A 144,179-nucleotide genomic window follows, 5' to 3' on the forward strand; every position below is an offset into this window, starting at 1 on the left:
TATAATTCAAACAAGTTCAACTTCAGGAAAGGGTCAGTTCAATTGTCTTTCTTGTTTCTAGTTTCCATCAAGGATCCGGGGAGATCGCTCTTGTCTGCAAGAGGGATTTGTCCGATGTAACAATGATAATCAGGGAAAAACTCCAAATAGGTGAAATAAAACTTAAGTCCTTTGATCCAGAAGCATGATGGGAAACACGAAGAGGGAAAATTACATATGAAGATGCTCGATTGGAGGAAGAGTGAAACTATCGCAAGGCCTTCTACGCCATGGAAAAAAAATTGGACAAATTGTTTGCAGAGTATGAGAAGACAATGGAAAAACTAGAGAAGAAATAAGGACCAGATGACCATGCCTTAATGAATCATGAAGGATGAGGCGAAGAGCCTCTTGAACCTCCCTCTCCATCTTCCAACAAAATTTATTTTTCTTCCTCTTCTCACCATTCTAGAGGTAGAAATGGCTAGATGTTTTGATTGTCAGTGAGTGAAGGTAGAGTTTAAACATCTAGGTGGAATGCTATAGCCGATTGTGATTCCAGAGTGGAAATGGGAGGTCATTTCCATGGACTTCATCATCGGGTCGCCGAAGACAGTGAGATAGCATAATTCCATCAAGGTTGTTGTGGACAGGTTGATTAAGGTTGCACACTTCATTCTACTGAAGTATACATTCTCAACTAGCGATGTGGCATAGGTATTCATTAGAGATTTGGTTATCCTGCATGGTGTTCCGAATAAAATTGTGTTAGACAGGGATGCAAAGTTCACTTCCAAGTTTTGGAAGGAGTTGTTTGCAAGTTTGGGCACAGAGTTGGCCTTCAGCACAACTTATCATCCACAGACAGATGGACAGACAGAGAGGGTCAACATGATACTGGAGGACATGTTGAGGATGTATGTGATGCATTAGAAGTAGAAGGGGGAAGATTATCTTACCTTGGTTGAGTTCGCATACAACAATGGTTATCAAGAGTCATTGAGGATGAGTCCTTTTGAGGCATTGTATGGGAGGAGTTGCAATACTCCTATTAGTTGGAGTGATCTGGTTAACAGGTTATTGATTGGACCAGATATGTTAACAGACATGGATCAAGAAATGAAGGTGATCAAGAAGAACCTAAAGGCAACACAGGATAGGCAGAAGATTTATACAGATTGAAATAGGTTTTTCAAGGAGTTCCATGTTGGGGAACATGGGTACTTGTGCATCAAACCAAATAAGATCTCCTTGCGAATTGGATCATGTGCCAAGTTGGCACCACGGTTTTTTGGACCCTTCGGTATCATTGAGAGGATTGGGCCGGTAGCCTATTGACTTGCACTACCTCCGACAGTGAAATTCCATGATATTTTCCATGTATCATTGATTAAGAAGTATATTAAATATGTTGATCATGTGATTGACTGGTTTGTATTGTAGGTAGAACCAGATGGAGAATTCCAACTGGAGCCTCAGTGTATATTGTAGAAAATGTGTGCATGCTCCGGAACAAAGCAATCGAGCAAGTTAAAGTGTAATGGAATCACTTTGGGCCCGATGAATCTACATGGGAGATGGTGGATTAGATGTGGGCTATGTATCCTCCCTTGTTTTCTGGTTGAGGCAAAGTAATATTGAAATGGTGTATTGGTATATGCACTGATATGATGTTTTGATACATGTTTTGATATGGTGTTTTGGTATATGTTTTGATATGATGTCTTGGTATATGTTTGTTATATGTTTTGGTATATGTGTTGGTGATATTTTTATATGTACATATGTATATGGATGCAAATACTGCCATGAGCTATGTTATAAATCTCCACTAAGCGGTATGGGTGTCATGACATTGTGATTATGTTTTCATGTTACTATGATATCATGTGGTTATGTTATCATGTTGCTATGATGTCATGTGGGTTGGTACTAAAGTAGGTGATCATTGTAAATACTCCATCGAGCTATGTTATAAAGCTCCATGAGCAATATGTCTTCTTTCCAACGGCTTGTTGAGGTATATGTGTCGTTGAACAACGAGGACGGTGGCCCCCAAGGGGGAGTGTTATGTAACAGTCCTGGTGAAAATTCCATGTAATAAAAGTTAAAAATAATAAACACGGTTGATGGGACACCTATTCCAAGTTGAATGTTGGGAAAGACATCCTAGGGGGTGTTCATTTGGTTATTTGTGGCTAAGGAAATTGGAAAATGCAATGGCTAAGGCTTTGGAAAGGCAAAATGGCATTTTTGGCACATTTATTTATGAAAATAATGGAAATTAGGAGAAAAAGGAGGTGAAAGGTCACAGGTTGCATGTGAGGACGAAAATTAAGGAAAATAATGGAAAATGAGGGAAATAGAGGTCTCATTCTTAAAAATTCTTCTCAGGATTAGTTGGTAACCTTTTGTCAGTTGAGTTTTGGAGCTCTCTCATTATTGTCTCTCTCTCTCTCTCTCTCTCTCACTCTTGGACACTTAGGATTTTTTGGAGCACTTTGGAATTGGAGAAAGAAAGGCAAAGAAGGCAAGAGGAAGCAAAGGTCAAGCAGGGAAAGGCAGGATCAAGCAGGGAAAGGCAGGATCAAGCAGCTACAATAGGCTTCATTGCAGGTATCAACTTGCATGTGTATTTTCCTTGCTAGATTTTGCATGCATGGTATTGCATGTGGTTCTTTTCTATCATGGCATGGGTTTTGCCAGGTGTGATAGTGTTCTTTAGCCTAACCTTGCCATTTATTGATAGCTTTGATAAGATGGGTTCTCATATTTGGTTGAGCTGGGATGGTCAGATGGATTTGAAGTTGAGTGGGGTGGATCTCTAAAATGACAAACACATGGCTTAGTGGTCCTTGAACCGAACTATGGATCACGGTAAAGTCATTGGCCTAGTAACCCCTGATTGGACTGTGGATTACAGTAAACCCTGAGAGACTAGGAGGCAGTTACATTCCTCACGGTGTAGGTGGAGAACTCCGGTGGCATCCTTTCTTTTTTGGTGTGTTCTATGAGTCCCACATTCATGCTTGGAATATGGCATGGGGGTGATTGGATGAAGAGAGACTTGGCTCAACCAATCTATGGTCGGGTGGAACGTGGTAGCCCCATCTCCGGTTGGTTTATTTCTTTCATTAATGAAGAATTCATTCCCTTATTTTCATGTGTAAATATACTGATTTATATGTGGATCTTATGGTTGATATATTTATGGTATTTCTGTTGTTACTCTACTAGTTATATGTATGTTTTTTGACAGTGGTTATGCATGGCTCTCAACGTGTTTTTACTTGTAAATGAATGGATAATGTATCTATGATCTAATAGATGATAATGCAACAAATGACATGAGGGAAAAATGGTTCTTAGCTATTCTCAGATAAGTACGAGATCCCTATGTTTAATTATGTTGGTTACACCTATGGATTACATGTTTGCGATATGTTTGACAAAATGCATGTCATGGCTAGTAGGGGCCTTATTAAGGTCTTGTTTAACTTGTTTCTTTTTCATCATTGTTTCCCTATTCTTTTACTGATCATAAGATATCATTCCATTCTAAGTAGTGACCTGGGCTCTGGGCCTAAAAAAGTGGCTCAAATTCTAGGGGCATTGGCACAGAACTGGAAAAATGAGTCTTTGGATAGTGACAGGAAAGCCTGTGAGAGAGACTCTGGGTTTATGGATGTTTTCAAGCCTATAACATGAAAGTGACTGAGGCTTAAGATGGTCAAAACTTCAGTAGGACCTAAGGGCAAGTTATCTGAATTGTTGGATTGGTTCTTGGGGGTCTTGAAGCTAATGTTGAATGTCTATGTGTTATGTTTCCATTGATTCCACTTCCTTAAGGTCACATAGGAGGTCAAATCCAATCATACTAGCCTCTCATCACATGTTTACCCCGATTGGTTGGTTACTTGGGTAGATGTGGGAGGAGGGTGTTACACTCTCATCATGACCTTATGACATATACAAAGCACTATATTATGAGAAATGATTGTGCTAAGAAGTTCTTAAGGATTATCATTCATTACACCATTGTGTACTTTGAAGGAAGGCCCCACACTTCTAGATTGACTCGTGTTCCTTCTCTTATGGATTCCTATGACCTCGCATGGAAACCATATTTTCGCACTTCCCGCCTGCATCTTCCTCCATGTGATTGGTTTTGTATTCACTTTGGGATTTCTTGCATGATTTATCATATAGGAAAGCATATTTATATTGATTTGGTGATATGTTGGTTGCACTACCTTTATGATTACACTTAGTATTAGCCTTACTATATGCATGTTAGGGTAGGATGCATTGCATACTGATTTTCAAATTAGAACTAACATCATATGATATTTATCATGGTAGATTAGTTGCATTTAGATTAAATTTGCATATTTTTACTTTCCTGTTGATTTTACGGCCTAATACTAAGAAAGGGTGATCATAAGAGACTGCAAAAGCATGTTGACCTGTGGGTTTGGTATTTGATGTGTGTAGGTAACAAGCCTATGGTAACCAAGATATTGTTGGTGTTCTCAGGGCCTCTCATTCAAGTAACTTCGTGCACTTTTTCGAGACCTCATGTCCCAGTTGGATCTAGATGTAACCCACCACCTGTGGGTAGTGTATATGGGAGAAACAATTTCCCTAGATGGTCCTCAACTGGCAACGAGTATCCCTTTGCATCCCCTAGATAGCTTGATGCTCCAATTTCTCCACCACTTAAGCCACCCATGCGGCACCTAGACCATATGTCATTAATGTATGTTTGAAGGTGGGTCTCTTGACCCCAAAGGTATGGCTTTTCTTTAGTACAGTTGAGTATTTTTCCTTACTTGTCATGGGCACTTTTGGGCATGAAATAGTGGGGGGATTCAACAAAAAGAGTGGGTTAGGTTTTGTATTCTTATCTCCATTGCTTGATTTCGTGGTTACCCTTGTATCCTATTCCCATGGGATCTCCTTTACTAGCCATTAGCTTTAGGGCTAGAACTACATGGGAAATCCCAATTTTGGTTGTGTGGTCCTGCTTCTAGACACCACCTACATTACCATTTTCCACTAATTTGAGCCCTGTTCATCTCTTTTCTCGTCTGGGTCCACATAGGGTTAGCATCCCCCTCTCTTTGTCCGCACCTAGGGTTAGGCTTGGAACGATGCCCTGGAGGTTGATGCAGTTAAAAGAAAATAAAAATCATAATTTGGCCATTCTCAACAGGAAATGTACCACAATGCCAAAAATGGTTGGGACATACAAATTTAGCATGTGGGAAAAAGCCAAACATGAGCTCTACCCCTTATATAGGGCCTGCTGATCTAGATTGTTATTGGTGTCAACATGTCAATATTCTAGGATACTAAATGATGATATGAAGCCAAGGAGAAGCAGAGCAAATCCATGAAGAAACAGGAGCAAGAAGCCAAGGAGAAAAGGCATCATGAAGCCAAAGAGTAAGAGGAAGAGGTCATTGGAAACCACGAGAAACAAAGAGGAACACATCGGTGGAGGTGCATAAGTAGTATTAACGGAGGAGTTAACAGTAATATCGCATGAAATACCAGAGAAACATCAGAGGAGTTAACATATCGGAGGAGTATTGCAGAGTATCAGAGGAGTTAACATATCAGAAGAGCGGGCGTAGGAAAGTACGGACTTCCTTGATTGTGGCTGAAGTCCCACACTCAATCCTAATCATCGATCTCATAGTCAACCCTTAGATCACGATAAACTACGGGGGTTAAGGCTGTTTTTAATCCATGTGCCAGTCAAAGTCCCGCAAACCATCGATTGCGATAACATAGTGGACCCATTGCACCATTATAATACATATTAAATAAATATCGCATCCACCATACCGCAAGTGTTTAAAGCCTTGTCACGTTAAAACCTCTGATCGCGATATTATTACGGACCCGATTGCTCCATAATAACACGCCCTATTGTAATATCACATCTGCTGTATCAGAACTTTCATATCGCAATTCATAAATGAATGTCACAATAAAAACTGCGATTGTGGCATTATGGTGGACTCAACTACACCACTATGACATAACTTAATGTAATATTGCATCCGTTGAATCGCAAAGTTCAAAAGGGGTGACATGTTAAAACCGTTGTTTGTAATAAAGTTGTGGACCTGATTGAATTATCAAAAGAAGCTTACTGGAATATCTCACCCATTGCATATCGCAAGTCTTGAAGAGATGTAACGATGGAAAACTGTCGATTGCGATAAGGTTGTGGACCCGATGGGTTTACTAACAACTGCTTAAGATCGTATCAATTACGCTCTGTCGGCAGTAGTGGAATCACTATGTTATGTGCAAACCTCTGAAAATTGCGATTGCGATTAAGGTGATGATGTGGCTGGTGGGACCACCCATTATATTGTTTTAACTAGGTTGATATGTGAATATCGATGATGTTGATATCGGAGGACAGAGCACACTTGTAAAACCTCTGATTTTCATGAAAGTTACGATTTTGGGATTAAAGGAATGACGTGGCATGTGGGATCTCAAATATGGGTATAACCTCTCTTGTGATGCGATTTCTGTGAATAATTATCTCTGGATGAAAGGGCATCTCTGATATAATTTTAATTTGAGACTTCATAAGTCAGCCTCTCTTCCAAATGAATGTGTCTTTTTGAGTATTGATGAACTCGAAGAGACAGAGGAAACCAAAGATCAAGCAAGCGAAGAAGGAAGCTGAAAGGTTGAGTGAGAGCAGAGTAAGCCGAAGATCAAGCGAGCGAAGAAGGTGGAGTGAGTGAAGAAAGGAAGCCAAAGTGCGAGCAAAGAAGGAAGTCGAAGGGTCCAGTGGAAGAAGAAGGAAACCAAATGTCAAACATTCTATTAACTGGGTTATTTATTGAAAAGCTCAAACCTGTGTTTTGTAGTGATTTCAGATAACAGTTCAAAATGACGCTCTGCGGACCTAAGAAGATTACCTGAGTTTGAACAGGGCAGGGTTGTTTTTTAATTGAACGCACAATATGAAACTGTGACAGTCACTCCTCTAAAGAAGTCATTCTTGAAGCAGTTACTCCTGAAGCCTCACTCCCGAAGTAGTCACTGTGACAGTAAGAACAGAGGGTCGAAACAGAGTTGTTTTTGAAAAGACATCGAGGCCTAGCGCAGATATCTTGTTGATAAGTATCAATAAATCTTGAAGATCATGATGCATTGTTGAAATCATCATGAGGTAAACTTTGCAGATTCTGTGGGGAAATATGAAGAATTGTGAAGACTCCTTCATACGAAGACGGGTTGTCATTGATGTAGCAGTGAAGCTGTAGATTGATATAACACAATGGAGAAGATTTTGAGAGCAGTGTAGTACTGCCAAACATACCTCGACAAGATAGGGTTGGAGCCCTTGGGGTTGGTGCCTCAGAATTGGAAGGATTGGTGTGCTTGGAGTTGGTGCTCCTAAATCCAAGGTTGGTGCCTTGACAAGACAGGGTTGGTGCCCTGGAGGTTGGAGCCTCACAAAATGTCCAAGTTGGTGCTTGGAAACTAGTTGGAGCCTTATATATATTGTATCTGATTTATTGTAAAGATTATATTAATAAGAACATTTATTCCTATTGTTCATTTTGTGTTCTAAATATAAATGATTTAACTAGTAAAAATAACAATTGAAAAGGAATATTGATTCACCCCCCCTTCTCAGTATTTCTAACAATTGGTATCAGAGTCAGTACCTTCACTCAAAAGCCTAACATCTTAAGGTTTATCATTAGAACACAAATGGCGAAGCCAAGGAAGAAAGTCTCCATTTCTCCTAAATATGTGTCTCCCTCTACCACTGAAATAGAAGTCAATCAATTTGTGAAGGCTCCATGGTTAAATGAAAACTTTGATATATGGGAAGCAAGAATGAGGAATTTCTTAAAGACTCAATGCATTGAAGTATGGGAATTAGTAATTATTGATAACATGATGAATGGGGAATCCAAGGAGTACAATGCAAAAGTGATGAAGGCAATCTTGAATGGGCTACCAGATTCTATAAAGAACACTTTAGGAAAATGTTCGTCAGCGAAGGGTATATGGGACAAACTTCATGATCTTCACTCAAAAGGAGCATTGACAATGATCTCTAGTCAAGAAAATGATGGAAAACAAGAAGAAAATCCAGAGCTCGTCAAGGAAGCTGAAGATAAGATTGATGACATCAAGGCTAAAGAAGACCTAGAAAATGAAGAGAATGAAAAAGACTTTATAGAAGATCTCCTCACTAAACTTATGGCTGCCATGGAAGATATTTTCAATTTGAAAAATGAAAACGAGGAACTTAATAAGAAAGCACTAGCTGGTGACCAAGACCAAACAAGGAAGAAAGTTGACCTTGTCAAGCTTCAAGTACAAGAAAGGGATGAAGAGCTTGCCAAGCTTAAGAAGGAATTTCATCAAAGCAAAATAAAGCATCATGAAGAATTTAAAATCCATGACAAATCAATTGGATAAAGAAAAGAAATGGGAAGATACCTTGTCAAGTCAACTTGAACAAAGGCACAAGAGCTTGAACAAACTTGAAGAAGAGATTGGTCAGTACAAGGTAGAGGTCTCCTCTCTCAAATCTCAACTACAAGAAGCAAGAAAGTTAGCACAAGGAGCTGAGAAGACAATGGAAGCATTGGCAATCATAGAAGGACAGGTTGATGAAGCAAAAAAGGAGAGAAACACCATGATATGTCAACTAAAAGCAAAGGATGGAGAAATATTCAAACTAAAATCTGACCTCAACCTTCTCAAGGCCGAAACATGTAAAGCTACAAGAATCAAGGAAGAAATGGAGAGCAATCTAGCAAAAGAAAATGAAGAAATATTCAAAATGAAGTCAGATATCATCTCCCTTAAAATAGAATCAAATGAAGCTACTCATATCAAGGAAGAAATTGAGAAACAACTTGCTAAGAATAATAATGATTGTGAAAGATTGGAAGAAGAGATTGTCTCCCTCAGGAAAAATGTTGAAGGAATGGACAAAATCTTGAAGAGCTCTCAAGCCTTGGATGACATGCTTAGCCATCAAAGGTTCCCATTTGATAAATCAGGTCTTGTCTATGAAGGTGAATCCTCAAACAAGAATGATAATGATTCAAATAAAAAGGATGTGAGGAAGCCAGAAAGAAATGTTGATGCTCCCTATTCCAGCAAAGGAAAGGAGAAGAGTCAAGGCAACAATGAAAGAAATCCCACTCCAAGAAGAAATGTAGATGATGTCAAGGATGCGAGAAGTAATAATTATCTTCAAAGGATCTCAAGGCAGAAAGGCTTTAGAAGTACATCAAGGAAATCTCCATCTCCCAGGTACCAAAGTTTATTTCTTGGTTATTGTTGTTCTTGTACAAACTTTGGACACATGGCAAAAGATTGTAGGGCATATCATAAAGATAGATATTATGGTCCCCAACAATCTCCGAGGAACAATTTAGTAAGAAGAAGTCATGAATTTTTATTCATGAACAACATATAATGCTTCAAGTGTCATAACATTGGTCATATGGCACGTAATTGTAACTTGATTTGAGCACCTACTCAAGCTAGAACTATGCCAGATAAGAAAGTTATACAAGTATGGAGAAGGAAGCAAATACAATCTGAAAATCTCCTGAACTCTCCAGCCAACAACACATGTTGTTGACTTGAAGAAGATATCCTTGATATTCCAAGTATTTGATGATGGGATTCTGCCAAAAGGAGATCGTGCATACAGTTAGGGGGAGCTTGTTATTCTTGATCATTATTGAAGAAGCTATCCGTGGAAGGGTCCTTATGAAATCCTTGATGAGCTATATTAACAATCATTCTTTGATAAAAATCATTTCTTAGGATCACTCCATTGAAGAACATAATCTGTTAACTATTCTACATAATCTGTTAACTATTCTTTGGACTATTGTTGAAGATGTTTTCCACTTGATCACTAAGTAGAAATTGGAGCAGCAAAGAAGGTCATCTAATACAAGAGAAATAGGGCAAATAACTATGTTGTTGGTATTACAGAAGTTGAATGTCTCGACTCAGGGATATAATGTGAGAACAAGTAAATCAAGGATAGTTATAGAGGCAACCTTCAAACAAACAAACACATCTGGAAAAGGAGCTTGAAGCAAGAGCAGTTGGCAGCATCTAACAAAACTGAAGCATTGCAAAAAGATGCCAATCAGTAAAAAGAATTTAAAAGACAGTCACAGATTGGATATCAAAATCTGCTAGTGGAGATAACTTGCAGAGACTTTTACAAGAACACAAGGAAAATATGGCTCATCAAAAGGACTATAGAAAGGAGAATGTTGTGCAGTCGAATATAGCTCAGTGACTTAAGGAGAAGCATAGAGATACAAATGAACTTGGATCTGAAGAGAGATAGCAAGAAAGACAATTTTAGTGCCATTTTTCTCTTGATTCGGACTATGAAGGCCTGTTAATTCTGACTGTGGAGACAACAGAATATGGATTGAAGCATAAAAACTTGGACTTGAACATTTGGTGTGTGGCTATTTGGAATATGTTTGGAAGCATTGAAGTGGAACATCTTTAAGCATTGTTGAAGCCATGATAAAGTTTTTTTTAGACATGAAGAAGGGATAATGTGCTAGTTGATGCTAAGGCATCAATCCTTCTATCTTGAGTAAAAACGGGAGCAATTCGATAGGGGGAGTCCCTAAGCACTCCTTGCCATTGAATTCAAATGGGGAGAGAAGAAGAATATTGCCATCAATGACAAAGGGGGAGATTGTTGATCTAGATTGTCATTGATGTCAATATGGCAATATTCTAGGATACTAAATGATGATATGAAGCCAAGGAGAAGCAGAGCAGATCCATGAAGAAACAGGAGTAAGAAGCCAAGGATAAAATCCATCATGAAGCCAAAGCGTAAGAGGAAGAGGTCATTGGAAACCACGAGAAGAAAAGAGGAACACATCAGCGTAGGTGCATAAACAGTGTTAATAGAGGAGTTAATAATAATATCGCATGAAATACCAGAGAAACATTAGAGGAGTTAACATATTGGAGGAGTATTGTAGAGTATCAAAGGAGTTAACATATCAGAAGAATGGGGGTAGGAAAGTACGAACTTCTTTGATCATGGCTGAAGTCCTGCACTCAATCCTAGTCGTTGATCTCATAGTCAACCCTTAGATCATTGTCAACTGTGGGGGTTAAGGCCATTTTTAGTCGATGTGCCAGTCGAAGTCCTGCAAGCCGTCGATTGCAATAACATAGTGGACCTGTTAACACCCAGGTTGTTCCCTTTGACTCCTGAGGGAATATGGCCGGGGTAACCACTAACCAAGCTTTGGATTACAGGTTCTAGCCTACCTGTAATCAGAGAGGGCTCTCTCTTTTGGATTTAACTTTGTTTTTTGAAGATTTTAGGCTAGTTATGAGGTGAGAGTTTTTTTTGAATTTTGGTTGTCGGCTATTGTTCAAAGAAGGGCATGCAAGTATCAAAAGAGTTTAATCCATTGGGCATGTGGAGTCCAGAAATGAATAGCATCTGATATCTGTGATAAAGAGAGGTTCACTGCAAGGCCAAATGGGTATTCATGATACAAACTTTGATTTTTAGACAAGAAACAGTATAAATTACACCAGAAAAAGGAAATTAAGAGTTCTTTCACAGTGTAACAGGGAATAACGAACAAATCCTAATCAGCAGCAAGTGAGAATTACTGAATACAGACTTATCATGTGATTAGAGCAAATAGGAGCATTTAAGAATTCCATAGTCGCAGCTAACCCTGGAGAAAACATATTTAGTAGTAAAGATTGAGTTTAGGGTGTTCTTAATGGACAAATCCTGAACTATTCTTTTTCTTTTCTACCAAGACTGATAACCAAACATCATAAATAGATTATGCAAGAAATGAAACACAAATACAGTTAGAAAACACTTATTGTATCACGCCATAACACGAGAATCCTGCAGCAGTCAATGGTTTCATCACATCACGTCCAAGCCAAACTCATTCTTTGGAAACCAACAACTCTTTTGCATTATATCTTTCAGAGGATATACAGCCGAGTTCTCTTGAACAACTGAGCAACAACAACCCCCAATAAGCTATGCGGGGGTGCATATATACAAAATATCACAAAAATATCTCAGCAATGAGTTATTGCACAATAACTGCTCTTACCAACTTTCTAAGATATTTCTTACAAAATTAAAAGCTACTTAAATAAATATACAACAGTTGCTTGCTGTTTGTCAGAAATTCTTGACTTTTGGGTTTATGGGCCATCTGAGCTCCTTGCGGCGATTTCGAATGCCTTTGCCTTTATGCTACCGTGTCAGGGAATTGCTGTATTCAGATAGCTCATCTGTGATGCTCAAGCTGTGCATAGCTATTGTCCACCTCATCCAACTGCTTCCCTGTTGCTGTGAAAAACTTTTAGACCAAAATTTAGACTTGATTTAAAGCAAAGTTTTAATCATATTCGTCCACCACTCTTCAGTGGGCATTTGATGTCTCTGCATATTGATTAGGGTCTCATCTGCCTCTGTATACTTATAATAATTAGGGGGTACTTCAAAAAGGTGCTTAATTTCATGTTCAATGAAGAATAAACTCTCTAATTTATCATAAATCTCTTGCCCTGCTGGTGGCCCAGCTCCTTCTGGACTACTTGCTATAGCTGTCAACTGATTAGCTGCATAATTGTTGACCCTTTTAGCATACTGTTCGTGGGACAACAGTCTTCCTGCACTGGTCACTAGGCTGGGAAGCCCTCTGCCATGCAATGCTATGATTTTGGTGGCAAAAGCATTGAGCTCTACTTGAATATCTTGGCACTTTCTTTCTAATGTCTGCACATAGTTCCTGAGGGTGAGGACCCTTTTGATTAACAAAATTGTATCAGTCCTATTCCTGATACCCATTGTTGCCAATTGAAGGCCAGTTTTATTATTTAGGACATTGATCATCCTGGTAGCAATATCAGGCATACTTCCCAGAGAGGCTTTGGCCCTTTGACTTTCAGCATGAGCCCTGTTCAGTAGATCCATTTGCTCATGAATTGTCTCTATGTATTGCCACTGATCTGTGATTGACTGACCAATCTTAGCCCACAGGATCCTTTTGACCTCAGTTATGACCTTGCTCACGGTGAGCTCCTTTTCAAGCTCTTTTATCCTTCTTTCTAGTGTCCTAACTTCCTTGGTCTTTTCTGCCACTTGCTGCTTAGATTTGTCATATTTCTCGTCCAGCTGGGCCAACTTTTCTTTGGCATCCTTCAGCTCAATCATTTGGGTTTCAAGAGCTTGCAGCTCCTTCATTATATCTCGCATACCGAGGCCTGGGACTTGCTCTGCTGCTGCTTCCTTTTCTATGGCTTGAGGCCCAACAATTGAGGTACTTGCTTCTGTTGTTTGTACCAAGGGAGGACTTATAATTTGAGGAGGCTCCTCAAGATTTATTACTGGCTGAGAGGGCTGAGGTATCTGCTCTCCTTGTTTTTGTTTCAGGGCTGCCTCTAATGCACCCTCCGTTGCTACCAATCGTCCTTCTGTTTCTACCAATTGTTTGTGTAATGTCAACAGCATGGCCGCTACATCTTGATCCTTTCTCTGCTGAGCAACATCTTCTGTTTGGGGGTGAAGGGTTGCTGGAAGTTTGACCATCTTCCTCAAAGCTGATATATCTTCATCTTTTTTCTTTATTAGCGCCTGCACAGCTTTGGGATCACTTGGGTCATGCCGAAGCTCTATGATGATATCTTCCAAAGACTTAATCCTATTGTCTTTGGCTTGAGAAGAAGCTTTCTCCAATTCTAGTTGGGCAGTAGTATTATGGAGAGAATTTTGCAGTTTGTGTGCTAGAAGTGTTTTATCTGCAAGAGTAGAGTAGACCATCTCACCTGTTTGCTTATGCAGCTCTATTTGGTCCATTGGATGGATGTCTTTTGCAAACACTTCTAGGTTGGTTCTGATGTAATCTGCAGCTGACTGTGGTTGCAGCATGGTAGGCATGAAATGGCTCATAGTCATCTTTCCTTCTGCAATGTCATATGCTGACATGAGCCTCTGTTGATTGGTGGGAGCCATCTTGAGCAAATGATTGTAAAGCTGGATTTTGACTGGCTCATTCCTAGCTTTTATATCCATAAATTGCTTTTTGATTCCAGACTCTGCCCTTCTTTGCTGGCTTGAGGAGCTGACCTCTCCTCCAAGTGGTCTCTCTTGTTCCTGCTGGAAGGAACTGGCTGATGCTTCCATACTAGGGGGGCCCATACCCATGGATGGTCCAATAGGCATCTCTTCTTCAGAAAAAGGGTTTAGTCTTTGCCTTTTCTCCCCTTTTGACTTGCTGATGTAGTAAGGGGAGTTTCTTGCTGTCTGTCCCTCTTCCTGGCTCTCTCTTCATTCATCGGGGTTTGGAGCACCGAGGTCTCCACTGCTATTTCCTGCGTTGGAGGCACACTTTCTTGAACCTGTTGCTCTGTGGATACAGGGGCCTCAGCCATTTCTTCCTGCTGCTCTGTCTGTTCTTTCTGCTGTTCTGCTGTTGGGAGTGTCTGATCCTGCTCCATTTCTTTCCCCTTATCTGTGCTAGCTGCTAGAGTAGTGGTTTGAGCTACTTGCTGGGGAGCTGTAGAAGATGAGGCAGCTGCTCCAAGTTGAGTATGATGAAAAGAATAAACCTGCCCACAATATTCCAAGTCAGCTTCCTTCTCAAGTTTCTTTGCTGCTTTTTGTGCTATTTCCTCTTTAGAACTTGCCTCTTCTAGGGTGCCCTCTTTCCATTCTAATTGATTTGCATATTTTTCAATATGTGGTAACCTGAGATGATCATAGCTAGCCAATTTATATTTGACCCTTCTAAGACTAATGAAGTGATTGGGGTCATAGGGTAACCAGAGGAAATTGGTTTGCAACTGGAGGCACTTCAGGATCTTATCTGCTTCTTGCCATGCCTCTTCTCTTTTGTTATAAATAAATGGGCCTAGTTGGTTTTTTACTTTGAGCTGTGCCTTTTTATTTTTGCTGTGGAAATGGATCATGTCTGCATTTCCAAACTGTCTGAAATATTCTAAGGCAAAAACTCTCATAGGGACATATCTTGGTAGCCTGTATGGGGCTAACTCACAACCATATATCCTGATCACTGTATGGTGTTGGTAGAAGTACCAATCCCCAATGTTGTAGGCCTTTGAGAGCTGGAGGATTCTTTGCATCTCATCTGTCAATCTTGGAGGAGGAGAACTCAATAGCAAGGACATGGCTGGATGGGTGAAAAGGTCTATGAATTCACAGTAGCTATATGGTGAAAAAGATGTGTGATGAAAGATTGAAGACCAAAATACCACAGACCTTTGGTTCCCCTGGGCATCAAACTTCTTGAGAGTAATAGGGAAGTTGTCAGGTTGATTAAATAGGAACAAGTGATAGATGTAAGAAGTGTATCTAAACATCCTTTCCCTCTCTAAATTCATCAATTGCTCGTGAATTTTGTTGGCAATGAATGTAGCATAATCATAGTGAACCGAAGGAGGCTTTCCAGGGGAGAAGACAGACATCATAACCAGAATGGTTTCATCAACATCCTCAGTTGACTTGTAACCCAGGATATAACTGATCATATCCACAAGAATCCTGCCCAACTCATTGAGATATACATTTCCAATAGGAGGAGACCTCACAGTTTGAGAGCCTGATTGAATGAATAGTTGATTAATCTTTATGATTTGGGCACTGGACAACTTGCCTCCTTGGTCTATCAAGTGCATCATGGATAGAGGAGTCAATGGCTTTGTAGTATGAAAGTGCAGCATTTGATTTATAGCCTCAGGGGTGACATAGAACAAGACTGAGCCTGAGGGACTGAGGACAGCTCTCTGACATGGATCGTAGTTGGCACTGCATCGATGGATTAAATCTGGGAGGACATTGACTTGAGGAAGATTGAAAATGGGCAAATTGGAGTCCCAAATCCCTAGAATATCAGTTCCATTGAGATGTTTGGCTTTTAGCTCATTGATTAAATGAATATGATACCTGCTGTAATCTGGGATTACCTCTGCCATCTGGTAGTCTCTATCAGCCAGGGGCAGCCATTCTAGCTCTCTGTGTGGGGCATTTAAAGGTGCAATGTTTAGAGCTACTGGTGTCTCCATGTGTTTGGTGCTCTTCAAGCAGAATTTCACTTAGGAATGTAGGCAAATGCGAATTTGCGCGGTGAATTGAGGTAAAAAGGATTTACAGCGAAAACAGGGCAGTTCTGGCGTAAAAGGGGCACAATTGGTCACTCTTGGGAGAAATTGAGTCACTTGCAGGACAAGGAAGCTTGAGTTTCAGGAGAAAATGGCAGTTCCGGGCATTTTTTTACAGTGAAGAACAAACTGAACCAGGTGCAGGAAGAATTGGTAAATACCTGGTCACGGCGCGATGGGTGGAGGCTTATCCAAGCCGAATTGTGGGCGGCCATGGCTTTGAATCAGTTCCTGCAGGTTGGCGGCGAGAATGTCGTGAAGTTTCATGCAGGAGGGACAGTCGTTTTTTGGTGAAAAATGCGAAAAAACGTGATTTTGGGCAAAAATATAGAAAATTTGGCCTTTGGCGCACTTTTGTCGGATGACGTCAGCATGACATCATAGGTGGGGTCATGGTACGGAATGATGATGTGGCGGTCTGTGAGTGGTCCACGTGGACGGGGGACATGGCAGACAGCTCGGAGCGATGGCGGGTCGGGCGCTGATGTGGTGCTGATTCGGCAATGAAGTGGAGGTGACGTAAAGGCGACTTGGCGGGCGGTAAACAAAAGGTGGTAAGCGGTAATTTCGGACCGCTTAACGTACGGGCGCGGTTTTGGCAGGAGGCCGCCCGATACAATTAAATTGTGACGCGTGTCCAGCGCCCTACGTCATCATTCTGACATTTTCGGGCGCTAAAGTACCGCCACCGGAGGCAGCCCGATATTGCAGAGGACCGTCGGATGGGAGGGCCCAGATTCGACGGTCGACGGGGAGCAGACGTGATCGGGCGATACGGCGGGGAGCGGATAATAAAGAATTATTTTTTCTGGGAATGCGCGCTAGGGCGGAACTTTAGCCATCGGCAGGTTTTTGGGTTTTTGCAATGTTTTGTGGGCAAAATGGGTTGTGGATATTTGATTAATAAAACGCGCTTAGGGCTGTTAAACCAAGCAGGTCTTGATTTAATCCCGAGACATAGTTTTAGCGCTATTTTGCCTTTAGCGCTTCAATTTCTTTGCGCTCTGACCTTTTGGAGCTATAAGGCTATATTGCCTAGGGGAAGGGGTATATACATTTTTTTGGGTTTTTTATATACAATAATGATATAATGATAGGGAAAAGGGGAACATAGGGAGTTAAGTAATAATGTGGTTAGTAGTTAATATTGGATGGGAGATATGGAAGAGGGGAAGCAAACACTAAGTTTTTAGGGAACAAACTTAGTTATGAGAGTAGATCAAAATGAAAAGATTTTTACACAAGAAATGTGGCTCTTCTATATAACAAGAATCAACAAATGAGTTTGATTTCTGTTATGAACAAAGGTGATAGTGGGATGTTAGAAAGAAGTTTGATAGGGAATGATTGGGAAATTAGACATGCTTCACTTTGTTGCTACAAAATTGCTGAATAGGAAGATCTGCACTGGCCACCATGTGTTTCCTTTGCTTAGGCCAGTGATATGAAAGAAATCATGCTTCTGCAACCCCATCTACCTACCCATTCTATTGCCTAGCATTTTTTATTACTTCAGGGAGGGTGCACTTAGACTGGCAAACCCTCAATTGCTCTCTTTCTTTTCTTTTTGCATTTTCTTTTGATTTTCTATCTAAGGCTAGCCTTATTACTTCCAAGGCCCCAAATTAAGCAGTTGGGAACCTTCATTCTCTACCTAACTACTAATCTGCCAAGATTGAACAGTTTGGACAGATTTCTTTCTCTAATCTACAACAAAAATTGAAATATGGCATGACCCAGTTTAGACTGTTGGATCACCCATTTAGAAGTAGGACAGTATCAAACAACTGTAGATAGGTGTTTTCCACAAAATATGAGATCTTTGCATCACCAAAGTAGAGCATATTTGGAACTTCCCCTGCCAATCATGAAAAATGAAACCTATTGGTATAGGTAGCTAACAGTGGCTCCACTTGGGGATGGTTTTTCTGCTTGAAAGACCAAGAACAACAGGTCAGAATGCCTTGGCTCTTGACTTCTTATCAAAACTTGAAGGTTTCTCCTTGGATTTCAAAACTGGAATCTTCCACCATTGTGGAACTTCTGAAGTAAAAAGCCTTTTCCTGCTTATTTACAAAACTTGTGAAGCTGCAGTATCTATATGCTGAAAGAAAATACTATATACAACTGATAATGTACAGGGCAAAGCCATGTTATATACATGGAAAGTAGTCAAAATAATGTTTTAACATCTGACCATTCACAGGGCCCTCTTCTACTTCAGTACCATCCAAATTCTCCAAGAAATAAGTGTTATTTCCTTGTACTGCTTGAATTACAAAGGGTCCCCTCCAAAGGGAGTCAAATTTGCCATGCTTTCCTTTGTCTTCTCTTCTTGAATCCCATTTAAGCACTTTATCACCAATGAAAAAATCTTCGGCCTTTGATCTTCTATCAAAGGCTTTCTTCAGCTTCTCTTGTAGGACTTGAACTCTGTTGTACACTTGATCTCTGGTTTGCTGTAAACAAATTATCTGGTTGATTCTTCTTTGCATGTTATTTGGTTCAGCCTGACTTTCTTGAAGTAGCTTCATGACAGGGACCCCTAATGATGAAGGGAATTTGGCTTCCATTCCATAAACCAACTCATATGGGCTGACCCCAATAGATCTTTTAGTTGTTAGCCTATCTGCCCATAAGGCATTTACAAGCTTCTTATGCCAATTTTTCTTATTCTCTTCCAATATCTTCTTAATGATGTTGATAAGACTTTTATTAGATGATTCAGCTAAACCATTGCCTTGAGGGTAGTATGCAGTAGAATGGCCCAAAGTAATATGGAATTTGTGGCAAAAGTTCACCATCTTCTTGGATCTGAAAGCAGCAGCATTGTCTGTGATAATCTTGTCAGGACAACCAAATCTGGAAAGAATATTAATTTCCAGGAACTGAATGATAGTAGAATCATTTGCTTGTCTGCATGGAACAACCTCAATCCATTTAGTAAAATAATCTGTGGCTGTGAGGATCCATTTATGTTGGCCTGAAGATGAAGGATGAATCTCCCCAATGAAATCCAAGCCCCATTGCTGAAAGGGCCTTTCTGTTGCAATAGGCTTTAAGGGAAGTGGTAGTAACTTTCTTTTTCCCTCAAACATTTGACACTTGTGACATGAAGTGGTAAAATTTTTAACATCAGAGAACAGAGTGGGCCAATAGTAACCTGCCCTTAATATCTTATCCACAGTGGACTTCCAGTACAAATGTCCACCACAATCACCTGCATGAAATTCTTTCATAACATTGTTTGTCTCATCCATATTCAAACAATTCAGCAATATACCTTCATGATTTTTCCATAGTAAATTACCATCTATAACACAAAATCTTGAAGCTTTCATTTTTAAAAATCTAGATTTGGTTCTGGACAATCCTGGGGGAGCACACAGGTTTTGCAATACATAACAGATATCAGAATACCAAAGGGATTGTTCAAAGGCTACACTGATCTTTGGAGTCGCCAGCTTCGGTTCATTGTCCAGTTGGTTAATATCCAAGGCTTGGAAGTTTGCTTCAGACATCAATTTAGCCAAACCTTGCCCTTTTATCAGTTTTGTAGGTCTTATTTCAATGTCAAATTCTAAAATGTTAGCAATCCATTTTCCTCTTCTGCCCTCTAAACTTTCTTGAGTCAATATGTCTTTCACAATGGCATTTGGTACATAAGCAATAACATGGGAGTATAGGATGTAAATCCTAAAGTCTTTGATGGCCTTGACCAAAGCATAAGCTTGCTTTTCCATGATCTGATATTTCAGAGGTGCATCTCTAAGGGCTCTACTGAAGAAAGCAATCGGTTTTTCATTCCCTTGATCATCTTTCTGCAATAAGACAGCAACAATGGTATGCTGGGAGGCAAAAGAGAAAATGATAAATTCTCTGTCAAATTGAGGATTTGTTAAGACTGGGGTTTGGGTAAGGGCCAATTTAATACCTTCAAAAGCTTGATTTGCTTCTACTATCCATTTCACTTTAGAATCCTTTTTTAGCATGTTGTTTAGTAATCTGATCAATTCTGCTAAGTTTGGGATAAATCTCCTTAAAAAGTTGATCTTTCCCAAGAAGGCTTGTAATTCTTTAATATTTCTTGGATGGGGCATTTGCAAAATGGCTTGTATTCTGTCTGGATCAATTCTAATGCCATCCTTTGAAATGATATGACCCAATAGCTTACCCTCCTCCAAGCCAAATAGAGACTTCTTGGGGTTTAAGGAAATTCCATATTTCCTACATGTTATGAATATTTGTCTCAAGTGTTTCAGATGTTCTTGGTCAGACTTTGAGAAAGGTGTGAGGTCATCTAAGTAAATAACAAGGAAATCACGAATCTCTTTAGCAAAAGCAATATCCATTGCTCTCTGAAATGTAGCTCCTGCATTTTTCAGCCCAAAAGGCATTTTGACATACTTGAAAGTTCCCCATGGGGTTGTGAATGCTGTTTTATCCTGATCATCAGGGTGAACTAGGATCTGATTAAAGCCTGAAAATCCATCAAGTAATGAGATTCTTGAAGCCCCCACCACTCTTTGGAGAATGTGATCCATTTTGGGTAAGGGATAATTGTCTTTGAGGGACACTTGATTCAAATTCCTTAGATCAACACAAAGCCTAATCTCACCAGTTTTCTTTCTTGTGGGGACCAAATTTGAAATCCAGTCTGAAAACCTGATTGGTGCTATGATGCCGGCTTTAAACATTTTTTGTACCTCTTTCTCAATTGAAGGGAGAAGCATAGGATTGATTCTTCTTAATTTTTGCTTGAATGGCTTTTGATTAGGCTTAAGAGGGATGGTGTGTTGAATAACAGAGGTGTCGTAGGATTTCAAATCCTCATAACTCCATGCAAACACATCTTGGAACTCTTTAAAGAGATCAACGTATTTGGGCTTCTGGTTGGGAGGTAAAGATGTAGACAATTTTATTATCTTGGGTTTTTCAGTAGTTCCAATGTTGCATTCTTCAATGGCAGCATTAAGGGGTTGCATTTTTGGTTTCCTAGGAACATCATTTGAGTCAAAAATGTCCTCCAATGGAGTCAGGCCTGTTGGTAGAAAATTGTCTTTTAGTTGTATGACTTCAGCCTCTGCACCAACTATTTCATCAAAATGTAATTGTTTGAGTTCTTGTATATTTTCCTTGTCAAAGGTTGTCGGACAAAGTATTTGATTTGCTGTTTTGGCGGATATAGTTGTTTGGTCCTGCTCACTTAGTGGTTGTGTGTCTTTCACAGAATCAACATCAATGTTTAAACCTGAAAATTCATGCTGCAAGGTCAAGAAACTATTTATCTGTGTGTCATCCTCAAATACTTGCCAATCTTTAACATTGTTTGGGATAGAAGGTCTGTGTTTTATCTCAGCTGTAAAACAATGGTTGGGTTCAAAAGGCAATTTGCATGTACTGGCAAATGTAGCTAAACTATGTGCATGAAGGTTGTGGGTTCTAGATATTTTGGTCATTTGAAATTCAGTGAAGGCCTTGAGTATTTCAATAGCAGCAGACCTGTATGATCTTAGTCTTTTGTCATTGGTGACAAAATTTCCTTTCACTTGTTGAATAATGAGGTTTGAGTCTCCCAGGATTGAAACTTTTGTGGCCTGTAAGGATTTTACCAGTTTGAGGCCTAGCAAAAGAGCCTCATACTCTGCCACATTATTAGTACATCTGAAATTAAGCCTATAGGCTCGACCTTCTGCATGATTGCTTTGTTTGTTATGAATCCACACTCCAGCTCCTGCCCCTAATTTGTTGACTGATCCATCAAACTCAAGAAACCAAAGGATTTCTTGATTTAGGGGAGGTTTAACAACCTCTCTATGACTTGGAATTAAAAGCTGGAGGTCTTGTTTTTCATCTGGTTTGTCTTCTAGAATGGTCTCATCAATTGATTGCTCAACCTCGATTTCTTGGGAACTTGATTGCTCATTCATATGCAGATCTTGTTCAAGTAAGACAGATTTGTCATCACATATTGGACTTATATCATCATTGAACAGAATGAAGGAATCCATGTCAGAATGGACTGCATAAATAGGGAAATTTTGAGGTTTTTCTTCACTGCTCACCATGTATTTCATGAGTGATTCTCTGTATAGCCTCTTTGGTTGCCCAAAGACAGAGATGGTGGCATATGACATGTCCAATTGTAGGGAACCTTGGAGTTTAGCTCCCCATGATCTTGATAACAACATTCCATATTTAGGTGGGATATCAGCAACTACAACATCCATTAAAATTGTTTTATTTGGGTACTGGACAAGGGAAACACATAGATCTTTTATCAAGCCTAAACACTTAACTTGGCTGGAGTCAAATGAAAATAGGTCCTTATATGGTCTTGTGATGTCTAGATTCAATCTCTCCATTACTGACTTAGGCATAAGGTTATGAGAGGCGCCTGAATCAAACATTGCATTGTGTAATATCTTATCATGAACATGCAGACTGACATAAAAAGGTAAGATTCCAGTACTTCCTGTCTTTCCATCAACTTCTGGACCGAAAAGCAATTCTGGGGTGTCATCCAACACATTGACATCATCCTTGTTGTGGGTCAGTTGAAGGGACTTCTTGATTTGTTGCTTGTAAATGTTATGTTTAGCCAGCTCTGAAAGAGGAATGGCTATCTTTAATTTACCAATTTCAGCTTCTAAGTCAAAAGGTTTTTCAGATTGGATCTTGGTGTTCTGGTTAACAACTTTTTCTTTGTCAATTGAGTTTTTAGAGGTTTCTTCTTGACTTTCTATCTGATCTTGAGGTTTATCTTTTTTGCTCAACCTTTGAGAAGTGTTACTTGGATTGTGCTGTAAAGGCGGTGTAGCCAATGGCTGTTGATTTGAGGGAAATGCTTCGGTTACCTCTTCAACTGTTACTTCATTTGTAATTGAATCAGTTTTGTCAATTGGCTCTGTGATAATAACCTTCCTGGGCTGTTGGCTATCTTTTGTTTTCTCAGGCTGTGTCACATTTATAGTTCTGCTTCTCAATTTGTATTGTTTATGAACTTCAAAAACAGTTGTGTCATAGCCTTGTTTGAAATCAAATGATTCACCTGATTTAGTTTGGAACTGATTAATGTCATCATCCTTATGATCTTCTTGACTCAGAAAAACTTGCTGATCATCGTTCAGGCCCATCAAATTAATGTGGGTATCATCTATCTGCTCACTAGAAGTGGATGCTTCAGCATAGTTTTCTTGGAACGGAGGTCTAATCTCTGGTTCAGGGCTGGCTTGCCAGCATTAGGATTTTGATTTCTTCTAAAATTGGGATTCCTGATAGGATTATTCTGTGGTGCCTCCCATGATGACTTCCTCTCAACTGATTCTACTCTGTCACCTAATCTGTGCATACCAGAGATTATTGCATCTAATTTCTGATCCCAGCCTGAAGGCTCTTCTTTGAAGGTAGTCTTTCTTTCAGTTCTGGTCCTATTTCTCTTAGCTATCAGGTTGGCTTCTACACTAACTGCTATATCTTGCATCTCAGCTAAAGTTCGGGGAGCTCTTTCTCTCAATTGGTATGCCATATCTGGATCAAACCCATCAGGAAAGGTGTATAAGGCCAGATCAGGTGGGGGTCTCAGATTTTGGGGAATAGCATTGTACACATTGTTGAATCGAGCACAATAGTCCAAGACAGTTTCTTGAGGACCTCTTTTGATAGCATTGTATTCAGATAAAATATGAAGTGGATCCTTTTTCTTCTCCCATCTGTTGATAAAGGTTTGATACAGGGCTTCGGGGTCAGCTATGGAGTTTGCTGGGAGTGACCTGAACCATGATCTTACATCTCCAGTTAGACTTTGCACAAAAATTTTCATTCTAACCCCATCATCATCTATCTCATAATTTTCAAAATAATCCTGCATTTTCTTAGTATGTTGAAGGGCTGAATAAGAGCCAGTACCATCAAAATATGATATCTTGGTTTGATAATCTTGAGGCATAGGCCCTGGATTGGCAGGTAACTGCAGTGGAGCATATCTATTAGCCATGTTTGGTGGGACAATAGGGATAACAGGAACAAATGGGACAAGTGGAGGAAAGGGGATGAGAAGGGTATGTGTAGTTAATGGAGGGGTTGAAAGGACACCTTGTGAAGTGGATGAAGAACTAGGAGAGTGTGGAACGGTGGTATGAGGATGTAAGGAAACCTTAGCAGGGGTTGGAATATTAGTTTGAAATCCTGCCTCAGAACTTGAATCTGATAAAGTCTCTTCCGATTTTTGTTTCTTAAGGATTCTTGGAATCAGGTTTGGATTTTGGAACTCAGGTGATGGATCTGGATCCGGGTTAGATCTTGTATAACGAGTTTTCTTCTTAGGAGCCAGCTTCTATGATTTTCTTTGGGAGAATTTTCTAAGAAATATTAATCTTTGAAAAGGACTGATCAAGTATAGCACAACTGTATGGAACTTAAGACTGAATAAAGATTGACTGAGGCAACCTTTATATAATCCTGCAAATGGAAAGCAAAGGCAGTTTCTGAGGCTGTATGGCTGTCACTTAGGCTTTATCTACAGTTTTAAGAATCAGACAGGGGCTTATGAATTTCATTCAGGTTCCCCAGCGGAGTCGCCATTTATGTTAACACCCAGGTTGTTCCCTTTGACTCCTGAGGGAATACGGCCGGGGTAACCACTAACCAAGCTTTGGATTACAGGTTCTAGCCTACCTGTAATCAGAGAGGGCTCTCTCTTTTGGATTTAACTTTGTTTTTTGAAGATTTTAGGCTAGTTATGAGGTGAGAGTTTTGTTTGAATTTTGGTTGTCGGCTATTGTTCAAAGAAGGGCATGCAAGTATCAAAAGAGTTTAATCCATTGGGCATGTGGAGTCCAGAAATGAATAGCATTTGATATCTGTGATAAAGAGAGGTTCACTGCAAGGCCAGATGGGTATTCATGATACAAACTTTGATTTTTAGACAAGAAACAGTATAAATTACACCAGAAAAAGGCAATTAAGAGTTCTTTCACAGTGTAACAGGGAATAACGAACAAATCCTAATCAGCAGCAAGTGAGAATTACTGAATACAGACTTATCATGTGATTAGAGCAAATAGGAGCATTTAAGAATTCCATAGTCGCAGCTAACCCTGGAGAAAACATATTTAGTAGTAAAGATTGAGTTTAGGGTGTTCTTAATGGACAAATCCTGAACTATTCTTTTTCTTTTCTACCAAGACTAATCACCAAACATCATAAATAGATTATGCAAGAAATGAAACACAAATACAGTTAGAAAACACTTATTGTATCACGCCATAACACGAGAATCCTGCAGCAGTCAATAGTTTCATCACATCACGTCCAAGCCAAACTCATTCTTTGGAAACCAACAGCTCCTTTGCATTATATCTTTCAGAGGATATACAACCGAGTTCTCTTGAACAACTGAGCAACAACAACCCCCAATAAGCTATGCGGGGGTGCATATATACAAAATATCACAAAAATATCTCAGCAATGAGTTATTGCACAATAACTGCTCTTACCAACTTTCTAAGATATTTCTTACAAAATTAAAAGCTACTTAAATAAATATACAACAGCTGCTTGCTGTTTGTCAGAAATTCTTGACTTTTGGGTTTATGGGCCATCTGAGCTCCTTGCGGCGATTTCGATTGCCTTTGCCTTTATGCTACCATGTCAGGGCACTGCTGTATTCGGACAGCTCATCTGTGATGCTCAAGCTGTGCATAGCCACTGTCCACCTCATCCAACTGCTTTCCTGTTGCTGTGAAAAACTTTTAGACCAAAATTTAGACTTGATTTAAAGCAAAGTTTTAATCATATTCGTCCACCACTCTTCAGTGGGCATTTGATGTCTCTGCATCTTGATTAGGGTCTCATCTGCCTCTGTATACTTATAATAATTAGGGGGCACTTCAAAAAGGTGCTTAATTTCATGTTCAATGAAGAATAAATTCTCTAATTTATCATAAATCTCTTGCCCTGATGGTGGCCCAGCTCCTTCTGGACTGCTTGCTGTAGCTGTCAACTGATTAGCTGCATAATTGTTGACCCTTTTAGCATACTGTTCATGGGACAACAGTCTTCCTGCACTGGTCACTAGGCTGGGAAGCCCTCTGCCATGCAATGCTGTGATTTTGGTGGCAAAAGCATTGACCTCTACTTGAATATCTTGGCACTTTCTTTCTAATGTCTGCACATAGTTCCTGAGGGTGAGCACCCTTTTGATTAACAAAATTGTATCAGTCCTATCCCTGATACCCATTGTTGCCAATTGAAGGCCAGTTTTATTATTCAGGACATTGATCATCCTGGTAGCAATATCAGGCATACTTCCCAGAGAGGCTCTGGCCCTTTGACTTTCAGCATGAGCCCTGTTCAGCAGATCCATTTGCTCATGAATTGTCTCTATGTATTGCCACTGATCTGTGATTGACTGGCCAATCTTAGCCCACAGGATCTTTTGACCTCAGTTATGACCTTGCTCATGGTGAGCTCCTTTTCAAGCTCTTTTATCCTTCTTTCTAGTGTCCTAACTTCCCTGGTCTTTTCTGCCACTTGCTGCTTAGATTTGTCATATTTCTCGTCCAGCTGGGCCAGCTTTTCTTTGGCATCCTTCAGCTCAATCATTTGGGTTTCAAGAGCTTGCAGCTCCTTCATCATATCTCGCATACCGAGGCCTGGGACTTGCTCTGCTGCTGCTTCCTTTTCTGTGGCTTGAGGCCCAGCAATTGAGGCACTTGCTTCTGTTGTTTGTACCAGGGGAGGACTTATAATTTGAGGAGGCTCCTCAAGATTTATTACTGGCTGAGAGGGCTGAGGTATCTGCTCTCCTTGTTTTTGTTTCAGGGCTGCCTCTAATGCACCCTCTGTTGCTACCAATCGTCCTTCTGTTTCTACCAATTGTTTGTGTAATGTCAACAGCATGGCCGCTACATCTTGATCCTTTCTCTGCTGAGCAACATCTTCTGTTTGGGGGTGAAGGGTTGCTGGAAGTTTGACCATCTTCCTCAAAGCTGATATATCTTCATCTTTTTTCTTCATTAGCGCCTGCACAGCTTTGGGATCACTTGGGTCATGCCCAAGCTCTATGATGATATCTTCCAAAGACTTAATCCTATTGTCTTTGGCTTGAGAAGAAGCTTTCTCCAATTCTAGTTGGGCAGTAGTATTATGGAGAGAATTTTGCAGTTTGTGTGCTAGAAGTGTTTTATCTGCAAGAGTAGAGTAGACCATCTCACCCGTTTGCTTATGCAGCTCTATTTGGTCCATTGGGTGGATGTCTTTTGCAAACACTTCTAGGTTGGTTCTGATGTAATCTGCAGCTGACTGTGGCTGCAGCATGGCAGGCATGAAATGGCTCATAGTCATCTTCCCTTCTGCAATGTCATATGCTGACATGAGCCTCTGTTGATTGGTGGGAGCCATCTTGAGCAAATGATTGTAAAGCTGGATTCTGACTGGCTCATTCCTAGCTTTTATATCCATAAATTGCTTTTTGATTCCAGACTCTGCCCTTCTTTGCTGGCTTGAGGAGCTGACCTCTCCTCCAAGTGGTCTCTCTTGTTCCTGCTGGAAGGAACTGGCTGATGCTTCCATACTAGGGGGGCCCATACCCATGGATGGTCCAATAGGCATCTCTTCTTCAGAAAAAGGGTTTAGTCTTTGCCTTTTCTCCCCTTGTTGACTTGCTGATGTAGTAAGGGGAGTTTCTTGCTGTCTGTCCCTCTTCCTGGCTCTCTCTTCATTCATCGGGGTTTGGAGCACCGAGGTCTCCACTGCTATTTCCTGCCTTGGAGGCACACTTTCTTGAACCTGTTGCTCTGTGGATACAGGGGCCTCAGCCATTTCTTCTTGCTGTTCTGTCTGTTCTTTCTGCTGTTCTGTTGTTGGGAGTGTCTGATCCTGCTCCATTTCTTTCCCCTTATCTGTGCTAGCTGCTAGAGTAGTGGTTTGAGCTGCTTGCTGGGGAGCTGTAGAAGATGAGGCAGCTGCTCCAAGTTGAGTATGATGAAAAGAAGAAACCTGCCCACAATATTCCAAGTCAGCTTCCTTCTCAAGTTTCTTTGCTGCTTTTTGTGCTATTTCCTCTTTAGAACTTGCCTCTTCTAGGGTGCCCTCTTTCCATTCTAATTGATTTGCATATTTTTCAATATGTGGTAACCTGAGATGATCATAGCTAGCCAATTTATATTTGACCCTTCTAAGACTAATGAAGTGATTGGGGTCATAGGGTAACCAGAGGAAACTGGTTTGCAACTCGAGGCACTTCAGGATCTTATCTGCTTCTTGCCATGCCTCTTCTCTTTTGTTATAAATAAATGGGCCTAGCTGGTTTTTTACTTTGAGCTGTGCCTTTTTATTTTTGCTGTGGAAATGGATCATGTCTGCATTTCCAAACTGTCTGAAATATTCTAAGGCAAAAAGTCTCATAGGGACATATCTTGGTAGCCTGTATGGGGCTAACTCACAACCATATATCCTGATCACTGTATGGTGTTGGTAGAAGTACCAATCCCCAATGCTGTAGGCCTTTGAGAGCTGGAGGATTCTTTGCATCTCATCTGTCAATCTTGGAGGAGGAGAACTCAACAGCAAGGACATGGCTGGATGGGCGAAAAGGTCTATGAATTCACAGTAGCTATATGGTGAAAAAGATGTGTGATGAAAGATTGAAGACCAAAATACCACAGACCTTTGGTTCCCCTGGGCATCAAACTTCTTGAGAGTAATAGGGAAGCTATCAGGCTGATTAAATAGGAACAAGTGATAGATGTAAGAAGTGTATCTAAACATCCTTTCCCTCTCTAAATTCATCAATTGCTCGTGAATTTTTTTGGCAATGTATGTAGCATAATCATAGTGAACCGAAGGAGGCTCTCCAGGGGAGAAGACAGACATCATAACCAGAATGGTTTCATCAACATCCTCAGTTGACTTGTAACCCAGGATATAACTGATCATATCCACAAGAATCCTGCCCAACTCATTGAGATATACATTTCCAATAGGAGGAGACCTCACAGTTTGAGAGCCTGATTGAATGAATAGTTGATTAATCTTTATGATTTGGGCACTGGATAGCTTGCCTCCTTGGTCTATCAAGTGCATCATGGATAGAGGAGTCAATGGCTTTGTAGTATGAAAGTGCAGAATTTGATTTATAGCCTCAGGGGTGACATAGAACAAGACTGAGCCTGAGGGACTGAGGATAGCTCTCTGACATGGATCGTAGTTGGCACTGCATCGATGGATTAAATCTGGGAGGACATTGACTTGAGGAAGATTGAAAATGGGCAAATTGGAGTCCCAAATCCCTAGAATATCAGTTCCATTGAGATGTTTGGCTTTTAGCTCATTGATTAAATGAATATGATACCTGCTGTAATCTTGGATTACCTCTGCCATCTGGTAGTCTCTATCAGCCAGGGGCAGCCATTCTAGCTCTCTGTGTGGGGCATTTAAAGGTGGAATGTTTAGAGCTACTGGTGTCTCCATGTGTTTGGTGCTCTTCAAGCAGAATTTCACTTAGGAATGTAGGCAAATGCGACTTTGCGCGGCGAATTGAGGTAAAAAGGATTTACAGCGAAAACAGGGCAATTCTGGCGTAAAAGGGGCACAATTGGTCACTCTTGGGAGAAATTGAGTCACTTGCAGGAAAGCTTGAGTTTCAGGAGAAAATGGCAGTTCCGGGCATTTTTTTACAGTGAAGAACAAACTGAACCAGGTGCAGGAAGAATTGGTAAATACCTGGTCACGGCGCGATGGGTGGAGGCTTATCCAAGCCGAATTGTGGGCGGCCACGGCTTTGAATCAGTTCCTGCAGGTTGGCGGCGAGAATGTCGTGAAGTTTCATGCAGGAGGGACAGTCGTTTTTTGGTGAAAAATGCGAAAAAACGTGATTTTGGGCAAAAATATAGAAAATTTGGCCTTTGGCGTGCTTTTGTTGGATGACGTCAGCATGACGTCATAGGTGGGGTCATGGTACGGAATGATGACATGGCAGTCTGTGAGTGGTCCACGTGGACGGGGGACGTGGCAGACAGCTCGGAGCGATGGCGGGTCGGGCGCTGATGTGGTGCTGATTCAGCAATGAAGTGGAGGTGACGTAAAGGCGACTTGGCGGGCGGTAAACAAAAGGTGGTAAGCGGTAATTTCGGACCGCTTAACGTACGGGCGCGGTTTTGGCAGGAGGCTGCCCGATAGAATTAAATTGTGACGCGTGTCCAGCGCTCTATGTCATCATTCTGACATTTTCAGGCGCTAAAGTACCGCCACCGGAGGCAGCCCGATATTGCAGAGGACCGTCGGATGGGAGGGCCCAGATCCGACGGTCGACGGGGAGCAGACGTGATCGGGCGATACGGCGGGGAGCGGATAATAAAGAATTATTTTTTCTGGGAATGCGCGCCAGGGCAGAACTTTAGCCATCGGCAGGTTTTTGCAATGTTTTGTGGGCAAAATGGGTTGTGGATATTTGATTAATAAAACGCGCTTAGGGCTGTTAAACCAAGCAGGTCTTGATTTAATCTCGAGACATAGTTTTAGCACTATTTTGCCTTTAGCGCTTCAATTTCTTTGCGCTCTGACCTTTTGGAGCTATAAGGCTATATTGCCTAGGGGAAGGGGTATATACATTTTTTTGGGGTTTTTTATATACAATAATGATATAATGATAGGGAAAAGGGGAACATAGGGAGTTAAGTAATAATGTGGTTAGTAGTTAATATTGGATGGGAGATATGGAAGAGGGGAAGCAAACACTAAGTTTTTAGGGAACAAACTTAGTTATGAGAGTAGATCAAAATGAAAAGATTTTTACATAAGAAATGTGGCTCTTCTACATAACAAGAATGAACAAATGAGTTTGATTTCTGTTACGAACAAAGGTGATAGTGGGATGTTAGAAAGGAGTTTGATAGGGAATGATTGGGAAATTAGACATGCTTCAATTTGTTGCTACAAAATTGTTGAATAGGAAGATCTGCACTGGCCACCATGTGTTTCCTTTGCTTAGGCCAGTGATATGAAAGAAATCATGCTTCTGCAACCCCATCTACCTACCCATTCTATTGCCTAGCATTTTTTATTACTTCAGGGAGGGTGCACTTAGACTGGCAAACCCTCAATTGCTCTCTTTCTTTTCTTTTTGCATTTTCTTTTGATTTTCTATCTAAGACTAGCCTTATTACTTCCAAGGCCCCAGATTAAGCAGTTGGGAACCTTCATTCTCTACCTAACTACTAATCTGCCAAGATTGAACAGTTTGGACAGATTTCTTTCTCTAATCTACAACAAAAATTGAAATATAGCATGACCCAGTTTAGAATGTTGGATCACCCATTTAGAAGTAGGACAGTGTCAAACAACTGTAGATAGGTGTTTTCCACAAAATATGAGATCTTTGCATCACCAAAGTAGAGCATATTTGGAACTTCCCCTGCCAATCATGAAAAATGAAACCTATTGGTATAGGTAGCTAACAGGACCCACTGCACCATTATAATACATCTTAAAGAAATATCACATCCGCCATACCGCAAGTGTTTAAAGCCTTGTCATGTTAAAACCTCCGATCGCGATATTATTACGGACCCGATTGCTCCATTATAACACGCCCTATTGTAATATCGCATCTGCTGTATCAGAACTTTCATATCGCAATTCATAAATGGATGTCACAGTAAAAACTGCGATTGTGATATTATGGTGGACCGGACTGCCCCACTATGACATATCTTAATGTAATATCACATCCATTGAATTGAAAAGTTCAAAAGGGATGACATGTTAAAACCATCATTTGTGATAAAGTTGTGGACCTGATTGAATTATCAAAAGAAGCTTATTGGAATATCGCATCTGTCACATATTGCAAGTCTTGAAGAGATGTAACGATGGAAAACCACTGATTGCAATAAGGTTGTGGACCCGACGAGTTTATTAACAGCTGCTTAAGATCGTATCGCATCTGCTCTGTCGGCAGTAGTGGAATCACTATGTTATGTGAAAACCTCTGAAAATTGTGATTGTGATTAAGGTGATGATTTAGCTGGGGGGACCACCCATTATATGGTTTTAACTATGTTGATATGTGAATATCGATGATGTTGATATCGGAGGACAGAGCACACTTGTAAAACCTCCAATTTTCATGAAAGTTGTGATTGCGGGATTAAAGGAATGACGTGGCACGTGGGATCTCGAATATGGGTATAGCCTCTCTTGTGATTCGACTTCCGTGAATAATTAAGTCTGTTGATGAAAGGGCCTCTATGATATAATTTAATTTGTGACATCATAAGTCGGCCTCTCTTCTAAATGAATGTGTCTTTTTGAGTATTGGTGAACTTGAAGAGACAAAGGAAACTGAAGATCAAGAAAGCAAAGAAGGAAGTCGAAAGGTCGAGTGAGTGCAAAGGAAGCCGAATATCAAGTGAGCGAAGAAGGTGGAGTGAGCGAAGAAAGGAAGCCAAAGCGCAAGCGAAGAAGGAAGCCGAAGGGTCCAGCGGAAGAAGAAGGAAACTGAACATCAAACATTTTGTTGACTGGGTTATTTATTGAAAAGCTCAGACCTGTGTTTTGTAGTGATTTCAGATAACAGTTCAAAAGGACGCTCTGCAGATCTAAGAAGATTATCTGAGTATGAACAGGGCAAGGTTGTTTTTTAATTGAACGCACAATATGAAAGTACGATAGTCACTCCTCTGAAGAAGTCATTCTTGAAGCAGTTACTCCTGAAGCCTCACTCTCGAAGCAGTTACTGTGACAGTAAGAATAGGGGGTCGAAACAGAGTTGTTTTTGAAAATACATTGAGGCCTAGCGCAGATATCTTGTTAATAAGTATTAGCAGATCTTGAAGATGATGATGCATTGTTGAAATCATCATGAGGTAAACTTTGCAGACTCTGTTGGGCAATATGAAGAATTGTGAAGACTCCTTCATACGAAGACAGGTTGTCATTGATGTAGCAGTGAAGTTGTAGATTGACAGAACACAGTGAAGAAGATTTTGAGAGCAGTGTAATACTACCAAACATACCTCAACAAGATAGGGTCGCAGCCCTTGGGGTTGATGCCTCAGAATTGGGAGGATTGGTGTCATTGGAGTTGGTACTCCTAAATCCAAGGTTGGTGCCTTGACAAGACAGGGTTGGTGCCCTGGAGGTTGAATTCACCTCACAAAAAGTCCAAGTTGGTGCTTGGCAACTGGTTGGAGCCTTATATATATTGTATCTGATTTATTGTAAAGATTATATTAATAAAAGCATTTATTCCTATTGTTCATTTTGTGTTCTAAATATAAATGATTTAACTAGTAAAAATAACAATGAAAAGGAATACTAATTCACCCCCGCCCCTTCTCAGTATTTCCAACAGGGCCATCACCCTAGTTCCTATGGGCCCTAGATGAGCCCCTTCCATAATTAAGGAACCATGATTGTCCCAACCCCTAGTGGGTGATGAACTACCCCACCTCAAGGGGGTATCAACTGCTGCATATTACACATCATGTTCTCCATTCCCTGGAGCCCCAAGCAGTTATGACAAAAAATCCATCAAAGGTAAAAGGCGTATGATTAAGGGTGTAAAAACAAAGGTTGGGGTAACTCATGTACCACGATTTTCTCCCTTTTACACTCATATACCTAAGTGGGGACTTCCCTTATTATAGATACCCTTATAACTTGACATGTGGTCTCGATGATTCCCCTGATCCCCACTTCATACCATTATTATATTTTTTTCCACCTACCAATTAAAGGATGTACCATGGACATGCCAACCCATTTAAAGGTTGAAACCACCTAATAGAGTCCTTGAGTAACCCCCTATTTATATTGGAGACACTTGTACATGCCAAAGCCCACCATGGAAGGGCATGCCACCATGAGGTGCCCCATTGATCCCATGACTTGTAAGCTTAATTACTTTATTATTCTAATTACTGGTTGTATTGGAGGGAAAAGGGTGCGCATTGGATTTTATGCGGGATTGCAAGTGGGTCTCCAATTGGGGCTTGGGCTCCCTACACGGGGTCCTATCCCTCTATAGGGCCACATTGGCACTTGTAAGGTGAGAGTTGAGAGAGATGAGCCTCCACCATAGCATATATTACTTTGTGGATCCCCAACAACATTCATTGATTGCTCGTGTTCCACCTTTTGGATGAGGATGATGCACCTGGTCCACCATGCCCAGCTGGCTCCACAGTTGCATCATACACTTGGCAGATGTACCAAGGTGCCTCCTGTTACAGAGGTATGTCTTATGTCATTACTTCAGCCCTTATATATGGTCTACAGACATATTTGATCCATTTGGACACCCATGAGGATGTCCTTGTGCCCCCACACCCATTTGGGAGCACCATAGGTTCTTACTTGGAAAATAAGGGGCCAACCCTTTGTCCACTATGTTTGGAGTCCATTTCTGGAATCATGACACCTCTTGGACTTAATTAGGCCTCCTCAAAGGCCTAACTACTCACTTTATTGATCATTTGATCCTCTTGAGAGGCTTATCTTTACATTATTGATCTATTTGGTGGGCTTGTCACCAAAAGTTTTGTTATTATGCACATTATTTTATTTTAGGGGCTAAATTAGGCCAAATTAGCTAAATAGAATTCATTAGATAATGTATAAATAGAAGTGAGATGAATCATTTTGATCATCATCACTTGGATTGGATTATCTTCTCTTGTGACAATTTCTCTATCCTTCTTGGAGGATGAGTTTGGATGAATGGTTAAATTTTGATGTTTGGATCTTTTTCATTTTGTCTTGGAGATCCTCTATTAGCATATCTTGATGATTGGATATACTCTTTCTCGCATGTAAGTGCTCTTTGAATGATATTCTTGTTATTTACTTTTGTCACATGCATGTTGTTGGGATTTTTCGTTATACTAAGATAAAATTTACTGCTTTTCTTATGCGAAATTGTGGGAATTTGATATTTCATAGTGTTGCATCATGTCATGGGCCATATATGAATGAGTGAATGTTCCTAGAGATAATTTGTGTCAAATTTTATCTTGATAAGTCATAAAATATTGCAAATTGAAGTGTAAATACCTTGAAGTTTCTTCCCTCATGCCCTAATTCCATGCGAAGTTATTTTCAAGGCCTCCTTGACCAAGTGAATCTATTCCAAACTACAAATTATCCTTTAATCCATCTCTCCCAAAGGACAAGGCACTAATGCCCCATTTTTTATCATTTTCAACGCTTATTCTTTTCATCTCCCTTTTTTTCTAGGCATAGCCTACATAGTGTAGGTTTTAACCCTGTACAAAAATTATCTACATACGAATTCTAAAACACAGAAAATAAACAATGCGAGAGCATAACACATAAAACACATATACACAGAGATTTTCCCTTGGATCCCAAAACCGGGACTACTAACTTGATTTTTCATTATGTTCCTTTCAATGTTACAATACATATTTATACATGCTGAAGCATCCAATACCATGGACAGAAAACTATCGCATCCAAAACCATGGACTGAAAACCATCGCATCCAAAACCATGTGCGAAAAACATGCACAAAACCATAGGTAGGTCCGCCCAACCTAATATAGGGTCCAAAAAACAAAATTTTCCTGGGCGCTACCCAGGAGCCCATAGAGGGGGGTTACCTGCACCCCTCAAACCCCCTGTGACCCCCCATGCTGCGCAATCGGTGCAACGAAGGGGAGGGATTCGTCCCCCCTCTAACCCCCCGGTTAACTATGTGGGCTAGTCGTGGAAAGAATATAACACAGCCCAACATTCTCCCACTTGTTGTTTTATTTCCACAGGGGGCCACAAGAGAGTTTAGTCATTTATCTAGCCCTACAATGCCCATTGTTTCTCTACGCCAAGAGAACTTCTTAGAGATCACAGACTTTGTCAATGCATCTATAGTATTCTTCAAAGTGTCCACCTTTACCAGCAACACCTCTTTGTCTTCTATCATATCCCTCACAAAGTGATACTGAACATCAATTTGCTTTGTCTTTGAACGGTATGCAGGGTTCTTTGCCGAGAAAATTGCACTTTGGCTGTCACAGTCTATCCTTATAGCTCCCTATACTAACCCCATTCTTGAACACAATCTTTGCAACCAAACTGCTTCCTTGCTTGCATGAGTGGCTGCTATGTATTCTGCCTCTGTAGTTGATAGTGCCACTACAGATTTTTTCTTACTCATCCAACTGACTACACCTCCAAATAGGTTAAACACATACCCACTTGTAGATCTTCTCTGATCCAGATCTCCAACCCAGTCTGCATCAACAAAGCCACGAATATCCAACACTCTATCCAATCCTGGTCTTCCTTGATAGCACAAACCATAATCACTAGTGCCATGGAAATACCTGAAAAACCCGCTTCACTACTGTCCAGTGCTCCTTCCTTAGTTTTGACATAAACCTGCTCAATACTCCCACTGCATGTGCAATGTTTGGTCTAGTACAGACCATTGCATACATCAGGCTACCGACTGCACTTGCATATGGAACACGGGACATGTCCTCTTCCTCTTCTTGTGTCTTAGGACACTATTCAACAGATAACCTCACACCTACAGGAATAGGAACCTTCACCGATTTAATATCTTGCATATTAAACCTCTACAGTATTGTCTCGACATACTTCCTCTGGTTTAACCAGAGCTTCCTCTTTTCCCGGTCTCTTTTAATTTCCATGCCCAAAACATAATTTGCAGCACCAAGATCTTTCATGTCGAATTTGGAGGACAATTAGGCCTTCAAATCCTGGATAACGTTTTTGTCATTTCCAACCAACAACATATCATCCACATACAAGACCAGATAAATAACATGGTCACCAATTAATTTAAAACACACACAGTGATCTGCTTTGCTTTTGGTGAAGCCAAGTCCCCGTATAAATGTATCAAATTTCTGATACCACATCCTTGGTGACTATTTTAACCCATACAGAGACTTCTTTAACTTGCATACCATTTCTTTCTTATCCTTCACCGCAAAATCTTCAAGTTGCTTCATGTAGATTTCCTCTTCCAGATCCCCGTGAAGAAATGTTGTCTTCACATCCATCTGTTCTACCTCAAAATCAAAAGTAGCAGAAATAGATAAAAATAATCTAATAGAAGTTACCTTGGCAACAGGAGAAAAAATATCACCAAAATCAATTCCCGACACCTGGGAATAACCTTTTGCTACTGACCTAGCTTTGTATTTCTCCACCTTTCCTTCTGCATTTGTCTTCTTCTTGAACACCCATTTGCTATCGATGGGTTTCCTTCCAACTGGCAACTCCACCAGATCCTAAGCCTTATTTTTGTGCAAAGATGCCATTTCATCAACCATGGCCTCTTTCTAGAGTTTTCCATCCTCTGAATCTACTTCTTCCTTCATAGTTCTGGGATCATCATCAGTAATAGATAAAGCAAAATTTGAACAGAAAGCAGATGGACTATACCTTTCTGGCTTCCTTCTTTCTCGAATTGATCTTCTCACACCCGGAGTTTGTGGCTCTTCATATTTTGATTCCTCCTCAGTTGTAGAGTCTAATTGTTCCTCCTTAAGCTCAAACTCTATCTTCACAGGTTCCTTTGGTTGGACTTCATGTTTAATAACATCTTTTACCTTTCTGAACACCACATCTCGGCTGTACACAACCTTCCTTGTTACTGGGTTCCAAAGCTTATAACCCTTTAAACCATTCTTATACCCAATAAAGATGCACTTTTCAGATTTACTATCCAACTTGGTTCATTTCTCCTTTGGAACATGTACATATGCATCACATCCAAATACCCTCACATGTAAAAGAGAGGGTTTCTTACCAGTCCATACCTCTTGTGGAGTCTTATCCTCCAACAATGATAAAGGTGATATGTTGACCAGGTAACATGCTGTCTCCACTGCCTTTGCCCAGAATTCTTGTCCTACCTTGGCACCACTGAGCATGCTTCTTGCCCTTTCCATCAATGTTTTGTTCATTCTTTCTACAACTCCATTTTGCTCAGGTGTGTATGGAGTAGTCTTCTATCGTGCTATACCACACTTCTTACAGAATTCTTCAAATTCCTTACTGCAAAACTCTCCACCGTTATCTGTCCTCAACACCTTTATCTTCTTCTCTGTTTGGTTTTCTGCCAGAGCTTTAAATTCTTTAAACCTGTCAAAGACTTCAGATTTCTTCTTAAGGAAATATATCCATGTATTCCTTGAGAATTCATCTATAAATGATACATAGTACACAGACTTAACCAGTGATGGAACCTTCACAGTTCCAAACACATCATTGTGCACAAGTTCTAATATTTGTTTCGCCCTCTTACCACCAGAGGGTAAACTCACTCGATTTTGCTTCCCATATACACAATTTTCACAGAAATCAAAATCCAGAGAGCTATTACTCATACCTTCTACCATACCTTTACCATGAAGTATTCGAAGGCCCTTCTCTCCAATATGTCCAAGCTTTGATGCCATAACATGGTCTTCTCTCCAAAGACCACTATATTTTCTGCTCCACTTTCAGGAACCACAGAGCTGTTGCACCCATCAACAATAGTGCTACCTTGCAGCTTGTACAGAGTTCCAATCCGAACTCCCCGCATCAATACCAGTGCTCTTCGAACCATCTTGCAAGTATCCTTCTCGAACACTGTTTTTACACCTGCATCATCTAGCTTTCTTATAGAAATCAGATTTCTGGCCAATGCAGGAATATGCAGAACACCCGGAAGTGTTCTAACCCTTCCACCTTGAAACTTCAACTTTACTTTTCCGCGACCAATGATTCTAGCCTTTCTATCATCCCCTAAGAAGACATCACCACCATCGTATTTCTCATACTTGCAGAACCACTCTCTATGGGGAGTGAAGTGAAAGGATGCACCTGAGTCAATCAACCATGCCTCATGATCTACATGTGTACTTGAAGAATCCAAGTACACATCCCCACATTCATCTGAGGTGGTTTTCGCCTCTGCAGAAGGTGCATCATCAGATCCCTTTCCTTTATCAGGGGCTTTAGATTTACAGTCCCTTTTGTAGTGCCTTTCCTTTTCACATTTCCAGCACACCACCTTTACAGGTTTTCCTGGAGATTTAGATCTCCCTCTAGATTTAGATCTCCCACTCGATGACTTGTTTTTGTTTCTGTTCTGGGACCATCCTCGTACAAACAAGGCATCACCATTCTAGCTCTCCATATTTTTCCGTCTCATCTCCTCCGTCAGCAAGGATGAGACTGTTTCATCAAACTACAAGGCAGTTGTATTGCTACCTATTGCAATAACCAGACTATCCCACGAATCTAGTAGAGAACACAACAAACTGATGCACTTATCTTCATCTGAAATTTTAATATCAATAGATAATAACTGACCTACCATAGTATTAAATGCGTTCAGATGCTCTGTCACTGAGTCTCCATCTTTCATCCTCAGGTTATACAAATTTTTCTGCAGGAACAGTTTATTCACCAGAGACTTAGATTGGTACAAAGTCCCTAACTTGTCCCACAAATCCTTCGCCGTAGCTTCCCCAGATACATTCAACAATATTGAATCTGAGACACACAATCATATTATGCTCTTTGCCTTCCGATCCAACTTCTTCCATTCTTCATCAGATACTCCCGTTGGTTTAGTACCCGGATCTACCGTGATCCAATGATCTTTATCCACCAACAGATCCTCCATATTGAGTTGCCACAACTCAAAACTCTGACCATTAAATTTCTCGATCTCTATCTTTCCACTGCTCGCCATCTTCTTTCACCACTAGAATTGATCTCGCAGATCTCCCACTGAACAGGGTCTACCACAGGCCCATGCAAAACCCCTCAGCAACAAAGGCGTCCCCTTGAAGCCGAAACAACTCTGATACCAAATGTAGGTTTTAACCCCATATAGAAATTACCTGCATACAAATTCTAAAACACAGAAAATAAACAATGCGAGAGCATAACACATAAAACACATATACACAGAGATTTTCCCCTGGATCCCAAAACCAGGACTACCAGCTTGATTTTTCATTATGTTCCTTTCAATTATACAATACATATTTATACATGCCGAAGCATCCAATACCATGGACTGAAAATATCGTGTCCAAAACCATGGACTGAAAACCATCGCGTCCAAAACCATGTGCAAAAAACATGCTCAAAACCATAGGTAGGTTTGCCCAACCTAATATAGGGTCAAAAAAACAAAATTTTCCGAGGTGCTGCCCCAGATCCCATAGAGGGAGGTTACCTGCACCCCTTAAACCCCCCGTGACCCCCCTACTACGCAATCGGTGCAATGAAGGGGGGGATCCACCCCCCTCTAATCCCCCGGTTATCTACTTGGGCTAGTCGTGGAAAGAATATAACACAACCCAACACATAGGTAACCTAGGGAATCAATTATCTCACAATATATCCATCCAAAAACTTCTTGTTTTGGTCCACAACTGCGTTGATGCTTTCTCTGAGTCCCTCAAAATTTTAAGTAAATCCGACTGTGGGATATCTAGATATGGTAAACCCTATCTCAAGGATTGTTTCTTGCCCTAGGTTTCCCTTGGCTAGTGACCTCATTTGGATCATTGTATCGAAATCAAAGAAATTTTTTTCTTGGATCCACTTCTCCCCCTCAATTAGGTCAAGCACACCCTTGGTTGATCAATTCCATCCCCTTTACCCAAATTTTTTTCCACTTGGTCCTGTGTGGTCCCACAACCTATTGAAGTTAATTTCACAGACGCCACTTGGAAACCAAGTTTTCACAAGGATTTTTAGGACTAGGTATTTTCCTTACAAGTCTTATCTCAAACCCTAGCCCTAGAAATCCCCTTGGCCATTCCTAGGGATACTTATACATTGATTCTCAAGCAAGTAAACCATACAAGTGAGTCTCTCTTGTGAATAGGCCTTAGGAATCACTCCTCGTTCATCTAGTGATTCCCTATATATCAGGTCTCCTCACATCGGTGAAAGTCTGTAAAGAGAAGGGAGCCTTAGCCGAGGTGATAGTGGGCTATTGCTCCATTGTTTCCCTTGACCTAGCATTTTCCCTTTTAGGACCTCCTCCTAGGACCCTTGCTAGTTTGAGTGGTAACATGGATTCTTATTTGTTTTCGGTATCCATTGATTCTTATGCTTTTGTGGCTTTGAGGAAAGCTTTTTCAAGAGACATACTTCTTGAGGAGGGGGAAGATCAATGGGCTCAGGTAGCTTACCTAGGATTCTAGTCCTTGGTTTATGGTTGTGATACAAGACAAGATCCAAATTGTCTACATGAATGGGGAGTTGGGGTTCCCTTTATAAGATGAATCGGGTTCTTTCAGGTTGGGGAATGGTAGCATAATATAGATCCATTTGAATTTTCCACCTATAGATTCTCCCCACTTTCTAGATAACAACATGCCCCACGCATTAGGGATATCAATCACAACCACATCCATTAACACAGAGGTATATTTATTACGAGCTAAAGTAACCATTAGATTTTATATGAACTTATACACAGGGATGGATCTAGAGTCAAAACCACAAACATTCTTATAAGGTGTAGTAATCTCTAACTCTAATTGGTTCATAGCTTCTAATTTCATAATGGTTCAACATCCCTAGCATCTAGTATGCATTTATGGAGGAATAGCTTGTTTATGCACAATGTTAACAATAATGGATCATGCTCGGGATTAGTTTTGAACGTGTGGATATTTTGGAGCATAATAGGAGGATATTCATCATCATCCAGACCCAAGGATTTCTTGACCTACCTTCTTTGAGTGAGAATTTTCACAATATTTTTTATAGTTACTTGCATGGTCTTTTTTCCCATAGCGCTACCAACATCAATGTCTAACTCAACCTCTTTGTTCTTATTCTTGTGCTTTGGATTGCTCTGGGTATGGTTTTCTTGGAAAGGGGCTTCCTTTGAAATAACTTGGGTTTTCTTGTCACTTTTCTTTTAATATTGCATCCCTTTGAACCTTCCATTACTCTCAGCTACCAAAACTTCCACTTTTGGTTCTTCTTGATACTTGACTTGGTCCAATCATGGATGAATGTATTTGTTAGCCAATAGTATGTTGAATGGGTTATCTTGATCAATATTATTCAATTGCTCGACCTCCTCCTCACTTTCACTTTGTTCTTAAGAGAATTTTTCTTCCTCATAGTTTTGACTAAGATGTTCACCTTGTCCTACCATGTTGGTAGGGGCAAGGGTGTTTGGAACATTTGGTTGCACTGTACGCTTTCCTTTGTCAGTATTCTTTGGAAAATGTTTTCCTTTGTTAGGTTGGTTCTTCGAAAGATAATTGTCCCTCCTTTCTTTCTCAAGGGCTGCTAGATTATTCATGGTAGTTGTTTTACTAGCAAACACCTCATTAGCTTTATTAGCTAAGGTCGTGACCAACTCCTTCATACTAGAATCACCTCTAGTCTTTGAAAATGGAAGTTTTACTCTTGGATGACTAAAGAGATCAATATGAGATAGATTGATATTTCAATCCACCTTGAGGACAATGTTCTTAGCATCCTTTAGGGTGGTAGGTTCTCTATCGCTCAGCACATAGTTGAAATGCCCCAAACACCTTGGATGAAGTTTTCCAAAATGATGGCATTAGATGGTTTAAGCTAACTCTGGGCAATGATGCATCCATGATATTTATACCTACTGATCGATTGATTTATGACCTTGTCCTGAGGATGAACCACATTAGTTGGTTCGAAATGTTGACCAAATACTAACTATGTGATTAGTCTGAAAGACTTATATCTACATTATGGATCACAAAAGTCTTAGATCTAACATGGTTTAAGCCTATCAGGGATTTCTCCATAATTCTTGTCAAACATTTGAATATAGTCTTTCATATTTTCACTTCGTTGAATGGTGTTTTCATTGATGTCAACATAGTTTCTTGAATATTCTCAATATTGTATGGATTGCATTTATTGAAGCTCAAACAGTAAAGAATCCCTAGGAAGCCCTTGATGCCATGCAATTGATGAGGAATTTGGGTAAGAAAACCAGTTTGTTTGGGATCAATATCATCATCAATTGATTCTCCTTGTCATGTTGATTCTAATGATAGGTGGCACAACACGTGGGTCCTCTTGGTTGAGAAGATGTGACTTTGTAAAGTTGAAACCCCATTTGTTGTTCAAGGAACCCCAAAAGAAAATGATGTGGCAACTTCTCATTGGTTGGAATATTTCTCAAATATTGAAGATAAAAGTAAATTTCATTAAAAGACTAAAACAAATATTTTGTGGTCTAAAATATTTTTGGTCCTATTTTTTATGATATTCAAAATTTCAATTTAAAATGGATCTCTCCAAACGTATAAGTTGGCCTAATTAAATTGAGAGGTTTTTGGCTCTAATTATTTTATAAATTTTGAATTTGTTTCCCTGCACTTGAAGGCTGGTTGGTCTCCTCCAAAATCCTCCTCAGTCACTATAAAAAGGGTGTATTTCCTCCTCAAGAACAAGTAATTTGAACACTTATCCTGTGAAAAAAATGAATTATCTTTGCGGCCAAGTGTGGCCTTGAAGACGCGATTGAGAGGCCAAATTTCTCCCCTGAGCTTATCTTGATTGTTGATTCCTTGAATATTTGGCAATCATACAGACATGGGCACGGTCAAATAATTGAACGCACCCATGCCCGTCTGATTGCCGAATATTCGGGGAATCAAGAATCAAGATAAGGATGCCCAAATTTCTCAAGGGTTTTGGGACTAATTGTTACATATTTTGGGTTATGGATTTCATTGTAGCAAATATATGAACATGATAATCAACCTTTGTGAGATCAATAAAATCTTTGTGGAGGTTGAGGCTTCTTGTATCTACAAGTTTATTTGTTTATATTTTAGGGCATAAACTTGTGGAAACAACGCACTACCTAATTTTGTGGCCAAAAGCATAAAAATGTCCCACTTGAAGGAGAAGAAACAACTTGAAGTTATTTTTGGTAACTGTCTAAAACAATTCTCATATGGTCGTCTGTGATAGAAAAAACCTGTCAGTGCGAAAAGGTAGTATAATGGAGAGTAAATTTGCATTCAGGAGTTAAAACTATTGAATAGCACGAGTCATCATCATGGGAGAAATTTGTAGCAACTCTAGATCCTTGAACCTTCATTCATAAATACTTTTTGACCAAGTTGTTGGGTGATTTAATTGTTTGCTAAATCCCTATCATTTAATTTTTCAACCCGGGGGTTTCGTAAACTTAGAAGCAAACCAAAATATATGTGACCTCAGATGAGAGTGTTGTAGGAGGTTTGTTTAGAATGGAAATAAATAATGTAAATGCATATTACAAATAACTTCTAAAACTAAAAAGTTTCTAATTCAAGATGCAGCAAGCAAAGGAAGAGTCTCCCAATCTAGGAGGTCCTGGTTGTCCTTCCCCATAGTACTGTCCTCAAGAAGAGAAACTAAAGAGAAACAATATGTGATGTATAGAAAGCAAGAGAAGAGGCTCCTAACTTAGGAGTTTCTGGTTGTCCTTCCTCATAGTTTTATTCCAACAACATTACCATTGCTTAAGCTCAAAAAAACTTGAAATAAAGAAAAGGAAATGAACTTTAATTATTGGTTGGACCAAATAGAAGGAGAGCCTAACTTAGACTCTTGGCTGTCCCCTCATATGCTGATTAGAACTCAACTAAAATTCATTCATAAGAATAAAAAATCAAGAATTCATAATTAACTTGAAACTAGAAAAAGAGAATGAATTTCAATTATTACTCATATCAAATGGAAGATAGCCTAACTTAGATCCTTGTTTGTCCTTTCATATGTTGATAAGATTTAAACTAAAATTCATTCATTAATAATGAAAAATCTTCCAACATCTAAGTAATTAAATGAAAATAAAATCTATAATGAAATAAATCTATAATGAAATAAAATCTATGATGAAATAAAATGTTTCTTTGATCCTTTTAGAGTGAGCTCAATTCTCTTAATAACAAAGTGACAAACTATTCCATAAATTCATATACTATATTAAGGCAATTTATATCTAAAATTGTAGAAAGAAAACTTTATTCTATTCCATGATAAATTAGGATACATGCTCCAATAGTCCTCCTTTTGGAATGGAGGAGGTACTCCTATTTATACAAAAACATAAGCAACTAACTCATTAATGGAGATCCACTAATCCCTCCTAGATCCACAAATCCTTCATATGGTTACAACCAATATGAGACACATATTCCTTTATCCATGATTTTTCTCCATGAGATATGCTTGACCCCTATCCCAGATCTTTAAGAGAATTCGAATTTGAGTCTTAGAGGCCACATAAGAGTGTATTGGAACCTTCCAAATCACCTACACATGTCACCAAACTCATTCCACCTTTAGGTATAAGAAAATACATGTTATTTTTCTAATTTTTAATCATAAATTCAATTAAATACATAAAATAAATAACTTTGGAAAAATGAAAATATGAACCCATATGGTAATGGAAATATAATGATAATGTGATGAAATGAGGTGACAAAATGAGGATAAATGTGAAAATGGAGTGAAAGTGTATGTTAATTTGGCGGCCCAACATACCCCCCAATTTAAGTTATTGCATGTCCTCATGCAATCTATTGCATTGATTTCCTTTAATCATGATTTTATCTTTTGAATTGTTTTCCTTTTATATGAACTTTGGCTGATATTAATTCTTCTTTCATCTTTGCATAGTCATTTGATAAATTTGTTCCTTTTGCAAAGTGTCCTTTTGAAAAATATTTGATTGCAACATATTACTTTGGTTGGTTCTTGTGTGGCAACAAACTTTTATTAGTATTGGTTCTTGTGTAAAAATACTTTTGTTATTTTTGTGTTGCATGAAAAGACTTTGAAAACATTTAATCAACCATTCATTCTATGATCATCATTTGTAAAACATGTAACATTTTGAATCGTAACGCAAAAGTAGTTGTTTGGAAAAGTATGTTGGTTAGGATGGCATGTGTATAAAGGACATATATGACATATGAAAGGTGATAATGGAATATGAATGTGATATATATCGCGAAATGTGAATATGAGGTATGAACATGAATTCCCCCTCCAACTAGAGATATGACAATGTGAAAAAGGAAGTGAGGAAATTTTCAAAGTTACAATTTTAAGCATTTTAAGGAATTGCATGACTAAAAATTAGAAAACCACATGCCTTCACTTACCCTCAATGTACATGAGTTGTGGATGTTGAAGAGTGTGGCTGTTGATGCTGTTGGATCATGGAGTATGTAAACAAAGGAATTTGGATCTTCTTATAAGTTCTCTTTGCTGATGATAAGGTTTGAATCTTTATTGCTGCTATGACAAATTGATCTGTTGCAAACTGTTAAAATGATATAGTCTTCAATCATTACAACACCCGATGGTACAATTCTAATCATGCGAATAAATGTGTCGATGTCGAGCATGAATATAAGTCATTGGATTATCGATCATTGATGCATGTCGATAACCGATGCGAGGCAACTCACCATTAATGTCAATGAGTGCCAAGGTACCTAAGTACATCTTGTGAAGGGCGAATAGATGAGCTGATGTCAAGCCACTTGCAAGATCCAACTATCAAGGGACATTGGTGTATTCCCATGATTGCTGGCGAGAGAGCCTGTAATTAAGGCATACAAGCCTCAAGGTACTACTAAGGACTCTAGCCTTGAACCTAGATAATATGCTGATTTCGATAGGCCAAGACTTGTTAGAAGGGAGGATTTAGGGAGTCCTCCATCATCTAACTCGAGCATGAAACAATAATTTTGAAGGCATATAGATCAAAAATTTTGCAGTGGATCAAGGTTTATTTGGAAAAATGGAAAGGAAATGGAATGAATCATCTTTGTAGAGGAGATTAATGTTTTTATTGATGGGTTATAGGTTAGTGAAAGTGAGGTAGGAAAATGATTGTGAAGGAAAATTTATTGACTGAAAAAGTGAGAATGCAATGAAGGTTTTATTTACTGAAAAAGGAGGAATACAATGATGAATGTAAAGGGAAATGAGGTGAATGTTTTATTGACTGAAGAAGCATGGATGCAATGGAGACACTGGCATCTGAAAGGCTTGCAAGTGATGGATCTGATCTGACATCATGTGCTCATGCATTGATGTTTCATCTTTGTTGTTGCTTGTTGGCTTAATGGGGCCTGACCTAGGTTCAGAAGTGATTTAGCCAAGCAAATCCCGCTACTACTGGCCCTTTTGGCAATAGTTTGCGGAGCGCGGACTAAGGTCTCACTCGAAGTAGTATGGGAGGGTGCTAGAACCAAGTTTCCGCACCCTAGGGATGTCTGAGATGAGGGGATTGGTACGCGGTCCAACCTTCTCACTCGTACCTCGTGCCCTGTAATACTATCTTCTCGCAGTTCTAGCCGCAACGCAACCCGTGTTATTTACCCAAGTCTTCCTTAATTAGTCTCTGTTAGATGATTACTTAGATTAAATTCACATATAAGCATTCATACGAGTATTCATCAAGTGCACGTAGTAAATAAATAGAGTAACAATAATGTATAACATCAAAATAAGGATTCAAGAACAGATGCACAGAATATACTTCTCTTTATTAACTTCCAATTCCAAGTACAAACCCAACTCCGCCCTGCGCACTAAGCTACAGGGGTGCGTGCACTCAACTACGAACTCTACTAGGCCTCTGCGCACTCAGCTGAAGAGCCTCTTCCTACCACTACGACCTAGTACACTTCAGATTCCACTCTATGCTCTAACCATGCCTTCGTTATTCTATCTATCATCTACTAAGCTTTGCTTAGCTCTACACTTAGATCCTTGCTCTATTTATACAATCCCATGGTTCGCGGACCATGGGTAGGCTGACAAATCTTTACATTAAATTACAATTCTTAGGGCAGACAACCCTATGACTCGATTATACAATTCACACTTCGTGCCCATACTTCGCGGAGTTCTACACCATCTTTGACCAAAACTTGGGCTTTGAGCCCCAAAACCTGCTGTGGGGGATCCCATGCCTAATAGGCCCCCAACATAATCATCGTGACTCATCCTGAGTCACTTTGCTGGTGCGGCGATCTTGGCACGGAGCCCCTCTAACTGTGCCTGTGCTGCGCGAAGGTCCGTAGCGCACTGTTTTGTCGTCTGCTGGATCTGCTCTACTCTTTTTGCCAAATGTTCGCTGTCAGGGGTAGATTCCTGTCTTAAGTCATGCATCACCTTCATTTGTGTGAGCTTCCCTTCAATATCGGCAATGATGCAGAAGGCCTCATCAATCCACGGTAGACGTGCGCTTTAAGTACTGCCTCTTTCTGTCGCACAACATCCACCTATTCCTTCAACGCATTTTCTTGTTGTAGCTTTGCCAACCGCTAGGTCAGGACAACTGTCTGCATCATTCCGTGCACATGGTCATCTCTTGAAGCTCCCATGCTTCCGTTTCCAGGCGCTGTATGGTGGGGTCCTCCTGTAAGGAAGTGAGGACCCCGAGGGATTCTTCCAACATCATAATATAGTCCTGCACTACCTGTCCTATTTCCTCTAGCCCCTTTTGGTTAGCGCCAACGCACTGTTCCCTAACTTCCGGGGGTGTGGATGACCTTGCCTTTGATCGTAGTTCGACAATATGAAGGTTGAGGTCCAGCTGTATCCTCGTTTCTTCCTCCTTTACCTCGCGGAATCCACTAGCTAATCTGTGAATTCGTACTCCAACTGGTAGGTCTGTCGTAATTTCTAACTCTGGATCATGGCAACATGCTTCCTCTATTATCTGCTCCAGCTGTTGATTCTGCGCCAGCGCTTCATCGCGTTGTAGAGTAAGCTACTCAATGTTGATTCGCTGTTCGCGGAGCATTTGTACTACGTGTCCTTCCCTAGCGCAGAGTTCTGCTGTCGCTCCGTCCTGTAGCTGGTATAATATATCCCACGGAAGGGCAGCCAAGTCCCTCGATCTAGCCCACCGCGAATCTATCCTCCATGTTGTCAGTTGTCAGTGCTCCTTCTGGCAGCATGACGGTGTTAGCCATTTTGGCCCGCAGCAACTGCTCCGTTGCCGATGTACCTGTGGCACTGTAGGCGGCTACCGTTCCCTCCTGTGGGGGTCACACCTGAAGTTGTTATAGCTACGCCCTGAGGGCCCCCAACACATTCTGCTGCTCCGTCATTTCTTCCTGAAGAGCTTCCCTGGTGACCTCGCGAACTGTGTCACCAATGTCGTAGAGGTCACCCTCTATCAGTGTAATGGGTTCGTTGTCCAGCTTGGAAGCCTTGGTCTTCTTCCGTGAGCCTGCTCGTTCCATACCGCACGGTCGTTTCAGTTGTGTAGATGTAATGCTTGGGTCCGCTCCTTTTGTTGTGTCCTCTGTTCCCTGTTCCGTGGTCAAGTCTGGGCCTCCTTCTTCCCGCGTCGTGGTGGCCCCTGTTGCCTGTGCTATTGCTACTTGTTTGGCACCCTTGGCCTACGTTGCGGTGACCTTCACTGCCTTGCAAAAAGCCCTTACCTCCTCATCCAACTGCTCGTTGCGCTTTCGCTGAGCCAACAACTTGGTAGCCTCCTTTTGCTTTTGTACTGCTGTCTTATTGCGTGTCGCCAAGTCCAGGGCATGCCACTCGGGTGGCCATGAGTCGATGACGTAAAATTAACTCGTGAGTGACCTCAGTTAATTAATTAATGAATGAAGGTATTACAGACTCGTGTTGGTGTGTGTCTATGTTATTTTAGGCAACGGATCGATCAGATTGCAAAATACACAGACACTGGAAAATGGAAAACAGTAAGGGAAGCATACTAAGCAAATATAAAAACACAACAAATTAATAAGGAGTTCACCCTATTCTCCAGGGCTACGTCTCCAGTCCATCTTTTCAGTGGTGGCCTTCTTTTATTATGTCTTTAAAGCATAGATTTACAATGAGGAGCTCAATTTGAGTCTCCTGAAACAGATAATGTTTGGTAGGGTGGTTCTTCGATCCCCCAAGCCACTAGAGTGCACAGACTCTTTTCCTTACCAAATCTTGACCTCTCCAGTCTTTAATAGGAGGAGCCCAATGTGGTACTCAATTCCCGACAGATCCTCTCAAGGATTTCTTGAACCTCTCAAGCTTTCTGTCTACTCGATGCTGCCTAAGGTTAGCTTGTCTCTCTATTTTCTGCTTCTTGCTTCACTGTCTTTTCTTTGCTCTTGCCCTCTCTGTCTTCATTCTCTTCTCTGTTCTGTTCTCTGTCTGTTCATGGCTTAAAGCCAATTTGTATTTGACTATTCGCTTCCTCTTCCGCCCCTTCGGTTCGCCTGCCGTTTTTCGCTTGGAGTTCCCTGCCTCTACATCATCGCCATCATCCACAGGGAGGTGGCCACTTGTCCTCTCACGAATTGCGCCATCTCTTCCTCAATGGTTCGGTTTTTTAGTTACACTTTGGAATGACTCATCCACCAACTCAGTGGTCAAAGCGGACTTCAAACTTCTTTATGATGTGGCTTAATTCACCTGTCAAATCTGGTTTCTCCATCGGGCACAATCTCCGCCATCAGATCTGGAGCCCCCAGATCCTATGATGTTCTCTCATTTTGCGCAGTTGACTTGCTCAACCATTATCCCGCGATGAGAGGTAGTTTTCTCTCTCATCCACCGGACATGCATCGTGTGATGAATGGAATCGCTCGTTTTCTGCCAAATTCGCTTATCGCCCCAATGTGCCTCTAATATACCGCCGGTTTTAGAGCACGAGACCTGCCTTTCACCTTAGCGCTTTCGCTACAGTTTCCCGTCTTCCCATGCAATCTGTTAGACTCCGTCTTGTATGTCAAATGTGAGATTGATTCTTCTTCAAAACCCTGTTTTGAAGAAGAAATCATTAAATGTATTTTTTAGAATATGTATCGAATTCTCCAGCTCTTCAAATGGTAGTGGTTTCATCAACTCCTATCCCTGTTAGCAGACAAAGAAAAAGCCTCTCATCATATCGATTTGCAATGATGCTGGTGACATGCTTGTCAATCCTGGCTGTGGACTTCAAAATATTTCCCAGGCGATTTGCTAAGACAAAAACGTATGGTACAGGATTAATGGATCTCGGGGTTGGATCTTTTGCAGTTGCAAATGCACTAGTTTCAAAACAGGCACGCAACATTGATTCGGTGTCCATGTTGGGGAATATGGTGTACACTGGAATTTCTTTTTCACTCTTGCAGCAGTGGCCATTGTGACATCAATAATCAATATTCATCCCCAATACTGTGGCTTCTTTGGATGTGCAATTCTCACAGTTTATCAAGCAGTCCTGTTGTGTGGATTAAATCGTTACCTCATTTCAGATCAGAGGGGTGCAAATATCATTAGTCTGAACAAAGAGGGCATCTTCAGTTTATTTGGATATTGGGGCTTATACCTTGTCAGTGTCAACTTAGGCTATCATCTCTTCTTCCTAAAGAAACCCATTAGTTCTAGAGTAGCTTCAATTGGAGGGAAATCAAGTATTGCAATCGAAGTTTGGCTGCTTGACGGTTTCCTTTGGGTGCTAACAATCTTTTTGGATAAGTTTGTAGAGAAAAATTTCTCGTCGCATGTGCAATTTGGCATATGTAACTTTTGTTCTGACACAATACCTGAAGGTTGTTTTGAGATTGATTGATGTCTTGTGTCATTGCGTTGCTGCTAGTAAGCATTGTGTACATATTGTCAACAGACATCTCTGGAACTACGTTGGTTGATTGTAAAGGGACTATGTTGGTTTCTTTTGACCATTTGAAATTACAATTCCATGCGCGCAAATATGGGGGCGAGAAAGTTACATTCCGGCTTCGCAACAGCTAAAGGCACAGACCACTTGAAATTCTCTCTCTCTGTATGTGACTCTGTCGATGGTTATGGATTCATAGTGGATCCTGTTTACACAGAACGGACTCGATATTTCTCTGAGTCGAGACAAGGTCACACGCCCCTTCAAAGAAGAAGGCATTCGAGAATGGAGAAGTCCTCTAGACGGGGTCATTATCTTTCAGAAGCTGATTCTTAAGTTTCAGTTCTGGATGAGGAAGCGAGTTGGATTTAATTCTGGCTTACATTGGAAGGTTTCCAAAGGTATGCAGATGACTTTAAGGAGCAGTTGTTTGATTTTCATAAGACTAAAAACAGATTTAATTGGTATGGTGAATGGCGAATCCAAGTCAAAGTATCATCTGCCGAAAGTGAATGTTGGCGCGTAGTTGTCATTTTGCTGGCATGAGGAGAATCTTGTTATGCCAGATTTGCTGGTATTAAAAATATATTGAGCTATGTTTATTAAAATTGGTTTTTATTTCAAATGGAAAATATAACATGGCAGTCAAGGTCAAAGGCCAAAATTAGAAAGAAGACATCGACCACAACAGAAAAATAGGAACCGATCTTCTATTTAAGACTTCAGTTAATGATCTGCGCTCCAGTTTGTCGGCCATCAGAGGAGTTTTAGAGGGACGCTGTTCAATTTTAGAATAGATGAAAACACTCTTTTCTATTTTTGTAACTGCAGGTGAAACAGCGCCCCTGTTTTGGGGTCGATTTGTTTTTCCCTTAGCAGAGTTTTATTTAATGTATTAAAAAATCATTTGTAAAAGGAGGAGAGAGGAGAGAGTTCTGAGCGCTGGTGGAGGAGAGAGAGAAGAGCTTTCATTGTACAGATTTTGACAGAGATTTTAATTAAAAAATGCAGCTCTGACCCCTGAGATTCCCGTGGTATGAAATTTAACATTTGTGTCCTCTTTTGTTTCATATGTAGCCTGTTATGTGTTCATGTCATTTCATGATCGTTTCCATTTGAACAAATGAAGTGTTAAGGTAGAATTCATAATTTATATGCTCTACCTTTAAGTTTGTTCATATTCAATGTTTTCTTCTGTTTGACAAGGATTCATCTTCTATGCCCTTGTCAGCTCCTCAGCAGTCTTGCCAATCCATTTAATCTCAATTTGATGTTAAATTTCTTGCCTACCTTGCCTCAGGAGATAATCTGTGTTTTTGATTATATCTCTCTGTTTCAAGCCGTTCTTTGCCCATGCAGCTCAGAAAAACCCCATCATTTTATTAAAAAACCCCTTTTTATCAATTTACTAGCCTAAAATCAGTATTCATATTGGTCATCTCAGCCCTTTGAAAACCTTTTGCCGAGAGAGACCCGAAGAGAGCCCTCTCCTACCCCGTAGGGCTAGCTACGAGGCTAAGTGGTTTGATGTTGCCTTGGATTTTGTCCTTTTCAGCCAATGATTGAAAGGCACTGGTCTGCTCTCCCAGAGGTCTAAGGTTCTTGGCACCTCCACGGAGCTACCATCCCCATTGGAGCCAATGTTAGAGTCGGTCTAGTAGCCCTCCATCAGCGATCAAAGCTCTTTGCATTTGCATAAGTAGGTGTCTCATCAGTGTCATCTTATTGCATTCCATTAGGCATGCCATAACCCTGATGAAGGAGCTTGTGTCTTTTATTCCCCTCTTGGCACTTCTGGATTAAGTTTGTTTCAGTCAATAAATTCTTTACAGGGTCATTGGTCTTGTCTTGAAAGTCAAAGTCTAGGTCTAGGGTTTAGTCCAATTTTGTCTTTTAAGGTCATGTCTTTTAAGGTCAATAAGTGCCCAGCAGGCCAGAGGGATGTCCATCAAAGCATCACTTCAGATGATTTCATATTGTATAGCTAATTTTTACCTTGAGTTCAAAAACCTTGTTTTTGAAGGCAAGGTCATTTTCTCATTTTTGTAAAAATTTGTAAAAAATTCAAATTCTCCAGAAGTCGGCATGCGACCTTGGTCTCCTTTGCCAAGACTCCTCAGAAGCTATCCCTGCAAAAATTTTCAAGAAAAAGCATCATTTCAACCAATTTCATGACAAAAAGCAAACCACAAGTCAGCAGTAATTAGTTTTAAAAAGTGTCATTGCATAAACATTATAAAGTGGGTTTGAGGGGAAATTAATTTAAATCAAGCCTATAAAGCCCCTCTCTCCTCATTTTGCAATTCATTTGCCTCCAAGACTCCAAGAGCAAGTGTGAGTGGCGATTTAGTGTGAAACTGGGCAAATCGAGCGTCAGCACCTGCGCGCTACGCATCAGCACCTGTGCGCTACGCGTTGGGCGCGCGCTACGCGTCAGGGCACTCTCCGCAGTGGAAGAAACGGTCGGGCGCTACGCGTCAGAACCCGCGCGCTACGCGTTGGGCTGTCACCTACAGCAAATTGCCAACAAGCTCAAAACGACCTCAAATCTTCTAAGTATTACAGGTAGGCCTTCAAATCATCAATGTTTTTTGCTTGCTAAAGAAAAATGAGCATGGAGAGTGTGTCAAACGCCATCAAGTGTGAAACATGAAATTCATATATGTTATGTGTAATAATTTCAAATTGCAAGTGAAGCTAGGGTTTTGAGTTTGCTGCCCAAGGTTATTCTTTTCCAATCCCTCATTTCCCCACATTCCCATTATCACTTTCACACAATTTCCCTAACAAAAATATCAAAAGCCCTATAACCCTACCTATCCCTAAATTTCAACAAAATCTCCCTAAATCCTACTTCATATCAAACCCCTACAAATTATGATTGTGTGATGATGTATGTGTCATAATTCCTTCCCTAAATTCCCTTTTATATATATTTTCCCTAAATCCCCTCAAAAGTCCCCCTCCCTAACATCTCCCTTGTGTTTTTGTCCCCTTGGAGCAGCATTCAAATAGTCAAAACAGCAGGTCATTTGAGCAGAAGCAGCAGTACATTTCAGCCATTTTGTTCTTGAAACCATGTCAGAAACTGAAACAGACTATGAGCAAAGTGATGACCGTGAGTCAACACCGGAGGTTGAGGTGCCAAGGAGGCCTCACAAGGGTGGTAAAGGTGGTCAGCATGTGAGAGAGGAGCCCACCTCTTTGGCCTATTTGCAAGCTTGTCCACTTGCAGTCACATGTTTTCGTCATCTATCATGCTATGAATATTGCGAGAGAATTTCCCAAATTCAGCACCACAGGGAATTGGTCCGCTTGTTTGTTTTGCATTTGCACAACGGGCATGTGAATCTTGCAGGGGTGGATTTTACATTGTCACCTGAGGTTGTTGCTCAAGCAACCGGGATACCCAATGTTGGAGAAGAGTGGAATAAGCGCAAGCTGTTGGACAGATTCCAGTTTGAGCCTTACATTAAACCTGTATATATGAGGCACCTGACTGGTGTGTTTCCTTTCAGATTCTTGAGGGATGAGTATGCACCCTTGATGAGGCTCATCATTCGCTATTTCACCTGTGAAGGCAGATTTTCACGTTTGTATTCGTACCATATCCGCTTGTTGATGCATTTCACACGGGTACGGATGATGAACATTCCTTTCTTCATGTGCCGGAATATTGAGAGGATGGTGCCCTTGGTGCAGAGAAAGAGCCCAGCACAGCAACACAGGAGCATCTACCATTATGCTTTGATCAAGATTGTGGTCATGCATCAGTTGGCCCAGCAGGGTATTCCATGGGAGGATTTCATCTCTCGAGATTTATTCACAGCGCCACCACCCCCTGAGGTTGTTCATGAGGAGGGAGGACCTTCACAGCAGTATGACATCCCTGAGCCCAGACATGTCAGCTCCTCTCCATTGGTCACATATCAGAGAGGCCACAGGGCCTTATTTGCATCAGCTCGGCGAGTATTTTCTCCACATCAGGTGGAAGGGGTCTCGCCTTCTTCATCAGCACCACGAGTGTTATCTCCACACCAGGTGGAAGGGGCCTCGTCTCCGACAGCAGCACAGGTACCAGAGAGAGGCAAGCAGCCCAAGATTGATGAGGGGCCATCAGGTGTTCCAGGCATAGAGGTTGTTGATCTTGATATCATTTCTCCTAGCCTAGAGTCAGAGGAGATCATTCAGCAGTTAAGAGCTGAAAATGACTCGTTGCAGCAAAGGTTGGAAATGGCAAATTGGACAATCACCTACTTAGAGCAGCGCAACAAGCAACTAGAAGATGAACACACTCTTGATGAGTTGCGGAGGATCCATGAAGACCGCAACTTGGCTCGTAAGAGACCCGGTGATTTGGTACCCATTGAGCGAGAGGCTATGCTTCTCCGGGTCAATGCTCATTTGGAGAGGTTGCTGGCCAAGGCTAACAAAGATAAGGACATGCTCCGGAACATGAAAAACCATTATTGGGCTCGTATGCACGTATGTAAGGCAAAAATGAAGGTGCTCAAAGGACGGTTGAGCAAAGCACTAAAACGAAGAAAAGGGCCCGATCCCCTCCATATTTTGGCTGAGGCTTCCTTGGAGGAGCATGGTGCTAAATGACTTACCTCCAGCACAAATTTCAAAAAAATTTGAGCATTTTTGGTCATTTGTGAATTTTTGGGCAAAAAACAGGTTTTCTTCCCCAACGCTACCCTGAAGATGGGCAACTCCTTTTCATGAAAACTCAGCATTTTTGGATTTGTCATGCAAAAATACACTTGCTCAGCAATTGCCAAGAAATTTCACCAAGTTTTGAGCCTCCAGAAGGTCAAAAAAAAAGCAAAAAATGACTTTCTGCCACTTTTTTTACACACAAGAAGCAGTCTTGGAAGATTGCAATTTTGGAGGGGCAAATGGACACCAAATTCAGAAATTCCACTTGGGTTGGAAAGTAGACATCCAGACCTTTCCAACAATCCCACTTTTGCCTCATTTGGACACCGGGAAGTGCCTCAAAAGTAGGTCCAAAGGCGCGCTACGCGTTCAGGATTGGGGCGCTACGCATCAGCACATTTTCCCAATTTTTCATCTACAGCTCAGCAAAACGCAGTTTTGACTAGGTTTGACTTTTTGGAGTGGATTTTGATCCTCTTTGATGTAAATGATGTAATTTTATGATACTTTGACACTTATTTATCTCTTCTAGAAGATTCATTCATGAAATAGGCAAAAATTTAATGAATGAATTGGTTTCCTAGCTTATAGAGGCAAGTTGTTTTGACTGCCTAGATTTTAGTGCTCAGTTTGGAATTGGTTGAAACAGCTCCTAGGATAGTGAGCTCGACCCCTAGAGGAAAGGAAAGATGTTAGATTGACTATATTATGTACTTTCTTGGTCATTTTCATGGTTGGACTCTTGAGGGAGAAAGCTTCTATTGTATTACTCATTGTATCTCTGCAATTTTGGCAAAGGAAGAAAGACCAGGGTTTTGCAGTCCTTTTTGGGATTCCTGTGGTTACATGTATTGATGGTGTGTTTCTCTTTGTACTTGTAAGTTTGTTATGTGAATCATTTTCTTACTTTCCCTTCTGCAAATTTAGGCAAATGAAGTGTTAAAGTAGAATTCATGATTGCCATGCTCTGCTTTTAAGTTTGCTTAATATCAATGTTTTCATCTATTTAAGGAGAACTCAAGGTGTTTACTTGCTCTCCTTAGCTCCTCACCAGTCATTCTTTCCCATCTGACTCTTTCAAAGGCATCAATACAGTCTCCTACCTTGCCCCAAAGAACCCCCTGCAAAAACTGTGTCCAATCCCCGCACCCAAAATTGCCTTTCCCCAACTTTCCACCGAAACCCTAAAAATCGCAAATCAAACCTTTTTATCAATTTACTAGCCTAAAATCAGTGTTCTTTATTGGTTATCTCTGCCCGTTGAAGATCTTTACCGAGATAGACTGGAGAGAGCCCTCTCCTGCCCCGTAGGGCTAGCTACGAGGCTAAGTGGTTTGATGTTGCCTTGGAGTTTGCCTTTCTCAGCCTGAGGTGAAATTTCAAGCGCTAACACAATCGAGAACTTCGGGGCTTTTCCTTCTTGAGTGGTTTTTCCCACGCATCAGAAATGGCCTCCGTTTCCCGATCCGGGCTTCCTATCTGCTAGTTTGCCTCCTGCGCGGTCTCCATGGTCCTCGGTCAGCGCGCTTTGATTGAGGTCCTCGTTGTTCCTTGCCACTGTCCATAGGTCTTCTTGATAGCTCTTTGTTCATAAATTTTGAAGTCTGTCTCGATTTGATACAGTCATAGCACTTTGCTAATTTTCATGGATCCAATTCAGATCACGGCCTTCCCACTGAAAAAGCTTTTGGACCACCAAAAGTTGGTTTTCAAGCATCGACTAAGTGAGGGTACAATTGTCTCACCTGTCCAATCTCTATCCACTTTGCACTGCCCAGCTTTGAACCCTTGAGCCCAACTCTGAGGTACTCAAAATCTCTCCCTGTGCATCGTCCTCACCTTCCTGTCCAGAACTGTGTCTTCCTGCAATTCGTTAAGATATTCAGGTAGTGGGTCATCAATAGAAGGCAATTGACTCTGCTCTTCACGATCCTCATTTAGTGAAGGTTCAAACAATCTCAAGCAATCTACATTTACAACTAAGTAGATGTGCATGTAAGCTGGTAGATCAAGGCGAAAATCATTCTCACCAATCTTCTCAAGTATCTTGAAGGGTCCATACCTGATAGGCTTTAGCTTTTTACCTTCACCTTGCATCTTGTCCTTGCTGATATAAAACCATACTTGCTCACCAACTTGGAAACTATGCTCCATCTGATGCTTGTCATGCCCTGCCTTGTATTTGGCTTGGCTCATTTCCAGCTATTCCTGTACTGCCTGGTGGATCTCTTGGATTTGTTCAATGAACCTAGTTGCCCTGTCCACATCACTGTGTCACTCAACTGTGGTGTCTTTACCAAAGACAAAATCCAAAGGAGACCTTGATGTGAAACCAAAACAGGTCTCAAAAGGAGATCTCTGTGTAGAAGAGTGTTTTGCTCTGTTGTAAGCATGTTGCACATAACACAAATGTTCACCCCAAAACTTAGGATGCTTGCTGCAATATCCCCTGAGTAACTGGATCACTATCCTGTTAACTACTTCTGTTTGGCCATCAGTTTGTGGATGAAAAGCTGTGCTTTTCTTCAGTTTGGTGTCCATCAGTTCCCACAGACTTGACCAAAACTTCCCCACAAATCGGGTGTCTCGATCAGATACAATGGAAGTGGGTAATCCAAAATGAACCCATACATATTGAAAGAATAGTTTTGTAGTTTGTTCAGCTGTAATCTGTTTATTACAAGGTATCAAAATACACATTTTGCTGAACCTATCCACAACAACATATAGGTAATCATGACCTTTCCTAGATTTAGGCAGTCCTCCAACAAAATCCATGGAAACACTTTCCAAAGGGTGAGAAGGAACTGTTAATGGAGTGTACAGGCCTAGTTTTCTATTGTTGGGCTTGCTTTTAGCACACATAGTACACCCTCTTACATATCTAGAAACTTTCTCATTCATTTTTTGGCCAATAACAAAATCTTTGCAGTTGCGCAACTGTTTTACTTATCCCAAAGTGACCTGATATTAGAGAAGTGTGTGCTTCTCGAATTATCTTTACTCTCTCAGTTTTTGGAATGCATAACTTCCCACAATGATATAAGAGTAGGTCCTTTACATGATAATCCAATTCTTCTACTCGTTTACCTTGACTTAAAGTTGCATATACATCTTTAAAGTCTATATCTTGAGCATATCGTTCAATGTAACTCTCATGTAACACAGAATTATGCTTAAGTATAGTAGATGCATTTATAATGGGTCTAGATAACATATCTGCATCTTTATTATGTATGCCCTTTTTATATCTAATGACTAAATGACACTGTTGTAGAAAACCCATCCATCTATAGTGTCTTGATTGCTGCAACTTAGTTTGGGAGTGTAGATATTGAAGTGGTTGATGATCAGTATGTATTATTGTCTCTTTGCCCATTAAGTAATGTTTCCACTTTTTCACACTCTGTACTAATGCATACAATTCTTTATCATATGTAGGATAGTTAACACTGCAGAATTAAATGTCTCAGAACGATAACATATGAGTTTACCGTGTTGCATCAACACTGCTCCCATGGCATAGTCACTGGCATCTGTTTGGATCTCAAATGGTCTTTGAAGATCAGGCAGTGCTAGTACATGTGTTGTACTAATATTTTCTTTCAAGGTGTAAAAGGATTTCTACTATTTGCCTCCCCATTGAAACACCTTGTTCAATCCTGTTAAAGCATGTAAGGGAGCTGCAATTGAGGAAAAGTTAGAAATGAACTTTCTACAATATTGTGCTGCTCCTAAGAAGCTTCTAATTTTTGTAGCAGATTTGGGTTTAGGCCAGTTTACAATGACTGCCACCTTAGAGGGATCTATCTTCAATTCACCACCCCCTACTATATGACCCAAATAATTTAGAGATGTTTTGCCAAATTCACATTTTGAAATTTTAACATAAATTTTTTCTCTTTTCAAAACATCTAGTGTCTGCTTAACACGCTTTAAGTGTTCTTCCCATGTTTTGTTAAATATCAGAATGTCATCCAGATACACAATAACAAAATCATCAAGAAAAGGCCTGAGTACATCATTCATTATCCTCATGAAAGTAGTAGGAGCATTAGTCAAGCCAAAAGGCATAACCAGCCACTCATACAATCCCTGCTTTGTTTTGAAAGCAGTCTTCCATGCATCTTGTTCTGCAACTCTGACCTGATGGTATCCACTATGCAAGTCTAGCTTGGAGAAATAAACAGCTTCTTTCAATTGATCTAAAAGATCACCTATGCGAGGAAGGGGATAACAATTTTTGATTGTTATCTTATTCAATGCTCGGTAATCAATGCACATTCTCCACGAGCCATCTTTCTTTCTCACCAAAACGATTGATAACCCACATGGTGATGTGCTAGGTCTGATAAACCCTTTCTCGAGCAACTCCTGCTTCTTGATTTCAGCATTCTCTAAAGCGGACAACCTCTTATACATGTGGCTGCAATGGTTGTTTCATCTCAGGAGTCTGACCCCAAATCTTTCTGAATAGTTGCAACAGTCTTCTTCTTCTTGCCCTAGAACTTCTTAGGTCTCAGCTCTGGATGCAGAATCCAACAATGCTTATCATCATGCCCATATTTTTTACAATGAGTGCATGAAGCTTTGATTTTCTGTGCAGTGTTAGCCTTCCTTGGTTTCCATTTATGCTTTCTTTTATCCTTATTCTTGCTTATAGTGGGTTGGGATGATCCCCCAACTTTTGGACTTCCATTCTTTCCTCTAGCTTCTAGATGAGTAGCTTGTACAAACACCTCATCTATACTAGTGGGATTAAACATGAGGATAGTGTGCCTCATGTAGCTGTGTAGACCACCAATGTACTTCAACAGAGTCTTAGGTGAGTCTAATGAGATTCCTAGAATCAATGCTCTCTTTCTAAATTCTTGAGTGTACCCTTGCACACTTTGCCCTTTCAACTATCGAAGAGTTTTCCAACTCATCATGGCTTGCTGCATGTAGGCCAATGGATAGAACTGCTTTTTGATTGCAGAAACAAATTCACTCCAGACAGAGATAGTCTTACCATGTCTTTTCATGTCAGCTTGGGTTCTGCCTTCCCACCAAACCAAGGCAGTGCCTCCAAGGCGTAGGCTTGCCAGCTGAATCTTGCTCTTGTCTGAATCAATACTCTGCACTTTGCAATAAACATCAATTTGTCTAATCCAATTGTCCAGCTTTTCTGCATTCAACTCTCTATCATATATAGGTAGATCAAATTTAACATCTAGTTTGATCAAAGATTCTTTCTTTTTTTGTTCAGGGCTATTAGGAGGTGTGAAAAAGCTTTCCTCTTTCGCTTTTCCTTTTGAGTGGTCATGGAAGTGAGACTCATATTCTCCTTTGTCTTGTTTAGAGCCTGATGAATCTTCATCCTTATGTTTTCTAAAGTCCCTATACATTTTTTCTACCATGGACTTTATGGCTAGGAAACTATCTATGAATTGAGGGTCTGGCCCCATAGAACCTTCCTCTGACATTGTCTTCCGAGGATAGACTCTCCCAATTTCAGGATTAGTTTCGACCAACTCTCCTTCTCCTAATTTGAGCTTTGATCTAGTTAGCATTCAACAGCTAAACCAACACAAGCTTGTATAACCTTAACAGCCTAGATTTCTAATACCACTTGATCTGAAAATCACTCGTGAGTGATCTCAGTTAATTAATTAATGAATGAAGGTATTATAGACTCATGTGCTGGTGTGTGTCTATGTTATTTTAGGCAACAAATCGATCATATTGCAAAATACACAGACACTGGAAAATGGAAAACAGTAAGAAAATATAAGAATACAACAAATTAATAAGGAGTTCTCCCTATTCTCTAGGGCTACGTCTCCAGTCTAGCTTTTCAGTGGTGGCCTTCTTTTATTGTGTCTTTAAAGTAGAGATTTACAATGAGGAGCTCAATTTGAGTCTCTTGAAATAGATAATGTTTGGTAGGGTGGTTCTTGGATCCCCCAAGCCACTAGAGTGCACAAACTCTTTTCCTTACCAAATCTTGACCTCTCCGGTCTTTAATGGGAGGAGCCCAATGTGGTACTCAATTCCCGACAGATCCTCTCAAGGATTGCTTGAACCTCTCAAGCTTTCTGTTTACTTGATGCTACCTAAGGTCAGCTCGACTCTCTGTTTTCTGCTTCTTGCTTCACTATCTTTTCTTTGCTCTCACCCTCTATGTCTTCGTTCTGTTCTCTGTCTGTTCATGGCTTAAAGCCAATTTGTCTTTGACTGTTCACTTCCTCTTTCACCCCTTCGGTTCACCTGCTGTTGTTCGCTTGGAGTTCCCTGCCTCTATGTCATCGCCATCATCCATAGGGAGGTGGCCACTTGTCCTCTCACGAACTGCACCATCTCTTCCTCAATGGTTCGGTTTTTCAGTTACACTGTGGAATGACTCATCTGCCAACTCAGCAGTCAAAGCGGGCTTCAAACTTTTTTATGACGCAGCTTAATTCCCCTGTCAAATCTGGTTTCTCCATCGGGCGCAATCTCCGCCATCAGATCTGGAGCCCCCAGATCCTATGGTGTTCGCTCATTTCGCGCAGTTGACTTGCTCGACCATTAGCCCACGATGAGAGGTGGTTTTCTCTCTCATCCACCGGACACGCGTCGTGCAATGAATGGAATCGCTCATTTTCTGCCAAATCTGCTTACTGCCCCAATGTGCCTTCGATATACCGTCGATTTTGGAGCGTGAGACCCGCCTTTCACCTTAGCGCTTTCGCTATGGTTTCCCAGCTTCCCATGCGACCGAGTGCTTCGGGGCTTTTCCTTCTCGAGGGGTTTTTCCCACGCATCAAAAATGGCCTCCGTTTCCCGATCTGGGCTTCCTATCTGCCAGTTTGCCTCCTGCGCGGTCTCCATGGGCCTTAGTCAGCGCGCTTTGACTGAGGTCCTCGTCGTTCCTTGCTAGCTGCAAACTGCCACTGTCCAGAGGTCTTCCTGATAGCTCTTTGTTCATAAATTCTAAAGTCTGTCCCGATTTGATATATTCATAGCACTTTGCTAATTTTCATGGATCCAATTCGGATCAGTCGAGCACAGCAAAAATGGCATCATTAATTGCGATGAACAAAAGTTTGGTCTAGTTCTGCGCCGGATCTTTGCACGCCTTAATATACACATTGTGCATATTCGCCTTGAAGTCTGTGTTATGCTCCTATACCAATAGGTGTCATATTTCATGATTGACTGGTTAAAATCCCTAATATGTTCATCCTTTCCCTACTGCAAAGGTTTTCCATATTTTGAAAAATAAAAAAATTAAAAAATGAAAAGAGGGTATACCCTAAAAGAAAGATCAAAGGGTAAAAAGAATGAAATGGTCAAAAGGAAAAATGAAAGAAATGAACCCCAAAGAAAAGGACCAGGAAAGTGTGCAAGTCCAAATGCCACTACTATTTCATGTTCAGTAAATAAAGTTTCATGTACAGCTTGTGAAACTCTTTGTCACAGTTGATGAATGGCCAAACAGCTTAATCTTGGCTAGTTCATGTTTCAATTTCTTGTTTTAGTGATAGAGAATAAAATCTGTCCAAAATGTTTAATCTTGGCAGATAAATAGTTAGGTAGAGAAGCAAAGGAGCTCAACAGTTAAATCTGAGCCCTTGGAAGAAATAAGTGTAGATTTAGATAGGCTTATCATACAGAGAAAAGAAGATTGTTGAGGGTTTGCCAGTTCAAATGCACCCAAAGAAAAAGAAAGAATTTTTTTTAGGTATAATAGGTTGGGTAGGTAGTTTTGGTGTTGCAGAAGCTTATGATTAATTTTGTCTCTCAAAGATGTTCATCTTATTGTTATCATAAGTACCATGGCAACTGTTTGGTTACAAATCAAGCGAGGCATGACTAACTTCCCTTCAAACTTTTCCCAAAATCACTTACTAACCTCCCCCCAAGGATATTAAGATTTGCTTAATATCACTAAATCACTCCATCTCATTTCATGAAAAAGCTTGTGTAAAACTTTTTCTCCTTAAGCCTAAGTTTTAAACTCTATAACTTAGTGCTCTTTTTTTAACATATCTCTCATATTAACCCTTAACATTACTTATTAATTCCCTATATTCGTTCCCCTACCCATATTATGTATATATCACATAAAAACCCCCAATATCTAATAATCCCACCCCCGGTCGATCAATAATCGCCCTGATATTATTAAAAGTCATTATTTAAATGAATGGGCCCCGCGCCGTAACCCTGAGCCATCTCCAACATGCCGCCAACCGTTAGATCTGGGCCCGCTCATCCAATGGCCCATGATCGTATCGCAAGCCTCTCCGCCACCGAAGTTTACCGCCTGGGGAGCCGGCAGTATTGCCACCATACTAGGGACGCGTGGCGCCTTCCCGCCGTGCTCGCTGCCTCCCCGCCCCAAACCACTCTGGCCGATAAGCGGTGCGGGGTGAAACCACTTACCGCCCCCCCCCGCTCAGCTATCATACTGACGTCACCTCCACATCACCTCCACGTCGCCCTCCCGTACCCCCGCTACATGACAAGACATCACATCCCGATGATTTCCTCCGACCAAAATGCGCCAAAAAGCTTTGCGAAAGCCAAATTTTGTTAAAAAGTCGAAGAAATGTCATTTTCGCCCATTTCTCTCTGCGAACTACTTTCATGAAAATTACATCCAGTTCATTGCTCGAGCATACAGTCCGCCACCCGGCCAAACAAAGTCCAGCGTCCTGCTCCGCAGCTCGTCGGTCAACCTGCAATTGCACTGTTCGTCTCTAAAAAAGAAGTATTTACCCCGATTCACTTCCCAAACCTGTAATTCCGTTTTTTCCTCTGTGAATTGTACCCAACAAGGCCGATTTCAAGTAAAATCACTCCATAGCTCTCAGAAAAAGACACCCCGAACTGTTGTTTTGCCCATTTTTCCACAGAAACTCGACCTCCAGTTTGAAAACACAACAAACAAACATGGAAGCCCCTGTGGCCCTCAATGTGGCACCCCTCAATGCACCTCATAAAGACCTGGATTGGTTACCCTTGGCTGACAGAGATTTTCAAATTAAAGAGTTCTCTAGTGACATGAACCATCTCCAAGCATTTTGCCGAATTAGGAATAGTCATCTAAGTAACTTTGATATCCTTGGAATATGGGAATCCAACCTTCCTAGGTATTACCTTCCCTCAGTCAATGTGTTCCCAGATATTATTCACCAATGTTGTGCCAACTATGACCCTATCAGTAAAGCAGTTATGACCCCATCCCAAACTGTCCTCTTTTACATAACCCCTGAATCTATCAATGAGATGTTACATTTCCATCCCACTCATCCCCTTGCTCCTCTTTCCATGGGATTTTTTCTTGAGCAAGGCTCTCAATTACCCAATTTAGAAATAACCCAGATTGCTAAATTATTCATGAAACCAGATTGCCAGCCCCAAGGCCCACCTCCCTATGTGCATTCCTGGTTCACTGAAACAGGCAAGCTTATTCTTGACATGATATCCTTTATCTTGGGATTCAAAACCAGTGAATTCATTGATGAGACCAACTTAGTTATGTTGTTAATGTTTATTCCAGGACAGCCCCCTGCTATCAAATATGATTATGCCTCTTTCATTGCCAATAAAATCAATGAGCAATTCATAAATCTGGAAAGAGAAGGAGTCTTCAAGTACACCTCATTCATATATCACCTTCTGCTATATTATCAGCCAGACAATTTTTTATTTCCCATCAGGAAATTGGATTCCAAAGGAGAGAGGAGGTCTGTGATCTTTTGGACCTTGGTCTTCCACAATGTTTGTGAATCCCCTTATACCTACTGTGAATTCATTGATTGGTTTATACATCCAGCCTCCACTCTATTGATAGGAGCTCCTCCTCCTAGGCTCTCTGGTGATATAAAGAAGATTTTACAGCTCTCCAAAAACTACAGAATAGGTGACTGGTACCTCTACCAGAATCACACCGAAATCAGAATATATGGCTGTGAACTGTGCCCTTACAAGCTGCCCAAATATGTGCCCATGAGACTATTTGCACTGGAGTATTTCAGGCAACTTATCAATGCAGATTTAACTCACTTTTGCAATGTAAAGAAAAAGGCTCAGCTGAGAATAAGAAACCAATTAGGCCCTTTTATCATTAACAAGAGGGAGGCATGGGAAGATGCTGATAAGATATTAGGGGAAGACCTTAAATTGAAGAAAAGTTTATGGTGGGTGCCATATGACCCAAATAGCTTTATAAGTGACAAAAAAGTAAGAAACAGGCTATCATCTTATACACATCATAGGATCCTTGAAGTAGAACAATTTTCTAATCAGGATGAGTGGGTAGAGGGTACATTAATAGAAGAACTTACTCAGAAAGAAAAGATGGAACAAGCTATGAAAGATCTTGAAAAGACCCTTGACCTGGACTCTTTTGGACATGTATCTTTCAAGCTGCCTCAGCAAACTAAAGTGGGTACATCCTCTGCTGGAACTTCACAGCAGCCTGTACTGGAAACCAGTACACCAGTTACAGGGTCTTCTAAGGGCAAGGAAGTGGCAGATACGGAGCAGCAAGCAATGACTGATCAGCAGGGGAAAATTCCTCTGGTCCAAACCAAAGCAACAAATATTCCTGCATTACAAACTCCTCTAAATGAGGAAAAAGGCAAGAAAAGAGATAGAGAAGAGGCCACACCCATCAGTGGACCTGCAGAACAGCCGGGTGCAAAAAGGCAAAGATTGGATCCTCTATCTGAAGAGGAAATCATTGAAGAAACAATAGAAAGTTTAAGAGGTGAGAGGGTTACCCAGCAGACTTCCCCAGTGGTGGACACATCAACTAGCTCACACAGGCAGGAGCTAGAAAGGTAGCATAGTGTGGAAGTTTCATCCACTAGGCCACCAAGCAAGCATACCTCTGACATCAAAAGAACATTCACAGAGATAAAGGCTAGAAATGATCCACTAAGGCTGCAGATTTACAATCAATATCTTAAGATGGCCCCCACAAAACAGCAAAGATTGATGTCTGCCTATGACATTAAGGAGGGAAAAATGATCATGAGTTATTTTAAGCCCAAAGTGCAGCAACCACAATCAGCAGCTGACTACATCAGGACAAATATGGAGGTCTTGGCCAAGGACATTCATCCAATAGACCAGATTGAGCTGCACAAACAGACTGGAGAGATGGTATACTCCACACTAGCTGATAAAGCTATGTTAGCCCATAAATTGCAAAATTCCTTGAATAATACCTCTGCTCAATTAGATTTAGAGAAAGATTCTTCTCTAGCAAAGGACAACAGGATCAAATCCTTGGAAGAAATTATCATTGAATTGGGACATGATCCCAAAGATGCCAAAGGCATAAAGGCACTGATGAGGAAGAAGGAAGAGGACATCGCTGCATTGAGAAAACAACTCAAAATGCCTCCTTCCATGCATCCACAGACTGCAAATGTTGTACAACAGAAATCTGAAGAGGACATGATGGACCTGCTCATGAGACTGAATGAGAGATTGAATGAGACAGAGCAGGAATTGGAGAAAGCTCTACAAGAAAAGTAGGGAGAGTCGACCTCCCAGCCACTTGAAGTAGTCCCAACAGTCACTATTGCCCCCTCCACACTTATAACAGCAGTGCCTCCCATTGTCCCTGCATCAACAGCAGAGATCACCATAGCTACCTCAGCAACAGCAACAACAACAGCACCAGGCAGCAATACAGGTATGAGCACAGAGAAATTAATAAAATCCATGGAGGAATTGAAACTCCAAGTGTCAGAGCTGAAGCAATTCAAAGAAAAATTGGCAAAGGTTGAAAAAAGTTATGATAAATCTAAGATGAATGTGGCAGAAAAAGCAAGGGAGATCAAAACATTGGAGAACAAAGTGAGAGCATTAGAAAAGGATCTCTCTCTGCATAAACCTCTAGTAGAAATCATGGGAATTTTGTGGACCAACATCACCCAATCCCTTAGTGATGTGTGGAAGTCTATCCAAAACATTTATGAGCAAATTGACTTGATAGGAGTGGCCCAAGAGGAGATTCAAAAAACAAGAGCCTTATTGGGACAGATGCCTGAGCAAGCTAACTGCCTAATACATTTTTTGAACACCAAGACTAGTGAAGAATTGGAAGCCCTGGAAATTAGAGACAGAACAGGCACCATTCTAGACATCAAGAGAGTTCTAACCATGAGAACTCTAATGCAAATTTTGGACAGAAGATGCTAGGACATGCAGGTAGAGATTAATTCTTTCACAGAAAATTTCACAGTCCTGCATCAAAAATCTTTGCCAAGTCCTTTGGGAAGTAATGATCATCTGATGAAACACAAAGACTATGTATATAAATTGAATAAATATGTTGTTGACCAAATTAATGCATCATCAAGTACTTCAGGAGAGAAGGCACTGCCATCTGGCCAAGCCCTTTATGACAGCCTGGAAAATTTTTTCTACATAGAGCACGAGGTGAAGCATTTGTTCACCATCCCACCTAATTTCTTCAGGTACACAGAGACTGACGAAACTCTAAGGAAGCTTCAAAGACATAAATTACCAGGACCGAAATGGTGGCAAAGTATGTTAGAGATTCTATAAACTTATTTTCAGTATCTTTAATATCTTCGATCAATTGAAAATTTTGGACCATCTACTATAATGCAGAGAACAAGAATGAAGCAAACTCATGCAGGTCAAAGCACATCGCGTCAGAGCTAAAAAAATATCCAGGCAAAATGGAGCAGCCAGCGCGGAATATCACAGGAGGACAACTGCAAACCAACTTGCAGCACCTACCTCCGGTACATCCCATAAAGATGCAACAGCCAGCACAGCGTCCATTTATTGCATCAATTTATTGTTCCCCTGTTTTCGAGACTGTCTGTCTCTATCTGTGTAAAACACATTAATTGTCATCATATATTATTTCTACCATATATTTTGTAAAGATATTTTGACATTTTTGTATAAATACCCCCCTTAGACAAGGTATTTGGGGTTGGTTGGTGGTGGAATTCATAGTTTCTGACTGTAATACTGAAGTTTTATGGAATAAAAGGCTGTTGGAACCATTTTTGTCTGGCTTACTGAATGAGGAATTGATGTTGAGGACCATGTTACAGAATTCTTGAATCATCTTATGAATCAATAAGTCCCTTCTAACTTGTGTTTTACAGTTTCTATGTTTATTATATCATCTATGTTTCATGATCTCAATAATAAAGAAAAAGAATAATTCAGAATTTTCTTGACTGCACTCTGTCTTCAATCTTTGTTATTTTCTATGTTTTCTTCAGAATTAGCATAAACAGCAAATTCTTAATTGCTCCTGTTTCCCCTGATTCTTCCATCTTGAATATTTGCTAAGGAATTCTTAACTGCTCCTTAACAGTAGTCAGCCATTTTCCCTCTGTCAACATGATGAAAGATTCTTAATTTCCCTTCATCCATTGGCTCCATTCCATCTGATTTCAACCTTTAAATTGTTCCATATTTGAGTACCTTGCTCTGTAATACCTCCTCTGATAAGAAACTTAATCCAGGAAGCTATCCATCTTTGACTCCATCATGCCCAATGGACTGAAACTCTTCTGTTTTACCTCACTGTTCTATTGAATCTCCATCCCTCCAACCAAAACTCAAAACAAAATCCTTGTATTTCATAACTATCCTAACACATATCAAAACAAAGCTAAATCACAAAGAGAGAGCCCTATTTGGATGCAGATTGGCTAGAATCTGTATCTAAAAGATTGGTCTGTGGTTACCTCGGCCATATTCCCTTTCTTACAACTTTTGGGAACAACCTGAGTGATAACAGTCTGCAAAGCTCCGCAGACTATCGTACACCGTGGGGGATAGGAGCAGCCTTGTGTTAATCCACATGTGGATGCTCGCCTCCATGAGCACCCAGAAGATCTTGGTCTCGAGGATCCATGTGGAATCCTTCGTAGCCCAGAGCGACGCATATTTTGTAGCTTCTAGCAAATCTTGTTTAAGAGGAGGGAACTGACTGTCCTCGGGAAGTTCCCCTAACACTAGTACGATGGACAAGAGCAACCACGCGTAGTGGAAGGTCTTGCCCTGCTCCTGGACTTCCTTGCAGTTGGTGAGGAATTCTTCACAGAGGAAGGCGACCCAGTTGAATTGGAACCCCTCTGCGTATTGTTCGGCCAGCGCGACGATCATCGCTAGTACCTCGTTGCCGCGACATTTTCTCATCACCTTCCTAGCCAGCAGCTACGTGGCTACGTACACCCCTTTGTCTGGAATGCTACTAATTACGTAGCCTCTCTGCTCCTTTTCCAACTTGTATTTCTTCTTCATGGCCTTTGCGAGCACCAAATCTCCACTTTTGCTAGCTATTTCCTCAAGGTCCCTTCCCTCACAGGGAAGCTGCGAAATTCTGTGAATCAGTTCCACCGTGATGGGAATCGGCTCCTCCATCCATAGATACCGATCATGCACCAGACACAATAGCTTCCTGATGACGAAAATGGTCATGGGCGCGTGGTGAAAGTGGGGTATCCATCGTAGATGAAGTAACTCGGCCTTCTCTACACCACGTAGCCATTTTCGCGGCTCCAAAGTGATCAGTGATCCCCCCAACTTCTGGTTCATCAAGCTTTCCGTCATCAAGTGCGGGAACTTCTCGCTGTCTGCGAGGTCCCAATCTTTGAATTTCATGGTAGGCACCTGGATGAGGGGCGGACCTTCAAAAGTAATGCCATCAGGGAGGAGCGAGGTCTGGAGTGCACTCTTTGTGGCCTCCAAGTCTTTGGCCGCCCTAACTTTCCCTTTCCACGGAGGGACGTACGTGGGTAACTTTGTTGCGGACGGCATTGGTGGGACATCCTCCTCCCCATCATCTTGCACCTCTATTTGATCAATTAGAGCATGTAAGTCTTCCTCCTCTTCTTTTGATTCAATGGTGACGGCTTTGCCTTTTTCTTCCATCGACAATTTTCTGAACCGTGGGTTTCTTGGGGATACACGGACTGGTCCCATCATTTGCTTATCCTTCTTCGACCACGGCGCCCGTGGTGATTTTGGAACTTCTGGCGCAATCACCGGCTCTTCGGGCTCCGCATGGACCATATGGGGCTCCATGGCCTCACCAGTAGTGTCTTCGATGAATCGCACTCTTGGTCTGGTAGTAGTCATCGTGTTTACACGGGATATGTTTTGTCGCGTACTCAAAGGTGGTAAGAGTGCTCGGCGCTTAATGCTCTGTAACTACTCAAATCTCAAACAACCAAGTGTTGTCTCATGGCTAGCCCTGGGGGTTTTATAACATCTTTTGAATTTGAATTCAACCATTCCCCCCACTTCTGAGTCATTAATGCCTTCTTGGCAGCAGATCGTCCCAAATCTAGCTCTTAATTCATGTCTTAATTGCCCGCCACCCGCTCCTCTTTGTCTTAAATTGACCTCTTATCATGAACAGTGACACCAATAGTCACTTCCCAGCCTACCTACGCGACAGCGCAAACCCCTCTGCGTGGGCGTGACCCTTGTGACATGCCGATCCTACACGCAACCCCTTTATTACGCAACTCCTTCATAGACTCTTTTATAGTCTCGTGCTCTCTTTCAACGGCTTGGAGCACTGAGACTGTGCTCCCTACAGCTAGTCAGGTGGTCGCACCCCCTGTGCGAGACTTCAATCCACCTTCCAGCGTAGTTCATGGGCATTCCTCAATTACCCTCACGATAGTCAACATCGCGCGTTCTTCCTTATGTGGTGCGCTCCCCTGGTTACTTTGTCTGGTAAGGTGCGGTCGTAGCCGTGGTAGCAGAGTCACAAATGCTTGATGACAATATTCTAATGCAGTAGTATGGCTGCCCATATCTTGTCCTGTCATTCTTAGTTTATCGACGCGATATGCTTGCGCGATTTTAGTTTCCAGTTTTTTAATCTCTGCGTTCCTTAACATGCATTTCTTCCACAGTTGTACCTGATCTTTTTCGAGTTTGCGAAGTTTAAGGTTCCCTCGCCGAATGGTTTCCTGAATCCGCATATGTTTTCCCTCGCGTAGCTACATAATTCCTTCGTTCTGGTCGTCGCGTACTATCCCAACTGTGGGAGCTATTGCGTGAGGATTCCTTTTCTCCAAAATTATGGTCTCGACCCTGCTCCTCAGCTTTAGAATCATCTCCATGCTTAGGTTTTGGCACATGGCCCTATAGGCCCATCGAACCGTTGGTACGCGTAGGTCCCAATTAGTTTGTCTTGCTTGGTGAACTCTATTCAAGATTCCACATACCTTCCTGAATGCTTCTACGTGGAACGTTTCTGGTGCAGGTCACCTCTCCTGCTGTTGTGTCTTGTTCCAATTTTCGATCCTGAATTTGGTGTGTGCTTGTGTGGACTGCACAGCACATGAATGTACCCATCGAGACAGGTGGGCGCACAAGTTGTTCCGTCCTCGCTGACCGAATTTTGTTCAAAGCTGGGGGATTTCAAATCATAGGTGCATCATCCTTCTACATTCGTGCCAGTCCTCAAAATTTCCTTGATGTGTATCCCACCATCGTGCGGGTGTTGCGCACAGTGCCCATTTCAACGTATCGAACCGCTGCTATTCCGGTACTGCACTTTCAAATTTGCTCAAGAATTCATCCACTGCTATCAATCCATCATATGTCGGAAACTCTCTTGCCTCGGTTGTTACACAATGCAGTGATCTAACCATCATGTTGCAATTCAGCGTTGTCACTTCGTGTAACCAATTCTGCCAGCACTCTACTTCTTCGTCTGAATCCGAAGTGTAGGAGCTTTTGTGCTCCCATGAGATCCTCCCATCTGCAGTTGGATTCACCCAATCCTGGTCTCACGCAGTTATCTTGTAAATACAATCAAGATCATCATCGCTATCATCATCGCGCACTGGTTCAGTATAGTGTGCTCCTTCGGCTGGGTCCAGTGGGACTACTACGCGTAATGAATTTTTCTCGAAGATCATCTTACGCTTCTTCAGGTTGATGACTCCATTCATATCGGTGGCCCAGTCTATACTAACAGCGCGGGATAGGGATTGCTGTCATCGACAATCTCTATTACTTCAAAATCTGCCTGCGCGCTTGCGCCTTCAATATCAACTGTTACCCCTTGCAACCTCCCCATGGGAAAAATCTTATGTTGGTTTGCCATTTGTAATTGAATAGGGGACCATTGTAACACGGGCCTGCCCATGCGTTCCCATGTTTGCTTCGGTAATACATTTGCGTCCGAACCCAGATCTAGGATCACTTGATCCATTTCATATTCCCTAATTTGGGCAATCAACCTCATTTCCCTTCCAGTGCGCAATGCATGCTACCCCAATTTCCTGACTATGCACGGTTCTCCTGACCCCGCACACCTAGTGATCAACTCCTGTAGTCCTTCAATTGCCTTGTTGTCACGTAATAGTTTCATCCATGTCTCCAGAAAGGTAGTGAGCATTGAAGGATCCATTCCTGGCTCTGGTTGATCCTTACTACCTGAAGTGGAGGCCTCCGCGAAGCTCTTCTTAGCTTCCATGAATGTCTCCTTTGCGTGTTCTAAGTCAAACTCGGGTTCCTTCACAGGAGCCTTGCGAACCCATGTACTTTCCTCTGGCTATTTCCCCATATCTTTTCCTGTGGCCGTACCGCTTTTGAGCATCATGTTTACATTCGAGTCCTCTTTTCACGGCTCAGACCTCATCATTTGTATATTCTGAGTCGGGGGAGGCTGAAATACCCCTTTTTCACGCATCTTTGTGATAAACGTAGGACAATCTATTGTTTCATGATCAAACTGAACACAATACGAACAAGATATCCTCGTCGGGTTGGTACAATCATGGGAATAGTGCCCTGGTTCTCCGCAATTGTAACAAATTAACTGTCTGCAGCCCCTTCCTGGTCCCATTCCACCTCATCCTCGCCCTTGAAATCCAACGCGTACCATCCCCGCATCTGGGTTAAGGGCTCGCGTTTCGATCTGCATCCTATAGGCTGGGGTCTGATCCATCATTAGCTCGTAACTGTGGCAAGTGCACTCATCATGGCCTACCGACCTACAGAAATTACAAAACAATTGCTGGGGTGTCTGTGTATATTTCTGCAGCAAATGACAATTGTCTGTAATGTGTTTCCCTCCTATTTGACAGATCGCACACCATAAAGCGGGTGCCGCACTCGGCCCTGCCTGCACCTCCGATCTTAGTGGCATTGGCCCTCCTCTTGCCAAGTAGTTCGCAAACACTGGGCAATGATCCTTGTCATGGCCCTGGCCTTTGCACTTTATGCACCATACTTCCTTGCGTGCCTTTGGCCGTGGTGCCCTATCCTGCTTCAAGCTTTGCATTTCCAAACACAAATTCTGTAGTTGCGTGTGGATTTGTTGAACTCCCAACCTAGGGTCTTGTATCGGGGTATCATGCAATCTCATTTCCATTTCCAATGCTTCAGCCTAAGTGGAAAGTTTCTGTTGTGATAGCGCCGTCCTCAAGTGCGATGTCAGAGATGCTACAAACCATGCATGATGTTGTGCATCTATCAACGTCATATTGGCTTCGTGGATCATACTCTTCAATTGTTGATCCATATCCCAGGGAGTCTTTCCCGGGAGCATCGCGATCTCTTTAAACCCGATGATTGATTGTGTTTCTGACTTTGGTCTGCTAAATTCCCTGTTCAACGCGTTCTGGATCTCTACTATTCCTGTGTTTGGGTGGTCGTTAGAGTGCTTGATATACCATGTCAATGTGCAATCCTACAGCGTGCTCACCAATGTAGCCTTCTTAATATTGTCGTCCGTGATGCCCTGTGCTTCCCATACTGCTCTTACCACGAACCAGAATTGGTTCGGATCCTCATTCCCTACTCCTCTGAACATTGGTAGTTTGATCGCGCTCGCCAAACTGAACTGTGGAGGTGGTGGAGGTGAGGGAGGTGAAGCGAGTGGTGGTGTGGGTGGAGGTGGTAACCGCAGAATCCGTTGCCTTATCAAACTGACCAAACCTTTGTGAGTTCTCAGAGAAACCTTCGTGAGCTCGTCCTCACTCTCTTGCAAGGGTGAAATTAAGGGATTGTTTTCTAATTCTTCACTACTTCTGGTTCTGTAGATCTTTCTGCTCCATGTAGTCCCAAACATTAATTTATTTGCATAACCCACTTTTAACATAACAGCATCTTAATCTAGGTGTTCAAAGATTTAATATACTTACCTCACGGTCCCTTGAGAAAACGTCGCTCTGCCTCACTATAATTGATGGTCGTGTCCACCGCGAACTCAGTAATAAATCCTCCTATTATTTGGTCGAGCCAGTGGTCCACAGCTTGCGCTATCTTATCCTCTAAGGCTTCTAGTTTTCACACTAGCTCTGGAGTCCACATTATCGGTTGGTCGAGCCTACACCTTCCCTGGCTGTCGCTAACCTTGCGATCCACTCATACAACTCAGACAAAAAGTATGCAAAGAAAATCTCGTGGATTTATGTATACACATAGTAATCCAGCCACTTTTCCTTAGATGCTTGCAGAGTTTTGTTTTCCTGTGTTGCGAACTCGTGAATCTTCTTGTCCAACCACTTCTTCAATTTCCTTATTTGTTGGGTTCCAGTGGCATGACATCAGACATCCCTTATGCAGATCCCGGTCCTGGCAATAGAACCATTTGTTGGCTTACTGGGGCCTGACCCAGGTTCAGAAGTGATTTAGCCGAGCAAATCCCGGTACTACTGGCCCTTTCGGCAATAGTCCACAGAGCGCGGACCGAGGTCTCACCCGAAGTATATGGGAGGGTGTTAGAACCAGGTTTCCACACCCTGGGGATGTCTGAGATGAGGGGATTAGTATGCGGTCCAACCTTCGCACTTACTGCGCTATGCGCACCTGCGGGTACCCCGCGCCCTGTGATACTGTCTTCACGTAGTTCTAGCTGCGGCGCAACCCGTGTTATTTACCCAAGTCTTCCTTAATTAGCCTCCGTTAGCTGATTACTTAAATTAAATTCACATATAAGCATTCATACGAGTATTCATCAAGTGCGCACAGTAAATAAATAGAGTAACAGTAATGTATAACATCAAAATAAGTATTCAAGAACAGATGCACATAATAAACTTCTCTTTATTAACTTCCAATTCCAAGTACAAACCTGATTCCGCCCTGCACACTCAGTTGCGGACTCTACTAGGCCTCTGCGCACTCAGCTGCAGAGCCTCTTCCTACCACTATGACCCAGTACACTTCAGATTCCACTCTAGGCTCTAACCATGCCTTCGCTATTCTATCTATCATCTACTAAGCTTCGCTTAGCTCTACACTTAGAGCCTTGCTCTATTTATACAATCCCATGGTCCGCGAACCATGGGTAGGCAGACACATCTTTACATTAAATTACAATTCTTAGGGCGAACAACCCTATGACTTGATTATACAATTCGCGCTCTTCGCCCGTACTTCGCGGAGTTCTACACCATCTTTGACCAAAACTTGGGCTTTGAGCCCCAAAACCTGCTGCGGGGTATCCCATGCCCAACATTGCTTTGATCATTTTCTTGTAAAAGAAATGTGGTCTTTGAGAGGCTTTTCAATGATTTGATAGATATGATGACATTCTCCCCCTTGTCTTACCCAAAAGCATGTCCTCATGCTTGAAATGGGGTCTTTAAAAGACAATGTTTGCTTGTGGTCATTTGTTTATCTTCTTGGAACCTGCAAAAACTTAGTACTTTTTTTGTAATGAAATGTAAGTTTATCATAAGAGAGAGGTGATCAATCTCTCTATTTATGACATTTACAAAAAACCTGAGAATTGGTACTAATAAAACAAATTCATGTAAGAAAAACCGAAAGAATTTATACATGTGTCGAAACTAGTGCCTCATTTTACCAGTTATATCTTGTCAGCAATTTCTTTATTCTTTAAATATTCAAAATTCTGATGATATATTTCTCATTATGTAGATCTCATTGAGATCTTTCCAACGAAGCTTGAATCGTCGAAATCTGATGTCATATGAGAACGTTGTACTTATTTGAAATTTGGATGAAACAATGAAGATTGTCAGAAGGTTTCTCAGTTGGAGGATTGCGCCCTTCCTGCATCTAAAAATCCTGTCTATCTTCTTTGGTTGAGCCATGACATAAAATTTTCCAGTTTGTGATGTTGTTGGCTTCTGTACCTACAAGACTCAAAGAAACCTGATCATATAAAAATAATTTATGAAACGAAAACACATGTCTACAGGATTCAATTTTCTATCTACAAGATTCTCTTCAAGGCATTTTGCAAAACAATAATCCTGTAGATGAGGCACCCTTATCGTTCTTCTTCTTGATCCATTTTCAGTGTTGAAAAATGAGCTAGCAGATGGAGGGTGACGGTGTAATAGTGATGTGCTTGTGGGTAACATGGCAAATGGATGATGTGACATGTTGATTGTTTGATTGATGATGTGGTGATGAATGTGCAATATTGGCCAATGTTGTGCTGCCATGTGGTGGCAAAAGTTTTGTTTAATTAATGTTGTGTCAAAATTGTAGAATAATTAACAAATCCAATCCCCACAAGATTTGAACTTATGACCTCCATTACGCAATTTGAATAACTTTCCAATAGATCACAAGTCACATATATGAATTTAATGGAATTTTGGAAATTTTAATTATTCTAAAAATGAAAATTGAAACAACAACTTAACAAGTGATAAATCTAAATCCAAAATTTTTAGGAAAATATGATTCCAAAATATTTGCCAAATCATTTTTCATATCTTTTGAATTCATCTTTTCTAAGATTTTTAGAAAAATGGAATTCCAAAATATTTTCCAAATCATTTTTCTTATCTTTTGAATTCATCATTTTTGCCAAGAAATTGGACTTTTTAAACCAATTTTTATTCTATAAAAGCTTGGGAAATGCTTATGTTTTTTCTTTAATTTTTTTTTTTTTGTGTTGTAGGTTGTAAGCATGGAGAAAATCTCATTTCTGAAAATCTCTGCAGCAAGATTTTTTTTTAGTTACTTTTTTTGTTATTTAATTATTATTATTTTTTTTAAATTTAATGATTGATTTTTTTTTCTCTCTGCAACTTGGCAACCCTGCTGGGTGGTTGGCCATGGCTCTATGGTTGAGTTGTTGGATGGTTGTGGCCTTGGCTGCTTGCTACATTTAATTGAAAACCGTTTTTTCTTTTACGCAACCTAACAAATAAGGCTCCAGAGAACCCTGAAAATCACTCAAACGGTTATGAATTTTGAGGAAATATCTTGTGTAAAACATAATTCACCTCATTTTGAGAAAACCCCATGTTTTAGATTTTTGATATTTGTTTTCATTTGGTCACAAAATGCATTCTAAAAATGATGTTTTTAACCTCTACGTATTTGGCCTCTGCTTAGGTAACTGCCTGGTGAAATTCGTTTTTTTTCAAAATCAGGAGGATGCACAACTATATTTCATTTTTTCAAAACCACACATAACATTTGTAGCAATTCGTTTGGTTGGCTTCCAATTGTTTTTTTATTATTTGTTTAAGTTTGTTTTATTCTCATTTTCGTTTTCATTTTTTTTTTCAAAATCAGGAGGATGCACAACTATATTTCATTTTTTCAAAACCACACATAACATTTGCAGCAATTCGTTTGGTTGGCTTCCAATTGTTTTTTTATTATTTGTTTATATTTGCTTTATTCTCATTTTCGTTTTTGTGTTTTTATTCATTTTTATTATTTCAAATTTGTTTAAAATAAGCAAATCTCTTTTTTAATTTTTAATTTACATGTGTTCCATTCACTCATATATATATATATATATATATATATATGAAAACATTAAAAAAAAATTAATGAACCATTTAAAATTATATATATATATATATATATATATATATTAAAAGAAAGAAATAATGAAAGAGAAAAATATTTTTTTTTAATAAAAGATATACTAACATGAAAATTATTTTTCTAATCCTCCAGGTCACATAAAGTGCAGGAGGAGAGAATACTCAAGTTTTTATTAGTTGATTTCTCTCTTTTAAAAATTTGGATGCAAAACATAAAATGAAAAGAATCGATCTCTTACTTGAAACTATCATTCTTCCACCTTCGCTTGTGCTCCTTGTTCACAATTGTTTGTTTTATTGCAAATTTTTCCTGCAAGGGTTAGTAAATGGGTGGTTCTTACTGCACCACAAAATTTCAAATTTATCCCAAAAATCACAAAAACTTGTTTTTTTATTTGTTAGTCCTATTCTATTGAAAAGGAAATCAAACATTCTCTTAAGTATAAGAGAATTTCCAATGCATCCATTTGCGCAACAAGATCATGAGTAAACTCATATCCAAGTTTGAAAAGTAAACCCTATTGAGTTCTTGGACATGATCATGAAGACTGACTAGTTGAAACCAAATTTGAATGTGGTATTTAGGTTTTATTTTTATTTTCTTCAACTATCATAGCGCGAAGCTCTTTAGATCTTGTTTTAGCAATTGGATTTTTTTTTAATGAATGGGGGTTCTTGATTTTAATGTTCTATGTTTTCTATATGCAAATGCAAATAAACTTAAATGAAAAATGCCTAAATGCATCTAACCCCAAATGAAAATGACCTTAAAAGAAAATGTTTCCTAAACAATCCTCGTAACTTAGTTACATTTAAGTTTGCTTCCCCAACAACAACACCAAAATGTTGGGTGATTTAATTGTCTGCTAAATCCCTGTCATTTAATTTTTCAACCCGGGGGTTTCGTAAACTTAGAAGCAAACCAAAATATATGGGACCTCAGATGAGACTATTGTAGGAGGTTTGTTTAGAATGGAAATAAAGAATGGAAATGCATATTACAAATAACTTCTAAAACTAAAAAGTTTCTAGTTCAAGATGCAGCAAGCAAAGGAAGAGGCTCCCAATTCGGGAGGTCCTGGTTGTCCTTCCCCATAGTATTGTCCTCAAGAAGAGAAACTAAAGAAAAACAATATGTGATGTATAGAAAGCAAGAGAAGAGGCTCCTAACTTAGGAGGTCGTGGTTGTCATTCCTCATAGTTCTATTCCAACAACATTATTATTGCATAAACTCAAAAATAACTTGAAATGAAGAAAAGGAAATGGACTTTAATTATTGTTTAGACCAAATAGAAGGAGATCCTAACTTAGACTCTTGGTTGTCCCCTCGTATGCTGATTAGAACTCAACTAAAATTCATTCATAAGAATAAAAAATCAAGAATTCATAAATAACTTGAAATTAGAAAAAGAGAATGAATTTCAATTATTACTCACATCAAATGGAACAGAGCCTAACTTAGACCCTTGTTTGTCCTTTCATATGCTGATAAGATTTAAACTAAAATTCATTCATTAATAATGAAAAATCTTCAAACATCTAAGTAATTAAATGAAAATAAAATCTATAATGAAATAAATCTATGATGAAAATAAAATGTTTCTTTGATCCTTTTAGAGTGAGCTCAATTCTCTTAAGAACAAAGTGAAAAACTATTCCATACATTCATATACTACATTAAGACAATTTATATATAAAATTGTAGAAATAAAACTTTATTCTATTCCATCATAAGTTAGGATACATGCTCCAAGAGTCCTCCTTTTGGAATGGAGGAGGTACTCCTATTTATACAAAAACATAAGCAACTGACTCATTAATGGAGATCCACTAATCCCTCCTAGATCCAAAAATCCTTCATATGGTTACAGCCAATATGAGACACATATTCATTTATCCATGATTTTTCTCCATGAGATATGCTTGACCCCTATCCCAAATCTTTAAGAGAATTCGAATTTTAGCCTTGGAGGCCACATAAGAGTGTCTTGGAACCTTCCAAATCACCTATACATGTCACCAAACTCATTCCACCTTTAGGTATAAGCAAATACATGTTATTTTTCTAACTTTTAATCATAAATTCACTTTAGATACATAATATAAATAACTTTGGAAAATGAAAATATGAACCCATATGGTTATGGAAATATAATGATAATGTGATGAAATGAGGTGACAAAATGAGGATAAAGGTGAAAATGGAGTGAAAGTGTATGTTAATTTGGCAGCCCAACACAAACAATTTTTTATGCTATGATTTTGTGCAAGGATTGAATGTGATGCGTAACACAAGCTACAGAAGATCGAACCTCTTGCAGAATTTCTTTTGGTGTGAGGTGTGACAACGCGCATGTGCGAAGATTGAGCAAGCATGTTGTACATGATTGATACAAATATGTGTAGGTTTTATTTGGGTCCAAATATTATGAGGTGAAGCATATATGTGAGGATCGGTGAAAATATATGTGATTATGCAAGAACGATTGTGCAAAACAAGGTGTGTGATTTGAGGGCCAACATAGAATGCCTAGTATATGGCCCTTGTCGTAGAATAGAGTGACTGTTGAAGTCATTTTGTATGTGTAAAGTATGCTTAGAAAATTAGTAAGGGTGTATATTGTGTAAGATCAATGGGAACATGGATGAATGATCCAATGAGCCATTTACTTGAGGACTAGATGTTGTACATTGGATAGACTTTGAAAATATTTTGCATTGGACCTACTTTGAGAATATTGTGCATTAGATGAACCTTGTATTCTAGAGGACAATGTATGTTTTGTGGTTGGATCGGAGGCTATGACTGCAGGGAACATTGTTTTATATGGTTTTAGAGAATTTGTGTATATGCCATTTTGTTGTATTATTGTAGATGCCTTGGACCGCCATGATTATGTTGCCATATATGATGTTACAGTTGTCTTCTCATATGTATAGTCTACCAAGAGTATAGTAATTGTCATGTTATTTTTGTATCATTAAGTTGTGGTAGAGAAGGAATTAGTTGAGGATTATGTATTTTTACAGCAAAAATTAGCAACACCCTAAGGGAGGGAAAACCTATGGGACAACTACTAGACTAAGTGACAACAATGGGACAATGGCCCACTGAAACCATATCCACAGTCCCCTTCTCTTTATGGACTTTCATTGATGGGTGGAATCTCAATATCATTGTGATCACTTTTAATATATATTCTAGGTTTGAAGGTTCAAGGTGATGGAGCTAGAGCTAGAGCTCACTCGAAGAGAGGCTCAATAAAGGTACAAGGCTTCAAAGAAGTAAATTGATCTCTAATAAAAACCTAGAAAAGAAGGCACAAGACCTGGGCTTTTGAAGTTCCTCGATGAAAAAAGGTATTCATAAGGTTAAGGCCCGAGAGAATAAAGAGCTTCTTATGATTCATTCCAATGAATATTAATCTCATAAAACCCTCAAAGCAGTACCCAAGGTGAGAGATAAAGGCTTAGGTTTTCCCTCTTGGAGTAGCACCTACGGCAAGATATTTTATGTATGAAACTCAAGCAGATGCCTACCAAAATTGGAGCATAGGTAGCCTAGACGTTGAACTTGATGTTTGGACCCTTGAATTTCCAAAAAACACCTCTCTAAAATTTTGCTGCAAACCCTAGATTTATTCCCTACCTTTAGAGGACCAAACTTTAGGAGGAGAAAATATGGAGAAAGAGGATTTTGATCACCAAAATATTTGGTACAGCGCCTAGTCCTTTAGGTAATGGAGTCTTAAGATGCTTAAGATAAGATAACATGTCTTCCAAGGAGGCTCAAAATCGATGCGGTACCAACTTCAAAGATTTACGTTCTTCAAGATATAATGGAGTTTCATGAAGAATCAAAGACATTCATTCACTAGGAATATTCATCACATGCCTTGCATTGAATAACATATGCAATACTCTACTAGAAAAGCTTTCCAAACTTAATTTTCAACAATTAGGACACAAATTTGTATATTCTAGAGCAGCAATTCCATACATTAAACAAAATTCAAAGACATATTCCATCAATATTAAGAACTCACAAGTGAAATGCAATATATTCATCCATCATTCAAGAAGAATCTCCAAATAAGAAACATGAATTATCTTCCACACATCAAAATGAATTAAAAGAGTCTCCAATAGCTCCAAAGAAAAGGTGTGAATTATTTACAAGATAAATAATCCAAGTGTGATGATCTTCTCTCACAAATGAAGGTGAGTTCCATTTATATGAGATCTTAGAGGTTTAATTATTAGCCTAAGGCCTCCTAAAATTATAAAATTGTGCAAAATACAAGCCTTGGTCACAAGACAACCAAGTAGCTTTTTCAAATTTTAAATTAGCCTTCCAATGCTAGTGGATTTGATGATGTCATGTTGATGTTGGGTCGTTGGAGGGTTGTGTTGAGTCCCCTAGGTGCCAAAATGAGAGAGAGTGCTCTGTAAGTAACCAATTAGGGGATGGCTCCTAATTCGCTATGCAAGTCCTCATGTTGGGCCCTACAGTAGTTTTGGGGCACAAATGTTGGTCTCATGGGTCTCCTAATGATAGAATAGCCAATATAATGCTCCAAATGAGGGCTCTAATGATGGTACTGTCCCTTCCATGTCTCAAGGATGAGGAAAACGTCCTTTAGGCTTCAGATCACTTACCACTCAACATGGTATGCCGAATGTGCACACTGATCCAAGTGCATCATCTCATGAATAATGTGGGGTGATAAACAAATTATTGAAGGTATTGAGGTTTCCAATGGTATGACATGATGATCTGCACATGATAGGAGTCTAATGGCTCTCAAGTCATCCCTTGTGGTGTCAATATTATCCTCTAGTGTACTTCGATCCCAATTACGTTTCCCATCCCATGATGAAACCACCTTTCAATTCATATAATTTCAAATGCACCTCCTCACCTTCATGTATAATAGTTCATTAGTGCAGCTAAGTGAAACAAGTATGTTTATCAAAGGAAAAATGAGGCTTCATATAGGTTTGTCCTTCTAAATTTAGGGTCTTGAGCTCAAAGTAATGGTATATCCCTAGGTGGGAGTGCTTAATAAGACTCTTTAGGTATTCCCAGACCCTAAAGGGAAAGACAAGTCCAAGGTGAATCCTTCAAGTGATAGGGGTCATGTGAATAATTATGAGATGGATGGGGACATAGGGGTTTTTGAGTTTTGTAGCTTGGGAGGTACTCCATAGCCTTGGGTATTGGGGTTGTGTGAGTTGGCACCATAAAATCTCTTTGTGAGCAAGGTACCTAAGCAGTGGGATTTGCACCCAAAGTTGTGGGTGCAAAACTAGGAGTTATTTTGTTGATTTGACCATTGTAGCATGTGTGGCACCCTTAATGGAGCAAGGGGCTACTAAGGAAACCAAGGGAGGCTTTGCCAAATGAGAGAAATAATTTTTTATTTATATGCAGTGGGTTAATTGGAAACATTTTAAGTTCGGCTTGGATTTAGGAGTGCCCTAGAGAGGGCTAGATATTTCCACCAAAGAGCATACATAAGAGAAGTTTGAGACCTCATTTGGCACATCAAAAGTGAATGAAGAAGATATGAGGGATTCGTAGACTAATGAGCCCTAGCCAAAGTTAAGGCAAGGTATGGTTTTGTCTTATTTCTTATGATAAGTCTAAGAGAAGAAAGGCGGATGTTTTTCGAGGTCAAGAAGGACATATCTGGGTAATTGTATGCATAGTTTGAGGTGTAATTCTCTCATGAACATGATGCATATTTATGTTCAGTTTGAGAATGAGGTTGAGCTCTTGTATCCTATATTGCGAGGGTTGTAAGGCCTAATAGGTGGGTGGTATTAAGGGATGAGTAGTATCAGCAATACAGCGCAAGAGTGGACTTCTTAGAAGAGGGAAGATCAAAGTTTTAGTAGCAGTTTGAGGTTGAGTAGAAGGGTTGTAATAGATGCTACTTACAACCATAACCAAGGTCTGGAAGTTATAGATCTAATGCATGCACAGGTCTAGTGAATTGGGGACAAACATTCACATATCAAGGTTTCCATTTTTGATGTTGTTTGTTAGGTTGATGGTCCAGATTGGATAGATTTGTTGGGAATATTAAGTATAGTTTGGAGGGTTGTTAGAAGGTGTCTATAGAGCCCTAAGTGTGGGACTTGTGAAGGTCAACAAGGCTTCTATGAGTGGTATAATTATTGGAACCAAAGGGTTGATCTTTTGAAGGACTAAATGACAACCAAGTGGGCTAGTAAATTAGCCCTAGTTCATTGTGTTGAGAAGGACTTCTTTAGTGGAAAGAGGGCATCCTCCAATGCCCTAGACTTGTCATCTTCGAGTAGTAGTGTGACAAAAGTGGGTAGAAAAGAGAATATCCCGTGTTTCATACGTTGGAAGACAAAGGGACAGCTAGAGGGCAAAAGTGTTTGGGCCTATATTCAATGGCCTAAAGGAGTTGCATTGATTGATAGAGGCAAATTGATGAGTTATAGATCAAGAATCAAAAGGACCAACATAAGTGTTCAAGATACATGGACCGAAAGGACTATGGATGCACATTGATAGAAGTAGGTCAGTTTTATCTTGTTCATGACTGATTGGTTATCATATTTGTTGTTGATACCAAGCCCTAGTTGTCTTGTATCAAGGGCCATTATCCCTAATATAGGATCCCTAGATTGTTCTATTAAAGATTATATATAACAAAGTTGGGTTGAAAATTGTGTCTTGTGTATGTGTTGATTCACTACTATTATTTTCCTCTATGCAAAGTAGTATAGATGTGGAATTTGGGCATGTTTATGATTGATATTGTACAACCCAAACAAGATTCTCGAGTGCTATGGAAATTCAACATGGTATCAAAGCTACTTTGAAGGGTCAATGAATCATAGGTTACACATCAAAACATAGAACTCAAGAGGGAATTTGTTCCATTGTCATCGAAGGACTAATATCAATGGCGAAGTTGTCAGTTGGTTTGACATAGGAGGACAGGTTGGATGGGATTTCTAACTATAATTCATGGAAAATAAGGATTGACCTAGTCTTGATGGTTAACAAGATCTATGACTTTGATGACAAAGATATCAAGAAGCCAAGTAACCCTAAGGAGTTGGAATTGTATGAGGAGTTAGATATAAAGGCCAAGTTGATCATCCTAGATGGCATCAAGGATCATTTGATGCCTCATCTGGGGGAAGAGAAAATCCCATCATATGTGGAAATCTCTTGAGTATCTGTTCCAAAAAAAGAATGAGAATCGAATGTTGGTATTGAAGGACAAGTTAAAGAGTACCAAGATGATGTATGGAGAAGCAGTGGCACCGTATCTGATAAGATTGTCTCAGGTTTGAGATGATTTTTCTGTGATAAGAGAGATTGTTTTAGATTCTAATATGGTGAGGATTTCTTTAAAAGGGTTCATCAAGGAATAAAAGAATTTCATCAAAGGTATCATTGATAAAGAGAATCTTCCAGAATGGAATAGGTTGCAGGATAACTTCATTCTTAAGGAACAGTGAGACAAGGACCTCTATCCAAAGAAGGAGACTTATGATGATGATGTGGCTCTTGTAGGGAGAATGAAGAGCGACCAGAATAAGGACTTGAGTAAGATGAAGTGTTTGATCATTATTCGACGAAGTGTATGAAGAAGAAGTGGAATGGAGTAAAATGTGTCGTCACTTCTTCTAATCTGGATCATCTCTCAAGAAGATTGGAGAGTGAATATTTTGCTCTAGTATCTAATTTTTCCAAGGATTTCGTCAATGATACTGCATGGTACATGGACAATGGTGTGTTGAAGAATATGACAAGTTTGTAACACCCTCCTCCCACATCTACCCAAGTAACCAGCCAACTAGGGTAAACATGTGACGAGAGGCTACTATGATATGGTTCAACCTCCTAAGTGACCTTAAGGAAGTGGAATTGACATAAACACATCAAACATGCCTTCCACATCAGCAACAATAATCCTAAGAGCTATCCCAACCTTTCTGGTAACCAGCCCCTCAGTCCCACTGATTTTTTAGACCTCCTAACCTCTATATGATCTCATGTTATGGGCATGCCATCATCCAAGGACCTCTAGATTCTCCCACAAGCCTACATGCATGTGTCCAAGGAATTTTCCCATCATACCTGTGCTAGAGTCTGCAAAATTTAAGGCACTTTTCTAGCCCATAATTCTGGCCACTGCCTAGAACTTGTTGTAGCTTCCAAAATCCATTAAACACATGATGAAAAGACTAATAAACCAAAAATCAACTTCAGGACTAGGCCTGGCCATCCCCAATCGAGATGGACATTATTTCAAATAATTGGCGTGAATGAAATCTACAGGTTTAAATAACAGATCTGAACATAGGGGTCTCATACTTATCTGAGAATCGCTAAGAAGCATTGTTCACTTACATAATTAGCTGTAGTAGCATCTATTTGGTCATAGATAATTTATTTATTCATTTACAAATAAAAACATGAGGAGAGCCATACATAGCCATTATCAGAATACATATACATAACCAGCATAATAGAAACATAAATACCAAGGAAATCACAACCATATGATCCACATATAAAATAGTGTAATACTCATAGAATAAAAAGGGTAAATAACCTCATATTGTTGATGCAAAATCCAAACCCAGGATGGGACTACCACGTTCCACCCGACCATAGAATGGTTGAGCCAAAGCTCTCTTCATCCATTCGTCGTCGTGCCATATTCCAAGAATAAATATGGGGCTCAAACCAAAAGAACCAAGGAGGGAATCCCAAGGCTAAACCACCTCACCCTCATCAATAGAAACCAAGATTTACTATAATCCATCTCGGAGTACTATGTCAACACAATAAACGTGTAATAACAGGCTTTACCATTATCTCCACCATATCACTAGGCCAAAACAAGCATGGATGCCACCGTAAGTCTCCACCTATATCGTGAGGAATTTTCCTGTCTCCTAGTATCTCAGGCTTTACCACAATCCACACCAGATCATTAGGCCCTAAACCAAGACACCTTAAATTTTTGATAATTTCATTGACCTTAAATTGTTTACGTAAATTATCGACTTGCTAGTAAGTTGATGAAGTGTAAGTGCACTGTACGTGCTAGAAGCCTTTTATTTTAAATGAAATTGAATTATCGAGATGCACATGTCTTCTATGAGTAAATTAGTTATTCCTATAAAATAAGATTAACTCTACAATGATGATCACATTCTCTTTCTTAAAAATACTTTTCTTATAGAAATCTCACACACTTTTCTTTGAAATAAAGAAAATCCCACACTTCTATAAATCAATCTCACACTTGATGTAAATGAAAATTAATTCCACACTTTGCATAAATAAGAATTATATACACACACTCAATTGTAGAAGTAAAAACTACTATTGAATCTCATCACACATATATATATATAAACAACAATCATACTTGTATAAAAAAAAAACGAAACAAACTCTTTCTTAAAATACATTCCACTTTCTTGAATTATAGATCACACATGCTTGAAATTTAACATCTAATTCTCCAAATAAATCCTCTGACTATAAGAAATATAGAACTTTGTCTAATTGATTAAAGTATAAAACTATGTCATTGATGCTAAACTCTATCCATGTGCATTTAGAATCTATGAACAAACGAAATGACTAGTTGAACGAATCTTAATTCAAAACTGGAAGAAATTAGAATGCAATTGCATAATCAAACAAACATAAAGCTATGAGAATATAAAGACAATTTCTATCTACTGAAAATGAAACAGAAATCCTTATTACTCATGGTGGCCCTCCACGAGAAGTAGGAAATCGCGCTATTGATCAAACACTTAACCACGTATGAGAAAATGAGATGATTATTTTATAAATAGAGCACTAAAAACAGAGTTTAAATCTCATTGTCGCATCCAACTTAACAACCTTTTCATTTCTGCCAAGAGGTATATTTATAGAGCTTATAGCAATAAATTGTTCAAAGTTATATGCCTAATCCCTATCAACATAAACTATAATTAACTTTAAAAGATATCGTAACATAATTCACTCATGATTTGCTATTATCAAATAAAATCATGAGGCATAAATCTTGTTCTTGCTCGCCTGTTGACAATTACAGAGGTTGACTTCATATTTGACCGCATCACTAGGACCTACTTCCATCGATAAGGTTCACGAGAGTAGGAGGAAATCGTTGAGTGCATCAATTTCCACCTACTCATATATTTTGCTTCCTAGCTAGTACCTTGGAACCTATCAAACCACGGACTTGGTTGCAGAATCATGTATTAGTTGCAGAATCATTGCAATTCGGTAGTTGAAGTAAACATTAAACTAAATAATAAAGAATATTATCAATTTATGAAATACAAGACAATTTTATCTGCCATGTCATAATTCCCGTGATTTGATGCCCAATGTGTGCTTATGAAGGTCAAAAGAAATAGATAGAGTGAAAAAAAAGGTGTCAAAAAGAAGCAATTGTGAGGCTCAACATTCCCCCACATGGAGGTCATTGCATGTCCTCATGCAAAAATTTCAAAATTGATGAACCCCTCTTGTTACTGAAATCCTTCAGATATTTGAGCTAAAACATCTAGATTTGTCTTCTTTACCTTCGTGTTAGTTACTGCCATCCTTGGTTTCTTCATTAGAATTTTATACTTCAGAGTTATGACTTTTCTCTTAAAGGATTTGTTCTTTTCTTTTAGCTTCTTATTCTTATCATACCATAGAGAAAGATGTAAGAGAATGTTGTCATTCTTGGTCCTTTGTATTTCATTATGCACTTTCAATGTTTCATGTTCCTGTTTTAAGTGCCTGTTTAGTGTCTCCAATTCATAAATTTCTTGTTTGAGAGTATTTATAATTGGAGGTTCTTGTGGACTATCAGAATGAATTTATTTTTCTTGATTTGAAGAGGATGCAGTGGCCTTTTCTGTAGCTCTTTTCTCCAAATATTCTATATAATCATATATCTCCTGTTGGACTGGGTCAATTTCAGGTGTTCTTCTTACTATATTAGCAATTGGTGATGAAACTGGTGATGGAATTATAGGCGATGGAGTCTTTAGCCCTTCTTCTTCCTCTAGATTGACAAACTCTATGGATTTTCGAGATGATTCCTTCATTGTTTTGTTGATTCTTGCACTCCTCCTGACAGTGGATGAGGTTTTAGTGAGAGGAATTTGATTTTTAACTTTTGTTTGTTCTGTCTTTTCTTGCTCTATTGCCTCCATTTTTCTTGTAGATATGATTTCTTCCTTATCACTGGTTTTTCTTCTTCTAACATTCTTCTTTTTAATATTTTCTAATACATTAGCAAGGGGAGTTTCATCTTTTGAGGGTTGCTCTTGTTGTAGAGGTAGGTCATCTTTAGGGTTTAGAGATAACTTTCTTCTACTTCTCTTTATTTTTTTGTTGGGTTCTTCCTGTTCTACCTCTTTAAAGTGGTTTCTAACTAGAAAATTTTCCCAATCATCTCCTATACTTTTGAGGTGGGCTTCAATCAACATTTTTATCAGGTTGTGATGATACATGGTATTTTCAATAGACTATATTTTTCTCTAAGTATTACTGGTCATTTTCTTCAGACTATTGAGTAATAAATAAGGCAAATTAATTTCATTACCCTCAAGGAAATGCATCATCAAATGTATATGATAGAAAAACATATTGTCGAATCTACCTTCACAAGTAATAAATTTTTGAATGACCAACAGTAAATTTCTCCATTTTCTTTTAAGAGTTGTACTTGGGATGCCTTTCTTAAAGACTGAAGTGTCCATACCTGGGTTTTTGAGAAATGTCCTCCATTCATTTCCTTCAATTCCTTTGTTTTTAACCATCTTTCACCAACCCTAGGTAGCCCAGTTACTTCTGCCATGAAAGATTATGTCACTACTATTTTCACATCTCCAATTTCTGCCTCAACTCCATCAAATGCTCGGGCAAAGGACTTTGTTACTTCTTTGTCATAGCCATTAAATTTTTCTACAAATTCCAACCATTGTACTTGTTGTAACATCTATTTGACTTGTGGATAACCCTCCACAAATTTCATCCCATTTGGGTTTGTCCTCACAATAACCCCCATGTTGGAAAAGTTTGAACCTACAATTGCTTCTTTTAACAAGGTTATGGGGCAAAAATGGCTTTGGAAACTGAGCATGGAGGAGAGTGAAATCGTCAATGGAAATGAGTGAAAAGGATTTTGGAAAAATAGAGTATAAATGAGGGTGGAATTATCAAGGTTTATGGAGTGGAGTATTTGCGCAATGATGAATGATGAATGGGCTTACGACCAAATTCGTTGATAGGACATAGTATTTATAGTTAAATCTAAAGTTGGAATAGTAATGATTACTTCAAATGGTGGTAGCAACATCTATTTTATTTCATAATCTAATGTTTCTTACCTTTATTATTTAATCTAATATTTACATACCTTTGGATTTATAATTCTAATGCTTTGATTGACCTTTGTAGATTTTCCTTGGATGCCTTCAATTGCAAGCTTGATCATTTTCTTATGCCAAGATCTTCAATTGTCCCAGTTGGTCCCTGTCAGTATCAGTTGCAGAATTTTGTTAAAGTTGCAGATTCTCAACAATTCTGTAGTTGCTTATTTTGAAAAGAAAAAGAGGGTTACAAAGAAAATGGGATTAGAACAGGGTTTAAAAAGAAAATCTAGGGTGCCAAGAGTACTTGGTTTTCATCCTAAATTTTTTGTATAAACATGCCAACAATGTTGGTTTTCATGTTTATACCATTTTATTATTTTATTTTTTATTTATTACTTATATATATATATATATATATATATATATAGAGAGAGAGAGAGAGAGAGAGAGAGAACAAAAGGCTTTGCGAGTCAAGTTGGAGAGGAAGGGAAATCCTTCCTAACCACCTTCAAATCAATATTGTCTTGTAGATTTTTAACAAATTCTTCCCTTGTTAATGGTTTATGATAAATTCTCAATCGATGACCATTTACAAGGAATGTCACTTTTTTTTCATCAACGGTTTTAATCCTGACTGCACCATTTTCAAAGACAGTTTCAATCTCATAAGGCCCAAGCCAATGAGTTTGAAATTTCCCTTGAAAATATTTAAATTTTGAGTCAAAAAGTAATGCCCAATCTCCTGGCTGAAATTTCCTTTCTTTTATGAATTTTTCATGCCACCTAGATCTTTGTTTTTGAGCTATGTTGGTTTTTTTAATAACATATTGTCTCATCTCATCTATTTCATTCAATTGCTCTAATACTTGTTTTTGTGCTTCAGATAGATCAAGACCCAATTTGACTGATGTCTTAAAGGTATTTACCTAAAACTCAATAGGAAATAAGACTTACTTCCCATAAATAAGTTCATAGGGAGTATGTCCTGTGGTATTTGTCTATGTGGTACGGTATGCCCATAAAGCTTCTGGAAGATTTTTTGCCCAGACTCTTTTATGCAGATGCACAATCTTGGTAAGAATTGTTTCGATTACTTTATTGGTGGATTCCACCTGTCCATTTTCCTTTGGATGATATGGAGTGGAATTTTGATGTTTGATTTTGTATTCCCCCATTATCTTCTATACCAACTTAGATGTAAATTGAGTACCTTGATTTGTCACAATTTCCCTTGGGACACCAAAATGGGTAAAGATATCCTCAAAAAAAATGAAACTACAACATTTTCAGTAGCAGAAGAAAATGCTTTAGCTTCTACCCATTTTGTAGCATATTCAGTGCAAATAAGAATGTACCTTTTTTGTCTTGATGGTGGATTAATTGGACCGACAAAATCCAAAACCCATTTCTCAAAAGTTTCAATGAGTACCTGAGGTTATAGATGCATTTCATCTGAAGGAACATGTTTCCCCATTCTTTGACAAATATCACATCTCTTAACATATTCTTTGGCATCCTTAAAAAGGGAAGGCCAATAATATCCCAAGAAAAGGACTTTGTAAGCAGTTCTTTTACCAGTAAATTGTCCTCCACATGGTTCATCATGACAAGCCTTTAATATATATGGTACTTCATCTTCTCTAACACATCTTTGAATGATCAAATTTGGCCCTATTTTGTATAATTCTCCATTTATCCATGAGTAAGATGCACTAATTTGAATTACCTTTCTTTTCTCTCGAGGAGACAAATATAATGGTAACTTCCCTGTAGCCAAATAATTAGTAATATCTGCAAACCAAGGAAGTTTAATAGACACTGTAAAAAGATATTCATCAGGAAAATTATCTTCTACAGGTACATTATCATTATCATTTTGAATCCTAGTTAGAAAGTCAGCAACTATATTTTTTTTCTAGGTTGATCCAAAATAGTAATATTGAATTCTTATAACAACAATAACCATCTTGTAATTCTGCCATTAGTGATTGGTTTATTCATTAAATACCTAATTGCAGAATGATTTGTATGTACAAAGGTTTCATAAATAGTGATATAATGTTTGAATTTATTAATGGCATGGACAACAGCTAAAAACTCATTTTCTGTTACAGTATATTTAACTCTACATAAGTCAAATTTTTACTCGTGTAGTAAATGGCATATGGAGTTAAATCCTTTTTTCCTAGTACAGCTCCTAAATTTATATCTGAAGCATCAGTTGAAATCTGAAAAGGTAGTTTCCAGTTTGTTCCTCTTAGAATGGGTGCTTCATAAATCTTTTCTTTCAATGTTTCAATGTCTTTTTGGCAATCAAAATTCCAAATGAATTCACAATATTTTGTGAGAAATTTGAAAAGTGGAGAAGAAATTTCTGTAAAGTTTTCTATGAATCTTCTATAGTAACCAGTAAAACCAAGAAAACTTCTAACATCTCTTTGACAAGTTGGAATTGATAGTTTAGAAATAACTTCTACTTTAGATGTATCCATTCTAATTCCATTCCCTAAAATATGGTGTCCAAAACAATTCCCTCAGTAAACATCATAAAACATTTTTCATGGCTTAATGAGATATTTTCTTCCTTACATCTAATGAGAATATTTTGAAAATTTTTAATAGCTTCTTCAAAGGAATTTCCATAGACAATAAAATAATCCATATAAACTTCCACACAATCATGAATTAGATCAAAGAAAATGCCTAAAACTACCCTTTGGAATATTGCAGGTGCATTACATAATCTGAAAGGAAGTACTCGGTAGGCATAGATTCCACATGGGCAAGTAAAAGTGGTTTTATCTTGACCTTCTGGAGCTACTTGGTTCTTGTTATATCCACTAAAACCATCCAACAATGAGAAATATTTCTTTCCTACCAATGTGTCTAAAGCTTGATCTATGAAAGGAAGTGGAAAATGATATTTTAAAGTGGATTTATTCAATTCCCTATAGTCAATGCATACTCTCCATTTTCCATTATTTTTAGGAATAATTACCAATGGTGAAACCCACTGGCTATCTGATATTGGATAAATGAAATTCACATTCAACAATTTTTGTAGTTCCTCTTTAACAATTTCCCTTAAATTTGGATTCATTCTCCTCTGAGGTTGTCAAATTGGTTTGGCATTTTCTTCAATGTAAATATGATGTATACAAGTATTGGGATCAATTCCTTTCATGTCAGTGTATTCCCATGCATAAGCAGAGGAATGTTCTTGTAACATTTTTATTAAATATTTATTTTGAAATTCTTCTAGATTATTATTGATATTCAAGGTTTTCCTGGAAAGCTTTCTATTGAAGAATTTCCATTTGTTCCATAGAATGTAAAGATAATTATAAATATTCAATATTACATTGTTCTTGAAAACTTTGATTAGATTCATAATATGAGGAAGACTCATTATTTTCCATTAAATTCAAAATATGATCTTCTTCATCTATTTGTGAAGTAACAAAGATTGGTCGCATATCAATATCATCATCTATACATTCTTCACTTTCTACCTCTATTGTTGTTTTTGCAGGAGGATATAATTTGAATTTCTTTGTTGAACTTCCATAATAAATAAACATATCACGAGATCTACAACTTATAAACGAATTAACCATTGTCTTCCTAGAATCAATGGATGTCCTCCTAAATTACTCTTGGGTGTCAGAATCATCAAATAAATAGGATACTCCCAAGAATATACAGATACAAATATGTCTTCTAATACACCATCATGTTTAATAACAAATATGTCTGCTAATTGCAACAATGTAGGTGTATATTGAAGATTAGGAAGTTTCAATTGGTTCGTAGTTTGTTCACTCATGATGTTTATAACTGCTCCTAAATCAATCAATGTGTTTGGAATTTCGATACCATTGATATGTGTTTTTACAATGGGACTTGCTGGATCAAGATATTTCTGAATTGTTGTTTTTCCCATCATGATATCTGCAATTTTTCCAACTAATTGAATTCTTTTGACTTCTTTTCTCTTTCTTCCTGGTCTTTTAATACTTAACTCCCTGATTGTCTTTGCAAATATTGGTATTTCTTTGATAGATTGTAACAAAGGAATTTTTATACAAACATTCTTCAGTTCATCTATCATATCATAATCAGGCAATAAAATATGTTTTTCTACCCCTTTATCAATTTTCAATCTCTCAGGAAAAGGTGGTGTTTGGACAGATACTGAAGGTTGTTCTATGATGAGAGTTGATTTTATTGGAATATCATCAAAATGTACAAGGGTGGTTTTTTTTTGAGATTTTTCTTCTTGATTAAGAGATTTCTCTTTTTCAGAGAGATTCTCCTTTTCAGATTCCTGAATAACAACTGATGGGGACTTATTTTCCAATACTCTACCAGATCTCAGTTGGACATTGTTTAGATCTAATGGAGTTATCATGTAGGTTTGGAAATTTTGTCCTTCCATATTGTAAACAAGTTGTGAATTTTTATTATTATTTGGATTTGGAAGTGGTTGAGCAGGAAATTGATTTGGTCTTTGAGGAAATGGTAATGAAAGTTGTGGATTTGGATTATGAGGTTGAGTTGGTTGAACATGTTGAGGAAAATATTGTGGTGGAAAAACAAGGTAAGGTTGTTGATATTGAGGATATTTTCCATAAGGATTTTTCCATCCTTGTGCCCAAGGTTGAGGCCAAGATTGCCAAGGCATGGGTGCAATCCAATTGTTTTGTGATGGTTGTGCAAATGCTTGAGTGTTAAAACCTTGGGTCATATTTGGTTGTGAATTTTTCCATGGTCTCTTAGCAATAAAACAAAGGGGATCTACTTGATTTGGTATTACTTCCTCTTGATAAACAAATTTAAGACCTGGTATTGAAGGACATTCCTTTGTATCATGATTTTCTGCACATATAACACAGGTTTCTACACTTTTTAAGTCAAGAGGGCATACTCTCAAAGCATGCTTTTTTCTACATTTGGGGAAAAGAGATTTATAATGCATTATTTTTAGCTTTTTGATTATTTTGTACTTAAAGGGTATCTATTTGTTCACTAAGACTCCCCAAAATATTTGTCTTAAAGTTGTCAAGCAAATTTCCTAATTCAACCCTACTTACTGTCCCAGCTATAGATTTATTAATCCTAGACATGATAGGGTCTCTTCGATTTTTCCTAGTTCTTGCTTTACGTATTGAAATGTGTATGCATAACTCACAAATTTCTCCAAATGATAACTAAGAAATATCTCCCTTACCCATCAAATTGAGAATATCAATTTGTTGGTGGCTGAATCTGCATGTTTTTACCCACCTTTTTACCCTGTTTCATATATCCATTTTACACCATTGTTGGTCAATTTACATTCTAAACCACACAAGTATACCTCTTTTCATGTCGTTATGAATCATTAATCAATGTGGTGGTCTAGGTGCAGGTGATATAGACAACCTTTCAAAGCTGGCTACAATTTCTTCTAATTTTGGAAGAATTCCTCTTTCTGCTTCAACAGGTGTATCAGTCATCTATTGTTAGACTGACAGCTTCATGAGTTTTTCCTCTGATCACTCCAACCCTCGTTATCGATGCAATCAAGAAATAGGCCTGTTTTCCCCTTTCTCGGCCTATAATTCCATAGGAATTATAGAAATATACTAGCGTTCCTATAAACAGAGGGAAATGCATTTTTAAACGCGAAATACACAGTTGCAGGCTTTTGTTCCAAAGGAACAGAATAACACTGTCGGTGCCGTAAAACAATGTCGCAACTCATAAATAGTCTTAGTGTTAATTCCAAAGAATTACACTATCGGTGGATTTACAAGGGAAATATTAACATCCAAACATACACTATCGGCCTGGCTTTCAAAGAAACACGCTATACGCATTAACACTATCGGCGCTTTAACTATTGCCCTTCTGATAGCCTCTTCCCCGATGTGATAACACGTGGCTCTCGGTAATCGCTATCGGCAACTTCAATACACCAATGCTTGGTTCCTTCCACTCCAGGCTTTCGATGTGATAAGTCTCATGGACCCGATATCTTATCCACCCTGCTCTATAATGTTTCGAGTCTGGACTGTCGGAGTTTCGGACTTTGGTGGTTCCAAAGGTCCTTTCGCTCCATTGGTGGTACTGCGATGCGATAATGGTTTGGACCCAATACAGGTATGAACCAGATTTTATAAAATTTTAAGTCCAGAACTTTGTTCAACTAAGTAATTACACGGGTTTTCCTGTGTAAAACAGAGTTTCTGCTTGGAAGCTCAACAATGCATGTAAGAGGAACAGACGTGCCGATATATAGAAAAAACCCACACCATTAGACTTAAAGCACGTATTAATCAGAAAACAGAGCCGAATCACTGTTAACAAAGTTCAGAAGTAAGGAACCACATACAAATTCCAGTTGACAGAGAATCATAAAAATCGGATGCACAGAGAGAGTTTTCAATATGACAATTTCTCCGGGATCGACTAACTCAGAGAAGTCCCGTTATTTCCTTTTTAAAATAATAGCCAAAGCTTACTCAGTCTTTATCCTTTAAAAAAGCATGCCTTTTACATAGAGCGATCTAAAGCAATTATGCATAAAGCTTACTACAACTTATCCATAAAGCGATTATTACAACTTGTTCTTATTCTTAAATTCTATCCTTATCCTAAACTATAAAAGCATGGAAATTGTTGGCTAAAGGACCCCACTCCTTTGCCTATAAATTTTTTTTGGATTTTTGGAATAAGTTTGAATATTTTTCCATCCAAGTCATATGCTTCTGCATCAAACTCCTGAGGACAAAATTCTTCATGTGCTCCTCTCCATGAGTTCATCTACAGAACTACCTAGTTTCTGTAGCATGTCTTCTATAACCCAAGTAGCTTCAGTTGTTGGTTGATCCTTCCATTTTACCAAATACTGGAAGTATTCTCATCCCCTTGTTTTCTTAAACACCTTCTTTTCTAGAATTCTTTTTGGCTGCAATTCCTTTGTTGTGGGTAACTGTTTTACCCAGTCAATCTCTTGGGTCTCTTGATCTTGTGCTGTATCATCTGCAGTTTCACCTTCATACTTGTACAGGTCTGCAACATTAAAAATTGGTGATATTCCAACATCAGGGGGTAACTCAATCTCATAGGCATTTGCAGAAAATTTCCTCAACACTCTGCACGGTCCAATTTTTTTGAACTTCAATTTGTTATACTCCCTCTTTGGAAACCTCTCCTTTCTGAGATGTGCTAAAACCAGATCTCCAACTTCAAATTTCACCTCTCTTCTTCTCATGTTTTCTCTGGTTTTGTACTTGATGTTGCTATCCTGCAGCTGCTATTTCACTTGTTCATGTATTGCTTGCATTTCTGAAGCAAAATCTTCACTCTCTACACTTCCCATCTCATCTTTTCCCAAGTTTCTTAACTCAGATACTCCTCTTGGATGCATTCCATAAATAATATGGAATGGACTCTGTCCTGTACTCCTGTTAGGTGAGTCATTATATGTATATTTAGCTTGTGCCAACACTTGATCCCATTGCCTTGGATGTTCTGCAGTAAGGCTCCTTAAAAGATTGCCCAAACTCTTATTCACAACTTTGGTCTGTCCATCAGTTTGTGGATGATAGGCAGAACTGAAACTTAATTTAGTTCCTAATTTTTTCCATAGTGTCCTCCAAAAATTTCCAATAAATTTGGAATCTCTGTCTGAGACAACACTCTTAGGCAACCCATGCAATCTTACAACCTCCTTAAAAAACAAATTAGCAATGTGAGAAGCATCACTAGCCTTATAACATGGAATAAAGTGTGTCATTTTTGAAAATCTGTCCACTACAACAAAAATTGAATCATTACCTCTTTGAGTCTTTGGTAAGACGAAAACAAAATCCATACTTACCATATCCCAAGGCCTATCTGGAATTGGTAATGGGATATACAAACCTGTGTTTTGGCTCCTTCCCTTTGCATATTGACAGACTTTGCAAGTTTTCACATACTTCTCCACTTTAGATTTCATTTTCGGCCAAAAATAAAATCTGTTTAACTGCTCATAAGTCTTCTCTATACCAAAATGTCCTGCAAGTCCTCCACTATATTTCTCTTTGATTAAGTTCTCCCTCATAGAACAGTGTGGTATGCACAGCTGATTTTTCTTAAACAATAGTCCATCTTGTAAGAAGTAATCCAACCATTTATTCCTATCCATCAAAATAGGATTTTTACAAGCTTCAAATGCCTCTTTAAAATCTGGATCTATTTCATACAATTCTTTAAGAAAATCAAAACACAACACTTGGATTTGACTCTCTTGAAACAATACATTCCTCCTACTTAAGGCATCTGCAACTTTGTTTGATTGGCCATTTGTATGCTTCAAGACAAAATGGAAACCTTGAAGATACTCTACCCATTTAGCATGTTTCTGGCTAAGCTTTGGCTACTGCATAATATACTGTAGTGCATGGTTATCTGAATAAAGTATGAACTCCTTTGACATTAGATAATGCCTCCATTTCTTCAATGACTACACAACTACATAGAACTCCTTGTCATAAGAAGAATACTTCCTTTTTGAATCATTCAGCTTTTCACTAAAATAAGCTATTGGTCTGTCTTCCTAACTTAATACACCTCCAATAACTTCTCCGCTGGCATCACACTTCACTTGGAAAGGTTTACTAAAATAAAGTAGAACCAAAATAGGCTTTTCAGTGATTTTCTTCTTTAACAGCTGGAAATTCTTTTCTGCTTCAGCAGTCCATCTAAATGGTTGTTTATCTTTCTTTATGGTCTCAATACTAGGTGCATTGACCTTACTAAAATTCTTGATGAATTTTCTATAAAATCTAGCAATACCATGAAAACTTCTTACCTCAAAAACACTTTTAGGTGAAGGCCACTCCATGATTGCCTTGATCTTCTCTGGATCCATCTTCAACCCTTCAACAGAAATAACAAAACCCAAGTACACTAGCTCTTCTTTCATGAATGAACACTTCTTCAAATTCAGCAATAATTTCTCCTGCTGTAGCCTTTGTAAGACATAATTCAGATGCCTCATGTGCTCCTCCTTAGACCTATTGTAAACTAATATATCGTCCAGATATACTATTACAAATTTACAAATAAAATCTTTAAAAACTTCATTCATGAGTCTCATAAACGTACTTGGTTCATTTGACAACCCAAAAGGCATTACTCTCCACTCATACAATCCTTCATTTGTCTTAAAAGCGATTTTCCATTCATCCCCTTCTCTTATCCTTATCTGATAATACCCACTTTTAAGATCTAGTTTTGAAAAATACTTTTCTCCACTCAAATAATCCATTAAATCTTCAATTCTAGGTAAAGGAAATCTGTACCTGATTGTGATTTTATTGATGGCTCTTGAATCTGTACAGATTCTCCAGCCTCCATCTTTCTTTGGAATCAACACTGTTAGTACTACGCAAGGACTCAAGCTTTCTCTGATCAGCCATTTGTCAAGCAATTCTTGCACCTGCTTCCTAACCTCTTCATTTGCTAAAGGAGTAATTTTGTAAGCTGCTTTGTTAGGTAGACTTGCTCTAGGAACCAAATCTATATGATGGCTAATTCTTCTAATGGGTGGCAACTCATTTGGAAAATCATCAACAATAATATCACAATATTTCTCCAACATTTCTTGAATTTCAATGGGTAAATCAGAAACTTTAGTAGAAGTCATTATTACCTTGGGCTTGCAAATTACAGCAAAATTTACCTTATTCTCTTCAATATGCTTCAAGTATTCCTTTCCTCCTAGTAACAGAGTTTTTTGATCAGTCTTCTTTCCTGATACATCTTCTTCTTGCAGGGGCAGTAGCGTATGATTGACACCATCCTTTCCAAACTTGTAGGTGTTTCTTTTTCCATCATGCATGGCTCCTCTGTCATATTTCCAAGGTCTTCCAAGCAATATGTGACACACATCCATTGGCATCACATCACATAAAATTTTATCTTTATACTTGCCCACCTGAAATTCCACTTTACACTGTTCATTCACTAACAGTTGATGTCCCTTTTGTAACCATGACACCTTGTAAGGTGTTGGATGTTTCTGTTGGCATTATGATACAGGTGTTGTCCTTGATGCAAACTCACTCAGATGACAGATCATAGTGCAGTAGATCAATAGCAAAGAATTAATGATCAGAGAGAGGTATACGCATGTTAGCCTTGACAAAGAGGTGTATACACGTGGGTTAACAGACCAAAAGGAGCATATAACGTACACACGCACTTTCACAAAAGGAAAGGCGCGTATATCTTGGAAAACTAAGTTTTGGTCCAAGGTATTTGGTCCATGGTATTTTGATCCATGGTATTGGTCCAAGGTATCTGGTCTTAGGTATTGACCCCAGGTTTTTGGTCCAAGGTATTGGTCCTAAGTAGTTTTGGACCATGGTATTGAGAAAAGCCTAAAACTATAAAAGGAGGAGAAGATCATTAGACCAAGGTGTGAAAGTATTGAATATCTGATGAAGTGTGAGATCCAGTATGCAGGTAATGGGTTTGTGATGTTTTGTCTGATCTGAACCAAGGATGCACCTATGTGGATGATGATGGATGATGGATCAGGATCATAAGGCTTGGAATGTATTATCATTATGTGGTTTGATCATGGATAGACTAGATTTGAATACTGACGCATGTTTTATTCTACAAATGTTATGATCTAGGTATGATTGAATATTGAAATAGCTGTGAAGTTTATAAATTAAGATTTGTAGATTGTTGGGTCCCTATAATACTAGTGATTACCCCATTACTATTGTAGTTATACCCCTTATTTATATTGTTGTGCCCCTATTACCCCCATATTGTTATTTTTGTGCCCCATAGAATCCCTCTATTGTTATTTTTGTGGCTTTATATTATTATTGTTAGGTCGGCTGGATTATATTGTGACTCCTTAGACTCCTATATATAGAAAGGAGGTTTTGTCATTTGAATCATCCAAGAATTGTTCATTTATGTAATGTAAAGGAGGTTGCCCCCTCGAAGAGGCTGAATTCTAAGGCGTTGATCTATCTTTTCTATCTTTTCTTGAGCTAGTTTCATAACACAGATCTGTACGCGGGTTCGCTTTGTTAAAAGCGTGTATACACACTGGTTTAGTTCATCAGAGTTGTGTACACACTATGAAATATGATATCTAAATGTGCATATGGTTCTGGTGGTTTTTACAGAGTCCTGGGTTTTGCTTTGTGTTCTGGTGGCTGGTCTTCAGTGATTCAGTGTTGGGTGATTCAGAATTTAATGATTGGTTGATGCAATGGTTGTATTGCGGTGGTGATTGATTTTGAGCTTCAATGTTGTTGATGGGTCTAGTATGAAAATTGGATGAAACGTGGCCTTTAGATTATGGTGTTGTGATCTAGGAGTATCCAATTTCAAAATTTATGAAACGTGATCCCTGGAGGAAGAGAGAAGGTTGTAGCCTTCTATAGACTAGTGCCTACATACTGGTAAACATATCGGCCAGTACAAGAGCTAGGGGGTTGGAGCTCCCTTCTAGTAGCAGCTAGAAAACGAGAGAGGGTTGTAAATAGGTTATTCTTATATTAAAGGAAGATGGAAACAGGTGGTTTTTGTCCCGCATTGGGTTTCCACCTTACATCTTGGTGTTCATGAGTGTTTCTTATGTGTGATGATCTGTTCTGTTTTCAGTGCACCTGGTTACTTTTTATATGGTTAATGAGGTTTTGATGCATTGATTATAGATCAACATATGATGAATTAATTGAATCATAAGTTTATTGGATATATGCTAGTTGTATTAAACATAGTTACGTGTACACACAGGTTCCCTTAACTGAAGTAGTGTATATGAATCTGATTATGGAAATGAAAAAGTTATTGATTTGCTAATACTGATTCACCCCCCTCTCAGTATTATTTCCAAAAATTGGTATCAGAGAAGGTCCTTTGGTACAAGCTTGATCGCTTGAAGGATATTCGTAGAAAAATGGGAAAGAAAGCTCGTTAGAAGAAGAAGACATCTCAAAGGACCAGCGATGGCTTGCTGTTAGGTGGAAGCAAGTATTCAGATTCTGAATCACTTCAGATTGAAGATTAACAAGCAAATGAAGCATCAGATAAAATCATAGATCAACAAGATCTATTTAACAAAAGGGAGTGTGCCCTCCAAGAAGAAGTTGCTAGATTAAAATCTCAGCTGCAGTGTGCCTTCAAAGTACGTCAAATGCTGCAGGATCAAGCGATATCATTAAAAAATAAGCAGAATGAAGAACTACCTCAAGCAAATAAAGAAAAAGAAAATGAGATTCTCAAATTAAGGAAACAAGTGGAAGAAGGAAGAAAGGTTGCAGAAATCTTGAAGAAGCAACATCTAGAAAAGGAAGAGCAATATCAGGTTGAGGTAAATATCTTAAAAGGTAAATTAGAAGAAAAGGATAAACTGTTACGATTTCAAGACAGTACTAAGATTTTGGATGATATTCTTAGTAGTCAAAGATCTCCTGCTATCAAAACTGGTCTTGGTTTTTATGAATCTGTTGAAGGTGAATCTAGCTCACAGGGTGAGGCAAGGAACTCTAATGCAAAACCTGAAATTCTCAACAAGGAGATAAGAGGTCAACCACATCAACAACCAAGGAAATAAATCCGTCAAAGAAAATATTTTACTCCAAACTATGGAAGTGATAGTTGGTTATTTTCTCAGATGAATAATGTTGAGTGTTATGTATGTCATAATCTTGGACATGTTGCAGCAAGATGCAGAAGTAGAATGGTGCAAGACCATCACACAGAAAGATCATCATGTTCCAGGTACTTTAAGGGATATTGTTTTGCTTGCAATATGTTTGGTCACAAAGCCATTGACTACTATAGAAGGAATATGAAACATATAAGATGTTATGCATGTAACAAGCTTGGACATATAGCAAAGGAATGCAGGAGAAGATTTTGGGCACCATACCAAAAGGAGAAAACATCATCACAGTCGAAGATATGGAAGAAGAAGGAAGTACAGTCAGAAAGATGTGGCATAGCAGAGTATACAGACATGACAGACTCAGAGGGAGCTGAAAGTGTGAAACTTCAGTGTTCTAAATCTCATACGCAGGTTTCATGAAGAAAAGTCACGTGTATACGCGAGTTCGAAGCTACATAGTCGCGTATATGTTGGTTTGAGGAAAAGTAGTGGGATAGACTCAAGAAAAAGGGTCTGATATGGTTCAAACAATTATTTGCTCTATTTGATGATGGTTACAATCTGCTGATGATGTGTGGAAATGTGTTGGTACTCATAAGATGTTATTTAGAAGTATTTTTTATCCTCACAAGTTAACTTGATGTATATCTGATTGATGATGATGCCTTGATACTTCTTGCTGATATATGCATGATCAGATCTGACAGTGAATAGATGGAACAGGTTTAAGGGGAGCATATGCTTCGAATAACACATTGTTGGCATTATGGTTAGAAGTTTTTGGTTAAGATGGTTATGTGGCTAAATGATACATCTTGCTACTTATTGTTGGTTGGTCAAGAGAATGGTATTGCAGGTTACAGGTCTGGATGTTGTTGACAGATGCCTATGGTGCAGATCATATATGGTGTATGATAGTTGTTGATGACTATCATGGTCTTGTTTAGATTACTGGTCCTTGTTATAAATGTCATGTATATCATTTGATGTAAAGGTCATGAAAAGACCTAATTTGTAACCCCACTGTGCATGGGAAGGATGATGTAATAATATTTATTTCAGTCATGTATAAACATTTGGTATATCCCCACTTGGTTGGGTGGATGAGTCAAAAATGGTGTATCCCCACTTGGTTGGGAGATTGATGTATGTATGAGTCATTGGTGATAGGAAGGTCAAACTCACTTAGTTGAGTTGTAGAGTCATGTTATTCTTTTGAAAAATATTTTTGCAGACTCTGCATGTGCTTAGGGGGAGCAAGGATGATTGGTACATCTTAGCATGTACAAAGGGGGAGTTCGATTAGAGAATTCAACATGTGCTCAGGGGAGCATGGACAGTTTAGTGCATCTCAGCATGTACAAAGGGGGAGCTCAATCAGAGAGTTCAGCATGTACTCAGGGGGAGTATGGACAACATAATGTATATCAAAGGGAGAGAATATCCTGGTCTGCCCTTTGCCCTTGATGTCAAAGGGGGAGAGTGACTTGGTGTAGTTGTTGCCATCAAGTCCAAAGGGGGAGATTGTTGGCATTATGATATAGGTGTTGTCCTTGATGGAAACTCACTCAGATGACAGATCATAGTGCAGCAGGTCAATAGCAAAGAATTAATGATCAGAGAGAGGTATACGCAGGTTCACCTTGACAAAGAAGCATATACACACGGGTTAACAGACCAAAAGGAGCATATAATGTACACACGCACTTTCACAGAAGGAAAGGCGCGTATATCTTGGAAAACTAAGTTTTGGTCCAAGGTATTTGGTCCATGGTATTTTGATCCATGGTATTGGTCCAAGGTATCTAGTCCGAGGTATTGACCCCAGGTATTTGGTCCAAGGTATTGGTCCTAAGTGGTTTTGGACCATGGTATTAAGAAAATCCTAAAACTATAAAAGGAGGAGAAGATCATTAGGCCAAGGTGTGCAAGTATTGAATATCTAATGAAGTGTGAGATCTAGTATGTAGGTAATGGGTTTGTGATGCTTTGCTTGATCTGAACCAAGGATGCACCTATGTGGATGATGATGGATGATGGATCGAGATCATAAGGCTTGGAATGTATTATCATTATGTGGTTTGATCATGGATAGACTAGATCTGAATACTAACACATGTTTTATTATGCAAATGTTATGATCTGGGTATGACTGAATACTGAAATAGATGTGAAGTTTATAAATTAATATTTACAGATATGTACACGGGTTCGCTTTGTTAAAAGCGTGTATACACGCTGGTTTGGTTCATCAGAGTTGCGTATACACTATGAAATATGATATCTGAATGTGCAGATGGTTCTGGTGGTTGTTGCAGAGTCCTGGGTTCTGCTCTGTGTTCTGGTGACAGGTCTTCAGTGATTCAGTGTTGGGTGATTCAGAATTTAATGATTGGTTGATGTAATGGTTGTATTGTAGTGGTGATTGATTTTGAGCTTCAATGTTGTTGATGGGTCCAGTATGAAAATTGAATGAAACGTGGCCTTCAAATTATGGTGTTGTGATCCAGGAGTATACAGTCTGAAAATGTATGAAACGTGGTCCCTGGAGGAAGAGAGAAGGTCGTAGCCTTCTGTAGGCCGGCGCCTACGTACTAGTAAACATATTGGCCAATACAAGAACCAGGGGGTTGGAGCTCCTTTCCAGTAGCAGCTGGAAAACGAGAGAGGATTGTAGCCTTCTGTAGGCTGGTGCCTACGTACTAGTAAATATATCGGCTAATACAAGAGCCAAGGGGTTGTAGCTCCCTTCCAGTAGAAGTTGGAGAACGAGAGAAGTTAGTAACCTTATGCAGGTGGGTGCCTACGTACTAGTATGAGTCTGCACCAGTACAAGATTGTAAACAGGTTTTTCTTATATTAAAGGAAGACGACAGCAGGTGGTTTTTGTCCCGCATTGGGTTTCCACCTTACATATTAGTGTTCATGAGTGTTTCTTATGTGTGATGATCTGTTCTATTTTTACTACCCCTGGTTACTGTTTATATGGTTAATGAAGTTTTGATGCACTGATTAAAGATCAACATATGATGAATTAACTGAATCATAAGTTTACTGGATATACACTAGTTGTATTAAACATAGTTGCGTGTACACACGGGTTCCCTTAACTGAAGTAGCGTATATGAATCTGATTATGGAAATGAAAAATTTATTGATTTGCTAATACTGATTCACCCCCCCCGCCCCCCAAGTATTATTTCCAACAGTTTCTTTGTCTTTAGCTTCAATTTCTCCACTACTTCTGTAGAGACCAAATTATCAGTGCTACCACTATCAATGATCATCTGACAACATTTCCCTTGAACTTTACACACTGTTCTGAATAAAGTCTTTCTTTGTGATGGTTCAACTATCTCCTTTGCTGGCTTGAGCAAAACTTTATTAACTACCAAAGATTCTCCTCTCTCTGGTATATTTTCTTCTTCTGTCACTGTTGTTGTTGCTTCCCCCTCAGCTTGAGAAACAATAGCATTTCTCTTATTTGTTTCTACTTTCTCTAGGCAATCAAAGGCTCTATATCCCAGTTTGTTACATCTGTAACATCTTACTTCTCTTCCTATTCCTCTGCCTCTTGCATCACCTCCTGTGGGTGCATGCTGGGTTGAGCTGCTGCTAGCTCCATCCTTAGGTGCTATAGATCTTCCTCTACCACCTTGACTTCCCCTTCCTCAAAAAGTACCTCTCCCTTTGGCAGACTACTTCCTCATGAGTTTTTCTTCAACTTTCAGTGCTATCTGATAATCTTCCTCTACTGTCTTAGGAGACAGTATACTTATCTCATCTTGAATTTCCATCCTAAGGCCATTCAAATATCTAGCCACCTTCTCATCGGTATCCTAGGCTTCTCCAGCTCTTATGCTTACCTTGTAGAATTCCTTTGTGTATTATTTCACTATCAAAGACCTCTGTCTAAGATTCTGCATCTGTCTGAACAAGGTTTGTTGATAATTACTTGGTAGAAACTTACCTCTTAGCTTTGCTACCATCCTGCTCCAATTCTTGATAGGTTGCTTGCCAAGTCTCTTTCTTTCTGCCTGCACACCATCCCACCAAAGCACTGCATGGCCTTTTAGCTTGGTGACAACAAACTTTACTTTCTTCTCATCTTCTATTTCTTCATAGTCGAAGAATTTCTCCATGCCATTAATCCAGTCTATCAATTCTTTTGGATTCAGTCCTCCTTCATATATTGAAACCTCAGTCTTTGGCCTAGCTGTGGATCTCAACACTAACTGGAAGAATCTCATCTCAGGGGTAACTGCTACAGCTTCTTCCTCTGTAGCTTCAACCTCAAGCTCACTAACATCTCCATCATCTATATTTCTTCCTATTGTTAATGCATCCAATCTAGCTTGCATCTGTTGCACAACTTCCATCACTTCAGTATTTGCAATAGGCTGTCCTCTTCCACCATGTCCTCGTCCTCTTCCAACTCAGAAAGACATAATAACTTTCCTTCTCCTGCTTTGGAGATTCAATTCAATGTCAGTTGGTTGCTTTGATACCACTAATGGTGGTCTGGGTGCAGGCGATATAGACAACCTTTCAAAGCTGGCTACAATTTCTTCTAATTCTGGCTGAATTCCTCTTTCTGCTTCAACAGGTGTATCAGTCATCTATTGTTAGACTGACAGCTTCATGAGTTTTTCCTCTGATCACTCCAACCCTCGTTATTGGCGCAAGCAAGCAATAGGCATATTTTCCTCTTTCTCGGCCTATAATTCCATAGGAATTATAGAAATATACTAGTGTTCTTATAAACAGAGGGAAATGCGTTTTTAAACGCGAAATATGCAGTCACAGGCTTTTGTTCCAAAGGAACAGAATAACACTATCGGTGCTTTAAAACACTGTCGCGACTCATAAATAGTCTTAGTGTTAATTCCAAAGAATTACACTATCGGTGGATTTACAAGGGAAATATTAACATCCAGACATACACTATCGGCCTGACTTTCAAAGAAATGCGCTATACGCATTAACACTATTGGCGCTTTAACTATTGCCCTTCCGATAGCCTCTTCCTCGTTGTGATAACATGTGGCTCTTAGAAATCGCTATCGGTGACTTCAATACACCAATGCTTGGTTCCTTCCACTCCGAGCTTGCGATGTGATAAGTCTCACAGACCCAATATCTTATCCACCTTACTTTATAATGTTTTGGGTCCAGACTGTCGGAGTTTCGGACTTCGGCGGTTCGAAAGGTCCTTCTGCTCCACTGGTGGTACTATGATGAGATAATGGTTTGGACCCGATACGGGTATGAACCAGATTTTATAAAATTTTAAATCTAGAACTCGTTCAACTAAGTAATTACACGGGTTTTCCTATGTAAAACAGAGTTTCCGCTTGGAAGCTCAACAATGCATGTAAGAGGAACAAACGTGCCAATATATAGAAAAAACCCACACCATTAGACTTAAAGCAAGTATTAATCAGAAAATAGAGCCGAATCACTGTTAACAAAGTTCAGAAGTAAGGAATCGCATACAAATTCCAGTTGACACAGAATCATAAAAAATTGGATGCACAGAGAGAGTTTTCAATATGACAATGTCTTTGGGATCAACTAGCTCAGAGAAGTCTCGTTATTTCCTTTTTAAAATAATAGATAAAGCTTACTCAGTCTTTATCCTTTACAAAAGCATGCCTTTTACATAGAGCGATTTAAAGCAATTATGCATAAAGCTTACTACAGCTTATCCATAAAGTGATTATTACAACTTGTTCTTATTCTTAAATTCTATCCTTATCCTAAACTAGAAAAGCATGGAAATTGCTGGCTAAAGGACCCCACTCCTTTGCCTGTAGATTTTTTTTGGATTTTTATAATAAGTTTGAAGATTTTTCCCTCCAAGTCACATGCTACTGCATCACAATGAAGCATAGTCATAGGGGATTGTTGCTTAAGTGGATTTCAAATTCGATTATTCTTGCATATTTGGAGGGAGTATGATCAAGACCGTGATTCAAAAAATGGTGACCATCAAGCTGGTAGTGCTATCTTGAGACATCAACTGTAATGGTGGATTAACATTTCAATCAACACACTGTTATCTTTATATTCTATTTTTCTTAAGAAACCACTATGTAATTGTAGGCAGACAACTACCGTAATTCTAGGAGTTGTTAGTGTTAACAAACTATATAGGTAGAGTTATGGGGCTATGAAATCTGGCAGTTAAGATCACAGATAATTAGTTTGTAATAGCATATGTTGTAATATCCTTTTGATTAATGAAATTATAATCTTCTGATCATTTCGTGACATCTTGATCTTACGATAGCCCTGATTAGGGAGTTGGTCCCACTCTCCTGACCAGGTGTTGTTGAATAGATGTGTGCATAGGTTTATTTCAATTATTTCATTTATTGTTGTGAATGATTATCACTGTGTTGTTGTGAGTTTGCTTTGTTGTTACTCTTATTGTTGTTACAGTCATTACTTGATTTTACTCTTAATTTTTGTTACAATTATCACTTGTTGTTACACATTGCTAAATTTATAATTGAATGTTCAGTACTGGGTAGGGAAACTATGGCCTGCATATACTTTGCATTGTAACCTTGAAATAACTTGTAGATCCCTGGGTTGAAAATTAATGTGAAATTGGGTGAATTGCATGATTCATATCTGAACACCAACATTTTGGCACCTTTGTCGGGGAGGCTATCGTAGGCGCGAAAGTATGACCAGTATTGGCCATAGGACTGATCTCTCGTCCTGGGGAGGGAATTTTTCATCTTGCTCCAGGTCCTAAGCATTAAATCATTTTTGTTGCTTTGATTGTCTTGTTTTATTTTTCATAGGAATCACTCTCTTGTATTGGGAAGGGAATTTTTTATGTCACCCTGTTTCAGGTCCCGAGTTTAATTTTGTGATTGATTTATTTTATTCCTTTGGTTTCTTTTTAGGGGCCAATTTCTCATCTCGGGGAGGGAATTTCGTACCTGCTCCAGGTCGTGAGATTTTGATTTTCTTGAATGTTTTCCTTTTATTTCCTGATTTCATGAACATAGATACAAATAAAAGGGGCAGAGGAAGACCCCTGAAAATAAGAGGGAGAGATCTAGGCAGAAATACCTACATCTAAGAGATCATTTCAAGAGCTAAGTTAGGAGCATCATCGCAAGCTTATATTAGGATGAGATCTCATATGATATCCAGAGGGAAATTGATTTCACGACCATAACCCTCCCCAATAACAAAAGTGAAATTCATGGAAGAAGAAGTAGCAAGTAGAGGATCTAAGGAACTGCACACTAAAAGTTCAGAGGAAGAAGATTTTAGAGAATTATCTACACCATTTGATCAAGGGAGTGTTATTAAACAACCTCAACCACCTGTTATAGAACAACAAGAGTCAGAACTTGTTGAGATTCTAAGTGAATATTGGAAGCTATTCATGGCTCTTGCAACTTCTTAGATCGAATTCCCAATTGGAGATATCATAGGTAATGCAGGCTATGCATCCTATTCCTTTGAAAAAATTACCTAATTTCCATGGTCTTTCTTCCAAGGATCCGGACACATTCATTTTTGAATTCGGCGGTTTTTTTTGGGGGTATGATTATATTATGATGCTCAGAAATTGAAGATATTCCCGGCTACTTTGAAGGGTACAACTTTGAGATGGTTTAGGGGTTTAGGGGGGGAATCTATTACTACATGGGATGATATGAAGACAATTTTCCTCTAGAAATATCAAGACTACTGCAAATCTCGATATGTGGAGGAAAAAATATTTAAGATTATGCAGAAAGAGGACGAGAACATGGAGGACTTTGTGGAGCATTTTCAATATAGTTTGCAGAGATGAGGCCATTGTGATCTAGATAAGAATATCTTGAAAATAATATTTCTTCGGGCACTGAGGGAGGAACCTTTGGAACTACTAAATGTAGTAGGGAAAGGGGATATATCACAAGAGGAATTTGATTCCATCTGCAGATTATGCATCAAGTGCTCATGAGTGGCTGCGAGGCATAAGCAGGGAATTCGAACTCTCAAGACATCCAGCGGTGGAGTTACAAAATCATAGATTGGGAACTTGCTGGACAATTTGAGAACCGATATCCTGAGCACATTGTCATCACATTTGGATGCGTTACAACAAAAACAGAAGTAGATAGAAGCAGAGAAGGCTATGTCCATTTTCTGTCCTTAATGCAGGAAGAAGCATCCACTGAAGGAATGCACATTGAATTCCATCGAGACTGTGTGATATGTGAATAGAGTCATTCCAATAGCACTTATCCATCTCTTCGTGGGTTGAAGGTAGTTTTTCAGGGAACAAATGAAGAAATAGATCAGTTGTATTTTATGGGATCAAAGAAACCATTACAACCACGACCATAGAACATGAAACAAGGTATGCCTGAAGACCCTTCTCAGTATTTTAATAATCTAAATTTGGGCCTCAGTCTATACCTTTTTCACCCTCATGGTCACATTCTTATCAATATCCAATGCCCTGGGAACCATGGTACCCTTAATTTGGTCCAAACCCTTCATGGTCCCAGAATTGGTGTGGACCTCCTCCTCCTCCTTCAGGGCAATTTTCCCAACCCATGCCACAACAGCAACTACAACTTCCTTCAATACGTCCACTAGTAATCCTCCTCTTCGTCCACAACTGCTTGTTCAATCCAATCCAAATCAAAACACTAGAGGGGCTCAACAGGTTGAGACACTCAACCTCCCTTCATATAGTATTGCTACTGCAAAATTTAACAAATTGAATCTCTGATCTGGTTAGGTGGTGAATACTCAGACTTCACCAATAATTTTTGAACATGCCGATGATGAAGTCTCAGAACCATAACCTAGGGATTCTACTAGAACAATTGGGGATGAGTTAATAAAAATTCCCATGAAACAAAAAACCCCTTCACAAATGATTGTTACTAGAGGATTTCAGGCTGGTCCACCTTATCCTAAGAGATTATCATTGAGAAAACAAAGTCCTCATCTTGAATTTGACTTTTTAGGGGAACTGCATAATTTATTTGTCAAAATCTTGTTACTTCAGGCTATGTACTGATTTATGCCAAAAAAATTAAAGAATATTTCTCTAAGAAACCTGGCAGAAAACCAAAGGACCCACTCACTATTCACATTATGGGAAAATTATCAGACATAATGTTGGGGAATCCTATACCTGTTAAACACGAGGGTCCATGGAACCTGATTTTGACAATACATATTAATGGGGTTGATATCCCAAATGTACTGGTAGATTTGGGGGAAACGATTAACATTATAACCTTTGAAACTATGATTACCTTGGGTCTGTGAAACCTTAAAACAACTCCCACCATCTTAGACTTGGAAGATCGGCCTACTATAAGACTGGTAGGGAACCTAGAAGATATAACTATTTCAGTAGACTCATGGCAATACTCTGTTGATCTTTTGGCTTTACATACTCAATCCCCAACTGGTTGACATCCTTTGCTTTTAGGAAGACTTTGGCTTGCGACTGCATATGCTTAGATTGGGAATTGGCCAGGAAATATGGTAATATCAAATGGGAGAGTTACAAAGAATATTATCCTCTACCCCCTGTCGAACCAAGTTTGTTAGATAAACCAAGATTTACCTTGATGCAAAAAATCTCTACTTATGAAAGAGCCTAAATATGAGAATGAAGAAGTTAGACCTATCCTTACCATCAGTGAGGCTCTTTGTTTCAAGGATGAAATAGAGGATGACATCATTAACACCTTTCTCAGCATTACCAACTCCGTTTCTGACCAACCTGCCAGCTATTCAAATTTATCATGAGTTGCAACGTTCAAGAAGATATGAAACGAGAAACCAAAGTTGGAAATATTCCTGTAATTGTACCTCGTGACAGTATTTTTCTATAAATTGAACCATGGAAAACGTTGAATATTAATCCTGACCTTTCACCCTCTGAAACCGAACAGTTACTGAAGGTCCTTCGGGAACCTAAAGAAGCCTTTGCTTGGGAGTATATAGATATGAAAGGAATCCCTGCTGATTTATGCACTCATCATAGATACATTAAAGAAGATTGTCGACTTGTTAGGCAGCCACAGAGAAGAATGACTCCTACCTTAACAAGCATTGTCAAAGACAAATTACAGAAGATATTAGATGTGGGTTTTATTTATCCTATATCGGATAGTCAATGTGTTTCTACACTGGTCATTGTTCCTAAGAAGAATGGAAAGTGGCAGATTTGTGTGGATTACAGGGAATTAAATAAAGCAACTTTAAAATATCATTTTCCCTTACCCTTTATTGACCAGGTCCTTGATACATTAGCTGGAAAGAAGTTTTTCTCCTTTCTAGATGGATTCAGCGGATACAACCAGATACAAATAGCTCCTAAGGATCAGGATAAAACCACCTTCACATGTCCTTGGGGGACCTTTTCCTACCGAGTCCTCCCATTTGGTCTCTATAACACACCCGCTACCTTTCAAAGGGAAATATTAGGAATTTTTTCTGATCTAATCAATGATAGTGTTGAAATCTACATGGATGACTTCACCCCATATGGGGATTCTTTTGAATAAGTTCTAGAAAACTTAGAGAAAGTAATTAAAATATGTATACAGACACATGTTTCTCTTAGTACAATAAAATTTCATATGATGATGGAGGAAGGAATAGTGTTGGGGCACTTGCTTTCAGCTGCAAGAATTCGGCTTGATTTTTCTAATGTAGAGGTAATATTGAATTTTCCTACACCTAAGACACTGACATAGGTACATAGCTTTATTCATTATGCTGCCTATTACAGGTGGTTTATGGAAAAATTTCTAAGACAGAATTCCAACTTTTCCAATTATTACCTAAAGATGCAGGGTTTGTGTGGACATATGAATGTGAAGTAGCCTTTAAGGAAATCAAATAACTATTTTGTAAAGCTATGATATTATGAGGTCCTGACTAGAAGCTCCTATTTCACATCTCTACAGAAGCTTCTCAAATAGTAGTAGGGGCGGTCCTGGGGAAATAGGAGGATAAGAAACCGTGTGCGATCTATTATGTCAGAAATAAATTGACTCCTGTTGAACTAAACTATACGGTAACTGAAAATGAGTTATTGGTTGTTATTTATGCTATTAATAAGTTTTGGAATTATATTATAGGGTATCCTACTTTCGTGCATGCTGATCATACAACTATCAGGTGTCTGATGAATAAGCCAATAACCGTTGGTCGTATTACAAGATGGTTGTTGTTAATTCAAGAATTTGATATTACCATTGTAGATAAGCCAGAGAAAGATAATGTACTTGTAGATTTCCTATCTAGGATGGATACGTCTAGGATGGATACTAGTGATGAAGGTACCCTTGTAGAGGATAGTTTTCCATATGAATATCTTTTTACAATTTCTAATCACACTCTGTGGTATGCAGATATTGCTAACTATCTTTCTACAGGAAAAGTGCCTTAACACTTACCATATAAATAATAGCAAAATATTATCCATCATAGTGCCTGCTATTCATGGATAGAAGGATATCTCTTTTACACAGGACCCGACCAACAAATCTGGCGCTGCATAAGTGAGGATGGCATCTATGATGTCCTGAAAGCTACCCATGATAGCCCCTGCGGGGGACATTTTGAAGATAAGCGGATAGGTCATAAGGTGTTGCAAATGTTCTATTTTGTGTGATGTAAGGAAATATGTTCGAGGGTGCGATAGTTGCCAATAGATGGGTTAGCCTGGTCAGGTAGATGAGATGCTGCTACAGCCTCAATTAGTTCTTGAGCCCTTTGAGAAATGGGCTATTGATTTCGTTGGGCCATTCAATCCACCTTCACATCAGAAAATTCACATACTGGTTTGCACGTATTATGTGACAAAGTGGGGAAATGCCAAGGTTGTTATGAAAGAAACAGAATGGGTTGTCTCGGACTTCTTATTTGAAGAAATTTGTGTTCGGTATGGAGCTCCTAGAGAGATAGTTTTAGATGGGGGGGCATAGTTTACATCACATATGATAGCAAGACTTATGAATAAATATAGGATCAAGAATAGGGTAACATCTCCATATCACCCTCAGGTGAATGGCCAAGTTGAGAGCAAAAACAAGGTATTGGAAAATATTCTTACAAAGACTGCAGCAACCATCACTGAAATTGGGCTAAAAAAATTCCTAAGGCATTGTAGGCATATAGAACAACATGGTGAAACATAACATGATTTTCACCATATGAGCTTGTCTATGGGTAATCCCCTTTGTTTCTGGTGGAATTCGAAATTAGGATGCTCAAGAAAGCCCTTGAAGTAGATTTGAATCTTTCAGAATCCCAGAAGCACCGACTAGAACAGTTAAATGAGTTGGATGAAATTATTTTGATAGATGTCCATCATAATGCTGCAATTCAGCAGCATTGAACTAAATGGCTTGATAGATTTATCAGTAAAAAGGTATTTCAAAGGGGAGATTGGGCATTGCTCTATGACTCTCGGTTCAAATATTTTAAAGGAAAACTTTTCTCCAGATGGATGGGACCATATTCAGTTGACATGGTGTTTGATAATTGGGATTGTTATACTTATAACAATTTATGAGGCACATACTACGCTGCTTGTAGATGGACATCGCCTTATACTGTATCACCATCCATCTTCTAAAGACTCCTTTATTAAAACATTTCTCTGATAATTTTGGTTTTGAAATTATTAGTGCAGAGAACTCTTCCACTGTACCTCTGATCTAAAATATATATAATAAAATGTTGTTACCACTTTATCATTCTTTTTCCTATAGGTACCTCACTGGTTTTGTTAGTCGTCCAGTATTGTTACTCTGACCATGGAAATTTTGTCTAAGTACTTCACTGGTGTTGTTATTCCTTCAGTGTTGTTACTCTGATCATGGTGATTTCGTCTAAGTACTTCACTGGTGTTGTTACTCCTCCAGTGTTGTTACTCCTCTGGTGTTGTTACTGCGTGGAAATTTCATCTAAGTACTCTGGTGTTGTTACTCATCCAATGTTATTACTCCATGGTGATTTCATCTAATTACTTTGGTGTTGTTACTCCTCTGGTGTTGTTACTCCATGGCAATTTCGTCTAATTATTCTGGTGTTGTTACTCCTCCGGTGCTATTACTCCTTTGGTGTTGTTACTTCGTTCATGGTGATTCTGACTAAGTGTTCAAGCGGTGTTGTTACTCGCTCGATGTTGTTACTCCCTTCGATGTTGTTACTCCTCCGCTTCTGTTACTCTATCAAGGTAAGTCGCCAGGTACGTCCCCTTTCGACTTTGTGGATTTGACCAATAATTCATTTGACATGACTCGATATGACTATGGAAAATCATCCCTTAGTTGGGGGAGGTATTATAATAAATAAGAATATTCCATAATTAAAATGTAGTAATAACTTGTCGTATCACCATTGAACCCTGTGCTAAGTGTGTATACTCCACGACCCCCACCATACCTCGCACGGTTATCTATATGCATCAAGACTTGAATAAATATGATTGTGTTAATGGACGGTCTTTCCTAATGATCTGACATGATTACCATAATTATCACTCATTATTACCATAATCCGCCATGGATTTTTCCATATTTCACCATTATCTTCCTAGATTTCACTATCACCGCACCTCGTCGCCACCACAACCCTGTCACTACAAATTTACCTGTCGACACTCCTCCTCAACGGTCTTGTTGTTACTCCAATTGTTGCTACTGAGAAATAGTAGAATGTGCGGGCAAGCCGTTAGGCATGAACCAGAGAATACATTGCAGGTGTAAAGCAATCCAGATGTATGGAAAATCTTCTTAGATGCAGGATGACATGTGTATTTTGAGAGCATGTAAAGATTTGACAAAGATATCACAGTCAAATTCGCATTGAGTTTCGATGTAAATCATTCCAAAGCTCATGGTCTAGATATTTCCATCGCAGAGGAAGTAATTTCGACTATCAGCGGATTGCCGCAAGGAGGGGAAAAATGGTTTTCAAGAAATCTCCTTTGCTAGAGTTCCTAGAATTGTTTTTGCAGGCTAGATAAATAGTGGTCCAAAAGGGTAGGGGGTATGATCAAAAGTATTTTCCACAACCATGGGCCGAGATTACATATTTTGTCATGAGGTACATTACTTTTGAAAGCCAGTTTTCTACCTTGTTTAAGTATCATTTCAAGCTTCTTGCATGCCTTCAGTTTCAACATGCACGGATTCATTCTCTAGATATGCCATATTTTCTATGGAACAATCTTCAGCTAATGGTGCAGTCTACTCGTCAGTCTCGACAAGCATTAGTGGTCCTTACAAATCATGGGTTGGTCAAACTATTAGTGGTGCATTCTCTGTCTCAAACTTTTGTGGCTTGGCTACAATTCACCGAGCTAGCAAAGGAATAAATTATGGCTATGATGCATGCAAGGGAGGATGAGGAAGAATTAATGGCAGAAGAATAAGAGGCCGAAGACAACGCTAATCCACAAGAACCAGTGTCGCCTACTGATGCAATGGGAGTAGAAGCAATGGAGATATGAGAGGCCACTGATGACGCTGCTCCACAAGAACCAGTGTATACTATTGTCCCATTGGGAGTAGAAGAAATGGAGATAAAAGATAATTCATTCAACGTTGTTCCATAGGAACCAGCAGCGATTGCCAATTTTAGGAGAGAATCACCACCCTTGGATGAAACTTCAAGTGGTACTGACACACAAGAACCAGCATCACATGTTCAAGAAAATGAGGAACCTTTGGATGAGGCTGCAAGTGGTGTTGATACACAAGAACCAACATCACCTGCTCAAGCAATTAAGGAACCCTTGAAAGAAACAGGGGCCGCAGTCGACATTGCTCCACAAGAACTAGTGTTGATTGTTGAGCAGGAGGACAAACTAGAAGAAGCATGAGAAAAAAATGAAAAATGGAGCATAGAACAGCCAGTGGACACAAGGGAAGGAGGGTCTGAGGCAGTAGACACTGAGAGAATGGACACTGAAGAAAACATTTTTCGTTCTCTACTTCTTGCATCCTTACTAAAAGGGGCAAGGAAGTTTCATTCTCCTAGATGTTTGTTGAAGGAAAAATCCTCTCCCCCGATCCTAAATTTGTCGGGGCAGTTAAAGGCACCATTGTCGACATTGTTACACAAGAACCAGTGTCGATTGGTGAACAAATTGCACAAATTGAGGGATTGGTGATTGACACTGGCACACAAGAACCAGTGCCTATCAAAGAACACACTAAAGAAATTATGGCCAATACTGTATCCACAGGGCCATTAGAGGAGAATATTTTTGTTGAAACTACCCCACAAAGACCTACAGTGGCTACAAAGCCACCAAAGGAAGGTGTGGACGATTCAAGGCCCAAAGGAGAAAATGCTCAGGAAGAAGAGCAATCGCAAGAAAAGGGTGTCGAAGACACTACCCCACTAGGGCGTGCAATGGCTACAGAGCCACCAAGGGAAGATATGGATATTTTGAGACTTGAAGGAGAAGACGTTGGGACTATTCCTCGAGTCGAGGAACAAAAGGAGGGGGTCAGGATAAAGCAAGAGCCAGTAGACAAATTTGTCAACATCAATCCACCAAACCCCACACCATCTGTGAGGCTAGTCGAGGAGGTTTCTATCAAAAAATAATTCATTGATCAGTGTGAAAAAAAAAGGCCTCCTCTTAAAGAAAGATACCAGTCATAGTTTAGGGAAAACATGCAGCTAAAAATGGAAATCTTAAAGCTAAGGAGGCAAGTACTATACTTACGAAGGAAAGTGAGGAGGCATAAGAAGAATGTTGTGAAACCTAGGGCTGAAATCATTTCAGCAGTAGTGCAGACTGAAGACAGACCCACAACCTCCGCGGCTACACAGACCAAGTCATTTTTTCATGTGATCGAGGCATGAGAATTTTTCATGACTGTAGAAATTTAGAAGTGGCAAGTTGTTGCAGCTCGCCTTCAACAGGGGACCATTCCTTTAGAATCCCACTGGGAAGGAGTGAGGGGCATCCATGAGAAATCCACGAAAATAGTTCCAATTACATGGAGCAAATAGAGAAAGAGAAACAAAAGCAGGAGAAGCAACAGAAGAAAATCAAGGAACTGGAAGGGCAGGTGCAGCTATTGAAGGCTGATAAGGAAGAAATGTTTGCTCTGGCACAGCAGGTAATGGCTTGTCGACCCCCTACCCACAGCTATGCTCTATTCCTCCATGAATAGTATTTATTATTTTTTTTAGAAAGCATCCGCCAGGAAATCAACCATGTGATAGACGACCCGATACAGTTTTTGTGCATCTTGAGAAGCCACAATATTTTGAATCAACACCTGATGTGTGAAATCTATATGCATGATTACTATCTGGGTGATGATAAATCATTCAACCCAGTGCCATACATGGGATATATTCAATTGAGAGCCTTTACCTCCTACACAGTTAATCAGATTAAGTGGAAGAAGGCCTTCGACATGTTCGAAGAGAATCAAGCAAACATACCACTTGTCCTTCGAATGGAGAATTGTTAGTTTGTGAATGTCTATAACGGACATCAAACTTTCTAGGAGATTGAAGGATGAAAAGGACAGATGCTAGCAACCCATAAATGGTGTGTTGACATATGCCAAAAAAAAATTACTTGTCAAGAGGAGGCCCAAGACAGCTGCCAGAAATGATGGATGCTATCATCATCAGCCATCAAGATATGTGAACCTTTTGGGGCCCCCAACTTTTCTTGGGCTTTAAACAAAGTACCTCAGTATATTTCATGCATGCAACTTCGTGGGGTCCGATGGATGGGTTTGAGGTTCTGGTTCCCCATTATTTGGCTGCTAGCCAATCAGTATACTCCAACTTACGAGGTAGGCGAGGATTGGTGGAAGGAAGTCCTCCAGACAGATGGATATAAGCCTCTAGGGACATAAATGGCTGCAAAATATGATCTCGCACAACTTCATGTTGATCACCGCAACTCCAACATAGATTTGTGCAAGCGATGGGCTGCATGAGGACATGCAGAAAGACTAGTTGGGGGGAGATGTTGGTGGCTGAATTTACATGTTTTTACCCACATTTTTACCCTATTTCTTGTATCCATTTTACACCATTGTTGGTCAATTTACATTCTAAACTGCACAGGTATACCTCTTGTCATGTCGTTATGAATCATTAATGAATGAAGCATAGTCATAGTGGATTGTTGCCTAAGTGGCTTTCTAATTTGATTATTCTTGTATATTTGGAGGGACTATGATCAAAGCCATAGTTCAACAAATCGTGACCATCAAGCTGGCAGTGCTATCTTGAGACATCAGCTGCAATGGTGGATTAACCTTTCAATCAACGCACTGTTATCTTTATATTTTGTTTTTCTTAAGAAACCACTATGTAATTGTAGGCAGACAACTACTATAATTCTAGGAGTTGTTAGTGTTAACAAATTGTATAAGTAGAGTTACGGGGTTGTGAAAGACGACAGTTAATATTGCAGAGAATTACGTTAATTTTGAGTCTATAACAACATACATTGTAATATCATTTTGATTAATGAAATTCTGATCTTCTGAGCATTTTGTGACTTCTTGATCTTGCCACAACCCTGATCAGGGAGTTGGGCCTACTCTCTTGACCAGGTGTTGTTGGATAGATGTGTGCATAGGTTTATTTCAATTAATTTATTTATTCTTGTGAATGATTATTAGCGTGTTGTTGTGATTCTACTTTGTTGATCTGATAATCACCCTATGAGTGACCTCAGTTAAAGATTTATTACATGAAGGTATTGCAGACTCATGTGCTAGTGTGTGTCTATGTTATTTAGGCAATAGATCGATCAGATTGTAAGTACACAGACACTTGAAATGGAAAACAACAGAGAAATACAGTAAGAAATATAAGAACACAAGAATTTAATAAGGATTTCACCCTATCCTCCAGTGCTACGTCTCTGGTCTAGCTATTAGTGGTGGCCTTCTTTTATTGTGTCTTAAAGCAGAGAATTACAATGAAGGAGCTCAATGCGAGTCTCCTAAACAGAATTTGCTTGGCAGGGTGGTTCTTGGATGCCCCAAGCCACTAGAGTACACAAACTCTTTTCCTTACCAGCTCTGTGACCTTTTGGGTCTTTAATGGAGAGAGCCCAATGTGGTGCTCAGTCTGGATAGATCCTCTCTGGGATGGCTTGAATCTCTCAAGCTCTCTGGTGCTCGATGCTGCCTTTGGTCAGCTCGGCCCTCTATCTTCCATTCTGCTTTTGCTTCACTGTCTTTCCTTTGTTTTCTCTGTCTTCTTCCTTTTCCTTCCCGTCTTCCTCTCTGGGTTTCGGTTCTCTGTTTCTGCTTTACCTGTGCATGGCTTTAAGGCCATTCATTCCCATGGTTGTTTGATTCCTCTTCCACTTCTCGTCGGATCGCCTGCTACAGCTTCGCTTGGAGTTCCCTGTTCCGGCGTCATCATCAGACTCACAGGGAGTGGCCACTTGTCCTCCTGCAGCTGTGCCAACTCGCTTCATCGGTTCGGTTTTTCCGTTACGTCGTGGAATGAGTCTTCTGCCACCTTGGCAGTCAAATCGGACATCAAATTCTTATAAATTGCGGCTTAATCCCCCGTCGATTCCGCTTTCCCATTGGGCGCAATCTCAGCCGTTAGATCTAGGGCCTCCAGATCCGACGCCATACGCACGTTTCGCGCGGTTGACTTTCTTGACCGTTAGCGCGTGATCAGTGGCGGTTTTCTCTATCCTCCACTTGCCACGTGTCGGGCGTTGAGTGGAGTCACTCCATTTTTTCCAATTCCGCTTACCACTTGAGGGTGCCCCCAATCAATACCGCCGGTTTTTGGAGCGCGGGTCCCGCCTTGTCCTTTAGCCTTTTCCCCACAGTTTTCCCGGCTCTTCATGCGACCGAGCGCTCGGGGCCTTCCCATTTTGAGGGGTTTTGCCCAGTGCTAGGCGCTAATTGCACATCAAAAACTGCCTCTGTTTCCCGATCCGGGCTTCCCAGGGGCTAGTTTTGCCTCCTGTGCAGTCTCCATGGGCCTCGGTCAGCATGCTTTGACCGAGGTCCTCGTCGCTCCACGCTAGCTGCTAACTGCCACTGTTCAAAGGTGTTTTTGACCGCTATTTTCTTAATTCTTTGATGTCTGTCCCGACCTGATACAGTCATGGTCCTTCTGACAATTCTTCATGGATCCAATTCGGATCACAGCCTTCCCACTGAAAAGCTTTTGGACCACCAAAAGTTGGTTTTTAAGCATCGACTAAGTGAGGGAATTGGTTTCTCACTTGCCCAATCTCAATCCACTTTGCACTGCTTGGCTTTGAACCTTTGAGCCCAATCCTGAGGTACTCAACATCTCCCCTGCGCGTTGTCCTCACCTTCCTGTCCAGTACTGTGTCTTCCTGCAATTCATTAAGATATTCAGGTAGCAGGTCATCGATAGAAGGCAATTGACTCTGCTCTTCAGGGTCCTCAATCATTGAAGGTTCAAACAATCTCAAGCAATCTGCATTTACGACTGAGTAGATGTGCATGTAAGCTGGTAGATCAAGGTGAAAAGCATTTTCACCAATCTTCTCAAGTATCTTGAAAGGTCCATACCTGATAGGCTTTAGCTTTTTACCTTCACCTTGCATCCTATCCTTGTTGATATACAGCCAGACCTGGTCACCAACTTGGAAACTATGCTCCATCCGATGCTTGTCATGCCTAGCCTTGTACTTGGCTTGGCTCTTTTTCAACTTTTCCTATACTGCCTGTTGGATATCCTGGATTTTTTCAATGAACCTAGTTGCCTTGTCTACATCACTGTGTCCATCAACTGTAGTATCTTTACCAAAGACAAACTCCAAAGGAGACCTTGGTGTGAAACCAAAATAGGTTTCAAAAGGAGATCTCTGAGTAGAAGAATGTTTTGCTCTGTTGTAAGCATGCTGCACATAACACAAATGTTCATCCCAAAGCTTAAGATGTTTGCTGCAATATCCTCTCAGTAACTGGATCATTGTCCTATTAACTACTTTTGTCTTGCCATCAGTTTGTGGATGCAAAGCTATGCTTTTCTTCAGTTTGGTGTCCATTAGTTCCCACAGACTTGACCAAAACTTCCCCACAAATCGGGTGTCTCGATCAGATACAATAGAAGTGGGTAACCCAAAATGAACCCATACATGTTCAAAGAACAATTTTGCAGTCTATTTAGCTGTAATCTATTTATTACAAGGTATCAAAATACACATTTTGCTGAACCTATCCACAACAACATATAGATAATCATGACCTTTCCTAGATTTAGGCAGTCCTCCAACAAAATCCATGGAAACACTTTCCCAAGGGTGAGAAGGTACTGGTAAGGGAGTGTACAAGCCTAGTTTTCTGTTGCTCAGCTTGCTTTTAGCTCACATAGTACATCCTCTTACATATCTAGAAACTGTCTCATTCATTTTTGGCCAATAATAAAATCTTTGCAGCTGTGCAACTGTTTTACTTACCCCAAAGTGACCTAATATCAGAGAAGTATGTGCTTCCCTAATTATCTTTATTCTCTTAGTTTGTGGAATGCAGAGTTTCCCACAATGGTATAAGAGTCGGTCCTTTACATGATAATCCAGTTCTTATACTCTTTTGCCTTGACTCAAAGTTGCATATACATCTTTAAAGTCTATATCTTGAGCATATTGTTCAATGTAGCTTTCATGTAGCATAGAATTATGGTTAAGTATAGTAGATGCATTTATAATGGGTCTAGATAACATGTTTGCAACTTTGTTATGTATGCCCTTTTTATATCTGATGACTAAATGAAACTGTTGTAGAAAACCCATCCACCTGTAGTGTCTTGATTGCTACAACTTAGTTTGGGAGTGTAGATATTGAAGTGGTTCATGATCAGTATGTATTACTGTCTCTTTTCCCATTAAGTAATGTTTCCACTTTTTCACACTCTGAACTAATGCATACAATTATTTATCATATGTAGAATAGTTAACTACTGCAGGATTAAAAGTCTCAGAATGATAACATATGGGTTTACTGTGCTCCCATGGCATAGTCACTGGCATCAATTTGGATCTCAAATGGTCTTTGCAGATCAAGCAATGCTAGTACAGGTGTTGTACTATTCTTTTCTTTCAAGGTGTCGAAGGATTTCTGATGTTTGCCTCCCCACTAAAACACCTTGCTCAATCCGGTTAAAGCATGTAAGGGAGCTGCAATTGAGGAGAAATTAGAAATGAACTTCCTCCAATATTGTGCTACTCCTAAGAAGCTTCTCACTTCTATAGCAGACTTGGGTTTAGGCCAGTTTACAATGACTTCCACTTTAGAGGGATCTATCTTCAATTCACCACCCCCTACTATATGACCCAAGTAGTTTAGAGATGTATTGTCAAATTCACATTTTGAGAGTTTAACATAGAGTTTTTCTCTTTTCAAAACATCTAGTGTCTACTTAACATGCTTTAATTGTTCTTGCCACGTTTTACTAAAAATCAGAATGTCATCCAGATACACAATAACAAAATCATCAAGAAAAGGCCTGAGTACATCATTCATTAATCTCATGAAAGTAGCAGGAGCATTGGTCAAGCCAAAAGGAATAACCAGCCATTCATACAATCCCTGCTTTGTTTTGAAATCAGTCTTCCATGCATCTTGCTCTGCAACTCTGACCTAATGGTATCCACTGTGCAAGTCTAGCTTGGTGAAATAAACAAATTCCTTCAATTGATCTAAGAGATCATCTATGCGAGGAAGGGGATAACGATTTTTGATCATTATCTTATTCGGTGCTCGGTAATCAATGCACATTATCCATGAGCCATCTTTCTTTCTCACCAAAACGATTGGTGACCTGCATGGTGATGTGCTAGGCCTGATGAACCCCTTCTCGAGCAACTCCTGCACCTGCTTCTTGATTTCAGCATTCTCTAAAGCTGACAACCTGTACATCCCAATGTTAGGCAATGGAACATCTTGCTGCAAAATAATATCATGTACTATTTCCTTTTTGGGTGGCATACCTTTAGGTTCCTGAAACAAGATATCATATTTTGAAACAACCTTTTCTATATCAGCTTGCTATTTAGCATTACAGCCCTCAAATACATTGGTTTTATCAGGTTTCTTTTCCTTTACAACCATCAGTAAGAATTGTTTGCATGAATTTATCATTCTTTTCATCTACCCTGAGTTTATGAGAGTATAATTATTCTTTAACTTATGAGATCTTACAAAGTATTTGATTCCATCTTTAACAAGTAGATACTTGTTCTCAGCTCTATAGAAAATAGCCTTTCTATCATACAAGTAAGGACTTCCTAAAACAATTCCACATATATCTAGAGGAATTATGTCTAACTCAACCTCATCTACAAATGTTGACCCAAAAGAAAATTTGAGTTTTCACTGTCTAGTCACTTGTAGTTGTGCTTTATCATTCAACCATCCTAATGGGTATGGTTTCTTATGAGGTGTAGTTGCTAATCCCAATTTCTTTACAATTGCTTCAGAAATTAAATTTACTTGTGAGCCATTATCAAACAGAGTATCAATCTTTTGATGTTTGGAAATAACTCGAATATGGAAGAGCTCATGTCTTTTTCTCTCATTTTCTTCATCAATAACAGATTGAGCAGAATTACTAGTAGATTCTTCAAAATTCTTACCTTTGATACCTGTGGTTGCAATAGTTGTTTCATCTCCCGAGTCTGACCCCAAATCTTTCTGAATAGCTGTATCAGTCTTCTTCTTCTTGCCCTCAAACTTCTTAGGTCTCAGCTCTGGATGCAGAATCCAAAAATGCTCATCATCATGCCCATCCTTTTTATAGTGAGTGCATGAAGCTTTTCTTTTCTGTGCAATGTTAGCCTTCCTTGCTTTCCACTTCTGCTTTCTTTTCTCCTTGCTCTTGCTTGCAGTGGGTTGGGATGGTCCCCCAACTTCTAGATTTCCATTCTTTCCTCTAGCTTCTAGATGAGTAGCTTGTATAGATACCTCATCTATACTAGTGGGATTAAACATGAGGATGGTATGCCTCATGTAGCTATGTAGACCACCAATGTACTTCAACAAAGTTTCTGGTGAGTCTAATGAAATTCTTAGAATCAATGCTATCTTTCTAAATTCTTGAGTATACCCTTGCACACTTTTCCCTTTCAACTGTCGAAGAGTTTGCCAACTCATCATGGCTTGTTGCATGTAGGCCAATGGATAGAACTACTTTTTCATTGCAGAAACAAATTCACTCCATACAGATATGGTCTTACCATGTCTTTTCAAGTTAGCTTGAGCTCTGCCTTCCCACCAAACCAAGGCAGTGCCTCCTAGGCATAGGCTTGCCAGCTAAATCTTGCTCTTGTCTGAGTCTATGTTATATACTCTGTAATAAACATCAATTTGTCTAATCCAACTGTCCAACTTTTCAGCATTTAACTCCCCATCATATATAGGCAAATCAAATTTGACATCTAGTTTGATTAGGGATGCTTTCTTGTTATGCACAGGGATATTAGGAGGTGTGAGAAAGCTTTCCTCCTTCCCTTTCCCTTTGGAGTGGTCTTGGAAGTGAGACTCATCTTCTTCTTTGTCTTGTTTAGATCCTGATGAATCTTCAGCCTTATGTTTCCTAAAGTCCCTATACATTTCTTCTACCATGGACTTTATAGCTAGGAATCTTTCTATGAATTGAGGGTCTGGCCCCACAGAACCTTCCTCTGACATTGTCTTCCGAGGATAGACTCTCCCAATTTCAGGGTTAGTTTCCACCAACTCTCCTTCTCCTAATTTGAGCTTTGATCTAGTGAGCATTCAACAACTAACCAACACAAGCTTGTCTAACCTTACAGCCTAAAGCTCTGATACCACTTGATCTGATAAGCACCCTATGAGTGACCTCAGTTAACGATTTATTACATGAAGGTATTGCAGACTCAAGTGCTAGTGTGTGTCTATGTTATTTAGGCAACGGATCAATCATATTGCAAATACACAGACACTTGAAATGGAAAACAACAGAGAAATACAGTAAGCAATATAAGAACACAAGAATTTAATAAGGAGTTCACCCTATCCTCCAAGGCTACGTCTCTGGTCTAGCTCTCAGTGGTGGCCTTCTTTTATTGTGTCTTAAAGCAAAGAATTACAATGAAGGAGCTCAATGTGAGTCTCCTAAACAGAATTTGCTTGGCAGGGTGGTTCTTGGATGCCCCAAGCCACTAGAGTACACAGACTCTTTTCCTTACTAGCTCTGTGACCTTTTGGGTCTTTAATGGAGAGAGCCCAATGTGGTGCTCAGTCTGGACAGATCCTCTCTGGGATGGCTTGAATCTCTCAAGCTCTCTGGTGCTCGATGCTGCCTTTGGTCAGCTCGGCCCTCTGTCTTCCGTTCTGCTTTTGCTTCACTGTCTTTCCTTTGTTTTCTGTATATTCTTCCTTTTCCTTCCCGTCTTCCTCTCTGGGTTCCAGTTCTCTGTTTTTGCTTTACCTGTGCATGGCTTTAAGGCCATTCGTTCCCATGGTTGTTCGATTCCTCTTCCACTTTCCATCAGATCGTCTGCTACAGCTTCACTTGGAGTTCCTTGTTCCGGCGTCATCATCAGACTTATAGGGAGTGGACACTTGTCCTCCTACAGCTGCACCAACTCGCTTCGTCGGTTCAGTTTTTCCGTTACGTCGTGGAATGAGTCTTCTGCCACCTTCGCAGTCAAATCGGATGTCGAATTCTTGTAAAACATGGCCTAATCCACCCGTCGATTCTACTTTCCCATCGAGCACAATCTCAGCCATTATATCTGGGGCCTCCAGATCGACGCCATACGCACGTTTCGCGCGGTTGACTTGCTCGACCATTAGTTTACGATCAGTGGCGGTTTTCTCTCTCCTCCGCTTGCCATGCGTCAGGCGCTGAGTAGAATCGCTCTGTTTTCGCCAATTCCGCTTCTCGCTTGAGGGTGCCCCCAATCAATACCGCCGGTTTTCGGAGCGCGGTCCCGCCTTGTCCTTTAGCCTTTTCCCCACGGTTTTCCCGGCTCTTCATGCGACCGAGCGCTCAGGGCCTTCCCATTTCAAGGGGTTTTGCCCAGCGATGCGTGATTATGCTAATCGAGCATCAAAAACTGCCTCTGTTTCCCGATCCGGGCTTCCCAGGGGCTAGTTTTACCTCTTGCATAGTCTCCATGGGCCTCGGTCAGCGCGCTTTGATCGAGGTCCTCATCGCTCCACGCTGGCTGCTAACTACCACTGTTTAGAGGTGTTTTTGACCGTTGTTTTCTTAATTCTTTGATGTCCATCCCAACCTGATACAGTCATGGTCCTTTTGACAATTCTTCATGGATCCAATTCGGATCATTTGTTGTTACTCTTATTGTTGTTACAGTCTTTAATTGTTATTACTCTTATTTGTTGTTACAATTATCGCTTGTTGTTACACATTGCTAAAATTATAATTGAATGTTAAGTATTGGAGAGGGAAACTGTGGCATGGATATACTTTTCATGATAGCCTTGAAATAACTCGTAGATCCATGGGTTGACAATTAATGTGAAATTGGGTGAATTGCATGATGCATGTATGAACACCAACATTTTGGTGTCGTTTCCAGGGAGGCTATCGAAGGCGCGAAAGTATGACCAGTATTGACCATCGAACTGATCTCTCGTCCTAGAGAGGTAATTTTTCACCTTGCTCTAAATCCTGAGCATTAGATCGCTTTTGTTGCTTTGATTGTCTTGTTTTCTTTTTCATAGGAATCACTCTCTCGTCCTAGGAAGGGAATTTTTTATGTCACCCTGTTTCAGGTCATCTTAATTTTGTGATTGATTTATTTTCTTCCTTTTATTTCTTTTTAGAGGCCACTCTCACGTCCCGCAGAGGCAATTTTGTACCCTGCTCCAGGTCCTCAGCTTTTGATTTGCTTGAACGTTTTCCTTTTATTTCTTGATTGCATGAATAGAGATACAAATAAAAGGGGAAGAGGAAGATCCCCGAAAAGAAGAGGGAGAGATCTAGGCAGAAATATCTACATCCAAGAGATCATTTCAAGAGATGATTTAGGAGAATCTGAGGAACTGCACACTGCAAGTTTAGAGGAAGAAGATTTGAGAGAATTCTCTGCACCATTTGATCGAGGGAGTGGTGTTAAAAAAACTCAACCACCTGTTATAGAATATCCAGAGCCAGAACCTGTTCAGATTTCAAGTGAATATTGGAAGATATTCATGGCTCCTGCAACTTTTTTGATTGAATTCCCAATTCGAGATATCAGATGTGATGCACATATGAAGCCTGTTCCTTTGACAACATTACCTAATTTCCATTGTCTTTCTTCCGAGGATCCGGAAACATTCCTTTTTGAATTCAACATTATTTGTCGGGGGTATGATTATATTTCTGATGCTTAGAAATTGAAGATATTCCTCACTACTTTGAAGGGCACAACTTTGAGATGGTTTATGGGTTTAGGGGGGAAATCTATTACTACATGGGACAATATGAAGACAATTTTCCTAGAGAAATATCAAGACTACTACAAATCCCAAGATGTGAAGTAAGAAATCTTTAAAATTATGCAGAAAGATGATGAGAACATGGAGGACTTTGTGGAGTGTTTTCAATATAGTTTGCAGAGATCAGGCCATCGTAATCTGTGTTGGAAATACTGGGGGGGTGAATAAGTATCTCTTGTTCGACTACTATTTTACCAGTTAAACAATTTGTATTCAGAACACAAGATGAACAACAATAATCACTGCTTTTATTAATATAATCTTTGCAGTAAAATAGATACAATATATAAGTGGTGGAAATCAGTTGCCAAGCTTCAACTCAGACTTTGGTGAGGCTCCAACCTCCAGAGCACCAACTCTATTTCGCCAAGACACCAATCTTGGACTTAGGAGCACCAACTCCCAAGGACTTCAATCCTTCCATTTCCTGAGACACCAGTCCTAAAGACTCCTATCCTTCCTACTTCTGAGGCATCAACCCCAAGGAGTCCAATCCTTCTTACTTCTAAGGCACCAGCCCCAAGGACTCCTATCCTTCTTGCTTCTGAGACACCAGCCCCAAGGACTCCAATCCTACTTACTTCTAAGGCACCAGCCTCAAGGGTTTTGATCCAATCTTGTCAAGGTTCATTTGATAATAATGTTTTACTCTCAGAACTCTTATCTACTGATTTCTGTCTGATTATAGCTTCACTACAGTCTCCAACCTATAGCATCAATGACAGCCAGTATTCTTATGAAGAAGTCTTTACAACTCTGCACACTACCCACACATAGTCTCCAATAGCCTTCATGATCTCTGATAATGTCTTCACACAGCTTTACTCAGTCTACTGTTAGCTGCACTAAGCTCTGCATAAAGAACAACTTCTTGTTTAAGCTTATGTTCTCTGTTGGCACCTTCTCCCCTTCGACTGTCTGCTGTCCTGTTGGCCCTTTAGCCCTCTTTTTGTTCTGTTGGATCCTCACGCTGCCTCTGTCTCCTCCATCTTATTTTCTATAGCATTTTAATAGCCTTCAATAGCATCCACTGCATCCTGTTCTCTATTTTCTCTGTCTTATATGTTCCTCATTCTTCTACCTCTCGGTTTCCCCTCTTCGCTGGCCCTTTGGCTTCCTCAATGCTCACTTGCTTCTTCAGCTTCCCAGCTTTTTGTTTCCACTATCTATTTGTGCTCATAGGACACGTTAAGTCATGAGAGAGGGCCAAATATATAGAGAATACTTATTACAAGTTAAAACCTGTAACAACACTCCTTTTAACAATAATTGCAGGCATACACAGAGATGACTTTGTTTAACGAGCAACCATGTCCCAATCGCAATCGCAATCGGCTTGATTCAGCCTCTTGAACTATTGGAACAACTATTGTAAGCCTTTCAGCCTAAAACACCCCATGCAAGCCAAATATTTCATTACACAAAGTATATGAGAAAAACCAATCAAAAGACTAAGGGGCGGACTTCAAGCAATATTACACCCGCATCTAAACTATATCGGGTCCGTAGCTTAAATCATAATCGGCGATTTGTGACTCATGGAGGTCCTTTATATATCAGACCCATGACTCCGCCGATGGCCGACGGTCGATCCTCCACTACTCCGATGGACCAGATACGATATGGTATTAAACCATAGTTAATATGCTCGTCGGGTCCACAACCTTATCGCAGTCGGTGCTTCCAATGTGGCAAGGCTTTACGGCTTGCGATATGCGATAGATGCGATCATAGATTAACTTATATTGCAATTTTGTGGTGGGTACGCATATATATGTATTGCTATCGGCGATCGCAAAGGGGTCGCTTAACACTGTATGACTTCTGATCCCGAAGTCCTGATGCAATATTGTGTGTCGGACCTGATACGACTCAACACTCCCATGTATAAGGTTTCAAGTTTGTTTTCCGACTCCGATAGTGTAAAGGCATATATACGTGAGTTTTGGCATCTAATAGTGTATTTTCTGGGGATTCATAGTTTTGGCTGCCGATAGTGTTAAGCCTATATATATATGTGTTTTTTTTTTGCCTCCATTTGCGTTAAATGCATATATATAAGGTTACGCATATATATAAGGTTTTCTCCTCCGATAATGCATTTGCCTATTTATATATATATTCTCCACTCCTTTTGTTGGGTTGTGTTATATTCTTTCCATGACTAGCCCACATAGTAAACCGGGGGTTAGAGGGGGGGAGGTCACAGGGGGTTTAAGGCATACCTGTAACCCCACTTTATGGGGTCCGGGGCAGCGCCCTGGAAAATTTTGGTTTTGGACCCTATGTTAGGATGGGCGGACCCACCTATGGTTTTGTGCATGATTTTTGAACATGCTTTTGGACACGATGGTTTTCAGTCCATGGTATTAGACGCGATAGTTTTCGGTCCATAGTATTGGATGCTTCGGCATGTATAAATATGTATTATAACATTGAAAGGAACATAATGAAAAATCAAGCTGGTAGTCTCGGTTTTGGGATCCAGGGGAAAATCTCTGTGTATATGTGTTTTATGTGTTATGCTCTCGCATTGTTTATTTTCTGTGTTTTAGAATTCGTATGCAGGTAATTTCTGTACGGGGTTAAAACTTACATTTGGTATCAAGGAAGTTTTGGCTTCAAGGGGATGCCTTTTTTGCTGAGGGGTTTCGCTCGGGCCTATGGTATACCTTGTTCAGTGGGAGGTCTACGAGATCGATTCTGGTGGTGAAAGAAGATGGCGAGCAGTGGAAAGATGGAGATCGAGAAATTTAATGGTCAGAGTTTTGAGTTGTGGAAACTCAAGATGGAGGATTTGTTGGTGGATAATGATTAGTGGATCATGATAGGTCCGAGTACTAAACCAACGGGAGTGTCCGATGAAGAATGGAAGAAGTTGGATCAGAAGGTAAAGAGCACAATACAATTTTGTGTCTCAGATTCATTATTTTTGAATGTATAGAAGGAAGCTGCGGCGAAGGATTTGTGGGACAAGTTAAGGACTTTGTACTAATCTAAGTCTCTAGTAAATAAATTGTTCTTGCAGAAAAAGATGTATAACCTGAGGATGAAAGATAGAGACTCGATGACAGAGAATTTGAACGCATTTGAACGCAGTGAAATCCACTCCTGCAAGATTCACATGACCATTGTGCAAATGTAGGACAAACAAGCGGACTAGTTCTCTGTGATGTTGAATTTGTGAGATTCGCTCACAATATCCAAGGCATGATTGATACTAAAAACATGTCATTGCAAGTGGAAAAGCTTGCAAATGAGCCAGAGAAGTGGGCTCCTCCCTGACATGCCGACCACCCTTACCACCCTTGTGATGCCTCCTTGGCACTTCTACCTCCGGTGTTGAATCACTGTCATAACTCTGCTGATAATCTGATTCGGTTTCTAACATGGTTTTGAAGGCAAGATGGCTGAAATGTATTGCTGACTTTGCACCCAATTAACTGTTGTTTGACTTTTTCAAATGCTGTCACCAAGGGGACATAAATACAAGGGAATTGTTAGGGATAGGGGAACATGAGGGAATTAGGGACAATAAAGATAAAGAAGGAATTTAGGGAAAGCAACATGGGAAATCACAAAATTGTGGGATTTTAAGGTGAAGTGGGGTTTGGGAATTTAGTAGGTTTTAGGAATTTTAGAGAGAAGAATTATGAAATTTTTTGGGAAAATTTGAAGGAGAATGTTGATGAAAATGAGGGAAAAGAGGGATCACAAATGGGCAACCTTGGACAGCAAAAAAAAAAAACTTGAAACCCTAGCACCATTAAGACTTTAAATCTTCCACATCAAAGTAGGGTTTTGACTTCTCATTTTCATGGCATTTAATCATATTAATTTCTCATTCAACTTGCAAAACCAAATCAAGCCATGGAGGAGAGGCCTACCTGCAATTGCTTGAGAGAAAAGACGATTTGATAGCTTGCTGACAGTTTGTTGGGCGAAAAACCCAACGCGTAGCGCGCCTTGCCCAACGCGTAGCGCCCCTCTGACGCGTAGCGCACGTGCAAATTTGTTTTGAGAAAGGCAGCCTGATGCGTAGCGCGCCCCTGACGCGTAGCGTGCACTCCCTGATTCGTAGCGCGCCCTCTGAAACTGCCCAATTTGCTTAATGACTCATAAAATCGCCTTTGCAAAGATTCACTTAGCTTGTGAGAGGCAAATGAGTTGCTAATGAAGAGTGATGTGCTTTTATAGGCTTCCTTTAGATTTTTATTTGCCCAAAACCCACTTTATAATGTTTGAATGTTGACACTTTTTTTTGGAATTAATTGGCTCTGACTTTTGGTTTCTTTTCTTTGAAAAATTGGGTGAAATGATGATTTATTCTGAAAATTTTTGCAGGGATCTTCCAAGATGCTTTGGCAAAGGAGACCAAGGTTGCGCTTCAACATTTGGAGAATTTGAAATTTTGACAATTTTTACAAAAACAAGATAAAGACCTTTGTTTTTCAAAAACAGAGTTTTGAAAACAAGGTGAAAATCTAGTTGTACAATAGTGAGAATTATTGAAATGATGTTTTATGAAGGACATCCCTCTGGCCTGCTGGTCCTTTATGACCTCTCAAGACAAAAATTGACTCAACCCTAGACCTAAGACCTCAAAACTTAAAGCAAGATGAATGACCCTTTGAAGATTTTATTAATTTAAACAAACCGTAACCGACAGTGCCAAACAAGAGGGGAATAAAAGACACAAACTCCGTCCACCAGGATTATGGCATGCCTAACGGAATGCAACATGATCACACTGATGGGACACCTAATCATGAAATGCAAAGAGCTTTGATCTCTGGTGGAGGGCTACTAGACCGACTCTAACATTAGCTCCAATGGGGATGGTAGCTCCTTGGAGATGCCAAGAACCTCAGACCTCTGGGAGAGCAGACCAGTGCTTTCAACCATTGGTCGATGGAGTCATTATTTACTCATTTGACACAAACTCTGACAGCTTTAGTGACTGCAGATTTGACTGAAAATTGGACACAACTTTGACCCAAACTAACTCAATTGTGGACAGAAAATGGATTGATAAAAACACCTTGACAAACCTCAAACCAACCAATCTTCATCTTTAGAATTATAGCCTTCACCGCGGGCCCCAGACTGAGGATGAAAGATCAGTACACACATGCGATAAAATAAGAGTAAAACGGTATGTACAATGATGGTGACAAGAACAGAAAATGCTCATTGAGCAGTCGACCATTGATCGACCCTCCGGGATAATCATCTTCGTTCATTTCCTTGAGAAGAAAAGCATTTTGGCCACGATATGCTGCGATCTTGTAGGGACCCTTCCATAAATTGTCAAATTTGTCGTGCTTCCCTTTGTCTTCATTCCGAGCATCCCACCTCAAAACCACATCATCTATTTGGAAGTCATCTGGTTTTGCTTTCCTGTCATAAATCTTCTTTATGTGCTCTTGCAACTTGAGAGTATTGTGAAGAACCTCCTCCCGTGTCTGCTGTAAATGAATCATTTGATTAATTCGCCTCTGCATGGGATCTTCCTCACTACCAGCTTCTTGAAGCAATTTGACCACCGGAATAGCGAGCGAAGTAGGAAACACTGCATCTGTCCCGTACACAAACTCAAAAGGAGACATGCCAATTGACTTTTTCTGACTTACCCTATCAGCCCACAGTGCATTCACTAACTTTTTATGCCAGCTCTTCTTATTGATTTCCAGCAACTTTTTAATGATATTTACCAAGGACTTATTTGAAGATTCTGCCAACCCATTTCCTTGCGGATGGTAAGCGGTAGAATGCCCCAAGCTGATATTGTATTTGTAGCAAAAGTCAACCATTCTCTTTGATTTGAATGCTGCTGCATTATCTGTAATTAACTTACTCGGACAGCCAAAACGTGACAGTATATTATTTTCAAGGAAAGAAATAATTACCGCATCCGTGGCCTACCGGGTGGGAATGGCTTCAATCCATTTTGTGAAGTAATCTGTAGCTGTCAATATCCATCTATGCTGTCCTGATGATGCCGGATGAATCTCGCTGATAAAATCCAAACCCCATTGCTGAAATGGTGCGCTGACTTCAATTGGTTTGAGAGGCAATGGTTGTAATTTCTGCTTCCCTTGAAAAATTTGGCACTCATGACAATTCTTGACAGCTTTATATACATCTGAAAACAATGAAGGCCAATAAAAACCTGCCCTTAGGATCTTATTTGCTGTAGCCTTCCAAAACAAATGGCCCCCGCAGTCACCTTTATGAAAATCTTCCACAACTGTTTTGGCTTCCTCCTCGACCAAACAATTCAGCAATATTCCACCAGGGTCTTTCCAATATAGTGCAGATTTGAGGATGCAAAACTTGGCTGCTTTCAACTTCAATGTCCTACTTTTATTTCGAGGCATCCCGGGAGGTGAAGACAAATTTTGAAGTACATATATAATATCAGCATACCAAGGAGAAGAAATAAAGATGTCAGATACCTGTTGTGCTGAATTCTCCTCATCTTCATCGGACATGGCAGCTATCAAATTGATATCTAGGACGTGGAGATTTGTTTCAGCCATCAATTTGGCAAGACCTTCACCTTTGATCAGCTTAGTGGGTTTAATTTCCACATCATACTCTAATAATGTAGCAATCCATCTACCCTGCCTTCCTTCCGGTTCTGCCTGTACGAAAACATCCTTTACTGCTGCGTTAGGAACATATGCAATAATGTGGGAATTCAATATATACACACGGAAATCCTTCAATGCCTTCACAAGCGCAAGCGCTTGTTTTTCGATGATGTTATACTTCAATGCTTCGTCCCTTATAATACGGCTAAAGAAAGCAATAGGCTTCTCAACTCCATCTCTTTTTTGCATTAGTACAGCTGCCAATGTGTCCTCAGAAGCAAATGAAAATAAAATAAAATCTTGTGTGTAATCCGAACTGATTAGAGTAGGGGCTGAAGATAGAACCAACTTTACCAAATTGAAAGATTTTACTGCCTCTTCGGTGCACTTTAGCTGGCTGTCCTTTTTCAGCATGCTTGTGGTTTCTCTAAGATGCTCGGCTAGATTCGGAATGAAGCGACGCAGAAAATTCAACTTACCGTTAAAGGACTGTATTTCTTTTTTGTTCCGAGGCTGCTCGATTTGCTGAATAGCTTCAACACCTTCTTCAGTTGGTCTCAATGTCGGTTTGCGGGCCACATCATCTTGATCAAACAGCTCCTCCAAAGGAATCAATCCTTTAGGAATAAAATTGTCCTAAAGTTGCAGCACATCCATTTGATTTACTTCATCTGGTTCTGTATCTATGGAAATGTCTTTAAACTCACCTTCAATCTGCAGAAAATCTTTAATTTCTTCATCATCCTCGAAGACTTGCCAACATCTTTGATTATCCGGAACCGTGGGGTGGTGTTTCACATAAATCTCAAATTTGTTGCTGGAATTCATTGGAATTTTTAAGTTACTTGCTGCCTTGGCCAGCGCATCCGCAACACCATTTTGTATACGGGGCACACATGTCAAAGTATGTTCAGAAAATAATTTCAGAATATCTAGGACAGCATTTCGATATGCCCTCATACGAGGATGCTTGGCCTGAAATTCACCTTTGAATTGCTTTATCACCAACTCGGAATCACCATAAACTGCAATCTTCTTTGCTTTCAACTTGCGAAGAATTTTAAGGCCAGCAATGAGAGCCTCATATTCTGCCTCATTATTTGAACAATCGAATGCTAGTTTATAAGAACACACTCTCACCTTGCTTGGGACTTTGTCTCGGGCAGAAAAGGGGCTTCGAATCCACACACCAATACCAGCACCATCGCTGCCCACAGCGCCATCGAAATCCATGGTCCAAAGACCATCTTCATCTTCTTCCAACTGTTGAAACTGTGTTGCCTCTGTTTCTTCTGTTTGCTGCCCCTTAGCTTCAGCTGTTTGTTTCATGGCAGCTGGCTTTTCTTCTCTTTCCTTTTGCAGAACTTCTCTAAAATTGTTAGTAATCTCTGGTATATCCTCTGCCTGAACTAACTGACTATCTATCTCATTAAAATTATCAGCAAACAAAACAAACGACTCCAAATCTGTATGTACATAATTTATAGGATGATTTATTGGCTTTTCTTTGCTAGTTATCATGTATTTCATCTTTTTCTCCCGATATAACTTTCTCATTTGACCGAAGACTGGAATTGTAGCATAAGAAAAATCTAGCTGAAGTGTACCTTTCAACTTAGCTCCCCAAGACCATGAAAGCAACATACCAAAACGCGGAGGAATATCCGCCACAACCATATCCATCAAGACATTCTTAGCTGGAATTTGATCTAGGCTTACCACCAAGTCCTTGATCAATCTGATACACTTTACCCGGCTGGAATCAAATGAATACAAATCATGATATTTTCTTGTGATGTCTAATCCCAGCTTTTCCATAATTGCTTTCGGAATCAAATTATGCGAAGCACCCGAGTCAAACATAGCATTATGTAAAACATACTCGTGCAACCTCAAACTGATATAGAAGGGAGGAACATCATTTTCTGGAGACTCACCATTTAAAGCAGGTCCAAAAATTAATTCCGGCTGATCATCCTCTACATTTACCATGTCAAGCATTGGATCAATATTCAAAATTTTGGAAATTTGACCTCGGTAGCTGGTGTTTTTCATGATTTCAGTCAATGGAATAGACACTTTTATCTTTGAAATTTCATTCTCCAAACTAAATGCTGAAACCTTTTCACCTTCTTTGGCCGGGACTTCTCTTCTTTCAACTTTATCCCTCATTGTGCTTGGTGGCTGATTTACCTTATCTGCTGAAGATGATGGACCTGCTGGGGGATCAATTATATCTTTTCCTTTTTTCTGTGGGGAAGCTGAATCATTTTTTGCTGAAGTATCTTTCTTCTTCTGAATGGGATTTATGGGAACAACTCTATTTCTTAATTGTTTCTGTTGAGCGGACAAAGCATTGAGATATCCTCTTTGGTACTCCTCCGATTCTTCCTCAAGTGCTGCATCATTTGATAAGATATAATTCTCATCTTGATGGATGATGGAGTTTCTCACAAATTCTTCTTCTTCTGTAATATAGGTAGGAAAATCATCAGGAGTGAAAAAATGATTTTCCTCCCCGATAGTATCACCTTCATCCTCGGATTCTTGGCTAACAAAATTCTGCTGAAGAGGAGGTTTTATTTGCTGCTGAGCTGCTAACTCTTGTGCCCTTGTTTCACGCTACTTAATTCTGTATTGTGGCTGCTGCGGACCTCGGAAATTAGGATTGCGAATCTGCGGTTCCGACTTGTCGAGATGAGCGTTTTCAAGCATTCTTTCTACCTTGCGAAGGAGCTGATCTGATGTAGAAGCTTCTTCTTTGATTGTCACTCTTTTTCGGCTTTCATCCTTGCTATTTTATCATTCAAATTCACTTCAACACTAACAGCAATTTTCTGCATATCCTCCAAGGTAGGCGGATCTCTATCTCGCAGTGAATAAGCCATCTCCGGATCAAAGCCATCCGGGAATTTGAGAAGAGCTGATTTTCTAGATGGTCTTAAATCATCTGGAATAGCATTGTAAACTGTGTTAAATCTGATAATGTAATCCTGGACAGACTCACCATGATTGCGTTTGAGATTGTTGTACTCGACATTGATCTGAAGTGGATCCTTTCTGATTTCCCATTGATCTAGAAACTGCTTCTGAAGTTCATCCAATGTGGGTATGCTTCTAGCTGTCAAACCTCTGAACCATTTTCTTACTTCTCCTCCGAATGTTTGCACAAACAAACGCATAGTTACATCTTCTTCATCTATCTCATATAGATCAAAGAAAGTTGCCATTTTGTCTACATGCTGCTGAGCAGAAACACCTTGAGGAGTGCCATCAAACATGGGAATTTTACTCTGATAATCAGCTGGCATATCATGCAGATTTTGCGGAAGAGCAAGAGGCGCAAACCGGGCAGCCATTGCTTTAGGTAGATTGGGTCTAGGAGTAGTAGGTGGAGTAGGCGAATGAGGGGCATAGGGAGATGTAGGCAGAGGAGAAGCGATATGGGATGAAGAGGGAGAATTGACTGTAGATTCAGGATGTGTGACTATAGGGGATATAGAAATAAAAGGAGGATTGGTCTGTTCGTGCGGAACAGAAGCCGTGATAGTAGATCCAATATTGACAAATATAGTTTCGAGGAAATCAGCAAGATTAGTGACTTGGATATCTGTCTGAAGGTGTCTTAGGATGAAATTTTCAACCAATTTATTGTGTCTCTCGATTTCAAGGGCAGCAGCAAAATCAGGGTTGAGAACTAGAGAATCAAGTGCACTTTTAGATTTGGTTTTGAACAGGGACAACTCAAAACTCTCGTCAAAATCAATGTCTTCAAGATACTTAAAAACAGCTGGACATGAGTGAGATTTGAATATATGACTAGAATCTGAAGCCAGCTTGGATATCAAGGAACAAATAGCCAATCAGCCTGTGAAAACTCTCAACTTATCATCAAAAGTTTCAGAGTTTACTAATGTACTGGGGTAAAATACAAATGAAGTGTTGTATTCACAAGCTCACGGAGATGGACTGAAGCAACGTTTATCTACTTCCGCTTATGCAAAGCAAAAGCGTTTCGAAGGCTACCTAGCATAACTTCAGGCTCCGTCTAAGACTTATGAAATAAACACATCAACCCACAAACAAGTTGTTCTCCCCAGTATGGTCGCCAATATGTTAGCGCTTGAATTTGGCTTCAGGCTGAAAAAGACAAAATCCAAGGCAACATCAAACCACTTAGCCTCGTAGCTAGCCCTACGGGGATAGGAGAGGGCTCTCTCCGGGTCTATCTCGGCAAAAGGTCTTCAAAGGGTTGAGATGACCAACAAAGAACACTGATTTTAGGCTAGTAAACTGATAGGGAAAGTTTGATTTTAAATTTTTATGGTTTTGTTGGAAAGCTGAGCACGGCAATTTTGGGTGCGGGGATGAGACACAGTTTTTGCAGAGGTATTTTTGGGGCAAGGTAGGAGATTGTCTTGATGCCTTTGAAATAAGTGAATGGATGGATATGACCGGTGAGGAGCTAAGGAGAGCAAGAAACCATCGAGAGTTCTCCTTAAATAGATGAAAACATAGATATTAAACAAACTTAGAGGCAGAGCATAGAAACCATGAATTCTACCTTAACACTTCATTTACTTAATTTGCAGAAGAGAAGAGTAGGAAAATGATACACATAAAAAACTTACAAGTACATGAGAGAAACACACCATCAACACAAATCACCACAGGAATCCCAAATAGTGCTGCAAAACCCTGGTCTTTCCTTTGCCAAAATTGCAGAGATACAAAGAGTAAATACAGTCTAAGCTTATCCCTCAAGAGTCCAACCATGAAAATGACTAAGAAAATACATAATATAGGCAAGCTAACACATTCCCTTGCCTCTAGGGGTCGAGCTCATCATCCTAGGAGCTGTTTCAACCAATTCTAAACTGAGCACTACAATCTAGGCAGTCAAAACAACTTGCCTCTATAAGTAAGGAAACCAATTCATTCATTAATTTTTTGCTATTTTATGAATGAATCTTCTAAAATAGGTAAATAAGTGTCATGTCAACATGAAATTACATTAATTACATCAAGGAGGGTGAAAAATCCCACCAAAAGTCAAAACTGGTCAAATGCTGCGCTTTCTTGAGCTGAAGGTGAAAAATTGAGAAAATGTCCTGATGCGTAGCGCGCCATTTCTCAACGCATAGCGCGCCTTTGAGCTCACTTTTGGGGCACTTACCGGCATCCAAATGAGGCACAAGTGGGCTTGTTGGAAAGGTCTGGATGTCTACTTTCCAGCTCAAGTGGAATTTCTCAATTTGGTGCCCATTTTCCCCTCCAAAAATGCAATCTCCCAAGACTACTTCCTGTGTGTCCAAAAAGTGGCAGAAGGTCATTTTTTGCTTGTTTTTTGACCTTTTGGGGGCCCAAACCTCAATGAAATGTCTTGGCAGTGGCTGAGCAAGTGTAATTTGTCATGAAAAATCCAAAAATACTGAGTTTTTGTGAAATGGACCTCCCCAACTTAAGGGTAGCGCGCGGCGCGCTACGCGTTGAGGGCAAAAACCTGTTTTTAGCAAAAAAAAATTCAAAATTGACCAAAATTGCTCCAAATTTTCTGAATTTTGAGCTGAGGGTGTATCATTGAGTACCATGCTCCTTCAAGGTGGCTTCAGCCAAAATCTGAAGTGGATCGGGCCTTTTCCTCCATTTTAGTGCCTTGGCCAAGCGTGCTTTAAGTACCTTCATTTTTGCTTTGCACACATGCATGCGGGCCCAATAATGATTTTTCATGTGGCGGAGCATATCTTTGTCCCTGTTTGCCTTGGCTAGCAACCTCTCTAAATGAGTGTTCACCCGAATGAGCATAGACCCTTGCTCAATAGGTGTCAAATCACCAGGTCTCTTAAGAGCCAAGTTCCGGTCTTCTCGGATCCTCCACAACTCATCAAGAGTGTGTTCATCCTCTAACTGCTTGTTGCGCTGCTCTAAGTGTGTGATTGTCCAATTTTCCATTTCCAACTTTTGCTGCAACAAGTCATTTTCAGCCTTTTGTTGCTGAATGATCTCCTTTAGCTCTAACCTAGGAGAGCTGATATCAAGGCCAACAATATCTATGTCCGGATCACCTGATGGCCCCTCATCAATCATGGGCTGCTTGCCTCTCTCCTGTACATGTGCTGCTGTCGAAAGCGAGGCCCCTTCCACCTGATGTGGAGATAACACTCGCTGTGCTGATGAAGAAGGTGAGACCCCTTCCACCTGGTGTGGAGATAATACTCGCTGTGCTGATGAAGAAGGCGAGACCCCTTCAACCTGGTGTGGAGATAATACTCACCGTGAAGATGCAAATAAGGCCCTGTGGCCTCTCTGATATGTAACACATGCTGGAATGCTGACATGCTCGGGCTCTAGAATGTGAAACTGCTGTGAAGGCCTTCCCTCATCATGGACAATCTCAGGAGGTGGCTGTGGCACCATGAAGAAGTCGCGAGAAATGAAATCCTCCCAAGCAATACCCTGCTGTGCCAACTGATGCATCACTATGATATCGATCAGTGCATAATGATATATACTTTTGTGTTGCTGTGCGGGGTTCTTCCTTTGCACTACGGGCACCATCTTCTCTATATTTCGTCACATGAAAAATGGAATGTTCATCATTCGTACCCGGGTGAAATGCATCAACAAACAGATATGGTACGAATATAAACGTGAAAATCTGCCCTCACAAGTGAAATAGCGCATAATGAGCCTCATCAAGGGTGCATACT

Source organism: Pinus tabuliformis, chromosome 5_1 (assembly GCF_031772625.1).
Source record: "Pinus tabuliformis cultivar Carrire ecotype Pingquan chromosome 5_1, CPIR1, whole genome shotgun sequence".
Taxonomy (NCBI): domain Eukaryota; kingdom Viridiplantae; phylum Streptophyta; class Pinopsida; order Pinales; family Pinaceae; genus Pinus; species Pinus tabuliformis.